Source organism: Dipodomys ordii, unplaced genomic scaffold (assembly GCF_000151885.1).
Source record: "Dipodomys ordii isolate 6190 unplaced genomic scaffold, Dord_2.0 Scaffold130, whole genome shotgun sequence".
NCBI lineage: Eukaryota > Metazoa > Chordata > Mammalia > Rodentia > Heteromyidae > Dipodomys > Dipodomys ordii.
The window spans coordinates 723671-825294 of record NW_012267346.1 but is presented as its reverse complement, the minus strand read 5'-3'; the positions used below and the strand labels follow the sequence as shown (position 1 = coordinate 825294).

Genomic DNA, 101624 nt, shown 5'->3' with positions numbered 1-101624 from the left:
CTTGATTATAGCCATTCTAACTGGGTGAGGTGGTATCTCAATGTTGTTTTGATTTGCATTTCTTTTATGGCTAGGGAGGTTGAGCAGTTCTTCATGTGTCTATTGGCCGTCCTTCTTTCCTCTTCAGAGAAGTTTCTCTTCAAGTCTTTAGCCCACTTGTTTATTGGGCAGTTGTTTCTTTGAGGATTTGTTGTTGGGAAATTTAATTTTTTGAGTTCGAGGTATACTTTAGATATGAGACTCTTGTCCATTGTATGGCTAGTGAAGAACATTCCTATCTTACTTTCTCACCAATTTCTTTCTAACCACATTTTCCTCAGGAGTCCCTTCCTCATTTCTATGCCATCACTCAGGAATCTAAGTATAGGTGTCTACTGTTTTTGGCTAGTGACAGAGAGCAAATACCATGATGGTCCCCTAAGATTGAATCAGCTAAGTACATGCTGATGTTTAAACAACAACATAATTGTCTAAGCATGCATTCCTCAACTGTATCCCACAGGTTGCCTCTGCCTGCCACCCACATGTGAATAATTCTCAAGTCTATTCCTCCTGCCTAGGCCTCTCTCCCTATCACTTAGGCTTTTAAAAAATTTACCAGATAAATAATTTCATCCAGATGTCTCACAACGCCAACTGCATTTTCATTCTCCTCTTCGGTCTGCAACTCTCAGCTGGACACACCATCATCTAACAATTATATGAGCTAGACACCTGTGAGTCATCCCAGATAATTCCTTCCTCCCTCAGCCCTCCATCCCTGAGACTTGACACTTTTACCTCCTGAGCATTTCCAACTTGGTCATCATCCAGATCTCAGCCTCTGCTCTCTCTTCCCTACCTGCACTGGAGTTGACATTTGTTGATATCCCAATCTCCAGTCCTGCTTCCCTTGACTCCATCCTTCCCACTTGTCCACAGTGGTCTCAATTCAGTGCTCACCATTTCACGCCTCTGCCTATTTTTAGTTCTGCTACGTATTGAACTTTTTGAGGACTTGCTGTCCATGTGTTGATCCAGTGCACACATCTTTTTCCTGCTCTGCTCTAGAGGGCTGACATGAGACCTGCAGCCATGGGTTTCCTCTCCCACAAGTTCTGACCAGTTTGGGAGGAGGGAACAGCTTGGGAAGGAGACTGAGGTCAAGGTATTTATTCCCCAGTTCCCTCCTAGCTTGAATGTCATTGGCTACGTCATTTGATGACTTTAGGCCACACTTGTCAGGAAGCATTTCCCCAGAGCTTATTGTTACACTTTCTTCACTTCCTATGTTCCAGTATCTCTGTTCCCCTTCTTCTTCCAAGTCTAGGGATGGTTGATCTATCTCATGCCATTTATCTAAGCTCTGCCAACATTCTCCTCAAATGATGCAGTTTGAAATGCCATCTTGATAGAAAATGCCAGGATCCCGACTGATTCCAGGACAGAGATGGAGCTCAGCATATAATAGGTGCTCAATAATAACTGAACTATTAAACTGGCTAGCCTACTGCAGTTTGCCTCCAGGCTCAGATAGAAGAATCAATCAGACACAGGTTCAAGAGAAAATGGAAGGAGATATTTTCAAAACCAGAGGTGGGAGATTAGTCTTAATAGGGGGGTGTATGATCTGTTAAGATTAGCAGAAAGACAGAATGATGTGAATCTTCATGATAAATTAAGGAATAAGGAAGTTGGCCTTCGGAACATGAAAAAAGTGGAAACAACTGATGCGAGAAATGATATATGGAAGGTATGGAAAAAGAACTGTTCACTCGCAGAGTAAGCAGAGTCGATGTCACTATTGTTTGCATTCGTGCACATTCTAGAATGCCCACACAGCAATTCTCTGACTTGGATGCAGAGACAGAATTTAAATAAGCATTAGTTCAATACTCCTGTGTGCCAGGCAATGTGCCCGGCTTTGGAGTCATAGTGGATATCATTTCTACCCTCAAAAATTTCACATAGGAGATCAACATATAAACAGATTTCACCACCTGATAAGTACAGTTTATGGTGACTATATGTACAGTAAGTATGTAAAAGTATGTAAGGTGTTCCAATTCACAAAGCAAGGATTGTCCAACCCAGTCTAAGGGCAGAAGAGGAAGAAGTTCAGAAGGAGCCAGGTGAAGAGGCAGCCTTGAGCTGAGGTAGGTTTAATAAGCAGAGCAGAAGGTCAAGCACAGGACTTCAACATCCAGCACCACGCTCAATATACCAATAGTATGGGCTGTTGGGAAAACTCTGTTGCATTTTTTAAGTAATTCGAGACCCAAAAAGAAACTTCTAGAACAAATATAGAAAGTCTGTTTTTCACTCTATCAACCCTCCCGTTGCTCAACGGTAATCTCCAAGGCAAAGCCAGTTGGGTGACTAGTTTTCCACTAGATGTGGTGGGGTAATATTTTAGTATAACAATCACTGTGGCTTTTATCTTAGTTTTTTTTTTGTTTTTAGACATAAACCTTTAAAAAATTAGTTCTTGTTTTTGCCTTCACTCAGTCATTCTCTAACACACACACACACACACACACACACACACACACACACCATTCCAGCAGGGTTGTGAGACACAGGGTATGGCAGGTGAAAGACATTGAAAGATTCAAGGTGACTCACAGCCAAAATTTTGGACTTCAAAGACTTGTGCTTTGGAATTCTCAGTTACTAACCAATATTTGTGTAGTCCATCAGAATCAAAGTTCTAAGATATCTGGGGCTAATGGTTATGGCAAGAACAGTCCTTTTGTAAAAAGAATCCATGAATAGTTGAATTGTCGCAGTGACTAGATAGAAAGTGGAGAGGAAGGATATGTGTCTCTGGATGAGGGGTAAGGCTGGAAATAATCATTGTGAGAGGAGAAGAGACTCCATCTCCCGTGGAGCATCAGAAGGCCAGTAGGGACCAAAGAAACATTCACCGAGGATCCCACAACAGAAGCAAGGGACGTGTTGTCTATTTCTTTGGTTGTTCTCTGGGTGAAGAATTCCTACCAATAGCAGCCAGCTGGCCAGCCATCTAAAACATATGATGCCTACTTACGCCTCAGTCATTTATGGGTCTCCAAGATGGAAAGACAGTGGAGTCAGGATAAGTAAGAAGGTGGTGAAAGAAAGCCTCAGCATCCTCACTGGCTAAAGAAACACAGCTTGAAATCTCTTCACTGTCTGGGCAGAGCAAAGTTCAACCCAACCCACAGTTGCACTTAGGTGCAGATTCTGGTTTAGTACTCATTGGATCACACTGCACAGACTCTTCTGGAATGTAGTACTTACAACTTTCAGCTCTGTAACACTGAGGATGCAGTAAGTCTTCAATAAATATTTGTTGAATGAAAGAATGATGAATAAGCTGGATGCCAGTGGCTCACAGGTATAATCCTAGCTACTCAGGAGGCTGAGATCTGAGGATTGAACTTTGATGTCAGCCCAAGCAGGAAAGTCCATAAGATTCTTATCTCCAATTAACCACCAGAAAACCGGAAGTGGCACTGTGGCTCAAAGTAGTAGAGCACTAGCCTTGAGCAAAAAGAACTTAGAACAATGCCCAAGCCCTGAGTTCAAGCCCTACAACGGACAAAAGAGAGAGAGAGACAGACAGACAGACAGAGACAGAGACAGAGAGATGCATGGTGATCTTTCCATAGAAGGACATATAGATTCCATTACTCTTTTTATTGGCCATGATATAGTATTCTAATGTATCACTTATTTAGCTTTTATGTAGCTATTTCCTTACTAATGGGCATTTCAATAAGTGCATCTGTATAGGCTTAGATACAAAGTGTAATTGCTGAGCCAAAGTATATAGACAATTCGACCAGTGCTGCCAATTGCTCTCCAAAGAAGAGAGGCCTATTTATTTCCCTGCAAAAGCAAATTATAATGGTAGCTAGTGTTTACTGAGAGTGTATTGTACCTAAGGCGCCTCCTGAACATTCTACATGGAACAATCTTTTTAATCCTTTAAAATGGCTTTTCTAAGGCAGGTATTATTTTGTCTTTATTTTATGTATTTAGAAATTAAAGCAGAGAGGCTGGGAAGGTGGCTCAGTGGTAGAGTGCTTGCCTTGCATGCATGAGGCCCTGGGTTTGATTCCTCAGCACCACATAAGCAGGAAAAAAAAAAGCCAGAAGTGAAGTGGTGCTATGGCTCAAGTGGTAGAATGCTAGCCTTGAGTTGAAGAGCTGAGGGACAGCACCCAGGCCCAGAGTTCAGACCCCACGACCGGACCCCCCCCAAAAAAGAAAGAAATTAAAGCAGAGAGAAGTCAAATAATTTGACCCAAGTCATGAATTACTAAGTTGGAATCTTGAGAAAGTCTTTAACTGTATGTCTAAGGGAGGGAATGTATCTGTTCACCCACACCTACATTAACAAGACAGAGTTATGGAGCAATATAGGTGAATATACTACATAAGCTCCAAAGCTGATGTTAAGAATACAAGATTAAGCCAGGCACCAGTGGTTCACACTTGTAACCCTATCTACTCAGGAGGCTGAGATCTGAGGATCGTGGTTCAAAGCCAGCCCAGGCAGGAAAAACCATGAGACTCTTATCTCCAATAAAACACCAGAAAACTGGAAGTGGCACTGTGGCTCAAGTGGTAGAGAACTAGCCTTGAGCTGAGGGACAGCCCACAGGCCCAGAGTTCAAGCCCCACAACTGACAAAGAAAAAAGAATACAAGATTAGAAAATTGCTCCTCCAATTGTCCATATGTTCATATTTTTTTTTGTGTCTTGAGTGACAAGTTCTAATGTGCTGCCTGACAGAGTAAAAGCATTCCAGATCTCTGTTGTATACAACAGAATCCACTCTGGGTAGTTTTGACAGAAATGCACTTATCATGGCTATCTAATCTTACCTTTTTTTCTAAGAGGGCCAGAACTAAATTTGGCAGCCACATCACCACAAAGACAGGATCGTATTGAATACCAGGAACCTATTCAGTGCTGCTAAGACTACTGGACACCAGATGGTAATGTCATCATCACAGTGTCCCAAGAGGCTGATGGTCTCTAATCCAGCACACTGCCTCTCCATGGACTGCTGGTTCATATGGTTTACTGCACCTTCTGGGTTTCTGGTGGAAGCCACTGGCATAGTGGGGAGGAGTCTCCAACAATGGCTTTTGCTTTCTAGGAACCTCGGAGATATGACCCCAGAGGGTTTGGGGTGAATTTCTACACAACTGGTAGATTCTGCTAAACGTAAGACATTATCCTTTACTTTCCCCCTTGTATTCAATAAAATTGTGTGGTTGCATAAAGAAAAGTAGTCTTTAAGCATTTCTATTTTTCCTTAATTGGTCCTCTTGTGATTGGCCCAAAAGTTTGGAGAAGTGAGTGGAATTGAGTGACTCCAGGTCTGGAGAGAACAAGGAGTAGAATTAGAAATTGATAGAGATGGGCTGGGAAGTTGGCTCAGTGGTGGAACGCTTGCCTTGCATGCCTGAGGCCCTGGGTTCGATTCCTCAGCACCACATAAGCAAAAAGAAAAAAGCCGGAAGTGGCGCTGTGGCTCAAGTGGTAGAGCACTAGCCTTGAGCTGAAGAGCTGAGGGACAGCGCCCAGGCCCAGAGTTCAGGCCCCACAACTGGACCCCCACCAAAAAAAAGAAATTGATAGAGATATAATACTACCAAACAAAGATAGTTGATTAACTCTTAGTATAAATAGGACAGTGGAGGGCACTAATGATATTGTCCATTACCATTGATATCACTGCTTCAGAGAAGTTCTCCCCATACCCACTTCCATCCACGTGGCTACTACAGGACCTGTCCTTATTCATTTATATCCTTTATGGTGCCTACAAGACTGTATGTCCTGACCAAATACAATCACATTGATCCAGGAGTGGGCACCTGAGCCAATCTGACACACTGTGAGTTTTTTTGTAACTGTCACATTAAGATGTGAAAGAAAAGAGTTGTTGGCTGTCTCATCACTTGACACATAGAGGAAACTAGTCTGTAGTGGAAACAACACAAAACAACAGTAATAAGTGGGGGAAATCAAGTTCACAAACTAAGTGTTACCATGGTATTTAGTGCATGAGCTTCTAATTCAATGGTCCCTGATACCTAGCTATATTGAAATCCTTTTGCAACTTGATCCACCAATCAAGTTTAAGACACCATCAATTTAAAAGATACACCATATGAAGCCAGATGCTGGTGACTCACCCCTATAATCCTAGCTACTTTGGAGGCTGAGGTCTGAGGATCATGGTTCAAAGCCAGCTTGAATAGGCAAGACCATGGGACTCTTATCTTTAACTACCACAAAGCCAGAAGTGGAGCTGTGGTTCAAGTGGTAGAGTGCCAGCCTTGAGTGGATAAAGGTAAGGGACAGTGCTCAGGCTATGAGTTCAGGTCCCATTACTGGCACACACACACACACACACACACACACTACACACTACACACACACATAAGATGTACATTTGTTATGTAAGCATTTTATTTATTTTAATATTTTTATTATTTTTTGCCAGTCCTGGGGCTTGAACTCAGAGCCTGGGCACTGTTCCTGAGCTTCTTTTGCTCAAGGCTAGCCCTCTATCACTTGAGCCATACACAGCATCACTTCTGGCTTTTTCTGTTTATGTGGAACTGAGGAATTGAACTCAGGGCTTCATGCATGCTAGGCAAGCACTCTACCACTAAGCCACATTTCCAGCCCTACGTAAGTATTTTAAATACACTTGTTAGTAAGCTGTGTTGTTACCAGTAGTTAAACATTCTACTTCAGAGATACTGAAAAGAAACTTCATGCAAATTTTAAAATCAATGACATAGACTTGTCCTCAGCAAATTCCAGTTGGCTTGCTATAACTTATAATTGTCACTAATACATTATGGATTTAGATAATGTGAATACGATGTAGAGAAAATTTCCAACCTGGGCATGGGATAATGTGAGAAAGACAGGGCAGTAAGTACTTCTTAAGGGAAAAGATGTTTCACAGAAGAATTATTATAAGCATCAATTACCCTGAAAGTAATTGTGATTGCCAGTGTCCTCATTTGCTCTAGTGTTACTTAGAAGCACTCTAGTGGCCGAGCCTGAGGTGAAGAACTAATGATGAGAAGGTTAGTTTCAAGCAGGTCATTTAAAATATTCTCCTATAATTATCAAACATAAAATTTTTGAATTTTAATTAATATGCATATTTTTCAAGACTATGAAAGTCTTCAGACTCCATCACCTTAATTTATTTAAATTGTGTTGTAGCAATTAGGGATGAAAGAATACTTTGTTCAGTGTTGGGAATTGAACCCAGGGCTCTGTGCATACTAGGCAAATGTTCTGCAATACTCCCAACTCCTCGTCTTTCGAAATAAGGTAGCCCAGGCTAGCCTCAAACTCAGGATCAGCCTGCCTTGGCCTCCCAAATGCTGAGATTACAGGTATGTCCCACCATACCCAGCTTATGAAAACTCCAAAGCTCTACAAACAAACAAAATTTTCTTTGATAATGAAATAATTTGGAAACCAAGCAAACAGATATTACTAATCACTACAGCGGCCACTCCCCCCCAGAAAGAAACGTATGCAACTAAATGAATTCACTCTCAACAGGTACAACTATCCTGTAGCCCACTTTACTTTGAATCGTGCTTGTGGTCTTGCTGCTGCTGTAATGTGAGCTGCGAACTCACGCAGTGTGCCAGATGGCGGTGGGAAGCCATTAGTTATGCACCACACATCCTGATCAAAACTGAAAGAAATTATGCTCAGATTGAGAAGTGATGCTCCAGAGTAAGGCAATGATTAGAATTTTCTGTATTTCTGCAGGAAATTTCACATAATTATTGTCCATAAATAAACTCATTCTTATGATCTATGGTCCCGAGTCTGGGATAAGTTCCAAAGGAATTCCTCCCATGGTTTGTGGATAATACACATTGCCATGACATTCATTTAAGAACGCCAGAGAGCTGGTGCCCTTTCAAGGTTATCTAGAAAAGTCAGAGAACCGGAGTGTAAATGAATCTATTAAATGTTGTGCCTTTCAGAGACAGTCCATTCTTTAATAGGTACTGGGGAGAAAATAGAGGAGTTTAGTTACAGGGGAAGCTTATTAGAAGCTTTTCTAGAGACTCAGCTTGAAGAAAATAAATGAGAAATGCACTGAATAAATTCTACTGATGAAGAAGAGTCTCAGTAGCATTCTTGAAAGGGCTGAAGGGCCCAAAGTGTATAAAATGACATTAACTTTAGATAATACTACAATTTTTCAAGGAAAGGGGAGGGGACAAAGGGAAGTAGGAAGTAGAGAAGGGGAAGAGGGATAGGAGACAGAAGGAGAACAAGGAGGAGGAGGAAGAGGAGGAACAGGAGGAAGAGGAGGAACAGGAGGAAGAGGAGGGGAGGAGGAGAAAGAAGAAGAGGCAGAGACTAAAGGAAGGTAAAATGGGGGCAGGGAGAAGGGAAAGAATTTCAAGGGAAACGTGTTCTCTATGTGGCAGTCATTATTTTGCCTTTGGACAACAACAGAGTTAATTTGCCTGTCACCTTTGGGATTCCTTTCTTCCGGTCTTCTCAGATTACTGAAGGGAGTTTTACCCCCACCAGAGACTGAATACAGTTTTTTAGAATGAGGATACTGTTTCCTACTTTCAGAAATGTCTCCATAAATATTTGTCCATTGATTGATTATGTCTACATTGCCCATCAAATCATATCTACCCCCAGGTATGTAAACATCCTGCCCTAAGACATATTTCCGACATGTCATTTTGAATATAAAACAGAAGGAAGTGAGGCGAGAGAGAAGCACATGTTACCCAGACTTGCTTGGTTTTAATGCACTGCCTGCTTTAGGACCAAGGGCAGAAATATGCCTGGGCTAATGTACTTCAGATGAACAAATGTTACAATCTGTGTTTGGGAATAAATAGAAGTAAGCTTTCTACAGGGAAGAAGGGGAAGGGGGCTGGGGGTAAAATGGAATGCATGGAATTATTAGAAGAACATCTGGTTCAATTAAAGAACAAAACCTAAAAGGAGCAAAAAGCTATGGGCCTGGATGTCCAGTTTAGGTTGGTGATTGCTTCAGAAGAGCTAAGATATTTTTTCTTTACTAGTGTGCTATAGCCAGCCTACAATACATTTCTGTTGATTGAATGAAAAAAATGAACATAAAATTATATTTAAGAAAGCACCTGTTCGCTGGGGACCAGTGGCTCACATTTGTAATCCTAGCTATACAGGAGGCTGAGATCTGAGGATCATGGATGGTTCAAAACTAGTCTGGGCAGGAAAGTCCGTGAGACTCATCTCCAATTAACCTCTAGAAAATTGGAAATGGTGCCATGGCTCATGTGTTAGAGCACTTGCCTTGAGCTGTAAGAGCTCAGGGACAGCCCCCAGGCCCACAGTTCAAGCCCCATGACTGATGGGGGAGGAAAAAAAAGAAAAAGAAAACAACTGTCAAGGAGAAAACCCATTAGAACTTGTTTTCTCAGTCCAAAGGGCTCTGTTTTTGTTCAGATGTTGAAATCTCTAGTCAACAAAGTCTTGCTGAATACATATTCTAAGAGAGAACAACACTGGTGCAAGCTCACGTGGAAAGTCCTGGGATGCCATCCTCTCACCTGTACCACACGTACCCCTTCCTGCTCAGAAATCCCAGTTCATTGGGTCTCAGGAGAGACAATAATGGTGTGATGCCATTTGGAAACTTTCTAGGCGATTTTGATGTGAAGTCAGGCTTGGAAAGCACAACTGCAGGGCCCATTGAGCTTGAGACAGGGTGCTTCATGTGGACAGAGATAGTTCATGTGCCATCCTCCTCAACTGCAGGTGAATGTTCATCTTAGATTTCAGCCTGGATCCCACTTCTGCTACCACAATTGCCTGTTGGTCTTCATTATTTATATAATAATGACTAGTGGGCTGGGAAGTTGGCTCAGTGGTAGAATGCTTGCCTCTCATGCATGAAACCCTGGGTTCAATTCCTCAGCAGCACATAAGCAAAAAAACAAAAAAAAATAATGCAATCCTATAATAACCACTAGAAAAAGCACTTTAGAAACCATTGGTTAAAGATTTGGCGGGTTTTAGAGAAGAAAATAAATTTCAAATGAATTCCCAAAACCATAATGACTGATCTGGAATTAGGCATCCAAGTTTTAAAGTTAATCTTTCTTGCTTGCTTTTCTTTCTTTCTTTCTTTCTTTCTTTCTTTCTTTCTTTCTTTCTTTCTTTCTTTCTTTCTTTCTTTCCTTCCTTCCTTCCTTCCTTCCTCCCTTCCTTCTTTCCTTTCTTCATCATTATGTAGCTATCTACCTACCTACCTACATCTATCATCCATTTTAGGCAAGGTCTTGCTATATAGTCCAGGTTGACTCCACACTCAACAACTTAAGATCCTTCTGCCTCAACCTCTTGAATGCTGGGATTACGAGTGTATGCCACCAAAGGTAGCTTACTTAAAGGCATTTGGTGAAAAATTCAGATGAGTGGATCGGCCTCTCAAATTAGCAATAAGGCCAAAAAATAGAGTTAAAATATGTATCATTTGATAATGGACAAGTTAAGTAGAAACTCCTTTTCCCGACTACTTGAAGACAATAAAAGTAAACAAAAAATGCATAATTTTTCTGGATTGGCATTCCTTTTAGCTGATGAAATTCCAGGAGTTTTTATGAATTAAAGCCACATTTGCTATATACAAGTAATTGCTGACTAGTTAAAAAATAATGAAGTCTAGGGTAGGCTAAGAAGACATTTAGGTCACACTGCTGTTCTAACACAAAGTATTGCATCTACTGAATTTGTAGTTCGTGTCTGACTGCATGTAGACTGGCCTTCTGAACCCCAAAGAGTATAGCTCCGCATCACACAGAACATGGGAAACTCACCGGGAATGCTGAAGTGGGAGTCAAGTCATGGAAGAAATATCAAGAAGAGCAGCTTTACATGGTGTCACATTCTAAAAGGGAAAACAGGAAAAAGCAGCCATTCATCTCAAAACTTAATGTCTCATGAAAGCCAACCAGCTCTTATGGACTAACTCTGTGGAATTGTGCCCAACCTAGCTATATAATACTAAGAAGAAGAGTTCTCAAGAAAACCAAGGTGGAAAAGAAATTGGGGTTGGGAATGTGGCTTAATGGTAGAGTGCTTGCCTAGCATGAAGCCCTAAGTTCGATTCCTCGGTACCACATAAACAGAAAAGGCCAGAGAAGGTGCTGTGGCTCAAGCGGTTGAGTGCTAGCCTTGAGCAAAAGCAGCTCAGGAACAGTGACCAGGCCCTGAGTTCAAGCCCAGAACTGGCAAAAGAAAAGAAAAGAAATTGTAATTTTCTACATACAGTGCCATCTATAAGATCCTGCCAACGTGAATGAGGACCTTAATCCCATTCTCTCCTTCAACTCAAATTTTCAAATGTTCGCTAAGAAACAGGTCATCACTTTCCTTTCCTCTAATGCTTGTATAAATACCTGCCTATACGACATTGTTCAATGGCAATCCAATATAGTGTGTTTAAAATAAATATGTTAAAAGAAAGGGAAGATACATCAGGAGGTGTTGATGAGACCATATCATTCGTCCATCTATCTTTGCCCCATGTAAAAACGGAAAGGACATCTAGGTAGCAAAACCAACCAACCAAACAACCAAACAACCAATAAAACCAAGCAAGGTTAAAACAAAACTCAGTGAGGGAATAACTCCATAAGTCCCAGGATACAAGAGAGTGAGGACAAACCACTAAGTGACATAGGTCCTGTGAGCTACAACATCTGAGTGATGTTGGAGAGAAGACCAGGGTAGTGCCTATAGGACCTCAGGACAAGAGATTCTCAGGTATCCAAAAGACCACTGGGAGACTAGTGGGCTGATGTGAGGACCAACCAAGTCCAGCTCTTCCAACAACAGCAGAGATCAAGGGGCATTGTGATAGAGAGAACAAAGTAAGGTTTCGATTAGACTGATGTAAGGAGTAGTGGAGGCCCAACCAGGAAATCTTAGAAAATAAGCTGCCATTTTCCTGAAAACAACAGAAGATGGCACTCAGGGCAGAGAAGTTGTTCTGAATGCTTCTTCCTCCCAAAGCCCAAGAAAAAAACTTGACCTATCAATGAGCAACAGTAAGTATTGAGGGAACAGATGATGCAGAATATTATTACACTAATGGGAAAAATAAAGAGCATAACTGATGATTGTGAAGATCGCAGAAAGGAGCCCTAATTTGCTAAAGGCATTGTCACTGCGATACAAACTGTGGCTCTGGCAGCAAATGTGGAGGGAATGCAGAGGAACACAGTGATAGAACATGATGAACTCATATAATAAGTTTGCAACCTACCAAATTCAGACTACGTAGTTAAGTGGCCAGGTTCTCTGAATGAATTTTATGGGACTGTTATAACGAGTCACTACCACAAAGTTGGTGGTTCAAAACAGTATTTTTCTCTTGCAATTCTGGAGGAAAGAATTCCAAAGTCACTATGTCTACCAGGTTGGTTCTTTCTGGAGGCTCTGGGGAGAGTTCCACACTTATCTCCCAGTTCCTGGTAGCTGTCAGAAATTCTTGGTGATCCTTAGCTTGTAGACATTACACGACTATGCTTGTCTCCATTCTTCATATGATTTTCTCCTCCTCTTTTATAACAGTTCTTGACATTGAATATAGGGTCCACTTTAATCGTGGGTGATCTCATCTTGAAAACCATACTTTAATGGTTCTACAAAGACCTCATTTCTATAAAAGGCCAAATTCATTGCCTGCAATGAACATATATTTTTAAGGGAGAGGTCACCACTCACCCCCCCCCCTGCATGCTTCAACATAAATTGTAATGTAAGTGAAAGAGATAGACAAAGAATTATATAGTAAGAGAGATTTAAAAAGCATAGTAACACAAAGAAAAAAAAGCATGATTAAACTATGGTTTTAGAGATGGATATGAGGTGACAAACTTGAAAGAAACATACCCAGGCATGTCATGGTTAGGATATGAAGTGTCCCTCATAAAGGGCTAGATGTTAAAGTCTTGTTCTCCAGGTAGTGGCCTTATTGAGAAGAGATTGGATTTTTAGGATGCTAACCTCATCAATGGATTTGTCTATTGATGGATTCCCTGCATCCATTGATTAATTCATTGCTGAATGCACTACTGATGGTGGGGCTTAGTTGGAAGAAATAGGTCACTAGGAATATGATGATGTCTCATTGAAGCATCTTGCTTGTCCCAGCTTCTATTTTCCTAGCCTCTTCCTGAGTGTGTATCTCTCTTTCCCCTCTCTGCTCCCTTCTTTCCCCTTGCGTTCACCCTTTTCCTCTCCCTCCTACCCTTTCCTACCTGGCTTCAATAAGGGAGAAGCTTTGGTCTGTGATGTCCCTCTTCTGTGTTTCAGCCTAATCTCAGGCAAACAGCAATGGACCCAATCATGAACTAAAACCTCTGCAATTGTGAGCCAAAAATAAACAAATCTTCCCTTAAGTTGTTTTTCTCAAGTATCTTGTCATCTCAATGAAAAGTGACCAACACCATAAGGAAGTGCAGACTACAGAGATCAGGCTAGTGGTAGTTACCTTTGGTAGAAGGAGGGATCATGATCAGAATGGGGCAAATAAAAAAGGCCTCAGGGATGTAGGCAAAGTTCTGTTTCTAGACCTGGGTGATAATAACAAGGGTATTCATCTTATAATAATCCATTAAGCCATTTATTTGTTTTACTTGATTTCCTTTCCTTTAAAACTATTTTATTAGGGCTGGGAAAGTGGCTCAGTGGTAGAGCGCTTGCCTTGCATGCCTGAGGCCCTGGGTTCGATTCCTCAGCACCACATAAGCAAAAAAAGCCAGAAGTGGTGCTGTGGCTCAAGTGGTAGAGCGCTAGCCTTGAGCTGAAGAGCTGAGGGACAGCCCCCAGGCCCAGAGTTCAGGCCCCACTACCGGACCCCCAAAATAAATAAATAAATAAATAGAAGTATTTTATTAGCATATTGTACTAGTTGTACATGGAGAGCTTTATTATGACATTTCTCTATACAATGTACCTAGATCAAACTCCTCCATCCCTTACCCATATCCTCTCTTCCACTTTCTTAAAACAATTTAAACAGGTTTTATTTTTCTATTTTCATATATACACAAAGTACTTCGACCATATTCACCCTCGTTCACCCTCTCCTCTCTCACTGGCTATCTCTGAACAGTTAGTTTTACTTTCCTGTGGTTCATTTTTTTCCGTGTATATTAATTTTACAATAGGGGCTTCACCATTGTTAATAGACTTCCTATATTTTCTTATGATAACAATCAATTTCAAAAAAAGAGGCAATGAAACATACACCTTTGAGATAATACCTTTCCTATCCAGCATATTTTGTCAAAGCACACTACTTGTCAACTCAGCAAGAACTTCAATAATAGAGACAACTCTGAACTACAGTACAGTGTAAATAAAGTTGTATCCACAATCATAACAGTTTCATAAATGGCACACTACATCCAAGAGAGTTTGTTATGCCATAGTTGCCATTGAAGCCAATTTACAGCAAATGAAGAGACTGCAAGGTTTACTGTAATAACATTATCCTGTCTTGAATGCAGATTTCTAGATCCCAACTAGAGAAATCAATTCAGAAGATATAAACTGAGATTGAAAACAGTGCCATATAACTGAAGTTCATTCTAGATCTATTTAAAATCATATGGAGTACCGAGCGCTAGTGGCTCATGCCTATAATCCTAGCTACTCAGGAGGCTGAGATCTGAGGATTGCCATTCAAAGCCAGCCAGAGCAGGAAAGTCCATGAGATTCTTTTCTCCAATTAACTGCCCAGAAAACTGGAAGTGGCACTGTGGCTCAAGTAGTATCCGAGGCCCAGAGTTCAAGCCCCATAACCGACCAAAAAAAAAAAAACACCACAAAAAACAAAATGACATATAGATCTTCCTGGAGCCAAGAAATACTTCCCTGATCAAAGAACCAAAGACAAGAAACCTTACATTGGTATCTGTGCCACTGTCTATAATAACCATAATGGCCAATTTTCCAGGATATACACTTAGAAATTGTTATTAGTGTTTGATGTAGTAATGATTTAAGAACATGCTCATCTTTCTTCCAAGCTAGGAAGATGAAATAGAAAATGTTAGTTCTTTGTGGGCAACTGACTTAGATGCCCCATAAAAGCCTTAAACTTGTAAATTAATTTTCAGAGCCTAACATTTAAGACTATATACTCTAAGTCTGATATGGCAATCAGATTTAGCTGAACTGAATAAAAGTCAAAAATTAAATTCTTGCTGTACTTAAGTTTCTTTTAATCACCTAAAGTTTGAATTTTTCCATTTGAAGATTTAATATTCAACTCTCATAGAACTGTTAAATGGTATTGTTTCTCGAGTGTGATATATAGTTGTTGAAAAATTGTGTGTGTGTGTGTATGTGTGCACATGGGCGTGCATGGTGGTACTGGGTTTTGAAATCAGGGGTCAGAGCTTGCTATGCAAGTATCTATTATTTGTGACATACCCCAGCCCTTTTTTGTTTTTGTGATTTTTCACTCAGGGTCTTGCATCAAATTTGCTAGACAACTCCATTGGATCCATGCTCCCTGCCTTCATTGCTTTAGCACATTTTCAAACAGAGTCTTGTTTTTGCTCATCCTAGCCTGTATCATGATCCTCCTATTTATGCCTCCAAAGTAGGTGCAATTACAGGCATGCGCTGCTATGCTTGGCTGCAAAACCATATTTGTACATTTAAAATAGGTACTTTCAAAGAAGACTATAATGTTAAACTTAATATAGATATAGATAATATGTGTATATATGAATATATAGCTGTGTATGTGTGCACGTATGCTGTGTACGAGCCTAGAACTTATGTTATCTGGCAAGATGAGAAGAGGGACAGGATGAAGATTAGAAATACTCACTAAGGCATTTAGGCACAGGAGTGCCCAAATGCAGCCCTGCTAGCTGCAGCCGTAGGAAGTGATATAAAGAAATTTTAAAATGTATTTTTGTATATGGCCATTGGTGTCTAGTTTGCAATGGAATTACCTAGAGGAACTGGAAAAATAGAGCTGGAGACTTAATTATATCAGAGAAGTGCCCCTTTCCAGATAATCAGAAGTTCCAGAGATTAAGATGTACTTTGGGGGAGGCTCTATTCAGCCAACTACACAAGCCAACTAGCCAGAGCAAAAGAAAGGTAGGTGAGGATAATGACTCTAGCATTAGAAGAACCATGTTCAAGGCAAGATGATAGGAACTAGCCAGTTCCAGCCACTAGTTAATGAGCAGCACAACTGAGTTTATGTGTTATCCTGAATTTCTGAATCAGGATTGTATAATCCCTACTAACCAGGGCACAGCTACATTCCTAGCCTGTGACAAAGCTAAGCTGCCCCAGCCCACCGGCGCTCTAGGGAAATTAGATGCTAGGAGTCAAGCTGGCCTACAAAGAGCTGCCAGACCTAATCACACAAATAAGTAGACTCATAAAGCGCTACCATGTATTGAACACCTCCTGTACATTTGGCACTTTACATTTATTATTGCCTCTTTTCATCATAACTTGCAATGTGGATATTGCAATATGAGGTCTCATTTAACATATGAGAAAATAGGCTTTTAAAGATTAAAGCTATACAGCTGGTAAATAGTCAAGCCAGAATTGAAACCTAGGCTATTTCAACTTTGACTCCAAAGTCCATTAGTTTTCTACTAAAACATGCTACCACTCCACAAGAAAATAACCTATCTCAAATTTCAGCATTCTATCTTCCCATACCTCCTCTTCTCTTTTGTGAACTCTTCATTCTTTCTCCTTATCTTGGGGTTCACAAGGCATGAAATGTCAAGCATCTGTTTTTCTACTCTAGGTTAAAAAAATACTTCAAAAGTTTCTATGCCAGAATCTCAGGTGTGGGTCTGGATTGTGAATGTTTCCTTTCTAGTGGCTGTGTCATATTTATCTTACTGCAATTATAGAAGGGGAGCCCAAATTTGCACACAATCTGGGTCTGCGTCTTGCACGGAATGTAAGACACAGATCTTTAATGACTGTATCCATTCCACTACCCTTTTCCAATAACCCCTCTGCCACCACTAAATGCAGGGTGCGAGTTACGTGTAGATGGTAATACCTAAATTCTTACAATATTAGTGTTCTCCAAAGTGACTCACAGTGCAAAGCAACACTGACAAAACAAGATTAAGGAAGTTGCTATTATACCTGCAGCTGGAAGCAGGAATTTGCGAGCTTTGAATACCACCTCCTACAGAGAGCCAAATGATCGTGCACAAATGTTTGTGAACAGCCTCGGATTCTTCAACTAGCTTGAATGCAAAACCTAAAGAATTTTGGATCTGGGGGGCAAGGTTGAATGGTACTTTAAACTCCTACTGTTTCAGTTGGGGGGGGGGAAGTATCAGGACTCAAGTATTAAGGAGTGTTAGCCTGATCTGACCTCTCACGTCGGGTCGTCTATACGATTTTTGAATATTTGAGTTGGGGAATTTAGCAATAATAATGACATCCTAGTGCAAGAGCTGAAGGACTGCAACCCTCCTCACCTAGTGAGCATCCTCCCAGCAGCTGTTTTGAATAATTCTTAGTAACTGGAAACTGAAGAGGGGATTGTTTTCTCGCACAATCTCACACCAACATAAAAGTCAGTGTGACAATCATTTCCGAATAATTTCCTGGTGACAATTTTTAAATTGGTTTAAAAGGTATTCTTTTCTTAAAAAAATAAATAAAAATATGTTCGGAGCATTATCGTGTTTGCACTCAGCTGGAGAACGTCCTAGGACACAGGATGTAAAGTACCCTTGTTCAGGCAGGCTGTGCTCATTGGAGGACCACGTCATCAGGAGAGTCTAGTTCGTGGGATTACTGCTTGGCGGATTAGAAATCCTGCAGATCAGTTCTAGGTTAGTCCTGATTAGCTGCCAGGGTGTTTCTGGGCCAGAGAGGGAGTCTGCTGTTGGACTCAAACTCACACTCGTGGCTAAGAGTTCACTTCAAAGAGAGTTAATTTTTAATTAAATTCAATCCGGGCTAATAATGAAGCTACCAAGAAGGATCTGGAATGTTGACTAAACGGTGCCCGCAACCGCTTCGGCCGAACCTTCTGCCCCAACAATTCTATCTGCCCACATGCTTCTGTCTGTCAGCCTCGGCCTCGCGATCAGTTCTCGCCCTGGCATTGGCTGGGTTTCAGGAAGGGAGAAACCCCCGATTTAAAGGGCTCAGTTTCCATCAGCCAGCATCGTCCACATGCGTTGGGCACGTAGATGAGAGAATGGTTTGCAGTTTTTCATCTATTACACTAAGGGGCTAAAGAAAAAAGGGTCCCCGAAAGTGTCCCCTTCGTCACCTTGACAGTTTCCAAAAGCGAAACTTGCACTCTAAACTAGATCCACACTGAGTCTGCGGAACTCGAGTCCCTGCCCAGGTCAGCGGTGCCTGCCCAGCGGGCGGGAGGGGACGAAGGCGTGGCCTGGTATGGGCGTGGCTTTCCGTGGGAGAGAAGGAAAACGGTGCCACCCCTTAAAAAAAAAAACAACCCTTGCTGTGGTCCCACCCAATCAAGATGGCTTATGCAAATAGACCCCCTCCACCCCGGTCGTCCCGGTAACCGTAATGTGAGGCAGCCAATGGAAGCCAGTGAGTCGCGTCTCTGCTCCACAATTGGTACCGTAGTAAGGAGACGGAGGCCCAATGGGCTGTGGGAACGGTCCTCGAAGGGTTGAGGGGCGGGGACATGCAAATGTAGTTTGAAAAGCCGGCGGGAAATCTGAGTTTCGCGGGAGGACCTTGGCGCGTAAACCGTATCCCTTCATTCATTGTCAGCAGCAGCTTCCTGGAGCCATTTTTCAGCTGCCGGCCGCAGCACCCGGGCTGCCGCCACCGCCTCGCAATCCGTTGCATCGGCTGCCCCCGACGCCTCCATCCCCCATCGGGGTCTGATATCCGTGCGGCCGGGACCCTCCTCTCTCCAGAGCCCCGATTATTTTTGGCCCCCGGGGCCTGTTCGGTACGGAAAAATAAAGAGAGAGAGAGAGGGGGCTCGGAAGCGCCGGGCTGGGAGGAGAGAAGGAGGAGAGACTTGGAAACTCCGACTGCAAATAATAAAAGAAATTGAAAGCAATAAATTAATATATCGTAACACTAAAAAGAGCAGGAACGAGAGATGAGAAAGGGGATCCAGCCCGCCCTGGAGCAGTACCTGGTGACCGCCGGGGGTGGGGAGGGGGCGGCTGTCGTCGCCGCCGCCGCCGCTGCAGCCTCCATGGACAAAAGGGCACTGCTGGCCAGCCCGGGTTTCGCCGCCGCCACTGCCGCCGCCCCGGGCGCATACATCCAGATTCTCACCACGAACACTACCACCACCTCCTGTTCCTCTTCCCTCCAAAGCGGCGCGCTCGCCGCCGGCCCCCTCCTCCCCAGTGCCCCCGGCGCGGAGCCCACCGCCGGCAGCCTCCTCTACACCACGCCACACGGACCCTCCAGCAGAGCCGGGCTGCTGCAGCAGCCACCAGCGCTGGGACGCAGCGGCGGCGGCGGCCCTCCGGTAATACCCTCCCTCCCCGGCCCAGGTGGGAGGTGGGCTCGCCCGGCGTGGGGTGGCGGGCGCGCGCTACGAGGCCGCTCGCTGGGCAAGAGCGCGTGGCCGAGCCTCGTGGGCCTCGGCGGGCGGCTGTCCTTCCAGCGAGGACTTATTGTTAAAGACTTGTGTATGTGTGTTCTCTTCCCCACCCGAGTTGCCGGGAGGGTCGGGGGTCCCAGCCGGGCGCGTGGGGCAGCGGGGATCGCCTCGCCATCCACCACATCAAACACCGCAAAACTTTTCGCAGCCCCCCCCCTCCACTTCTTTTCCTGCACTTTTCCCTACCCCCCACTCTTCCCTCCCCTCCAACTCGAAGCTTCCTCTTTCTCGGGCGTAGGAAGGGGTCACGCCCCGGATGGAGAAGGGGGTGGGGGAGGGAGAAGTGATCTGAAGAGTAGGGGACCCCAGGGGTTGGAATCTAGCGGGCGTGGGGGGGGGGAACCTGTAGACGTGATCCTCACTATCAGGGCCCCGAGGCCCACGGGCGGCCGGGGGTCCCCGAGGCGTGCTTGGAGCGCCGGGGCTCTGCTGGGCTGCGCTTGACACTTGGGAGTGCGGGTGGAGGGGGCAGATCTAACTCCTGGCAACAAAGGGGATGGGGTAGCCTAAGGGGAGTCGGGCATCGGAGAGGGGGGGACTGGAAGTGGGGTGCTGGGCCGGGGCGTGGGCTGTGTGGGGTGAGGGGCCAGCGGGCTGCTCGCAGCTCCGGCCTGGGCGCATCCTAGTGGTGGCAGCGGCGGCGCCCGCGTGGCCCGCGCGCCGGGGCCTTGCACACCGGGCCCGGGGCCTGCCCTTGACCCGCCTCTCCCCTTGCCCCTGCCTTCTCTCCCCACCCCCCCTCCTCCGCCCGGTACCCCTCCCCGCCCCCCAGCGACGGAGGGCGGGGGCAGCCGGGTTCCCGTCCCGCCGCCCGGGTCTGTCCCTCTCTCCGGGACCCGCCGGTGACGTTTCGCACACGTGCGCGGAGGACGCGCCTGTGACTGGGGAGGAGGCGGCGGCGGGAGGGGGCGCTGGAGGGGGAGAGGGGGGCACCCACTTCCTCCTGCTCGCCGGCTCCCTGGCCTGGGACGGTCCCGGCGCCCTCGCACCCGCCCCCGGTACCGCCACCCTCCCTCTCCTGTCCCCTCCCCCTCCCCCGGCGCCCGCCCTCGCCCGGCGCCGCGGGTCTGTGCGGCCCTCCGGGCCCCCTCTCCGGCCGGTCCCCCACCTCCCCCCCGGAGCCAGGCGGTTTCGGAAATGCCCTTACAGCAGCAGGTTAGTGACCGGGACGGCTCGGGGGGGCCGCTGCCGCCGCGGGGGTTCGGGGTTCGGTGGGAGGCTGAAGCCGGGAGGGTAGGCGGTGGAGCGGGGTTTTGGAGTGGGAACGGGGGGTTGGGTGCTCGAGGGAAATGAGTAAGCAAGAAAAATCTAACTAAGTAAATGCCCCGGCCTCGGGTTTTGGGAACCCCCCCGGCGGGAGTGATCGCCCCGGGGGGTGGGCTCGGTGTGGACGCGTCTTTTTTTCTTTTCCTCGGGGGCGGATGGATGGGCGATTGAAAGCCGGAGGGGGGGGCTCCTCGCCCAGGGCCGAGTTGGGCTCTGTTTCCTTCGGTCTTCTTCCCTTGTGCTGGAGGGGGAGGGGGGCAGGTCAGAGGGTAGGGTTGTCGGTAGGGTTCCCAGGCCACCCGCCACCCCCTCCCTTTGTCCCTGTCATTTATAAAGCGCCTTTGAGAGATGATTTAGGTCAGTCTGCGGCTTCTCTTTTTGTTGCTACTAGAAAGAAGTGTGGCTGGGAGGTCTCCCCCTTTCTCCTTTTTTCTCCTTCATTCCTCCATACCTCCTGGTCTTCACCCTCGTGGCTGAGGCTTGGCCCGACGAGGCTAGAACCGAACCGGACTCCGATGAATGGGTTGTTTGCTCGATAATCCAGCCGTGGACCTCACCTCGTCTCAGCTCCAAATGGGTTTATTTTATTTTATTTTTGCAGAATCAAGGTTTTTTTTGCTGGGGTCTTTTAAGAAAGTATGTATATAGGCGGCAGCACTTTGGGGGAGGGAAAAAAAAACTGGGATGAGTTTGGGAAGTATTAAAAATGTTTATTTGCTTCCTGTTTTTAATTTCCCCCCAGGGTTGAATCATAACTGCTTTCCATCTTCAGAGAGACTTGATTGTGGATGTGTGGTACAGTTTCAAGTCAGACGCTCATAGCTTCTTTAGTGACTAGGGTCTGCCAGCAGGGGGGAAACTGAGTATAGTACCTGCTCACACATACAGTATCCAGTGTGCTGGATTCTCAGTCACATTTTATGCTTATATTAGCATTAAATGCTCGTGCTGGCTTGACCTAACCATGCTAGGCTATATTTCAAGCATTTATTTACCCCACCCCCACCCCCCACAGTCCTGAGACTATATCATAAACCTAACTTGAAACAAGCAGCTATTGACATACGTCTTGGATTGGATTCAGATTTATAGAGGGAGTAGTTTTGATAATGGGAAATTGTGAGACCACTGAATTATTTTTTAATCTTAGAGCGCCTTTTGGACCAGGTCTCCAAGACGGTCTAGCCAAATTTATGTGTAGTTCACTGTATTTAAAGTCTAAAAATTTTAGTACCATCCAAATTATTTCGAAACTTTAGCCTCCTATCCATGAGGTTATTATACTAAGAATGTATATATATTCACTTGGACTCGGACACTCCAAAATATTTTTTCATTACAGCAATATAAATATAACTTATACATATTCAGAAGCATTTTTACATAAGGCTGTAATGTATGCTGAATCATTGGTTAATCCATGCTTTAGGAGCTATTTGTTCTGGGGAGGGAGGGAGGAAATTATCCAGTCAATCCATACAAAGTCCTAGGCAGTGCTTATAAAGTTTGATATTCTTTTTCTTTAAATCAAAACTATTATGCTTCTAGTTAAATCTTGGAGTTATACTTAGATTCTTTCCCTGAGCAGGAACTACAAGATAGGATCCTAAAAATGATTGCCCAAAGATAAGACCAAAGATAAGTGCTTTGTAGCCAAGAAGTGGTTGGGAATTCTTTGGGTCACCAGAGTTGCATTCCCATCTGATTCTGTTTCCAAGTTCTGTCTCAGGGACATCCAAGAACCAGGAGCAAAAACCGCACTTTCTTTTCTGTAAAATAGGGGCAATAATACTACTACCTTTAAGGTTCTTTTTGAACTTAATGGTAACACAGGGCCTAGCAAATAATGGATACCTAGTAACATTAGTAATCAGATACATATGTGTGTATACATAATTTACATTATACATGTAAATAATCTTTCTATCTATATGGCACGCACAGTCCCTTTGCATATCTGAGCAGAATGGTTCAAAGTTTCCTAAAGTGATACATTATTAAGCATACCTAAATAATCTATATTTTAGAATGTGTAAAGCGTAGTTATCCTAGCCGTGGGTAAAATGGGGACATTTCAGGAAGATGTGTGTATAGAAGTGGTGGTAGGGGACTTCTGAACCTGTGCCTTGGGTCAGCTCAAATTCATCATGTTTTTGCCTGAGTTCCATGCAACTGCTAACTTTCGATGCAGTTTCTGCCCAGTGGCTTTTGTTAGAACTAAACTTGCCAGCCTTCACTATGCTAGAGACATGCACTGCATAAATTCAATGTGGATTGGTCAAACTTGCAAATGGACACACTCCAAAGAAACTGAGTCAAAAAATGTTATTCCCTGGACCAGACCAGTTAGGATTCATATCTTCTGCCTCCTCATTTTTCTAGAAAGAAGCTGAAATGGTTTCATCTTTCCAGAAAATTTGAGATCAATTATTAGGGCAAGAGGCAATGTCCTGTCATATCAGCTTTAATCCAGTCATAGCAGCCTGCTGATTATACTTTGAGAAACAACCCTCAGTGCTTGAAATATTCATTTAAGAATGGAGAAGCCATAGGTGCTATTTCAGCAGGGTCTCTTTTCCTGCACAAGTACAAAAGAAGAAAAATGCTGGGTTCCTGTGGTTCTGTACTCAATAATCTTGCTTCTGCTGAGATGTATGGACGATGCCAAGTGTGAGCTGGGAGAGAATTTTCAGTCATTTCATACCCCAAAATGGAAGTTTTAATATAATGCAGTGCCCAGACTTGGGCAGTACAAATAGCTTCTCTATAATCAGTACCAAGGGCGCCACCATAATCATCCTGAGACAAAGCACCCTTAACTGAGGCACTGAGAGAGAGAGAGAGAGAGAGCACCTCAGCTTGCGAACAGGAAAGGATTTCTCCTTTCTCTCTAAATCACCACCTTGTGTAATACTTGGAAGAAGGGTGGGTTCTGAGATTAATGTGCTATATAAAGCAAAGTTGAAAACAGAAAATAATACTCTAAGCTTAGACATGAATAAGTACCAACACCTGGAGATTGAAAGGCAGAGGAAAGCTATCTTGTGGTTTCTCAAAGATAAGAAACAGTAGTTTTCCTTTAAACTCTTAGGTCTTAGTTGACAACCTTATACATACAACCACCCACCCTTTTCCCAGTGACTTGGACGTGTCCTGCTAATAACTTTTAAGTATTCAAGTTAATTTTCTGGCTAGTTTTCTCATTTAACCTGATTTCTAAATACCCCGTTTTCCTTTCTTAAGCTAACCAATTCCCAGATCCTTTTATCTACCTTTTTTTTTTTTTTTTTTGGGTAGCACTTGAATTTGAACTCCTTTGCTTGAAAGGCTTTGAACTCAGGAGCTTTGGTTTGCTGGGCAGGCGCTGTACTACTGAGCCGAGCCTCCAGCTCTTTAAGATAGGGCCTCATTTCTGCCTTATTCGTCCATCAGGACCACTATCGCATTGTTTTTGTTTTGGGATGTTGAGATAGTCCTATGGGCATTCCTACCTGGGCTGGCTTGGTTCTCGCCTCCTCCACAACTAGGATAATAAGCATTTAGTACCACACCCAACTATTAGTTAAGAAGGAAGGAGTCACTTCAACTCTTCCGCCCAGGCTGGCCGTGAATGGTGATCCTCCCATTCTCAGCCTCTAGGTAGTTAGATTTACAGGTGTAAGCCACCAGTGCCCAGTTTCTTTGGCCTGTGCACTTTCTAAAATATTCATAATAATTTAATTAGGATGAGTGAAAACCAATTGCCTTTGTTCAACAAATCAAATCCCTCAGATTCCCAATGAAACTGCCCGATAGTGCAAGGTAAAGGAAATAAATGCCTTTCTACCCTTATGAGATTCTGTTTTATTTCTTAAAGAAAACAGACCTGAACTCTTCAAGATACTAAGTATGTGGTTCAGTGGATCTTTTCATGCTTTTTAGCTGTTTAAAAATAGTGTCTAGGGGGCTGGGAAGGTGGTTCAGTGGTAGAGCGCTTGCCTTGCGTGCATGAGGCCCTGGGTTCGATTCCTCAGCACCACATAAGCAGAAAAGGCCAGAAGTGGCACTCTGGCTGAAGTGGTAGAGTACTAGCCTTGAGCTGAAGAGCTGAGGGACAGTACCCTGGCCCAGAGTTCAGGCCTTATGACCAACAACAACAAAAAATAGGATCCTGGACTGTATTTACAACTACAATTAAAGCCTCCCTTTTTTTCTGCTAATAATTTTTCATAGGGCTAAGAAGGGTGGATAACTGACAAAGAAGTAAGTAGAGGAAACCACTAATGTATCTCCTTCCTCTTCCCTGGTCCTGACTGGCTTATAAGAATGACTGGGGAAAATGTATCTTACACAAAAGAAAGTTACACAAAAGAAGGCAAGGTAAGGTGTGGAGTGAATGGTGTGTGGGGTAACACTGGTAGATTTTTCTCTCAGTAAGAGCGGGAAAATGTTTCATTTCCTGTATATGCTTTTGCTTTGAACACTTCCCTATAATATATAATTTATAAGAATGCATTGTCAACTCCCAGCCTTAATGAGGATTAGTCATGTGGCCACTACAGTTGCCTACATTAAACTTTGGACAGCCGGACACTGGTAGCTCCCACTTGGAATCCTAGGTTTTTCAAGAGGCTGAGCTCTGAGGCTCTCGATTTGAAGCCAACCCAAGCCTGGACAGAAAAGTACCTGTGAGACTCTTATTTCCAATTAACCACTCTAAAATGGGAAGTGGTACCGGGGCTCAAGTGGTAGAGCGTTAGTTTTAAGACAAAGAAGCTTAGGGACAGTGCCCAGGCCCCGAGTTCGGGCCCCACAACCAACAATGACAACAAAACACCAACTTTGAACAAACTGTGATGAAGCTAGGTGGTATCCTGAAGCCTCACGCCCCAGCTTTGCTTTGTAAACCAAGGCAAGATTTTATGTCAGCTAGAACTTGGGAGTAGTTGAAATCATCGTTGAAAACAGACAGCTGAGAAGGGAGAAGGAACATAAAGGAAAAAGGGACTTTCATTTGGTTTCTGTTCCCTTAGCCCAACAGACTGGGGCCATTTGTAGTGTCCTGGCACCATTCTTAATACTTGATGGTCCTTAAACCCATACTTCAGGTTAGCTAGGCAATACTTGGTATTTATGATGGCCTGGGAGCTATGCAGAGTCCTCCGCCACTCAGCCCTCTGTTGTGTGGGTGCCCAATGCAGTTAATTACTTGCTCTGCTCATGGAGGATCAAAGCCAGGACTGGAAACCCACATTCTTAACCAGAAGCTTCTTTTGCCAAGTTATGTCTTCGTTACCATATGGGAAGAATGCAATGTGTAGGATACACTTTATATTTCCAACAGGAGTGGTTATATTTAAGAAGGGGATGGGGGGAGGTACAAGTAGAAAAGTGTCCTTTGAACAATCAGCTATTGAGTAACTTCTTCCTAAAGATAACTAAAGTAGCAAACTACTTCAGAAGTTAAGTTGAGAAGGAATTACAAAATGAAACAAATGACTGTCATGGAAACATGATAATGGTATTTTTAAAGCTTTATTTGATACTTGTAGATTTGATTTTCTGTGGATATGACACTTCTAGTCCCCAAAAGTGAAGCATGAATTTCACAGAGAACATCCTAGATTTGGAATTTTGTTGAGAAAGGGGAAATGGGAGGGAGATTTTTTTTTTTTTTTTTTTTTGTCCTGGGCCTGCATCCTGAGTAACTGTCCAGGGCTGTGGCACTGAGGCTTTAGCCAAGATGTTCTTCAAGTGGTTTGCTTATGCGCTGTGGCAAAATGGCTGATCAGTTAACTCTTCCAGAAAAAGTCATCCCCTAAAAGCCAGAACTAATTCCCTTAAAGTACTTTATTTTACTTGTGGAACTGAGAAAGCTTAAACAGAATTGCTTCAAACCCTGAATCAGCCTTATAATGAAACATAATCCAACATGGCTGAAGTTCACTTGCTCTTAGGGGCAGGGCTTTATGATTTATCTGTAATCCAGCAGCCAGAAAGTTACTTTGTGTGGCAGGGGCTAAAAACCAGAGAATACTAAGTAGCAACTGATAAAGAGCATGGCTATCTGTGAAGCTGATTTCTGCTGAGGGATTTTTTTGAGGGGTGGAGGAATTCAATTCCCCCTGCCCCACTGTTTAGCTCTTACCTGGCCATGTTAGAGAACCTTTTTGGAGGATCCTCCAGTTTGCTATGTAGATTCTGCTGAGAAAGGCTTTGTCCTGATTTTGTTTGTATGATCCTCAAGGGCATAGGTTTGGATTCATTACATGCAGTGAAGGAGTGAATTTGGGCCCCATAGATTTCACTCCCCCTCTGCTCTTTTGCATTTCTTTGTTGTTTGGTTTGTTTTTTATTCCCCCCCTCTTTTTTTTTCTCAGTCAGACTTTGAACTCATAGCCACATCCTTGCTCTGCTGAATTTGCCACCTAAACCACTAGCCCAGCTTTTTGCTGTTTATTTTGGAGATGGAACTTCCTTGTGGACTTTCCTACCTGGATTGGCTTTGAACCACAGTCCTTCAGATCTCAATCTACTGAGTACCTAGGATTACAGGAAAGCCACTGTTGCCCAACCCTTCATTTCTAATGCTTTGGGGCTCCAGAATCTGAGAAGGATCCCTGAGGCCCACACTTCCTCTAGCTCTTCTGCTTCCAGCAGGCCCTTGGAGAGAAGAAAGCTTGTGTACATAAAATTCACACTCCCTTCCTAAAGGGTGAAGTGACAGCTGAATATAAAGTTAAGTGATAGAACCTAGAGCTGGTACCTAGTTTTTATTCCAGCTGTACTGACCACTTATATGACTTTAGGCAAAAGCTTTTATCTGTCTTCAATTCCTAATCTGTACTTACCACATGGGTACTCATGAGGGGAGAAAATTTAAACGAACTTGTATTTGTAAAGTGCTGGGCATGTGGTTGTCGAATAACTGCACAGTGGAGTTGCTCTTCTCTTTCATAGCCATTTCTTGTGCCGCCATTTTGTGGTGTTTTCTTAGCCATTAATGATCATTTTAACCCACATGCACCTCTAAAAAAAATTATGGTGATGAGAAGAGGAGGAGTGAGCCATAGGATGGCTTTGCCTAATGCAGTTATTAGGACCGAGGGTCTTTGTCTCTCTTTATAAGCTGTCCATTGACTTGGGAGAAAGAACCGAAGAATAAGCTTCTTATAGTATTATCAGTAGTCATAGTGTCATGAATAAAACCTTTATTTCTGTGATTAAATGTGTTAATAAAGTGGTACTATTAATATGAATTGCACTATTAACATAATTTCACTTCTGTACAGTAAACCATGGCTTATGAGTGAATGGGAGAAATTGGGGCCTCTAAGCACTTGAACCTTGGCTGACTTGGAGGTTCCCCCAGTATTTCTGGGGGTGAGAGCTGGTCTTGCTCCACAGAGGCAGTTGAACCTGCTTATATACCTGTCTTGTCCCTTCTTTTCTCCTTTGCACTTCTTTTTTTCTCAGTTGTTCTTTTCTCCCTCTGCCTGGCTCTTAGATGAGACATTCAGCCTTCAGTGGCTGCTTTTGGGACTTAAAAAAATTAATTTTGCCCATGTTTCAGGCATTCCAGGTACAATGAAATTGTATCCTTTCCCAGGCCATTCCCCACTCTTCCCAGGTTAATGCTACCACGGCACCTGCTTTCAGGTGGATGTAGATTGCCTTTTAGTCCATCTGCTCATGGATTTTTCTCCCCTTGCTTCATTCCCCTTAACTGCCTTCCTTCCCACAGGTCCTTCACAGCCCCTATGAGGTAACCCTCATGGACAGAGCGAACCACCCCTGACTCCTCCCCAGCGTTGGATTCTTTCTCATCCTACTTAAGTGACTTTTCTTGTGGCACATCATAGTCTGCCATGTTCTTCATAGTCTGCTGTGTTCTTCATAATGATCTCCCATGTTCTTGACTGACTCCCCAAACCTATGCCCTCGGAGAGATCAGTCTGCCTTCATTGTCTACTCTGTGCAATGACTTCTATGCTGTACACTTACGTATTTGAGAAGAGAGGTGTTTTCATTACATATCTTCCATGGGCTTGGCACCCCACTAGTCTTATTGGGGATGCAAATGCAGAAGAATTATGAGGTGTAATCCGCCCACTCTTAAGTTTACAGTCTTAGGAGAGGAGCTTTAAACACAAGTTGATCTCAAGCAAGATTAAACAGGAGTCAGGAGAAGAAAGCAAGACTCATCTAGTCCTCTGTTGTAAGGTATTGACAGAAAGTAGGAGAAAAGAGCAGGAGAGAGTCACCGGCTTCTATGTGGGCCATGAGAACAGGGAGTCCATAGTTCCCGGGGCTGCCAGTCTCAGCATATTGGAATGCACCTAAGATTCTCCTGGAATTCATTTTTTTTTAATGCTGATGTCTAGGACCCGCCCAGGTGAATTAGAATTTCTGAGGATGAGTCTTTACAATATTTCAGGTGATTTTAACGTTCACTTGTCATTGAAACTTCTAGGCCAGGTAGAGAGAAGAGTGGGGTGGTTGTTCCTGTCAGTGGAAGCATAAACCAGTGGTAAAGAGATAGAAAGTAGGTTGGTATAAGGAGGGACCAGTTAGACTGGCATCAATATGGGGAATAATAAGCCCATTAGAATATATTGGTTAAAGTGGTCTAGGACAGGGGTTGCCTTTATACCAGGGCTTAGCAGGAGGTTAATGGGGTTGGAGGGGCTGTGTTTGAGGGGTTGGGGTGTCTGTGCTTGTACAAAGAAGAAAGGTGTTTGTAGGATCTTGCTCCAGAGATAGGCTGCCAGAGGGGAAGGTAGGCCTGTGTGTTACCAGATCCACAACCTTCTTGAAATGCCAGAAATCTACAGTTTTTAAATGTTGGCTCAATTAAAAAGGAAAATGTGCAGGCCAAACAAAATAGGTCTCTAGGCCAGATTTGGCTGAAGGGCTGCCACTCAGCAGTCTCTGGTCTGTGAAGTAATAATAGCTAATGTTTATGGAGTGCTCGTGTGTATCGAGGGCACTAAACTAAGTGCTTTGCTCACATTAGCACACTTTCCACAGAACCACCGATGAAGTGGGTATTATTACCATCCTTGTTCTACCCAGGAGGAAGTCGATGACTAGGGGTTAAGGGCCTGGCTTAGGGCCCTACTAACAAGTGGGACAACCAGAATTAAACCCAAGGAACCCAAAGTCTCAGCTTATCCCCCTGTTGCTATCCTTTGGACTCTGGCCTTAAGTGTGTAAGTAGGAATCTCAGATACCTGTCAAAAAGAAATAATTAAATGGGTTTCCTGATACATGGTCCTTATTCATAAATGCTTGGCTACACCGTGGGAGACAGAAGAGGCAGGAGGATCACAAGTTCAAGGCCAGACTAGGCTACGTAGATCCAGTTTCAAGGAAAGCAAAAACTAAAAGCTTCAGATTTGTAATCTTGGTTTCTTTCAGATTTGGGGGATATTTGAATATATATAAATATTGAGATTGTCTTGGGGAAAAGGCCCAGGTCTAAACACAAAATTTATTTGTGTTACCTATGTACCTTAAACACATAGCTTGAACGTAATTTTTATACACAACTTGTGTATGAGATAGATTTTTCATGATGTGTAATTTTCCACTTGTGGGGTAGGTAAAATGTTTCAGATTTTGGAGCATTTCAGATGTTGAGATTAGGGATACTCAACCTGTGATAATAATTCCCTGGAGTACTTGTTCCTATGTAGATTTCTAGGTTCCATCTCTAGTCTTAATCAGAGAAATGCATAAATCTAATTTCTGGTAGCTGGGGAATCCCAGATGTAGATAGTCAAACACAGAAAGTTCTTGAACAGGATTGCCCAGTTGAGGGCAGGAATCTTGTATAGAATCAAAGCACAAGAAGTTCATCCCTACTCCCTATTGGTCATAGAGAGCACAGACCTGCAGACCCCAGGGACCAGCCAGACCTCATGTCTACCCTAGTGGTGCCAACTTCCCATTTCCAGGTCATATCAAGGCAAACTGTACAAAGATAAGTTATTCAAAACCCGAAGGGAGGTTAGACACTTGAGTCTTTGCTTCCCATAGTATTTTTAACTCCTGGGGCTGGAGGAATGGATGTGGTTGAGCAGTGCACTGCCTGAGTGTGCCTTATGTGGAGAGAATGGTTATGTGGCCGTGAGTGACATGTGGATCATCAGCTTTCCAGGGGGCAAGGGGCTGAGGCCTGGAATTGTACGTGACACTGGTGACAAGTCCTCATGAACTTATCATATCAGGCCAAGTACTGATCTCCCTGGTTTTCACAGGGGGAATATGAACATGATGCCACAAAACAAAACACTCTTCCATTATTTTCCTTTTTCCCTCCATAATATGAAAATAAGACAAATTTATCAGGTTGATTTTTTGGGGACCAATACTGTCAGGCTTCCCAGAGACAGACGATCAGGTGTTACTTATCACATGCTTCACCGGGTCTCTGCCAGGCTCCTAGCTGCTTTGACAAAGCCCACAGTTTGCAACCTCTCCAAGCCAGCTAGAGAGTGCTGTGTATAAAGAAAGGTCACCTAATTATGTCCCTAAACCAAGATGGCCTTTATTTCTTGCACTGTCAGGTTTAAAAATGCAAAATCTTGTATTTGTTTTCTTAAGCTCTATTTTATTAAAAGTCTAAAAGTGAGTGTTTGACTACTCTTCAGGAAGAATGAGCCATGTAAAATTTAAATACCTTTGTAGTTGTTTTTATTTTTTTAATGGTGGTACTAGGATTTGAACTCTCACCTTTACTTAAGCCATACCTCTACGTCCAGCTTTGTGGTGCATATTTAGAGATAAGGGTCTCATAGACTTCATACCCAGACTGGCTTTGAACTGTGATCCTCAGATCTCAGCCTCTTGAATAGCTAGGACTATAGACATGAGCCACTGTCACTGGCTTTTATGTGTATAACTGTTTTAGCCTTCTTGCAGCACCCTTCCTGAACTCACTGGTTTTTGTTGCTATATTGGGTAGCGAAACTTGGGAGGATCACATGAATGATGCGGTAAGGTTTCCAACCTTTCACGTTGCTATTTTCCTCGTAAGCATTCTCAGACATACTGGTTCTGGGGCTAGTCTTTAGGAGGCAAATTCTCAGCCCTGGGGATTTGTGACACAGAGGTGGGGTATGGACGGGGAGTGTAGGACTTGTAAATCTGGCTCCAGAAACATGCTTTGCCACTTAGCAGTATGTGACCTTTCGCAAATTCCATCTATGAGCTGCAGTTACCTAAAATAGTGATACTGTCTCCTTCACTGGTGGAGGGAGAGGATTAAATGAGATAGCATTTATAGGAAATAAAACAAAAAGTTTAATGAGGCACTTCCCAGGGATGAGGTGCCGTGTGTTGGTTGAATCTGAATTCAGCATTGTTCCCTTCTTTGGAGAAAACAAACCTTTGAACAAGTGTTAAACACCTACTTTGTGCATTTGTGCAAATACAGTTCTGAAAATCTGGGGGCTTCATAAATGACTTAACATGTCCTTTCGGCCTCATGGAGTTCATCAGAAGACAAGGGAAAATGAAAAAGTGAAGACCCTAAGAAAGTCAGTGAAGGTTCTTAGACATCTGAACTGCAGGGAAGGGGGCGGATCTGTGTGAATGACCATAGAGGCTTTAGGAAGATTTCAAGGAGAACAGTTTCAACCCTCTTGACCTGTTATTGGCAGAAGGCGGTCCCACTTTAGCAGCCCTGGCCTCCACACTCTAGATGGCAGTAGCATCGCTGCAGACAGGATGGTCAAAATTGCCTCCAGACACTGTCACTGGGCCTCTGGATCACAATGAGTGACTTGAGAACCACTGAAGTAGACCTGGAAGAAAAGCCAGAAATAGGGGATTCTCTATTTCATGCATTTTATTATATATGGTAGACTTGAATCTTTAAAGATGTTATCAAATTTACAAGCAGATGATTTCTCAGAACTGGGTTTTAACTTCATTATGCTCAACTTTGGAACTCAGCTATGAGTCATGGCTCTCACTCTTGGTCGATGGTGCAGAGAGAACTTGCTCTGTGTGGCTCACTTGAAGCCCTGTCTGTTTTATGAGCAGGCGTAATATTAATTGGCTACAAGGAGCCTCTCTGGAACTTGGAGAAGAAAGGATCAAAGTCTGCAGTTTGGGGGAGGAAGTTTTATATTTATCATTGACTCAACTAGGTAATTAAGAGAGACCTTCTGCCCAGGATCAACTTCTCAGCTTGGTTTTTAATCTCAGATTCATCTCTTCGTAGTTTCATCACTTTGCCTCTATGCCCAGTTTTCTCATCTGATAAATAGGGAAAATCCTCCCCACTCCAGGGTTCTTGTGAGTGTTGAAAGCAACACAGTGCTAGCTCCAGCCTTGGCCATGTGCTAAGGGATCTGGGGGTGCTTGATGAGTTAAGATTCCCTTTCAGAGCAACTCAGCAGTTAGCTACCTTTGCCTTTGTGCTTGTTTTTGATTTTGTGGGATGCTGATATGTTTTGAACAATGGTTTGGAAACTTGTGTGTGTGTGTGTGTGTGTGTGTGTGACTAAGTGACTAAGAGACCTACTGAGTCAGAAGTCCTCTTGGAGGGGTCACCAGGATGCACCAAGTACCAGAGCTAATATTGGGGAAATAAAATTCTGGAGGAAGCCCAAGGCTTTGGTTGGACTTCAGTATCCACGTGGTGTCATCAAGTTAGGTGTTGCTGCCATGCGCCAGTAGCTCAGACCAGTAATCCTAGCTGCACAGAGGCTGATGTCTGAGGATTGCTGTTCAAAGCCAGCCTGAGGTTCTTATCTCCAATTAACCAGCAAAATGCTAGATGTAGAGCTGTGTCTCAAGTGGTAGAGCATCAGGCTTGAGCAATAAAGCTAAGGGACAACATTAGTACTAAGTTCAAGGCCCCGTACCAGCATTCTCAAAAAACAAAAAAACAGCGTTAATGTTGTTCATAGAGATTCCAACAGAGTAGACACAGGATAAGTGTTGGTGTAAATCTAGCCTATCTCATTTATCCTAAAAACCAACAAAGGCATTAAATAAATATCACCATGGTTCTTTGTATATAAAACAAGGATCGTTCAGTTTGAGTATGAGTAACCATCATATAAATTAAAACCAAAATCATAGCATCCCACTTCTTGTTAAAACAAAAGTAAAAAGCTCAATAAAAATACCTTTATGAGAATGGATTTAGTTTTTAAAAGCCTAACTCAGATTGGCAAGAAAACTTTTCCTTTAGCTCTAAACCTTGGACTGTCTCTGGTCAATACCTGTCCATCCACTAGCCATCATTTAATTAGTTACTGGTGTGTTTGGGACTGGTATATGTGGATAGGAACAATGGAAAGATTATAAGACTGTTATGCATAGTCCAGGTTTGTGTTGGTTCTCTAAAAATGTCTCTGGCCATCATTGGCATTTCCTCTCTATTTTGTCCTTCAGTTTAAATAACTTCTGGTCACCGTGACGGTTTTGAATTTGCCATTTGTGGTTGATTTTATTAGAGAGGTTGTGGAAAGAAGGCAAGCAGTACTCATTTCTTGCTTCCTGCTTTGCTTGAGTGTCAGGAGCAGCCTCTCCCTCTTTGATTTTCAGTTGGCTGCCCTGTGTTGTATAAGGTTAGCTTAGGTTGTAGTGGCCCTTTACACCTACCACCCCTGAATGCTGTGGACCCTGCCTTCCCAAAATCAGTTCAAAATCTCCACTTGGACTTGAGGACCAAGGAAACTGGAATAGAGAGAGAGATAGTTTCAGACTTTCCATATTCTATTTCCATAGAGAGATAGTTTCACAAATATTTTTTCCAAATGAGACTTAGGACATATTATCTCATTTGACCACAGCCAAGTGTTGAGCTCTTCTGAGTCTCTGCTTTCAGTTCTGAGTCTCTGTTTCCTCTTTCCATTGGGTTACAGTGCTAGCATGGCCAGCCAGGTGGGCTGCTATTTGTGGAAGTTAGGTCTCATGCTGGAATTAGTCTTCATTATTAGCAAGGTCAGAATAAGGGGCTTGCAGATGCTATTAGTAACTGCTGGACATGCTGCCTCTCCTCTGTGGAGTGGACTGGCAGAGGCTGGACTGCAGACCCTTCTAGAATGTATGGATGTGTCATTTGCTCAGTGTTCCGTTCCCTAACTGACATGAAACTCCCACTGTGTCACTTGTCTTAGTAGAAAGTTTGTTCTTAGTACATGCTTAATATTCTTATTTTTGCCAGTTCTGAGACTTGAATTCAGGGCCTGGGTGCTGTCCCTGAGCTTCTTTGCACTCAAGGCTAGCACTCTACCAATTGAACCACAGCTCTACTTCTGGCTTTTTCCTGGGTAGTTTATAGGAGATAAGAGTCTCACAGACTTTCCTTCCCAAACTGGCTTCAAACCACAATTCTCAGATCTCAGCCTGTCGAGTAGCTAGGATTATAGGCATGAGCCACCAGCACCTATCTAATTATTATTTTTAATCAACTGAAGTGAAGACTAGAGTATCTTCTTCATTTCTTCCTGGCCTAGTTTCCTTCCCAGAGGTAACTTTCCTCTAAAAAGGCTTTCCCCTTTCATATATATATATATATATATAATATATATATATAATATATATATATATATATATTCCCCTTTCATACACACACACACACACACACACACAAATCCTACATACAGAAATGCCAGCACGGAGTGCATGTTTTGATTGATGGATCATAGACTAAACACTGTTACCATAAGATTGTAATGGATACCATAAGACATAGTGTCATCAATTGTCCGGTACTGTCCTAATGTCCCAGTACCATACACTACTCACTCTTTGTGGTGTAGCCAAAACTGCAGTGTGGCTGCCAGTCACATAAAAGCTCAGTTACATAATACTTGATAATAAGTGACTTTGTTACTGTTGTGCACTTACTATACCTAAAGTATAACTTGTTAATTTATTTTTTAAGTAAACAGGTTTACTGTAGAACACTATGCCAGGTTGTCATGGCAGCTACCTCATACATGTGACATCTACCCAGGGTCTTAACTGCGTCACACCTCGTGACTGACCTCTGTTGCTAGGTTTGTGTGCATATACTCTACGATGTTCATTCAATGACAGAATCATATAAGGACACAATTCTCAGAATGTGTCCTTCTCGTTAGGTAGCACATGACTGTGGGTATCTAGTTCACTACTGTTTATAATAACAAGTTACTAGCAGAAATCACCATCAGATAGAAATAACTGCATAGATTCTGTTATATCCAATTGAGTGTCTGTTACAAAGAATAACGAATGCCAGTCGATACTGCAACCTGGCTTGATACCTTGCTGGATTGCAGGCTGCAAGTTACAATCTGTACTTCCTTTATGTTTTAAAACCATTTGAGCTTTGACATACATATACGTTAGCAAGTGGATAGGAACAGGAAAGGCCAAGCCTTAATTGTGGTTACCTTGGGAAGGAAGCAAGCCTAGGAAGGGAGTACAGCAAGTCATTCAAGCACCAGTGGCTCACTGTAAGTCTAGCTTCTCGGGGAGAGGAGAGCTGAGATTGGGAGGACCACATTTCGAAGCTAGCCTGGGCATATGTATGAGATTTATTCAAACAGTAATGGCATGGTGGCAAATGTTTTTCATCCCAGCTAAGTTGGAAGGCTGAGAGCACAGCAGATCACAATCCCACCCACAAGCCTGAGTGGAAGAAGCTGGTATGGTGGCATGCAGCTGCCTACCATAAGCTACCTAAAATAGGTGGATTTTGGTCCAAGGAAGAGCCTGGGGGAAAAAAGTAAGACCCTAATCTCAAAATAACTACTGCACATAAAGGGCTAGAAGCATGTCTCAGCGATAGAGCACCTGCCTAGTAAGTGCATGACACTGAGTTCAAACACCAGTACAGCCAGAAAACGAAAGTTATTGTAATGTCCTCTCTGTTTAATGTTCTTTGATTAAACTAATCATCATTTTATCTTTAAGTAACACTTTATACTTCTTCAGCTCAGAGAGGTGATCTGGGTTTTTGTAAGCTATCCCTCCATATTTGTGAGATGGAAGAACATAGACTTTGCTACATTATTCTCAAAACACTAGAATAAAATAACTACTTGCTCGCCATTTATATGTATTCAATAGTCTAGACATATTTGAAAGAACACAACGAAGATTGTTTAGCTTAGAAACCATTACACCAGTCTACATAAGACACTGTGTAAGTGTCTCACACATCCTTGGAGTTTGGCTATTTATTCATGGTGGGCTAGGAGTGACCTGGAATCAGGTTCCCATAAATACTGAGGCATGATCTCTCAAAAGAACAACACAGTCCTGGACATTAAGGAGAGAGCTCACTGGTTGGAGAAGCCACGCACAAAGCCCTAGGAGTTTTCTTTAGAATAAAATGCAACATACATTAGCTCTCTAGTGTAGGACGCAGAAGCACTTTGCTGGGGCAGCTGGCTACCCAAGCCTGCCCCTCCTATCAGGTGCCTGTTGGTTCAGATTCTTGTAGGTGCTTTCTCTTGGCTCATGGGGTGAACATCAGGAAAGTAATTTTCTTTGGAGAACATTGGAGCTGCCTCTTAAACAGGGACCTCTGAGCTCCCACCTGGAGCTTTGGCAAAGTAATCCTAATTTTTAGTAGTAGTGTATTGATTCTAGGAATAAAATGGACCCAGAGGCTTGCGGCAGTAAGTCCATTTGAAATTACAATTTAAAGTATCTAACTGAATAGCATTGTGGAAATACTGCCTTAGAATATAAATGATTAGATGCTTAGAGAATTTTTCATGTCCACATAATTAATTGGCTAATTCCATGGAGTGTGGGGGAGAAGGAGTCATGTTTGTTTCCATATCCTAAATTCTTTGATGTACCTTTTTTCAGCAATTACCGGAGTAAGTACAGGGAAACTAAATCTTAGAAGCCTTTATAAAACTAGAGTTTTGCTTTTTTGTTCACTTATTTGTCAGATCACATTTCCCGATCTTGTATTACACAACAGAAGATACCTAATCAAAGACTGCTCACTTTTTTATTTCTAAATTCTCTCTCTCTCCCCCCCTTTCTTCCTTTCTCCCTCCCTCCCTCCACCTCTCTTTGTTTGGTGCTGGTAGTTGGGCTTGAACTCTATCACCTGAGCCACAGTTCTACTTCTGGCTTTTTCCTAGTTAGAGATAAGAGACTCACAGACTTTCCTGTCCAGGCTGCCTTTGAATCTTGATCCTCAGATCTCAGCCTCCTGAGTAGCTAGGCTTATAGATGAGCCATGGCTACAATACTAATTTTATGTAAGGCTACCAGGTCTCTCTCAAGGTTAGAAGGTAAATGAATCATGTTTTGAGTAACTTCACATGTTTCTTACGTTTGCGTGTCACTGAACCATCTCACCACTGATGGCGCCATCCATTTACCACCTAGTGCCCCTTTGACATCACACTCACGCTTTCCAGGTCTGCACCCTGGTGACCACTGGTGTCTGACCATGAAATCTGGTCCTGGTTTCCTTCAACCTGGCCTTCCCATAATGCGCAGAGTTTAACGTGAACTCCGCTCCTTCTGTTAGCAAGATTTTGTTGTTGTTGTTGTTGTTTTGTTTCATTTTGTTTTGTTTTGTTTTTCTTCATTTCTATTCAAATAAACTTTCACTACTTCCTTCCCATCCCCCTTAATACAACCGCCCTGGTATCCTGGCTCTTTCCATTCTTGACAAGTGATCTGACCACTGTAACTGTAGCTCTGCTGGGCTGATATCTGTTGAAATTAGACCCAGAATCTAAATGTGGCTTCATGAAACTACGGGCAAGACATTTTTTTTTTCTCTCTTCAAATAGTCTGGTTTACTAGCACCCAAAACACCTCTCGGTAGCTTTTGCGATGTGATTTTGGGGGTGGTTGGGGGCGGTGGCAATGGGCTATTATGTGTTGCAAAGTAATTTAGGATTAAAGTCTATATAAGGCACAGTGTTGGTGCTTTTTTTCATCTGTGATCAAGTAGAAAAATCCCCCCCGCCACTGCTGCCTGCCTCCCCCCAGCATATTGCACAGACTCCATCCTACTGCATTTCTTATCCTGTAATGAAAATCATAAGCTTTTCCCAAGTCTGCTCCTACTACAGCTACTTCTTCCCCTAATGAGACTTCCTATGCCAAAGATTAAATGTCTCATTTATGCCTATTGACAGAGTTGCCTAAACACTGTGTATTTGGCCCTTTTGCATTTAGATGTTCAAGACCGTAATTTGGTCCCCAAACTGTTTTCAGTAAAATACAGATCGATGACAACTGTGACTCAGTTTGTGCCACAGACAGGCCAGTTGAAAGAGGGGGGATAGGGGGGAGGGTGCTTGGGAGCCTGGGAGCTATTGGGATCCTGGACTACATGGAGGGAATCAGTTTTTTCCTCCTGGGCTCCATATCTCATCTGCCAAATGATGTTGGTTTGTTTGTTGTACTGGGGTTTCAGCTTAGACTCCCACTTTCAGGGAACGTGCTGTTGAGCCCATGTCACTCAGTCCTTTCTCAATTATTCTTCCCATAGGGTTTCATGGATTCTGCTTAGGGGCAAAAACCATAATCCTGATAACTGCTCCCATATAGCCCATTTCAAAAGGGCATACCATGATCCATCCCGGCTTATTGGTTGCCATGGAGTCATGTTAACTTCCTGTCCCGACTGCAGTCATAATCATCCATGATTGAACCATGATGCAACCAATCCTCACCTCTCTAGTGGTTGGGATTACAGACATGAACCATCATACCAAGCTCTCAAATGATGGCTAAGGTGCTTTCTCTCTCTCTCCCTCTATCTCTTTCACACACACAGTGTCCACTGAATTTTGGGTATTTCTGTTGAGGTGGTTCCTGAATTCTGCTTCGAAGTACAAAAGGCCCTTGGTACTGGCAGGCATAGGTTCTAAGAAGACTGCCTTTGAGGAAAACTCACGCATGCTCGGGATGCAGAATTCAGTGTTGTACTGTGGACACTTCATTCACTTACTTTCCCCATAACAATGCTCAGCTTCCACTATACACAGGCCACCTTTGAACAAATCCCCAATTTTCAATTATTACTTAATTTAAGTATATTAACTTTGGCCTTATTTGGGGGGTGGGAGGTAGATGTTTTACAAAATTAAGGACAGGGAAACACTCATTCGATCCTGCAATGATTTAAATACAGCAGACTGAGAGCTGCTTCACCTCACCTGAACTGCATGATGTCTGTGGGAATTAAATTTATGTTTTGGAAAAAAAAATTTACTTTTAAAAATTTTATCATTATTTTTCACGATATTATTTCCAAGTTACAGGTACAGAAACTTCAGTGATTTTTTCCCCCCCTAAAGGCAAGGGAGGTGGGTAAAGGCTTAGTGTTACTTAGGTTTAAGATCTCATGACCTGTGGGAGCTCAGGCAAGATTACTTCATTCTCTACACCTGAGTTTCCTTCTCTGTTATGAGGGACAGTTAATGAATTACCTGTCAGAGGTGCATGGACAGAACTGAACATAGAATCAGTCAAGAAAGTGAGCAGGCAGGAAAGTGGGGGCCCCAAACAGGTGTCCTGACCAAGTCTTATTAGCATACCTCTTCCATGTGTGACCCAAACTGCATTATCAGAGGGTAGACCTGTTTGCTTTAATTGTATAGAAAGAATAATAACTTACGACATTTTTGGCCAGGATGAGCTTTAGTGCAAAGTTTGATGTAGTGTTTTTAGCTTTCATTTCATTTAAGCTATCCTGAAATAGTAGATAGATTATATATATATATAATACATACATGTATATATTTCATTTCTGGGCACTCAGGACTATGTAACTGCAATGACAAGTACCTTGCAAAGATCCAAGGTACTAAAGATTTAGACCAATGGTTCTCAATTGGAGACAGTTCTGGCCCTGTGTGATTTGGCAATATCTATAGAGATACTGGTTATAAGTGGCATCTAATGGTAGAGTCTCACCCAAATATTGTTAAACAGCCTATAATTCACAGGACAGTCCCCGCCCCCCAACATAGTAGTCCCCTCTTCATGGTTTCTCTTTCCCCACTTTGAAGGAAAATTCTAGAAATAAGTAAGTTGGAAGCTTGTCATTGCACACCCTGCGATAGCACGATGAAATCTCACACTGTACTTTGACTCATCTCTTCATCTGGCATGTGCATGCTGTATATGCTACCCACCCGGTAGTTCCTTTGTAGCTGACCCTGACTCTCAGTTTTGCCAGTGGTTGTTTATAATCCTTTTTGTACTTCATAGTTGCCTCAAATTAAAAAAAAAAAAAGTAATGCTGGTAATTCAGATTTGCCAAAGATAAGCTGAAAGGTGCTTCCTTCAAGCAAAAAGGTGGAAATTCTCAACTTAATCAAGAAAAGAGGATTGGATTCCTAGTTTACCTAAGCTTGATGAGAAGAACAAATCTTTCTGTGAAATTGTGACAAAAGGGGGGGGGGAATCTGATTTTTGCTGTCACACCTCATACTGCAAAACTTACAGCCCCAGTGCTAGTGCTCAGATAAGATGAACAGCCAGGTGTTAGATTTCTGAGTGGAAAGCGGGAACAGAAAATGTGTTCTGATCCACAGCAACGCATTATGCCAGAAAGCATTGAACTTGAGATGAGCTCAGCACAGATCCCTGGAAGCAGGTGACAGACGCTGTAAGTCAGGGATGGAGATGTGGATAACAGACTCAGACATGTGTGGTCAGAAAGATGGCATTCACATATTTTAAAATTATTATTTTGTTGTAATTGTTGCATTTTAGTGTTAATTCTTCTCTTAGCTGCCTAATTTATAAATTACGCTTTATTGTAGGTGTGTATGTATAGGAAAATCCATAGAAGGTACAGGGTTTGATTCTGTCCTCTGGAGTTTAGCAGCCATTGAAGGATCTTAGAATGTATCCCCCGCAGATAAAAGGAAGGGACACTACAGTGTTGAGGTTAAGGGGGTTTGTTTCATGTAGTCCTGTTCCTACTGCAAGGAATCTTTCTAAGGTCCTCTCAAACAAAGTACACATTGAAAATATGTATTCTGGGCTGGGAAGGTAGCTCAGTAATATAGTGCTTGCCTTGCATGTATGAGGCCCTGGGTTGGATTCCTCATCACCATATAAGCAGAAAAAGCCGGAAGTGGCACTGTGGTTCAAGCGGTAGAGCGCTAGCCTTGAGCTGAAGGGCTAAGGGACAGCGCCCAGGCCCAGATTTCAGTCCCCATGACCAAAAAAAAAAAAAAAAAATTCTTTTTAAGTGTGGCGTGTGTGTCCATATATATATGGACATTCATATACATTTTCTTTTGAGATAGGTACTTGCTATGTAAGCCAAGCTGTCCTTGAATTTCCTATCTTTCTGCCTCTGCAGAAAGATTGCAGGGATTACAGACATCCTCTTACCACGCCCAGCTAATATATTTATTTCCTAAGAGACTGTGGCTTTCTACATGGATACTTTGGCTTTCTTCACAGTCCTGAAAAATCTTAGGACCATTCATTGCTCTGACTGTAAGCTGTAAACAAAGGAGGAAGTTGGAGAGGAAATCACTTCTTCTCATAGTTTGTATTGTATAAAACTGAGGTCCAATCAGAAGATTTTCTCCACAGTTTTCATTTTGCCTATATTCTAACCACATATGCTTAATTATGAAGCATTACATAGTGGTAGGTAAACTTTTAATTGCTTTTTTTTCTGTACAAGTAATTGATTCTAAGGTGTTTCTAAATGTGTTTTTAAACTATTAGAATATACATATGAATTACATTTTATAATAGATATTTGTTACGAATCTAACGTTATATATATACACATATATGTATATATCTTTATAAATGAGTCAAATGAGTCGCTGTTAAAATGAGAGGTTTGATTTTAAATGTAAGTTCTTTTAAATCGCATTTTGCTGACTTTTAAGGTAAATTGATTTGCCAGATAAGAATTGGATGCCAAATTCAATTTAAACTTCAGATAAGCAACACATTTTGGTATAAGTTGGTCCCATCCAATATGTAGGCTATACTATGGTAATGTTAGCTGTCTAAAATTCTCACTTAACTGCTTGTGTTTTTGCTTAGTTACTAAGTCTGGCAACCCTAACAACAGGCCTCAGGGTAACTGGAAAATACTAGGAAATACCACTCATGCTTGATATCTTCCTGCATTACTCTGTCTTGGATAGTGTAGTTCACAAAAGATTTAAATAATACATCTTAAGGAATTATTTGCTATTAACAAGGAATTCAGTTTCTAAAGATAGTTTAAAAAATTGGTTTCAGTCATGATTTTACAAGGTACAAGGGGCTCCCGCTGTGGTATTTCACATATGTATATATTTTACTTTGATCTTAATAAGCCCCTCTAATGTTCCTCTCTTCCTTATCTCTCCCCTGTTTTTCGATAGCTTTAAGTGGATTTCCTTAATGCTTCTTCATACAGAAACACAATATATTTCAATGTTACAATCACGTTTGTCTTACAGTATAACCTTAATTAAGTGTAATAAGCAATGTGACACCTAACGCTCCTCCTCCCCCCCACCCCCAATCCAGAAGGAAAGCTAGCTGGAAAGAGAGCATCCTTTTATGGCTGGGTTCTAGGGCTGCTAGAATTTAGGAGAGGTCAGTAGACCAAACCTCTTTCTGCTGTTTTATAAGTGACAGAATTTCCCCTTTTGAAGTGAGGACCAGTTAACATAACAAGTAAACCAGATTAATTGCAATATAACTCAAGTAGCTTTGGGAAAATAGCCTTTACTTTCCAAAGCTACTTGAGTTATATTACAATTACAAAAAGTCTCAAGAACAGGAGCTGGAGGAGTGGCTCAAGTGGTAGAGCAATTGCCTAGCAAGTCCAAGGCTCTCAGTTCAAACCTTAGTACTCTCAGGGGGAAGAAAGAATGTCCCAAAAGCAAAAGTCACAGGCATCTGGTGAACAGTATTTAAGGCTTCTTTCACTGCCCAAGGTCAGCCTTGTCTACTTTTTGGGAGGAAAGCAGCTGTCCTAGGATGTCAGCATCCTTACATGTTTGTGTTCTTGCAGTGAGACCATTGGAGAACCTTATTACCTTCCATGACCTTAAAGACGTTTCTGTCTCTGAAGTATGGTCTGCTAGCATCAGGGAATTCCCTGATCCTTCATGGCATTTCCCCAGGCCTCCTCCGTTCTCAGCCAATGTCCTGCAAAGTGAGATTGGCCTGTATAGCTAGATCTAGCCTCAAGTGCATGCTTCCTGCCCACTACGGTAAACCTGTAAATAGCTCTCACCCTAGGGGGATATACGCCATTGCATAAATGACCCTGCCTCTGAGAACAGAGTAAGGAGCATTCTGGATACTTCTTGGGAAGACTCAGGAGAATTTGAATCCCTGTTCCCTGTAGCCATGACCTAATTAATCCTAATACATCCAACACCCCTACATAATCTACCTGCCTCATTCTTCCTACTTCCTGGGATTCCTTCCAAATAAACTACCTGCACACAAATCTGTGTCTCTGATCTAAATGTTGACATCCCTTTGCCACAACAAAGTACCACAGAGAAGATGGCTTTGAGCAGTAGAAATGTATTCTCTCACAGTCTGGAGGCTGGGAGGTCAAGGTGTTGGCAGGTTTGATTTCTCCCCTCCTGAGTTTTCAGATGGCTGCCTTGTCCTAGCGTAGGGGTTACCCTGAGTGCTCACTGGCCCTGCTGTCTCTTCCTTTTCTTATAAAGGTACCAGACATACAGGATTAGACATCATCCTTCTCTTCTCATTTTATCTCCCCCGCCCCCTCCCCGCCAGTCCTAGGGCTTGAATTTAGGGCCTGGGCACTGTCCCTGAGCCTCTTTTTTTTTGGGGGGGGGTCCGGTCGTGAGGCCTGAACTCTGGGCCTGGGCACTGTCCCTCAGCTCTTCAGCTCAAGGCTAGCGCTCTACCACTTGAGCCACAGCGCCACTTCCGGCTTTTTGCTTTTTGCTTATGTGGTGCTGAGGAATCGAACCCAGGACCTCTGGCTTGCAAGGCAAGCACTCTACCACTGAGCCACCTTCCCAGCCCCCCTGAGCCTCTTTCTGCTCGAGGCTGGCACTCTACCACTTGAGTCATAGCTCTACTTCCGTCTTTTTCTGAGTAGTTTATTGGAGATATGATTCTCACAGACTTTCCTGCCCGGGCTGGCTTGGAACCACAATCCTCAGATCTCAGCCTTCTGAGTAGTTTAGGATTATAAGTGTGAGTCATTCTGAGGTACTGGGGTTACGACTTCGATGTAGGGGTTGGAAATGACACATATCAACATTCAGCCCAGGATCTATTGAAGATCTTGATCTAGAATGTAAGCCACCCCAGCATTGTTATCTCGCCTCAAGATTTTGTTTGCTTTCACAAATCTCCTCTGTTTTGTCTACAATATACCTACTCTAGGATCTAAGGAAGTTGAACCTGTGAATTGGGAGGGAAATAATCGTGTTAGTCATCTTGCTTTACACTTACTGTGTGTTCTTTTCGGTAGAGGGCAAGGTGGTGACCTGCTGCCAGCCTCAAGGAGCTTAATGTCTGCATAAGGCAACAAGACCAGGATTGGAGGCATGGCTTAGAGGGTAGAATGCTAGCCTAGCTAGATTGAAGCCCTGAGTCAGTTCCCTAGGACTGCAAAAAAGACTATTAAAGATCCATCATCAGAGCATAGTTCTGGCTTATATGAGACAATTATATGGCACAAGCAATCAATTTAGAGATTTAGTGCCTGCTCCAATCCCCGGGTTCAATCCCCACTACCAAAAACAAAAACACATTAACTTGAGAAGTGTTCTATTTCTATCAGAAGTGATCCTTACCTCCTGCTCTGGGATTACTGCCTTCCTGAGACTCCCTGCCCCCATCATTGGTTAAGTTCAGGGTGAGCTTGTCCTGAAAGGTTCCTTTTTCCAGACTTAGGTTAGTGGAGGCATTGGCCTTATCAAGACTGTAAGAGGATATTGCGAGCTTTGATGATTGAGCAGAAAAATCTCAGGACAGCTGGTCAAAACAAGCTTGTCCTGCCTTGTGGGAGGGACATACATGGGGCTTTTCAAATAATCCCCTGGTTGGGATCTTAATTAAAAACTGCCTAAATTCACTTATGGCAAGAGTTTATTAAAGGAAAATAACCATGAGCAAATCAAATCTCTGTTGTAGTCTTAAAAAAAAAAAAAAAGGAGCACCCTCATGGGAGTCAGAGGTTTGAATTCTGGTGAGCTTACTGCAGGGAGCCAAGGAACATGGAATAGTTATTCAGCAGTTCTTGATGCATATAATTAGGGGCTAAATGGATGCCTAAGATCCAAGGATCTGTGACCTTTGAAGACAGGATGATCTGTGGTTTTATTAGATGTAGTGTAAATTGTGATAGCAAGGTGACAGAAAGATATATAATACCTGTTTTCTTTTCTCCTGTTGTCATCCAATGTTGTATCCACCAAGAGTGATAAATGTGTCTGTGGGTCTTTCATTGTTACTGGAAGTGTCTTGTTTGTCCTTTCTATGTAAACTATAGACAAACATTCCTCTAAAAATGCCTTGCATAAGTTTGACTGTTACAGAGTTTCACTTCAAGGGTCCAGACAGCTGAATATCCCTTCCCTGCCCTGACATCCTAACACTTGACACAGCTGCATGCTTTATCACATCTGTGTTCAGTCTTGGTGTGAATGTGCTGGGGGGGGGTGGGGGTGGAGTACACTGTGGGCAGCACTGAGCAGAACTAAGCATCTGCTCTTCAGTATTCACAGACACATGCATAGAAAGAGAACTTGCCAGATGGATGGAAGTGGGGAACCTTAGAGAGTGGCCAGGCACAGGCTCTAGCATTGGAAAGAAGGGCACAGGAACATGGTTCCAGAGCCAAACACTTGGTCTAAGCCCCATATGCTGTGCACAGCACCCAGTTGCAAATAGGTGTGGCTCTGGACAAGTGAGATCCTGCCAGCTTATTTAAGACAATTATTTCACAGTGATTTTTATTTGTTCTTCCCAGCAACCACTCTTTGAAGTCAGTTAGTGTCTTGTCCAGTGAAAGAGCCTGAGTTTATCATGGGCCCAAAGTCATGTAACAACTTTTAATAGTCAACCCAGATTTCTTGTGTTGACTATTGTTTGGCCTTTTGATAGTGAGATCAGGCTTCTTAAAAGTAATAAATGGCTGAGAAGTTTATCAAGTTAATTTGTTGATTTGAAGAGACAGCAAGTGAACGAGCCTGAGGCGGAGTGCCCAAATGAGAGAGTCTGATCAGAGTACGTTTTAGGCATATGCAGTCTCCCCATATAGCTAAATGATGTCGATCTTAAAAAATGGGAAGGGAGAAGTCCATATCCATTAATAATAAAGGTGAATTTTTTTTGGCCTCTTAAAAAATGATGAAACAGCAAGCATTACTAGAATTCACTGAATTGTTGAATATACCATAATTAAAGGGATACAGGAGGTAAGAATGGACTCTGTTCGTTATGTAACAGTAATATTACTATTATTATGGCTTTTTCCTGTACCTTTTTTGTTCCTTCTAAAAATCTATGAGGATCAGGGAACTTTTCCAACCTAAGACATTGAAGAACCATCTTTGTGAAAGAAGAATGTTTGGGATTAATTCTTAGTGTCTTTATGGTAGAGTGAAGACTCCAGGTTTTCTTCCTGTGCCTCTATATGAGATGATTTACGGTACTACTGGTCCTTTCCATTAATGACCAGATACAAGTAGAAGGCATACAGACAAACACACTACTTATAACTTAACCTGCTAACCTCTGAGAAGGTTCTGATAGGGGGAAAAAGGTCAAACAGGTGGTCTGATTAGAGCATGGGAAAATCTTTCTTACTTTTTAAACATTAAAAGTCAATATTGCCAAATAAAAAGTCAATATTGCCAAGCGCCAGTGGCTTACTCTTATAATCTTAGCTACTCAGGAGGCTGAGATGTGAGGATCATGGTTCAGAGCCAACCTAGGGAGAAAAGTCTCTGTGAACCTCTTATTTCCAGTTAACCACTCAAAAAAATGGTAGTGGCACTGTGGCTCAAAGTGGTAGAGCTCTAGATTTGAGCAAAAGAGCTCAGGGACAGTGCCTAGGCCTTGAGTTCAAGCCCCAACACCAACAAAAGAGGGGGGGAAAGTCAATATTCCCAGGTAGAAGGTACTACTGAAAAATAGAAGTCTTTCAGTTGCACCTAACCCGTATGGAATGCTAGAACGTCACTTCTTGGCAACTACCACTGATAGGTAATTTGAACCAAGTTGAATGGCTTTTAAGACAGCATTAATTGAAAAGGAGTAATTTTTGTTTTTTGACCAGGACAAGGCTGTTCTTATTCCTGATGTCATATATCCTTGATCTTTCTGAAAGGTATGGCTGATGCCAGTCCAGGTTGGAAATGAAACTAAGCAACCTTACAAACTAAGAAGACATTACATCATTACCAAATATGTTTGTCCTATAGTGTTTATAAATTGCTTTCCTGCAGAAGTCATATCTAAGTTGGAAAATGTGGTTTCGAGACCCATTTTCATTTAGTGAAGGAGAGTGAAAAGCCATTGATTTGAAGAAGCTTGTAAGAATCTGGATGAGGAAGACAATTAAACAGGAAGACCTAAAGCCACTTAGTTTACAACAAACTTGATGTTGAAGAGACAGGGAAGATTGTCAGCTCCGTTCTTCTCCCCTTCACTGGCTTGGAAACAGAGTCCAGGAAAATCAGACAGAGCCATGAAAGCAGTTTCTCCAGGCCTACCTCCCGTGTCATCTGCGCCCTGGAGCTTTGCTTCGTTGTAAGATTTATTTGATGACATGTGTGACTCTGAGACTATTTGTGATGGTGAATACCTCAGATTTGGCTGGGTAATGTGATATTTTTTATTTGCTTTAAGATCACTTTAGCCTTTAGCGTGGTGTGACGGAAAGGGCACACCAGAAAACTTGGGTTCAAGTTTCCACTTTGCCCTCAGTTTTACTTGAACAGATCTGAGGGCTCTGTTATCTTAATCCAGGAAATGGGAATGATGAAACTAGCTCATCTTATGCAGTAGTGAAAGTTGTTCTCTTTTTTTTTTTAAGGTAAGTATGAAATACTAAATGTGCAGAAGCGTGTTCATCCGGTGTCCTTAGTGGCAGCTTCAAAGGTGCCCTTGTTTTTAAATTATGGATCCTCTAATTTGCTTCATCTTACACATTGTCCAATCTCTATCTCTGTCTCTCTGTCTCTTTCTCTGTCTGTCTGTCTGTCTGTCTCTCTCTCTCTCTCTCTGCCAGTCCTGGAGCTTGAACTCAGGGCCTGGGCACTGCCTGTGGGCTTGTTTTGCTCATGGCTAGCACTACTTGAGCCACAGTGCCACTTCTGGCCTTTTCCATTTGTGTGGTACTGAGGAATCGAACCCAGGGTTTCATGCACACCAGGCAAGCACTCTACCAGTAAGCCACATTCCCAGCCCCTCTTTCTCTATTTTTGTACTCTTGTATTTTTTTACTCTTATTACTTTTTCCCTTGAAGAATGTCAGTAGCTCCTCTTCATCTGTCTCAACTGGATGAACTAAAAGCATCATCCCCAGTGTAGTTCATCTGACCTTTGACCTACTTAATGTGTGATGCTCCTCAATGTAGGAAAGATCACATGGCACTTGAGCAGCAAGTCTTATTTACTTGGTGAAAACTCCTAGCGTGTTCTCTACTGGGGATGGAAAGATTGAGGGTGGTTTGTAGCACAGTCACCATCTTTAAGCAGCGTCTCTGGCCACCACCTCCTTGGCAGCAAAGAGCAGAGGAGGAATTGGCACTCTACTGTCACAACTCTGGACAATCTGGGGACCAGAGTGAGTTTTTAGGCATGAATTATCTGGTTAAGTTAGCCAGATAATTGCCAGCTGCCTGCCTACTCTGCACACCCAGGCCTGAATACTGTCTTCTGTTTATTCATGCAGGGCAAGTTGTTCTTTTCCATTTTCAAACAGAAACTTTTCAGCACATTAGAGTGGCATTTTAATTGAGTTATTCTGTTGCTGACTCAAAAGAGCACCCACCCCTCACCAAGATCTGATCCTATTACCTTAGTTGATTTGGGGGGCCACCCATGTTGACATTAGGGGATACAGTAAAAGGGATTTGGGAGGTGATGCTATGTGCTTTTGTGAAGCATTGAAAACTTATCTAAAATTCTGACTAGGCTTTTTTTCCCCCTGCTAATTTTCCTAATGAAATGGAAACTCCAGCTGTATAAATAATGGTAATTTTTTTGTTTGAAAATGTTTCTTCCCTTGTTTTTTAGACCTACCAGGGGAATTAAATTATAAATAAGTAGCTAAGACCTACTTTATCAACGTGAAACAGAATGCAAAAGGGTTCAAATTTTGATTTGAGTTAAAAGCTATGGAGACCATGGTTAGCACAGATTGATGGAGCCTATGCAGTTCAGTTGTTTAGCTTACTATTGGTTGTTGGGTCTTTGGGGTTTTTTTTTTTTTTTTGCCTATTTCTCTCTTAGAAGAGAATATGTATGCACTAAGCTGATTACATGTGCCTTTGCAATAAGCTTCCCATTTTTTCCTTAATCAAAAAAGATAATTCACATATATTTCATTTTAAGCAAATATAATAGAAAAACTTAAATTCATGATCAGTATTGATTTTTTTTCTTTCTTTAGGTTTGCATTTTGGTTCAGCCAGGCCAGGATACTCTAGCAAAGACTTCCTTCATCTCCTTAGCAAAACACTGCATGGTCTCTGTTTCCTTCACAATGCTCTCATGTTATATAGCAAGGATTCATCTCTGTTATTGAACACTTGGTTTTTCTTTTAGCACATTTTGAAATAGCCTTTTCTTTAAGAGATTTCTTTTCTCCATTCCACAAATACTTCACCAGTGCATATTCTGTGATAAGCATGTTGTTACCAAAAGAAATCACAATAGTTATTTAATAACTTAGGTTAGTACTGTCAACACCATCTGACTTTGAACATACTTTTTTTTCTAGAATGTTCCAAAGGAAACAAAATCACTAGGGTAAATAGGAAGTTAGGGAATATATCCAACTGTCAAAGGAGAAAGGAGAAAATATAGCCCCTGAGAAAGTGAGAGGGAATGAGTCACTAGTCGGCACAAGGCAAGCCTGGCCCCTTTCCTCGCTCTGGCTTTTGAGTAGGAAGTCAAAGGTACTAGCTGAGATAGGCCATTTTTTCTCACTCAGGTTTGGTTTGCTCACTTTCCAGCATAGCTTAGGTATCAAAGCCACTATCTCTGAAACGCTCATTAAAAATGACTTATTTTCCTTGGAAGAGGTCTATCTGAGGAGTATCAGGACCCAGAATGAGGCCTCCTTTTCTAACTTTGGTCTTCAGGTGTGTTCTACCCAGCCTCTGCTGGGTGTGAACTCAGTACTCTGTGTGGAGCTGCACACCAATGGCTAGAGGAGGGAAAATGGTCAGTGGAGTGAAGAGAACCCACCACCTGGTATGCACAGACAGACAGGGTTTGCAGACTGTCTCAATTTATTTGCTTATTTGCTTTATTGTGGTAAAATTCTGTGTAACAACAGATGTATTACTTTAACTAGGTTTAGTTGTATATTTGAGTAACAACATCCGACTGAATATTTTTAGTGTTATATAGTCATCACAAACCCTTTGGCCTTTTCCAGAGGTTGGCTGTTTTTACTTTAACCACCCCTAATAGAAATTTTCCATCCCCTCCAGTCCCTGGTAACTTCTTATTCTATTATTTTTCCATTTCTAAGAACTTACCTTCTAGATAACTTGGAAAAATGGAATCATGAGACAATTTTTTTTCAATGTGTAGTTTATTTCACACAACACTTTGTCTTGACCTCCTCCATGTTGTAGCATGTGTTAAGAGTCTCTTTTTTTAGGACTGAATAATATTCTATTGCATTCCCACCTTTGGATTATAGGGATCAAGTTGTAGTGATTGGTGTGTAAGTACCTGCACCTTTTTTAATTCTTCTGGGTACATCACCAGTGTGTTTGCCTGTACCTGTTCACAGTTTATTCTCAGTTGAACTTTTTGAAGAATAGCCAGACTTTTCTTCAGTTACCTCACTGTATATGTGCACTGACCACATAGGAAAGGGGTGGGGTGCAAAGAGACTGGGTCTGAGCCCTCTCTGTACTACCCACTCTTATTTTATTATTCAGACCAAATCATTCTTCCTTCTTGACCTCCCTGGACTGTTTTTGCGAGTTCTTCTATTTTGTTTGTTTTGTTGACTCTGGCTGGAGAACGGAGTGTGTTTGCTTAGTTGTTGACCTGGTTGGGTGTGCGGCTATCTGTCTGAGTGGCCTGCAGGCTCTCTGTGACAATGCTCATCAGGTGCAGCAGGACTCTGGCTTCCTTCCTGTGTGGAGAGCAAGCTTGAGGTGTGCTCACCCCACTTCTCTGGAAAGTCTGCCTTACTTCCTGTCTTTTCATCCTCCTGGCCATCATCTTTGTCCAAATGGAAAATGCACAGCCTTTCCTGATACCCCAGAGGACAGGCTGCTCACAGATTATTGCCAACTTTGTTACTTTTATTTTTTACAGCAAAGTTTAGAATGATGGGAACTCGGAGACAGTCAAATTCTAAGACTTGTTTGTGTTAGGCAGGAATAAGGTGTGGAGCAAAGTACAGAATTATTTGGCCAGGACCTGGTAGTTCATGCCTGAATCATGGCTGTTCCAGAGACTGACATCTGAAGGTTGGAGTGCAAACCAGCCTAGGCAGGAAAGTCTGTGACACTCTTACCTTCAATAAACTGACTTGTGAGGGCTGTCATGTGACTCAGTGGTAGAGCACCAGCCTTAAGTGAAAAAGTCAGGGTGTGCTAGGAAGGTGGCTTGGTGGTAGAGTGCTTGCCTTGCATGCATGAGGCCCTGAGTTGGATTTCTTAGCACCATTTAAGCAGAAAAAGCTGGAAGTGGTGCTGTAGCTCAGGTGGTAGAACGCTAGCCTTGAGCTGAAGAGCTGAGGGATAGCACCAAGGCTCAGAGCCAACAACAAAAGAGAGAGGAGGGGGGGAAAAGAAAGAAAGGAAAGAAAGAAAGAAAGAGAAAAAGTCAAGAAAGAAAGAAAAAGAAAAAGTCAAGGGATGGTGTCCAGGCCAGAGTTCAAGCCTCAGTACTGGGAACTGTCCACCCCACCATAAAAACCACCTCCCAAAATGCTTTTTGATACTTTCCATTCAATGTGTAGCTATGTACGTGCTTATCTTGGAACAAAGTCTTGCCATTGAGCAGTGTAGAAAAAGCTTCTAGCAAACATTCTCATTGTCACCTTAGGTTGTGTGTGTGTGTGTGTATGAGAGAGAGATAAGTGTTTTTGTGTGCATGTCATTTTGCCTAGCCTTAGAAACCTTCAAGTGTATAGGGGGGAAACAAAGGAGGGAATGTAACGAATAGGAAATGTAACTGAAACTCCTCTGTATATCTTTATAATAAAAAAAAAGAAAAAAGAGGGGCTGGGGAGGTGGCTCAGTGGTAGAGTGCTTGCCTTGCATGCTTGAGGCCCTGGGTTCGATTCCCCAGCACCACATAAGCAAAAAGAAAAAAGCCAGAAGTGGCGCTGTGGCTCAAGTGGTAGAGCGCTAGCCTTGAGCTAAAAGAGCTGAGGGACAGCGCCCAGGCCCAGAGTTCAGGCCCCACGACCGGACCCCCCAAAAAAGAAAAAAGACAACAACAAAAGAGAAACAACAAAAAATAGTAAAATATTCATTTTGCTCTAGAAAGAAAAAGAAAGCTTCAAGTGTCGCTGGTGGCTAATGAGCACGGTTCTCTTCTTTCATTCAATCTGAAAACTACAACATATCTGTTGACATGGATGGAAATCTGAATCTACTCAGAAGTCGCTGTTGGGCTACAGTGGGGTGATGCAGCACCATTTTCCCTTGTGACTAACTGATCTCTAGATGCACCCATCTCAATCCACGCCTGTCCCCCTCCTCCATCCTTTTCCCGTAAGGAATGATTGCACTAAGCCTGTATGTTTCATTCAGTGCCTTATTTTCCCATACCTTAAACAACCTGAACTTCCCTGGTTAGGGCTGTGGATCACAGTGTTTGGAAACTGCAAGTGATTCTGGTGGCATTACTGTCTTCACAAACAATTGGGACAGTTAATGTGTGTGTCCATATTACAAACTGAAAGCTAATTGGTTTTTATTGATTCTAGTTGAATTCTCCATCAAGTCCTTTGTCATTGTTTAATTCTGAAAATGACAGGGTGTTCTCAGCTAGATTTGCAAGCTTTTGGAGGTATATAATAAGGTACTGTGTAGGTACACTACACAGTTTTGTATAATTTGGTGTTTTCAGGCAAAGGCAAAGAGATTTTCTAACAAGTTGGATTTTTATGTGTATACATATTTACCTCTTCTCTACTCAGGTTTGAACTCTGGGCCTCATGCTAAGCAAGCACTCTATCACTCAAGTCACCCTACAGTTCTAATCAGTTAGTTCTTTATGAAATAAAGTTCATCCAAATACTTAAGCATTCCATCACTCAGTCACTAGTGCTGGCACATTAGACGTACGACCAGTTCCTGCTCATTCCTTCAGAAAAGAACATGACTATGACCCTCAAGTATTAGTTCCATCTCCCCAAGAAAGCCAAGTCCTAGGCTGATTCTCCTTATTCCAATATGTTCCTCGTGACATCCCTGCCAAGAAAGAAAGGAACAGTGCTGCTCTTGTCCTAGATCTTTTGTGCCTCACCTAGCAGAAGGTCCTTGGGAATAAAATGTTTCATATAAAGCGAACACAGCCAGGCATCTGTGTAATCCTAGCTACTCAGGAGGCTGAGATCTAAAGACTGTGGTTCAAAGCCATCCCCCCGGACAAGAAAGTCCATGAAACTCTTACCTCCAGTGAACCAACAGAAAACTGGAAGTGGTGCTGTGGCTCAAAGTGGTAGAGCTGTAGCCTTGAGCACAAAAGCTCAGGAATACTGCCCAGGTCTTGAGTTCAAGCCCCATGACTGACAAAAAAATAAAAGATCAAGACAAAAATACTTTTTTTTTAAGAATAGATATCACTGCTTTAATACCTAGTAACCAAATTAAGCAATAATATTTCTATTTTTTAACATTTTTATTATTATTATCTTTAAGTAGTTGTACAAAGAAGTTCCCATTCTACAAAACAGTATATGAATACAAGGTGTCTGACAACATAGTTACCCATTGCTCCTAACCCTTCTCATTTATTTTTTTAAATTGAGATTAGGTGATTACATAAATCTCACATATTTTCACAGTATTGTGGAATAGTGATACTTACAGTCACAAACACATGTTAACCTGCACAAGGCAAATTGTCATTCTCATGGTCTATAAAGTTTGTGAATTCTATGAGCTTTGATAATACAATTATTTCTTCCACATCAGGTGATGATTATACATTTCTTTCCTTTTGCTTAGTGTAGGCTGTTCCCTCTTTCCCTTATTCCTCCCTTCCCATCACTGTCCTTGGGTTGCTTAGTTCTTTTTCTTCTATGTCCAGTGCAGCTGATGGGCCCCTTTATTGTATGTGGTTCCGTTTCCCACTTATTCTGCATCCTCCTCCTAACTTCCCTCCATTGCGTGCATATATATACCATATATATGATCAAGAACATGGAGTCATTTAGCAATGATACGACAAAATGAGTGGCTGTCCTTTGTTTCTTGATTCCTGTTTACTTTCTCATATCTCCTTGCATTTTGGCAAAAACATTTTCTTAACTGTTTGATTCAAGAATGTGTTACTAAGTCTTGGAAAAGTTAATGCATTGATGTTGGTGTTGGGAAGTCTCTGCCTGACTCATGGACGGGTGTGGTAGGGATGGGTGGGATATGGGCCTTAGGGCTTCTATTCTCATGCTGAGTTCCCCCAAAACAGAAATCATACTGAGTACAGCTATTTATCTCCAGGCCTATGCACGGCTGCGCATAGTAGGTGCTCATGGTGTCATTAGCACTGACAAGCATTGGTATTAGAACTCCTTGGTCCTTGGACAATTCTGTTTTATTAGGTCTCCAGTTTCTCCTCCTTGGGGTGGAGAGGAGGATGTGGATCCCAGCAAGTTGTTCCTTTCCTGTTAGAATTTCTGGAGGCAGAGGTACCCAATGCTTTAAAAAGTAGAGTAGGCCGGGCGCCTGTGACTCAAGCCTGTAATCCTAGCTACTCAGGAGGCTGAGATCTGAGGATCGCGGTTCAAAGCCAGCCTGGGCAAGAAAGTTCATGAGACTTTTATCTCCAATAAACCACTAGAAAACCAGAAGTGGCGCTGTAGCGCAAGCAGTAGAGAACTAGCCTTGAGCTGAAGAGCTGAGGGATAGCACTCAGGCCCAGAGTTCAAGCCCAACAACTGACAAAAAAAAAATAAAGTAGTATATGCCTATGTTTGCTAGTAAAATAGTCATCCATCTTGGAATCTGTAGCTCCTTAAAACCAGGGAATTTTCATTTTTCTTTTGCTGTTGGAAAGAGGCAGTGGTTATGAAGTGTGCATTAGAAAGACCTGGATTCCAGGTGCCCCACCACAGATGAATGGATCCAAAAACTGTGGTATCTATACACAATGGAATATTATGCAGCCATTAGAAATGACAAAATAATGGCATTTGCAGGGAAATGGATGGAGCTAGAAGGAATCATGTTGAGCGAGGTAAGCCAAGAACGAAGAGACAAACGGTACATGGTCTCCCTGATAAGCGGATGCTAAATCCAAAATGTTAGGCAATACGACAAAACTAACAGGACTTAAGAAACAAAGAACTCCCACTCATCTGGTTGAACCACTACTAAATATCCCCGTGCTGCTGATTACATATATGGTATATAACATGTGAACACCGTTATATGTTACAGACTATGATAGACAATTTGCTCCAGGAAAGTTAGAATGAACTTGTGACTTTAAATGAGCATCATTATTCCACAATACTGTAATCACTTAATTATGTAATCACTTAATCACAATAAAAAAAAAAAACCTTGGGGAAGGGGGGGGATGGTAGGGGGAAAACAATGGAGGGGGTAACAATGTTCAAGAGGAAGTATACTCATTACCTCACTCATGTAACTGTAACCCTCTGTATAGTATCTTTACAATAAAAAAAAAAAAGACCTGAATTCAAGTCTCCTCACTTGGCAACTTTATAGCTGGCACTGTTTCTCAACTATAATTTACAAGTTGTGAGGAGACTTTCCTAGTGCTGGAGCTTACATAGCAGAGGTCAGTATGTATTAACTGGGATTGTTTTCAAACAATCATTTTACCAGAAGTTTCAGGGCTTCTCCAAAAAGGCCTCCGGTGTGCTGATTGATTCCATTGCTAACCTCAATATAAAATACCTTTAAAAAAAATTGGTGCCAGTTCTGGGGCTTTGAACTTGGGGCCTGGGCACTGTTCCTGTGCTTTTGTGCTCAGGGCTACCACTTGAGCCACAGCTCCATCCACTTCTGGCTTTTTCTTGGCGATAAGTCTCATAAGTTTTGCTGGCCGAGCTGGCTTTGAATTGTGAACCTCCAGTGCCCAGCTCAAATACCTTTTTTTTTTTTTGGCCAATCCTGGGACACTTGGACACTGTTTCTGGGCTTCTTTTGCTTTCGTCTAGCATTCTACTACTTGAGCCACAGCACCACTTCCAGCTTTTTCTGTGTATGTGGTACTGAGGAATCAAATCCAGGGCTTCATGCATGCTTCCCAGCCCCTAAAAAACACCTATTTTTGAACTATGAAACAGAAGGTGAATTTTATAATCCACCATTTTTTAACAGTATAAAAACTCAGCCTTGAAAAGGAAAAAGACCAATAAGGCTTCACAAAAGGCAAGTTTATGAAACCTGCCAGTTTTACTTCATCCTTATGAAAGAATGAAGCCACTTTAGACCTTTAGTTAATCATGGTGTTCATCTTCTTTCTTGGTTAATATCAAGATGCAATATAGAAGGTAGAGTTGTGACTCAGGGTAGAGCACCAGCCTTGAGCAAAAAAGCCAAGCAAGAACGTGAGGTGTTGAATTAAAACCCCAGCACCAGCATACACACATGCAGACAAACAAAGAGATGCAATATAATTGGCTAGTTTAACATTCTTGCACCTTGTCAGGGAAAGTGGGTCTCTGAGCCTGAGGAGGGAGGAACATCCACATTATTCTGGTCAATACCCTTCTGGAGAGTAAAGTGTCCGCTAGTGGCAGGTCTTCTGCAGTTTTTGATAGGTGTGGGGGAAGGGCACTGTCTCTCCTGAGGTTTCTTGACCAAGGGATAAATGAGGTAAGCAATATGCATTATTTGTGGTGTGAGTAAGAGAGAGAGAGTGTGTGTGTGTGTGTGTGTGTGTGTGTGTGTGTGTGTGTGTGTCCTTTTGCCCTTTTTTTTTTTGTGGTAGTAGTGGTAGTCATGCGACTTGAACTCAGGGCCTGGGCACTATCCCTGAGCTTTTTTGCTCAAAGCTAGTGTTCTGTCACTTTGCGTTCTACTTCCAGTTTTTAGGTAGTTGATTGTAGATAAGAGTCTCACAGCCATTCCTGCCCAGGCTGGCTTTGAATCATGATCCTCAGATCTCAGCCTCCTGAATTACCTAGAATTACAGGAATGAGCCAAGCCTTCAATTGGCTTTTTTGTTGGTAATTTTGGAGATGCATTCTCCCGGGCTTTTCAGCTCAGGCTGGCTTTGAACTTTGATCTTCCAGACCCCTTCCATACAGGAGTATAGACATGAGCCACTGGCACCTGGCACCCTTTGGCCTTTTATCAGAGAGCTCACTCTTGCTTCTCCCAGGAGTCATGAATGGAATCACAACCCCAAATCACTACTGTCTTTGCTTGGAGCTTGAGGTTGAGTAAGCCTTGAGACCAATGCACCACTGCAGCACATCAAGTCTCCAGCAGTCTTTTGGTTTTGTTTCTCCCCCTCCCTCCCCATCCAAGAATGACAGTGAGCTGTATTGACCCAGCTTTCAAGGATAGAGGCCAGAATGAAATGGAGACTTTGCTTTTATATTATGTCACTTTGTGCAAGGTGGCTGTATAATCAGAAATCAGACATGTACAGGATCAGTCTGTGAAGTCATTTCATCCATGAGTGGGGTTACAACACATTTATTCATTGTGAACAATCGCCAACAGTCACTGCCCTAATTTATTCTTGCCAGTACATTTGGTTGGCAAGTGTCACAGTAAGCCATCAGAACTGAGCTGAGTTCCAGCTCCTGAGTGTGCAAGCAGACCTTTGTGAGCGTGCAGGTGCTGTCACCTCTCAGAACTTGTCCCAGGTCACACAGTGAGTTGGTGTCATAGCAAGGACCAGAACACTGATGATTCTTATGACTCTTCAGTGTCTTTCTCCTGCACCTCTTCTTGTTGGCCTGTAGATGAGATGGGACCCCCATTTCATTGCTGGGGGTTGCTATGGAAGACTTTATGCTTATCCAACTGTATTCCTTCTCTGGATAGATGGTAGGTGGTAATTTGAGGAATGGAGGAAGGGGTGGTAGAAGCTGGTTTCCAGTGGGCTCTTCTTGTTCCAGTTGTCATGGGTGCTTGCAACATAAATCTTAGAAATATCTGCTGTGACATTATTTACCATAGCTAAGATATGGAACCAACCCACATGCCCCTCAGTAGATGAATGGATCAAGAAAATGTGGTATATATACACAATGGAATTCTATGCCTCCATCAGAAAGAATGACATTGCCCCATTTGTTAGGAAATGGAAAAACTTGGAAAAAATTATATTAAGTGAAGTAAGCCAGGCCCAAAGAAACATAGGTCCCATGGTTTCCCTTATTTGCAATATCTAGTATATGTATGAGTCAAGCGGAAAAGGTCAGATAAGGTGATGTCAGGAAAATGAACCCTTAGATATGTATTTTAATGTTTTTTTTCTTTCATGCATGTGTTTCTAACGCATTTATAAGATTATCTCTTTGTTGCTTTGTATGTCCCTCCCCCACAGTATAACCCCTGCTTTCACTATATTTGATGTCAGTATAACTTGTGGAGGAGAGGGGGAAAAACCAGTTGTTTAAGGATACAGGTGGACCTGTTGCAACAATGAGAAGTACAAGTTGTCATGTCCAAAACGAGCTTTACAACGTCGGTGGGGGGGGAAGGAGAAGGATTGGGATTGGGGGGGAGGGGGGAGGCTGGGAAGGGATGTGAAGGGTAAACAAAGGAGGAGGCTGCAATGCTTGGTAAGAAATGTATGCATTATCCTGTCCATGTAATTGTAACCCCTCTGTACAGTATGTTCACAAATAAAATTAAATTAAATAAAAAAAAAAAAAGAAATAGCTGCTGCGAAACTCTAATCAGCTCTCCAAGGACAGCCTGTGCAGTCAGGCTGGTTACCTTGCTTGCGGAAAGAAGGTGGGGCATAGCCTCCTCTTGAGTTCCTGGTGTTGAGAGTCAGTATAGGGGAGGTCAGATGACCTGCTTTTGTTTTTTATACTGGTGATAGGGCTTAGCTTTTCCGTTCAAGGCTGGTGCTCTACCTCTTGAACCATAGCTCCACTTCTGGCTTGGCTAATTGGAGATAATAGACTTGTGGACTTTCCTGGCTTGGAACCACATTCCTCAGGTCTCCACCTCCTGAGTAACTAGCTTGACTGGTATGAGCCACTGGCACCCTGCAAGCTGCCTGCTTTTCTTGTGCCGTTGCACAACACTGGAAAAGGGGCTCCCAGCCCTTGTCTGAGCCAGAGAAAGTGAAATGTTTATTTTATGTGCAAATATACATCCAGCAGCCTCCATGTGGGAGATCCTTTCAGAGTATGATAATTTAAGGAATGTGTGGAACCAACATGTTTTCAGGTGGTCGTGGAGGTGCCGGAAAGTACCTATGATTTATTTACTATGACTTACTTACTTACTCCCTGTGGTGTACGCTATGGTATCTACTAAATGAGTTTCCTTCTTCTGCAACTAGATAAGACAGGTTTGAGTTAGGAGGGAGGGTAGATACTATTGCAGATCTGATCTGAGGAATTTTGTGTTTCTGAAGTGTCTTCATAGGTGTTTGTGATAATAGTTGATTTATTAAAACAAAGCAAAGGGGGTATGCGAAGCACAGAATGAAAATAAATTCCATGGCAAACATCTGAGCTTCACTTAAAAGCAGGAGCTGCAAAGAAATGTAAATTCATTTGGTTAATTGGAAAGAGTATTTATAGAAATTGAATGATCCAGTACAAATCAAAGACTGGCTTCTTTCATCTTCAGAGATCTGCTTTAGTAAGTGCTACTCTGAAAAGCCCTGGACTACAAAGTGGACTTTGCATGTAATTTCTGGCCTCCTCAGGTCAGTGACTTTGGCCTGGTCTAACACACTTGGTTTGTATTTACTAAGTTCTCTCTCCTCCCCTCCCCTCCTGTCCCTGCCCTTCTTTCTTAATTTTCTTCCTCTATTCCCTCCTTCCTTTTTTTGTTTTTTGTTTTTGAATATACTGAAACATAAATGGAAAGACAAAAAAATTCACTCATGTACGCTTTTTCATTTTTGTCTTCAGTTTCATACTTGGGCTTCAATTACTATTACAAAGAAACTTCCATAAGAAGTTAATGCTTTGAATTTTTTTCTTCTTTTTGCCCTCCTGTGCCTTTTACAAAAGGGTCAGAATTTTATTGGCTTCTCATAAGTCTTTTCTCTATTTATGCAAAATAAAAAATGGTTTTTGTTTGCTTATGCTTGTGACTTGATTTGAGCTCTGAGTCAAGGTATCTGTCCCTTAGCTTTTTCTCTCAAGGCTGATGGTCTACCACTTGAGCCACACTTCTACTTTGAGCCTTGTGGTAGTTAATTGGAGATACTTTCCTGCCTGCGCTAGAAGTTTCAACCACAATCCTCAGGTATCAGACTCCTGAATAGCTAGGATTACATGTGTGGACCATCCGTGTCTGGCTTGTACCTTGTTTTTAAATTGAACAGTATTCTGAGCTACATCCAGTTTTCCTTTCCTTTAAATGGCTGTGTGGTATTCCCCTATATTGCTGTCTTGAGTTTTTAATCACAGCCTTTGAGTCTTTCAGTCTTGTGCTGTCATAAACAGCATTGTGTAATGGTAGCTCTCATGAGCATCACATCAGACAAAGACAAATTCATCTGTAGTGTAGTTCCTATAAGGAGAATTGGGATCCAGGCTGGTGGATGAGTTACAGGTGTTTGTGATGGCATTATTTTCCTTTTGTAGGGATAATTTCATTTTACATTCCTGCCAGTAACTTACAAGGGCTTCACCAACAGAGTGGGTTAGATATTTAGGATTTTTGCCAATCTCATATGCAAATCATACTGTACCGACATGGTTTAAATTTACATATCTAAAAATGCATGCATTTGGACATTGTTTTATGTAAAGGCTATTTCTCTACATTTCTCCCCTCTTCTCCCTCCTCTGTCTTTCCCCTTTCTAGCTGTACGTTCCACTACTTGAGTTCCTCTTCTGTTGGGCTTTTTTTCTTAGGGATTTGTAAGGCTCTTTCTAGAATAGGGAGATTAGCTCTAATTCTGACACAATCTCCAGTGTTCCCTCCCTGTCCCCCCCAAGTTTATGGTTTTCTGTAGTCTTTGAGGTCTTTGCTTACTTGAAGCAGAAGTTGGTATATCCTATTTACATTCAGATATGTATTGCATTTGATCTTTAACCCAGAACTATGGATTCAACTTTACTTTTTCCCAGATGGCTACCCACTTATTCTACCTAAAACACCTAGTTGCAGCTAAAATGTCACCATTATAAAGTCAGCATTTTTACAATGAAAAATAACCACTGGAACTATTTTGAAATAACCCATATAGAACAAGAAGTTATGGGCCACCGTGTTTTTGGGAAGAATGTTTATGTCCTTCTCTTTTAAACATAGCACCATTCTACTTTTCTGTTCACAGTGCAATATTTATTCACAATGAATGAAATTATCTGAGCCCACTTGGTGTTCCTTCCTAGGGGAGTGATAAATTTTGCTTCTTGCTATTAATCCCAAGGTATTTAATGCCAATATATGTGACAATTTCTCCTTTAAATCTTCATCACAAAGCCAAAGCTGGATAGAATCTTTCCTTGTTACTCAAGGATTATGTCCTTTGTTGACCTTTAAAATGGGATTGTCTAAGTGGTTGTGGTCCTAGAGTCTAGCAGCATCAGTAGCAACTGGGAATGCCCACCCTTGCCTGGCAGAGCCAGAGACCATGTGGTGGGGCCTAACAACCTGAACTTAACAAACTTTCCAGGTGATTCTGAGCATGCTCTAGTTGGAGACCCATGACCTTAGAAGTTCTCTTGAACTTTCTAGAGGCAAGTTGCAAGCGTAGCCTCCTAGGTGGATAGACTGGTCCTTATCATCTTGACATGTAAAAACTAGCAGGAATGACCCTGTTTGTTCTTAGGCCCTGGGATTCTTACAGTGGGAAACGTCGCCAGGATTTTTCCAGAAGTTACAAAGTCATTCATGCTTTGGTACATGTTAACATCCAAAATTCTGCCTGCTAGGTCGGTGCTGCTTCCCCTTTGTCATGTAATTAAAAACCAGCAAAACTGGTTTCCATAATATGCTATGAAGCTTGGGAGCAATGAAAACTTGCCTTACCCCCCACAAAAGCATCATTGTTTCTTCTCATCCTTTGTCTCCCTCTCTGTCTTTGATACCAGAATGGAAAACACATTTACCTTTGGTGACTGTTATCCATACCCAAACCAGATTTGGTATGTAGCAGTAAGACACAGTTCCCATACTGATAGCAACCTCAGAGCCCAGTTATTAAAACCAGGTCTCAGCATGGACAGCTTTTCCAAGTGGAATCTCCTGGGTAGTCTTGAGAAATGGATTTCCAGGTCACACATGTATAAGTAAATCCATTTTTTAGGGGTGAGACCCAAGAATCAGGATGATGATAATGATGATGATGGGGATTTATTACTCAATCCTAATACGTGTCCAAGTTTGAGAATTAGGGCTTAGGCATTTGTTTTAAAGTAATTCTGGTTATTATAACAGGGATTAAATAGCACATGTAAGAAAGTAGTTTTGACTCACCACAAGAAATTCGTAATTTACATGACACCATGTGTGCAATTTAAATCCACTCCTTTTGGGGGAAGCTGGCTTGTCTCTTGAAGAACCCATGTTCTGTATGTTTGTCTGCATCTGTTTCATTGTAATAATCTTGTTGATTGGTTTTGTTGGCCACAAGTAGAGGGATAACAAGCCAATGGCCACCAATGCCAGGGAAATCCAAACTAGACTATCCTATTTGGCTGTTTTGATGCAATTAACAGATTGATTCAAATTTGCTCTTTGAAGACTTTTTTTGGGGGGTTGGGGGGTGGTCTTGGGGCTTGAACTCTGGGTCTGGCTGCTGTCTCTGAGCTCTTCAGCTCAAGGTTAGCACCCTACCTCTTGAGCCACAGGGCCACTTCTGGTTTTCTGGTGGTTTATTGGAGATAATAGTTTCACGGACTTTCCTGCCCAGGCTAGCTTTAAACCATGCTCCTTAGAGCTCAGCCTCCTGAGTAGTTAACATTACAGGCGTGAGCCACCAGCTTCTCTAAAGACTTTGACCTACAAAAACTTCTACTATCTTTGAGCTCCTGGAGAACCTGTGATCCTTTCTAGATCCTTCACTGCCATTGGTCTATGAGTTATCCATAGCAGCAAATGACAGCCCTTCATAGAAATCCATGGTTTATTGGCCCTCCTGTTTGACTTTCATATCATGTTACCTATAGTGGCAGAAAGGAGGGAAGATGAGGATTAAAAGTAAAAACTTTCTGCACATCCTGTTTTCCCTGAAGGCAGGGCACAGCTCTGCAGAAAGTCAAAGTTCCTTTGCAGTGGCCCTGGGGTATGGGGGTCCCAAATGCTCTGACTAGGGTGTCACTGGGGTTTGATCCTAAACAGTGTGGTAACTGGGTGGGAACCGAAGACATTCTCTCATCCCTTTTACAATTCCAGGCCATTCTAGAACCAAACCCTTGGAAACCAAGGGAAAGAGCAGTGAGGTTTGGCTGAAACTAAGTCATAAATCAAGAGACTTTGAGTGGTCTTCCAATTTGTCTTTTTGATTACTATGGTTTGAACTCAGGGCTAAGCAGATGCTCTACTACTTGAACCAAATTATGCTTTTCTGTAATGGTTTCAGAGCTTTTATGTTCTTAACTGGATAAAAGTTTCTGGTAAATTTATTGTTTGCCAAATTCTGGTCAGTCTTGCTCCAATATGGTAAATGCAAATGAACAAAAGAGGTAAACCACTTAACTACAATATACAAAACACGGACAGGCATTCTAAAGAGTTTTCTCCTGTAAAGAAACTCTAAGGAAGGTTTTTGATTTTGTTTTTGTGCAAAGCAACTGGGCCAGTAGGGTATCTATAACTTAAGCGAAGTTTCTCTTATGAGGAAGAGGTGGAATTTGAACTCAGGGTCCTACCCTTGCTAGGAAGATACTCTGCCACTTGATACATCCCCATATTGTTAGCCAAGATTTCTGGCCATTCCTCCAGTCTCCTGATTTTTTTTTTTTAATTAAGTTAGAGTTCACAGACTGGGAAAAAAAAGAACTAATACAGTTGAAATTACACTGATTTTTATTGTATTTGTGCTCATAGCTTCTTATTCACTTTTCTAAACCATTGAGAATACTGTCATAAAGAGCATTCTACTGAGTTGAAATGTGATTGAAATAGTCCTGTCTCTTTCCCTCCTTTTTGAAAAGACTGCCTACATGCACACATGCATGTGCTTCAGGGACCAATTCAATGTGTGAATACAAAGAAATAGATTTTACAGCCAGTCCACTAATAGGAAAAAAGTCAGTAAAAGATCATTTAACAGCCAGGCACTGGTGGCTCACACCTATGAGACCCTTATCTCCAATTAATCACCAAAAGCCGGAAATGGAACTGTGGCTGAAAGTGGTAGAGCACTAGGCTTGACCACAAAAGCTCAGGGACATGGTCCAGGCACTGAGTTCAAGCCCCAGGAAAGGCACACACATACACACACAAGATCATTAACCATGTCTAATAAAACTGTCAGGCCTTTTTGTAGGTGGTTTTAACATATAAATAATGTTTTCAGACCTATAAGTTTTAACTAATATGTAGAAATCATAAGGTTTTATCATCCAGGTAACTATTGGTTGCTTATGTTAATGGCTGGGCATCTATTTTGCATTTGTCATGATTCAGTTGAAGAAGTTAGCACAGGTCATAGGAATCTCCAGACAAGTTCTCAAGTCAAAGCTCATGGAGAGTTCTTTGGAGTTCACTTGGGGTTGGTCATCAAGAAAACTTGCCCTCCTGGCCCACAGGTGAGCGTTCCCAGTGATGAACCAAAGAAGGAGAGGCAGCGGGAGGATCTGGCATAGATGGTACTTCAGAGATGAAGATTTTTTCCCCTCCACATTCCTCTTTCTATATCTGGCATTTAGTATGACCTGGAGAGAAATTATTCTTGGGCTGTCTGTTTCCCAACTAGTAGTTACCTATTAAGTAGCACCTAGTACTAGAATTATTGTAAGATATGTAAGCTAGAACTAGGTGACGTAATAAACAGCTTAGAAAATAAACTTTTATCTTGGATTTGAACTCGGGGCTTTGAGTTTGCTAGGCAGGTAGGTGCTCTACCACTTGTGTCACACTCTTAGCCCTTTTCGTTTGTTTTAGTTTTTGAATAGGAACTTAAGTTGTTGCCCGGAGCGGACCTTATATCCTGATGCACCAACACAAGGCATCATGCTGTTTATTGGCTGACATGGGGGCTCATTAACTTTTTTTTTTTTTCCTCCCAGTCTCTACCTCCCAAGTAGCTACAATGTCTGGCATGAGCCACAATGCCTGGCAAAAATAAGTTCTTCTAAAAAGGAGACAGGCTGTCGGAGTGGCCACCTACATACACCCGCCGTTGTTGTCTACTGATGTTTATTCCTGATGAGCCCAGTTCCCATACAGTTTTTGCTTTTCCTATAACAATGGTGCAGCAGAATAGAGTGAGAATCTTTGATACATCTTATAGTTTGATATCGATTGTCTCATTAGCAAAGGTTAGCATTTCCTATAGAGCATGCTGACATTCTTTTTCTTCAATATCCCTTTAAAGAACATTTTTTTTTATTTCCCTGTTTGCTTCAGTATTATCGAAGTTGTGTATATTTGGCAGAGCTATAGGATCTCCACTATCACGACATTTTATTTTTGTTTTGGAGAGGGAGTCGGTCCTGGGTTTGAACTGGGCACTGTCCCTGAGCTTTTTTTGGGGGGGGTGCGGGGGTCCAGTCATGTGGCCTGAACTCTGGACCTGGGCACTGTCCCTCAGCTCTTCAGCTCAAGGCTAGCACTCTACCACTTGAGTCACGGCGCCACTTCTGTCTTTTTCTAAGTAGTTTACTGGAGATTAGAGTCTCATGGACTTCTCTCTCGGGTCCGGCTGTGAACCGTGATCCTCAGGTTTTAAGCCTCCTGAGTAGCTAGGATTATAGGTATGACCCACTGGCTCCTGGCTCACATTTTTCTTTCTTTCTTTCTTTCTTTCTTTCTTTCTTTCTTTCTTTCTTTCTTTCTTTCTTTCTTTCTTTCTTTCTTTCTTGTCTTGAACCTTTTTGGGGGAGTGGGGGAGGAGGGAGGAGGGTTGTGGAGAGACTCCTGAACTATAATCTGTCCAAATGTTTGCCCAGGTTAGTGTAACAGCATCTTAAAAGTCCCACTCAGGCAGCCTGGGGCGATGACAGGATTGGAGAGGAGGAATTTTCAAGGAGAATTGGCCCCTTTCTCTTAGGATGTCTAGAGTAGGTAGACGCTGTCACTTGTGTTCCCCAGAGGGAGGAGTCTTTCAGTCTTGGGTATGAAAGCCCAGATCTCTGCAGCTGAGGATGCTGTGAGGGCAAAGCCTCCTCTCCCCTCCCCAGACCACCTCAGCATTTCCTCTACCTGGAGAAACTGCTTGCTGTTGGGGCTCTCTAGGTGCTACTTATCCCTAAGTCCTTGTCTGTTCCTTGTTTGATGTTGCTGAGAAGAAAGTTGGGTTCTCATTTTAGAGCCAGTTTCTACTGTCTTAACTGTAATGTAACTCACTTTGCAAGATGTTTCCCTGTCAATTCTTGGGGAAACCAAAGGTCTTCCATGGTCCTCCACCCCTCTGAGCGCTATAGCATTCTCCTGCCAAATGCTGTTAGATCCCACATTTATTTTATTGGGGATCATAAGGAATGGAGCCTGTGCAGTTTTTTCCCAACAATTGTTAGCTTGCGGATGTATCCAGAAGAGCTTCAGTGGAATGAAATTGCAAGGATTACTATCAGAGAAGATTTATGATCCCAGAAGAGTCAGGTCAACTGTGGAAACCAGGAACTATTTTCTGCTGTTAAAGTGAAGGAACTTGTTTTGAAGTTCCCGTGTGTTGTGCGGCATGCACATTTTTTTCCCCCTTTCTTTCAGTTTTAGCCATACTCAGGGCTTTATGCTTTCTGGGCAGGTACTCTGTTGCTTGAGCCACTCTTCCAGCCCTTTCTGCTCACCTTTCTGCTCATTTTTTGCCCAAGCTGGCTCTGGATCATCGTCTTCCTATTTGTGTTTCCTCCTTGGTTGGGATTGTGGATGAGAACAGACACATCCAGCCTTTTCTGAGGAGATGAGAACTTTTGTGCCCAGGCTGGCCTGGAATCGAGATCTTCCCCATCTTGGCCTCCCAAATTTCTAGGATTGCAATTGTAAGCTTATTTTACAGTTGTAAGTTGAATGCCTGGATACATCTATTTTTTTTAATACCAAGAAATATTCATTATGACAACTTAACGACTTATTAGCAGCTCCATTTTCCCTTAGCCAAAAGAATCAATATGAAGGTATCTAGTGAGCATCTGGTGGGTTTTAATTTCCTTTCTGAAAAGTTAAGACCATTAGAGAGGTAGAGATCTGATATCATAAAAGTGTCCAGTAATCCTAAAACCTGGAACTCCTGGCCTTTCTGTCCTTCCTTCCTTCCTCTCGTCCACTTGTTATTTTTCATTTTTATTTTTAGTCTTCATGGAGGCTTCAGAAGCCCAGCTATCTCAGATCCTGGCAGTTTTCCTTTGTCCTTCTTACTTACCATCACTAACAGTTTCTGTAATGTAACCTCTCTGGGGTTGAGGCTTTTTAATTTTAACATGTGTTTCCTGTTTATATTCTATTTGGCATGTTGTTTTTTTTCTTAATGACTTACAAAGATATATTCTTATTACATTCCATCAGAAGTAAGTAGAATGTGCTTGGTTCTCCGACACTTCCTGGCTGATCAACTTCCTTTACGCATGTTGTGTGTAACACATGCACACATACACACAGGGTGGCTGCTGTTGTGTTTGCAGGGAAGGCAGGTGGTATGTTGTTCAGTGCTAATTTGTTTATTTTGCTCCCTAGGTGCAGTGAGAAAGGTTAAAAAATGTTAGCCATGGCCCACTGCCTTTACATCACATTCTCTAACACAGTGTGGGTAAGATGGAATGGCTTTTCTGTAACCATTCCTTGTCTAATGAACAGCAGCCATTTAGATGGCTTTTAACTTCTTCCTGATAAATGCTATGCTATAATCAACATCTTTGCATGTGCCTCTCTGCATGTGTCTTGGTACCTAACTCAATTTCTCCCCTATTGTTACTGCACTGTTACTGACATGGCATTATACTAAACATAGGTTTATAAACTACACAATACAATTGCTATATATGTAGATTTACATACACATGTGTGTATAAGATGCTGTCTTAATCTTTTTTTAAGGAGTTTTAAGTACACGATAGAGAAGTTACATATTCCCCATGAAGTTACCATTGCTAATGTCTCCAGTTCCTTTGTGGAGGTCCTGACAGAAACACATGTTTCTATATATTTCTTTTTTCCCCACTGGGTACCACCTGTGGTCTTCTTATACACACTGGACAAATGCTCTCCCACTCAGATCAATCCACAGCCTTGTTCTATCTAGCTCTTTGATCTTCTGAGAAAGTCACTTTTTTCCCTATACTTTATTTCACTGTAATTTTATTTCCGTGTAGGCTGGTGCTCTACCACTTGAGCCACAGCTCTGCTTTTAGCTTTTGGTAATTAGTCTCGTGAACTTTCTTGCCCAAGGCAGATTTCGAACCTCAATCCTCAGATGTCAGCCTCCTGAGTAGCTAGAATTATAGGCATTGGCTGCTGGTGCCTGTCTTTTTCCCCCTCCTTTAAAAAGTGTTTTTTTTTTAATCACTTGTTTAGAGGATTTTGATTATACCCTGTCTTAGTATAGGCTTTATGCTTCTGTTTTAAATCTGTTACTCTTCTAAGATTTTTAAAGTATCCACATCTCAACTTAACTCTTTGAAATCTGAAATTGTTCATTGTCTTTCCCATGTCCTTGTCCACTTGACATTGTGTTGTTTCTGGGCTGGTTTCAGTTGATTAATATTTTTCCCTTCTGAATACAGATTCTATAGTTATGCTTCCTTAGGAGCCTAGTAATCTTAGACTGCATGGTAGTCATTGGGTACTGGACGCTTTTGTATTTCTGTAAATGTTTTTGAGTTTTATCCCAGGGGGTAGTTTTAAATTTGTTACAGTTTGATCTTTCAGGTCTTACTTTGTTAGAGGAGACTAGAGCAGTATTTATCAGGGGGCTAATTGTGCCTGTGAATTGAGGTATTTTTAGTCTGGCTGGTAAGAACAGGCACTATTCCTAGTCCTGCAGGAGCTCTGAACACTATTGTCTGTCTCTATCAGGACTTTTTTGCACTCTGTGTGCAAGTGCTGGGGCCAGCAGGGGCTCTCTGCAGATCTCCCAGGGTCTCTTCAGAACAGTTTTCGTTCAGGTCCTCTATCTACACAGTCAACTACTCTGGCCTACCTGAGCTGTTCTTGCTATACTGTAGTGTGGAACTCCCATGAAATGGGAAATCTGAGTGAGCAGAAACTTCAAGCATTCAGGTCAATTTGTATTAATGTTGGCTTTCTATCACATGATACAAGATGGATGCATTTCTGTTTTGTTTTACTCTGAAGCCTAGGCTGGCATTGAATTCAACAGTCCTCCTGCCTTGACCCTCCCATGTGCTGAGATTGCAGATTGGCCACTTTGCCCTGCTTCTTTTATATTTCTAAGCGTACATTTTCTTACTTGAATAGGAAGTCCTTCAATTGGTTCGTAATTGTCCATAAATCTCCTTACTTCTTGGAGCCTATTTCTGGTGCTCATGTGTGAAAATGTGTCCACCAGGATCAAGTACCCTGCCTTACAGCCAGGCTGACAAAGACCCACTCTTTTTCAATGATTTATTATGCCCACTCTGCATTACAAGCTATTTTAATAACTACATACTGAAGTGTGCCACACTCCAAACCATGCTAGTTAGATTCAGAAGTTATCTTGATGTGTCGACAATAACTGAGTTGAAAAAAAGTTGGCTGGGAGAAGTTGTATTGTTGCTAGTGATGAAGCAATTGAATAACTGCTCTGTAAAATAGATCTGTTTATAGCTCTTCATTGTACCTATAAACTAGCTTTTTAGATTTGAATGGTTGAAGGCATAAAAAGGAGTATCTTCATTATTTTCTGTGCATGGGCTTAGGTCCAACTATCCACCTGGATAGCTCAAAAATGCTTTTATTTTTAGTACATATATATTTCTGGTCCTCAAAGAAAAGGGCTAAGCATGACAGAGACTTGTAATTCCATTATGGGAGAAATGATTGGCTTTCTTGCCTCATAAAATATTTAGAATTTGATATGCACAGCATAGATGTCCTTTAATAAAAACGTAAGTGGTAGGAGGAGTTTATCACATTAGTTCTTAAGCTGGCCTATTATGTGTCCTGTAAATAAAGTTTTAGGGGAGCCCAAAACAGTTTAGCCCCTTTTCCATGGACTATCTGTACTTGTTTCTTTGCCACAGCAACAGAATTGGGTTCTCACAAGGCCTAAAATATTCATCTCCTTGTGCTTTGCAGAAAGTATTTGCCAACTTTGGTTTCATTCCAGTGCTATAGATCCAAGATAAAATTCTTAAGACCAGGCCAGGAGCTTAAGACTCACACTTGTAATCCTACCTACCAAGGAAGCTGAGATCTGAGGATCCTGGTTCAAAGCAGGAAAGTCTGTGTTACTCTTATTTCCAGTTCACCACCAGAGCTGTAACTGTAGTAGCAAAACAGCTAAGGGACAGTGCCTAGGCCCTGAGTTCAAGCCCCAGTACCAGCACCAAGATAAGAACAAAACAAAACTTTAAAACCCTAGGGCTCCTAGGAAATTAAGAGATCAACCAACTAGTATTCCAGCGCACTATTACAGAAAGAACTTAAGCCTAAGCTTCCTAACTGCCTGTGAAATTCTTCAGCCTTTAAGGCAGAAACTCAGATCTCTGAAAAGAAGAATTCTCTAATTCCGTTTTATGGGGAATATCTACATACTTGTGGTTAGGAATAATTTTGAAGAAACAACACATTACAAATCTGATAAGATGAATATGTTTAAAACCCTCTCTTAAGTTAGCAGTTAAATTGCAGTTTTCCCTGCTATCGCTGAAAAGGCACGTAAAATGAAGATTTCAAATGGAATAAAGAAGCTTCAGAGTTGTGTGGTGAATCCTCAGATAGATCCTGGGCCATGGATTCAGAGACTGCTGTGAATAACATACAAAGGGTCTCTATAGTGCTGCTCATTATTGAAAATACTACTCATTTATTCTTGTTTCGTTCAAGTTATATTAGGTCTATTTAATTTATTGATCCATTTCTTAAGCTTCTTATCTGTTTCTTTTTACTTTTTTTTTCTTTTAGTTGAAGTACTGGAGTTTGAACTTGGCTGTGTGTGTGCTAGGCAGATGCCACTTGAGCCACTCCACCAGAACCTTTTGTTTTTGTTTTTATTTTTTGCTGGTCCTGGCGCTTGAACTCAGGGCCTGGGCCTGGATGCTGTTCCTGAGCCTCTTTGTGCTCAAAAAAGCCAGCGCTCTACCACTTAAGCCACAGTGCCACTTCCAGCTTTTTCTGAGTAGCTTATTGGAAATAAGTCTCATGGACTTTCCTACCTGGACTGGCTTTGAACTGTGATCCCCAGATCTCAGCCTAGCTACTCCTCCTCTTGTACTTCTCCACATGATTGGATGACAGGTACACACCACCATGCCCATTGGTCAAGATGAAGTCTTACAAGGTTTTTTGACTAAGCTGGCCTCAAATCTCAATCCCCAGATCTTCAGCTCCCAAGTAGACAGGATTACAGTCGTAGGCTACCATGCTCAATTTCTATCCATTTATTTACTCTTAATTTTAATGGATAAAGAAGTACTCTGTAAATGGTTTTTAGTAACTTTTGCCTTGTTTTTGTTGTTTTGTATTAGCCTTTAACTAGGGTTGTGGTCATGTACTGCCATACTCTGTTTTTTTGTTTTTTTGGGTTTTTTGGCCTTTTTAAGACCAACATTCAGTTCCTGGGATCAAGACTTAGGAGAAATATTAGTGCATCAGAGGCACTCTCCTCTTTCTGTGAGTTCATTGCTATTAAAAAGTAACTAGCACAGTGCCTTATAAATAGTGGGCAGTCAGTATAACTTTCTGATAAGTGAGAAATATAGAACACTTCTGCTCCAGAAAAGCACATTATTTCATATATATATATATATATATATATCATATATAAATCTCACATATATTCCTATTTTATATATATAATATATATGTATAAAAATCTTTCCTTGGAAAAAAGGAGGAAGGGAAGAAAATAAACCTGATTCATGTGTGTAACCCCAGAACTCAAGAGATAGAGGCAAGGAAGTTATGATTTGGGGTCAGCATTTGCTACATGCTGGAACACTCAATAAGCAAATAATATATTTAGTAGATAATAATACATTTTTTTTTCAAATATTGAGAATTTGAGTGAAACCTTATAGGACAAGGTAATTCAACTGATTTCTGAGATGCCAAGAATAGATGGAAGAACAGTCTAGTAAAACAGAGGAAGCTCCAATGTACATCTTAGCAACCTCACAAGCAACAATGTAATGAAAATCAAGGATAAAAAGAAGGTTTGGGAGAAGGTCTAGAGTTTAAGTTCATTTGTTTTGTTCTCTAAAACAATCTTTGAGAAATCTCAATAGGTGGATTAACTCTGTTTAAACATTGAATTTGCACTGACAAATCTATTCCCATTGTTACCTTAAAATTGACAAGCTTTGTCTTGAGTTCACATAGCTCCCAGTTGTCATTGAATTACATTGTTGCTCTTTAGAGCAGACATGAAATATGACTAGACATTTGACAAGGAGCTATGGTGTAGGGAGATAAAGGCTTATTTTATACATACATACATATATACACATACCTATCCTTGATGGGCTAGGCCCTTGGTATGCTAATAACAAAGCTCTTTCACTGAGCTACACTTTTCTTTGGTTGTTCGTTTTTTTGGGGGGAGGGGTTGTTTGTTTGTTTGTTTTGAGGAAAAGGTTACTGGAGAAAATGGATTTCACAAGAACTAAAACATTTAGATTTTGTTTGTTTTGTTTTTTGTTTTTGTTGGTTGTGGGGCTTGAACTCTGGGTTTGAGCACTGTTGTTGAGCTCTTCAGATCAAGGCGAGCACTCTTGAGCCACAGCTTCACTTCCAGTTTTCAGGTGGTTAATTGGAGATAACAGTCTCACGACTTTCCTGACCAACCTGGCTTTGAACCGAGGTCCTCAGATCTCAGCCTCCTGAGTGGCAAGGATTACAGGCATGAGCCACTGGTACCTGGCAACGTTTAGATTTCTTAAGAAATGAATCAATAGTGGCGCTGTAGCTCAAGTGGTAGAGCGCTCGCCTTGAGTTGAAGAGCTGAGGGACAACGCCCAGGCCCAGAGTTCAAGCCCCACGAACGACAAAAAAAAAAAAGAAATGAATCATTATCATGAGAATAGAGACACGTTCTTTGTTCATGAAATAAAGACAAGACACTATAGAAATAGGTTGGCCAAAGAGAAGAGCAAATGACCTTAAGGAATAATTTTACAAAATGTCTAATTGACCAAAGTTAAAAAAAAAAAAAAGTGGAGGCTAAAGTTGATATGAAATGAAGTAAAACCAAAGATCAAGAAATGGATAGCAGATAATAAGAGCTTTAGATACCAATCTGGGAAGACAGATGAGGTAGAGGCAATAAGAAAATGATTTACAATACAAATACTTCTCGTAGCTGGATGCCAAGAGGGTCCATGTGTTCCTGGGACATATGAGAAATGAGTGGGAAAAGATGCATACCTTCAACACAAGTTGTGGAAGTTTATAGTGAATGTGTTAGCCTTAGAAGCTTCCAGAGAGGTTAAAAACCAAGGTTGGAACTGCAGATCAGTAGCAGAACACTTACTTGGCTAGAATGTATGAAGCCCTGAGTTCAATCCCTAACACAAAGGAATAAGACAACTTCAAAAGAAGGAGACTCAGTGCAGGTTTGGTTTTTTTGTTTTGTTTTTTTTTTTTTGGTTATGCGTTTTTTTTTCCTTCCATCATCACTGAATATAAAAATGAGTGGAACAAAAGCCTTTAGAGTTCTGAGGAAAACTGACAGCCTTGAATTCTGTCTGAGCCAAAGTATCAAGTGGGAGGGTAAAATACACATCTTCAGATATATAAGGACTGCAATTTTCATCTTCACTACTACTGTTTAGAAGTGATCTAGGAAGCCAAGTGATCAGTTATGGTATCAGGGGGCTGAGGTTTTTTTTCGCAAGCAACAGGAACCAACTTTGACTCATTGAAACAGAAAAGGAATTTATTGCAAGGATATTGGATAACTCGCAGTTCATCAGGAAGATGAGAGAACCAGGCTTAGAGAACTGGCCGGAGCAGGGAATCCTCAACAGCCAAAACCTCGGCCATGATGTCAGACCACAGAAATAGTCTAGCAGCACTGGTCACCTTTGAGTTCGTAGTCCTGGGCTACCATTGCCATGCGTGCCTCCCAAGTGCTATCCCCTGGGCTGCTACTGTGCAGATTCAAGTCCAGGATGGGTCTGTGTTTGGCCTTGTCTGAGTAGCATTCCTGGCCCAGGTTCTGGAGAACCAGGAAATGAGAGACCTGAATGTTTTCCAGCAAGTATGAGATAGGATCATTTGCCACAAAGACTGGAAGGGGATGATTTTCTAAATCTAGGAGGGAAAGTTCAAGCACTGTACAATCACAAAATGATCCTGTCCCCTGCGGGTTTCAACCATGTTGCAATGAAGGAAGACTACAGAGTGCCTGTCATGCACACAAGCCTAAGAACAGGCAGGCCTGGGTCTAGACAGCAAGATGCCAGGTATCTTCAGGCAGGATAAAGAGAAGGAATTTGGTAGAATTATTGATGAGGTAATAAAAAAGATTTAAAAATAAGAACTATGAGGGTCTGATGCATGCGAATGGTGCCAACAGCAGGAAAGAAAACAAACAACCTTTACAAGAAAGAAATTGCAGTTGAGTATCTAGAGGAAACTTATTTATGTAGTCATGATGAACAGCACTAGCTTTTATTTATCCAAAAATAGTGACACGATTAATGGGCCCTGGGGAGGGAGGAGAGGAGAGGTGGGTGTGGTGTCATGGAAGGAAATCCATAATCACTAAAATGGCTAAAATTATCTAACTTGTTCTTGAATCAAAATCTACGTGTACAGAAGGGAAGGCAGTCATTAGCTCATAAGTAAATAGCTTTGAAACAACGTCTGTCAGGTTGTGATTGCTATTCGTTTAGAACCATCTGGATACAATAGGGTTAGATTCCTAAATTAGTCCACACATGCAAATTATGGTGAAGTCCAAATGTCCTAGAGTGTTTTAAAGGTCAAAAGAATTGCAGGTGGCCATACTCTTTGGGTCTGTTCTAGGAACCCAGGTGAGATTGGGGGATCTGGTGAGGAACATCTACTTACCCACGCAAGCCCAGCCCACCCCTCGTTCTTGTCTGATGTACTTGGGTTTCTGTAGGTTGCCCACCCTGTAGCTCACACAGGATTCAGCTCTCCTTAGATTCTGATGAGTGTGGGGATGTGGTCATGAACATGACATATAAGGAACTTCTCCATCCACCCTCAAAGCCCCTTCTTACCTACCTGCAAGGCATCATACTTGGACAAGCCATTTAACACATCTAACTTCAGGCCTTCTCTTCAAAGCATATTTACTTTGCCTTTAGTAGGGCTCTCCAGATCTCCACCCATATCATCCAGTGTCCTCAAGGGCTTTGTCCTAGCTCCTTTCAGTAATTCGAATGTATTTTCCACTCATTTTCCTGCACCCCTCTTGGATAGTTGGGATCAAACTATCTATCACCTTGATATTCATGTGGCCAATCAGGGCCTACTTATAGCAAGCTGGAACCAGCTGGACTTAAAAAGTGGTGAGGCAGAGTGAGTTAAAACATAGTCACAGTTGGAAACTAGATGTTCTTAAAATCTTCATGCCCCAACTCAGTGTCTAGGATCTAAGTAGGATTCCGCTGTGGTCTGGTCTCATTTTCTACTTTAGGTTATTTCACTGGTCCTTGTTCTTTTTAATCGCATTTCCATTGTGTTTTCCCTCATTCTTTATTCAAAGTACCATCTAATATTTGGCCTTGGCACAAAATGTACCATCTATGGAGTCTGTCCCTAGCTCTGGTCTGTTATCTGGGGGAAATGGAGTTCTAGTGTTCAGTTTGTTAATTCACAGCAGGTCATGCTTGCTCTTGATGTAATTTTTCCTGGAGCTTGGTTACATGGTGGTTAAGAACATTTCTTCTGTTCCCACTGTGAAGCTGTGATATTCTTTTCTGTTTGGGTATTCCATCTCTTTTCTGAACTTGTATGTGTTGAATGATGCATAAGACGTTCAGGCAGGATGAAAAATAAGCCACCAGACTTTTTGTGTTTAACCCCAAATGGAAATGATTTTTTACTTTTCTTGTTATGCAAAAGTAACCCACGCTCGTGTTAAAATGATTTTGAAATATGAAAAGCTACAAAGAAAGTAAAATCGCCATCAACATTCTATCCAAAGTCTTAGCTTTTAAACTATTAGATGTGCTATGTATGGATCCTTAGATACTGGCTTCTGAAACATATAATAGCTTGACAAAAATACAATTTTACTATTCACATTGCTTTTAAAAAATAAATAAAAGAAACACTTGCCTATGTAGATGTACATTGTTAGCAATTGCATAAGATTATATTATATAAATTATAATCACATTCAACTTTTCATCTGAAATTGGGCATTTATGTTGAACATAAGTGGAAAAATACAAATATTCAAGGGCCTGCTGTTTTTAATAGATTAAACCCTAGAAACTATACATTTCCAAGATAGGCTCTGGAATTGCTAGTTAAATAGTAGAAATATAATGTCAATGTAGACATGGCATTTTAAAATGCAATAAAAAATTGCAGAAATAAAGATGAAGTCATTATTCCCATATTTAATTTTACTTTCTAAAGATACTCAACACAAACTTTGGATGTAGTTTTCTCCAGACATCTTTTCTTTATCAATATATATGAAGGTTTATAGTTAAAACGATAGATTTATAGTCTTCACCTGCCCCTCCCCCCACCCCTTTTTAGGATCATATTATCTATACCTTCCTATAACTTTAATTGAGCAGCCAAAATTTTTCCTTAGCATACTTGATACTTTCTGAAAATCTTCCCAGGTTGTAAATATAGATGAGACTGTGTATGTGCACATACTTGTGTATGTGTATATCCCCTGCGAGCTACTAATGTTGGGGCTCATCAAGGGACTTTAAGAATGTTTTCCTTGGTTCATTCCAAATAAGTAGACTTATGCAGATGCCATGTGCCTTAGGAAGTCTGAGTCATTTAAGATCAAAGCTTCTGAGGAAACCTGGAACATGTATTTATTACGGTAAAATCATGCAGTGGCAGCCCCTGGGTTGCTATGGAAGCAGACAAGGGACATCACAGTAAGACCATGGGAATCATGGTCACTGGCAAATAATTTGAACTGACCAGGGTTCACTTATTAAACGAAACCTTGAGTAATTCTCAGCCTCTCTGCCTCAGTATACTAAGGCCTGACCACACAGCATCATTGTGAATATTTATGAGGCAATTATTATAGTAAAGAAGTGTTTGGATACCCATTATCAGGTGTCTGTACAAGTAAAGCCAGAGCATATTAATTAATGCAGTATTATGCAGTTCTGAAAAAATACAATCTTTCTATATGCACTGACATCAATCTCGACTTTATTTTGATGGCTACCTTTTGTATAAAATATTAAAGCTCTCTATAGATGTGCTTGTATTAATATAGAACATTTGAAAGAATGTTCAAGTGTTCCTTTCTTTGAGAAAGGAAACTGGAGTAGGAGAAAAGCTTGCTTTCCATGTATACCCATTTGTGTTCCTTAAATTATTATGCACATTTATTATGTAAAGATGTTTCTTAGCTGGGATCCGGTGGCTCATGCCTGTAATCCTAGTTACTGAAGAGGCTGAGACCTGAGGATTGTGGTTCAAAGCCACCCCAGGACTCTTATCTGCAATAAACCACCCAAAAAACAACAAAAGAAAGCCGGAAGTGACGCTATGGCTCAAACTGGTAGAGCACTAACCTTGAGCAAAAAAAAAATCTCAGGGACAGTGCCCAGGTCCTGAGTTTAAGCCCCAGGATACGTGTTTCTCTCTCTCTCTCTCTCTCTCTCTTTCACATACACACACACACACACACACACACACACACACAGTGTTTTCCTAAATCCAAGGATTTTAGGAATTGTGTACAAGGAAACTGTATGAACACCAAATAGATATTTCACAATATCACAATTCTCTGTTGAGCAAGGTACTCACACAATGAGCAAAAAAAAAAATATGAAGTCTGCCCAGAGCAAAGCCGTGAAGGCCGAGATTGACTATCACTATTTAACCCCTTCTTCCATTTGTTGTTGTTGTTGTTGTTGTTGTTACTGTTGTTTATCAAGCATTGAGTTGAAATTTGCAAAGTATTAAAATAATGCTTCTTCATTTATCAGAAATCTTGGCCACTCATCTTCTGACCTGGGACCCATAGGTAATATGTTGTCCATTCAAGCCCAGTTCAGACCTGTACAAAGAAATGGAGAAAGAACAAAAGAACCCAAATGATCCATTTGGAAAAGATAAAATGACCTAAAGTGATCCCCTCCTATAGCTCATCTAGACGAGTTACAGACCCTTGAGGAGTTGATGTGGCTCATGGAGTTGCATGGCCTCCCCACTTCCACCATCTGGCAAGATTTCCAGGGCTGACAGTCTTCTGTGATTCATTTCTTTATGGTATGGATGGAGTCCCTGAAGGCTGAGACACCACTGGCCTGTCTTTCAAGTCTTAGTGATTCTTTGGCAATAGAAGTATGTTAAAGATTTAGTAGATTGTCCATCTGGCATTTAGATTTGGTTGGTTTAGTTGGGTGCTTAGTAACCACAGTCACAAATGGAGACTGGATGTGATCCTTGAAGTTAGATCTCAGCCTCTTAGCAACGGAAACTGGAATTTCCCTGGCCACAGCTTTATGTTTCTTTAGGCCTTTGCCGCACAGAAATTTGAAGTAATAACCTGGGATGGCAAGGAAAATCTAACCTGCCCCTCACAGATAGCTGGCAAAGAGCTAGTTCTTCGTCATGAGGACTTAAGGAAAATAAACAGGAGATCTGGGTCCCAAAGTCTCATTCGTTTTGCCTTCTATTGACTTTACTTTGGGCAGAGAATACAGCTTTATATTGTTCTTCTTGGATTGCTTCCTACAGAGAGAAAAGTTTGCATGGCAAAGCTGTTGACTTTTTTAGGTGGTCTTGCCTCCAATAAACCTTTTCCCTTATCTGTAATGTCTCTCTGACAGCCACAAAATGTGACCCGTGCACAGTGCATTCTGTAAGAATCTGCCAGCTCCCCATTACACCATAGCCCATCCTGACCTGGCTGTTGCTTGTGACAACACACTTATCCCAGCCCAAAAGTGAAAAGATTTTATATGCTAACACATGAAAAATCTGGGGAAGACCAACTGGTCCCTGAGCCAAGCCAAAGTTGAACCATTGCTTTGCTTTGAATTCCTTTCTCCCCTCCCTTCCTTTCCTCTGTCCTCCCCCTGCCTCTCCCCTGCCTTCCCTTCCCTTCCGTCTTCTCTTGTCTGTCTCTGTCTTTCCCTCTCTTGGTGAAGTTCCCTTCTCAGGTAACTTCAGGCTTCTAGCTTATCAGCCCTACTGGAAAGGACACAGTTCCTACTTGCCAGTAGTTCCAGGAAAATTCTTAGGGCTGTCCCTTCTTCACCCTGCTTTGGTTATGTGCCACCAGCCCCATTCGCTGTTTGAAAAGGACAGGATGGAACACTGATTAGCCCAGCCCAGATCACCTGTGTGTACATTGCACTTAGGCTTCGAGAAGGAAGGTCTGCCTTTCCCAAACAAAAAGAGGAAACATTTGTCAGGCTAGGAAACAACAGGGCCACACAAAGACTTGACAGTACAGCTGGAAAGCAATAATAAAATCAAAAGAAAATTTGCCATATTGTCCTTTCTTTGATAGAAAGATAATATATGCCATGAATCTACACACACATACCGGTGAAATAACCATCTTGGTGTGTTATAATTATTTAATATTTTATAAAGCCAAAGTATGTTAATATGTAGGCAATATAAAAAATTAACATTTCACTCTTTTATGTATATGTCTTTGAAATTCAATGTATATTTTACATGAGGCATGTACAGGTCTGGGGAAGCTTTTGATCAGTGGCTGCTGGTGTTGGTTGGACAAGTTTAAGTTTAGCCGGAAACTTTTCGTAGGGAAGCGTGGGGATCCATCATCCTCTGACGGGTGATTACTTGGGCTTCCACATTGTGGACTGTTAATCTGAAATTGTAAATATCATTTGAAAAATTACCCCCGTCCCAGACGAGCCTTGCGTCTTGTTGAAACTACTTTTGCCTAAATGCCTGTCTGTTCTCATCCTATTCACTCTTAGCAGTAACTTCTTTAATCATCTGTCTTCTCTCTTGCTCCCTACCTATGCCCTAAGAAGAGGCTTTCTTTCTTTTCTTCAACCACAGTTTGAAGTACATACTTTACAAAGGTATTTTTTAATGGAATAGGATTGAAATAACTTACTTGAGAGTTCCTCATTTTCCAAGTTTCATGACAAACTAGAGAAAGGAATACTAGTTAAAGTCACCATGGCTGTTTGCAATATTTGTTCTGATGAAGGACCATTTGCAGCCTGAAGTGACTTGTTTTACTCTTCAATGACTTGGTGAATATATCGTGAGTGAATGCTCAGATACTTACGAAACTTAAGCTCTGCATACACAAAGATAAATGGAGGGCAGTCTCCGCCTTAAAGAGAATGAGAAACAGATAAGTAATTTCTACAATAATCCCAGTTAAGTGTTAGGATACAAATAAGCAGAAGGTTTGGGGAACACAAGAAAGGCACCAGTGGCTCACACCTATAATCTTAGCTATTCAGGGGGCTGAAATTTGAGGATCTTGATTTGAAGCCAACCCTAGCAGGAAAGTCCTTGAGACTTATCTCCAATTGACCACTAAAAAGACAAAAATGGAGCTGTAACTTAAGTGGTACTGTGTCACCTTGAGTGAAACCACTTAAGGGACAGCACTCAGATTGTGGGTTCAAGCCCCAATAACCACACACACACACACACACACACGAATCCAACTAAGCTCAGAACAGAAGATGGACAGTTACCATGAATTTATGTCCATGAGATTTTCTTAGCCTTCATGCCCAGCATATATATTGAATCAAAGAATAAATGAACAAAAGTTAAGTCAAAGAATGAATGAACAAAAGTGACCCTGATCCAACAGTAAAGGATCTCTGTTTTGTCCAGTGTTAATAGGTGATTGCTGCAGGTAAAGAGTTTGGGTGACAGCCTACCTTCCCAAGCTAGACTTCTGGTTCTAGGGAGTGACCAGCCAAGCAGCAAGACAGAGCCAAGGAATGAGAGCTGACTGGAGCCTGCAGCCTCTGTCAGGACCAAGCACAAACAGCATCCCTTCTTGTCCATATAACCATGACAAGTGATTGTACTTTCTTATTCCAGGCAAAGCGAAGGCTGGAGCTGGGTGAAAGTGGCCATCAGTACCTCTCAGATGGTTTAAAAACCCCCAAGGGCAAAGGAAGAGCTGCACTACGGAGTCCAGATAGCCCAAAAAGTAAGGATTCTTTGATCTGTTCCCTGTTTTCCTTGATGTGAGATTCCTACCTTGCAAAGCTTGTGGCTGGAAGGATGCCATGGTGTGAATAGTTGGGCATGTTTTGTTCATTTTCATCTCTTTCTGTGCCTCTCCAGAGATTAAATACAGTTTTTGCAGACACCTAGCAAAGGGCTACTAGTCACTGTAATACCTGAATCCTGACTTCCAGGAAGACTACTTTTAACTAGAAGCAGTTTTGTTTTCAACTCAGTGCTATCAGTTTTTGGTCTCATTCTATAATCAGATTTAATTTTCACTTCCCGAATGGACATTACCTCCGAGTTGGAGACAAGCTAGGCGGAGACAAACTATGCCAGAGTCAGACATGTCTCTGCCGACCTCAATCTGCAGCTCAGCAGATGGCAGTATAAGAATTGATTGCACCAATAAAATGCAGCTACTTCTACTTCCATTGGATGCTATCATCATTTTATCTGAGAGACAGAAGTTATAAACAGCCAGACAGTCCCATTATGTCTTTTTTATTATTCTTGTTAGAGTTTTGAACTCAGGGTCTCATGCTTGCTAGGCAGGCAATCTACTGTTGAGCCACATCTCCAGCCCTACTTTTCACTGGTTATGGCTTAAGATAGTGTCTTACTTCCTGCCCAGGCACATTCCTGGACCACTATTCACCTATTTTAGGCTTCTTAGTACTGTTGAGATGACAAACATGCACTTACAATGTCCCACTTCCTTCTAATTGAGATAGTCTTACAGATTTTCCTGCCCTAGCAGGTCTTGAACTGTGATCCTCCCTTCTCAGCCTCCCAAGTAGCTATGATTACAGGGATTAGCCTGTACTTACATTTACTACAAAGGCTAAATTAGACTTCATTTCCTCCCTGCCTATAGTTTATGCATTAAGCCATCCACCAAGGGTGTGTGTATCAAGCCAAATCAAAAATTTATTCTAGGCTGGTAATGTAGCTTAGTGGATAAAAACAGGGGGGGAAAGCCAGAAGTGGTGTTGTGGCTCAAGTGGTAGAGTGCTAGCCTTGAACAAAAGTTCAGGGACAGTGCCCAGGCCCCAGAGTTCAAGCCCCAGGACTGGCAGGGGAAAAACAAACAAACAGAAAAAAACTTTAAACACTTATGGAAGAATGACCAATCATAAGTAAGTAGCAAAATTTTAAGAGCCATGGGGAGCTTTGTTGTTAAAACTTTCCAGGTATTTCTTATCAAAATGAAACTGAAAACTCAGCAGTCTGGTGAGAGCTTGAGCCTGGCTCTATCAGGGTAAGCGCTATGTGATTGCCTGAGGCTACAGCACCTTTTCATGAATTGACCAAGTAGTTTGAAGCAGACTTTCCTTCCTGGGCTGGTTTTGAACCATGATCCTCAGATCTCAGCCTCCTGAGTAGCTAGGATTACAGGCATGAGCCACCGGTACCCGGCTAAAACAAGAAGTTTTATTATCCCTTTCTGTTTTGTTTTATGCCAGCCCTGGGGCTTGAACTCAGGGCCTATGCACTGTCCCTGAGTTTTTTTGCACAAGGCTAGCACTTTGCCATTGGAGCCACAGCTCCACTTCTGGCTTGTTTAACAGAACTAAGAGTCTCAGAGTGACTTTGAACCATAATCCTCATATCTCAGCCTCCTAAGTAGCTAAGATTATAGGCATGAGCCACTGGTGCCCAGCTGTCCCTTCTTTTTCTGATCAAGTAATCTCATAACTTTTGGAACTCACCCAAAACAACAGCTTGGCTTCAAATACTAATCCTCGGGCTGCAGTGGGAAAGAGGGCTTGCTTACCTGCAAAGAAACCCTTCATTTCTTTCCCCCTATCCCCCCCACCCGTTCGGGTTTTTTTTGTTTTTCTTTAAGCTCCAAAATCTCCCTCAGAAAAAACGCGGTATGATACGTCACTCGGTCTGCTCACCAAGAAGTTCATTCAGCTACTGAGCCAGTCACCTGATGGGGTCTTGGATTTGAACAAGGCAGCAGAGGTGCTGAAAGTGCAGAAGAGAAGGATTTACGATATCACCAACGTGCTTGAAGGCATCCACCTCATTAAGAAGAAGTCTAAGAACAACGTTCAGTGGATGTGAGTAGGAGAACAGTCTCCCAATGCACTTGGCCTGCAGAGGTTCCTTTCTTTCCAGCTGCCTCAGTTTCCAGATTCTTGCCCCTGCTCCATTTCTTTTCTTCCCTCCCTTCTTTCTCTCTTTCCTCCTCAGCTTGTTATGTAGCCACTCAGTCTTTCATCATAGAGACCATTTAGATGAAGTGTGACTTTGTGAGGTAGACCAAATGTTCATCTGGGTAGATAAAGTGACTGCACAATCACAAAGCATCTTTACCTTGGTTCTAATAGATTGATTCATTCTCTTGTAAATTCAGGCAAGACCTTAGTGTCTCAGTTTCTTGTGTAGATCAGGGATGGTAACACATACTTGCATGCCATATATGTTACACATGGTAATCCATAACATTTATGCATCATGGACAGAGCAATGTGTTTTATAACTGCCAGTGTTGTGTAAGTATAACACTGAACTCTTGAGCATCATGGAAAGAATAAATCTGTTTTAAGGTGGTTTTGGAAAAAAAAATACAGTCACACATCAGATCAATAGGTAACTTCTTTGTGCTTTTTAGAATTTTGGACAGTTCAGTAACCCATTGTGACCTGTGTGTTAGAGAAACCTATTGAGTACTGGTCTTTGTTCTTGTATATTCCTACTGCATCTATTTCCTTAAACCCATTTTCTTCTTACTGTTGGTGTGAGACCCTCAGAAACTACCTAGGTCTCTCATGCTACGGAAGATTTTTCCTTTTTCGTTTTGAGTCATTTTATCTCTGCTGTCCTTCTGTGTCTTTCTCCTCTTTTTCTCTTCTTTCTTGCCCCACTGTCCAGGCATGCGGGGGGAGGGGGATGGCAGGGGAGCAGGTGGCTGTTTTCCTTTGCCCTCTGAATTTGAACCTTCTGAAGAACTAGAGTTCCTTTAGAAGAAAAGACCCCGAAAATAACAGTGCTTTTCTCACCTAATTTCTATGACATGAAAAGTTGAGTGCTGTATGAAAAGTATATATAAAGTTCTAATTTTAACATGACTAAAACAAGCAGTGTGACCTCCCATTATCAAGAGGGAGCATTCACCCAAAGGACCAATTCTCCCTCCCCTGGTGCTCATGGGCAGCCTTAAAGAATCTGTGTTTGACTTCTAGGGGCTGCAGTCTGTCTGAGGATGGGGGCATGCTGGCCCAGTGTCAAGGTCTGTCAAAAGAAGTGACAGAGCTCAGTCAGGAAGAGAAGAAACTAGATGAGCTGATCCAAAGCTGCACCCTGGACCTCAAACTGTTAACCGAGGATTCAGAGAATCAGAGATATCCTTTGTGCCACTAGTTTATTAGGGGCTAATGCCTTCTAGACTAACCGTCTCATTTATTCACGAGCTAGATTTTACTCTAGTTTTTTACCTCTATGTGTATGTTTATGTGCGCATGTGTGTATGTGCATGTCCTCGCACCCACGTCCCCACTCACCTTTATCTCAGTATCCATTTTGTTAGCCAGGTGGGAGCTGGTTTTTAAAGCATTCTATTCTTGTGTGGTTGGAATGTACGGGTACACTCCTGTCGTAAGACCACGTTATTAAAAGATGTGTAAGGTGTCAGTATTAATTAATATTAATAACAATACTCAGCAGATTTGCTTCCCAGATTTTTGGTGGGTGTTAGCTGTCGCTGTTGGGGTTCTCACATTCTATTTTCTTTTCATTAGACATAGTAGCAGTTGGAATGTGTTGATTATCTATTGGGCTGAGAAATTGGAAAGAGAATAGAAAACTTAATTACTCTCTGTAGTGATATCCATGTGGAATTCCTACATTCAGGAGACAAAGGCAAGAAGAGTGCCAATTCAACATCAGCCCAGGCTATATAGTGAGTGAGGCCTTCTCCAAGACAGAGAGAGAGATTATGTTTTAACACCGTGTGTTATTTTCCACCCCAAGACTGACTTCAGAAATACCCTAGAACCTGAGACATCTCAATTTATATATTCAAGTGGAGACCAAACAACAGTTTTTAAGTCATCCTGTCCATATTTTTCAAGGTTCTTTTTTCTAACAAGGTTCTTTTTTTCCTATCTTGGAAAGGATAGGATCATTTTCTTTTTAGATTTAATCAGTTTTTAAACCCACAAGTTGTTTATGTTCTGTTGACCTTGTCATTTGATAATTAGGGGGTGGAATCTTCTCAAGTGAGATGACTTAAACCCCCAACAGTGGCCAGAGGAGGTTCACAAGAGAAGAAATTGATAGTGGAGCTGTTTCATTCATTGTTAAGTAGGAGTCCTGTTGTGAAGGAACTGTGTGGTTACACGTGATTGGCAGTTTTCTGGAATGTGTGGCTCATGGCATTGCCACACCTGTTCACTTTCTCAGAGACCTTTGTTGAAGAAAATGAAAGCTGCTTTCCAGGGGACAGCAAACACAAGGAACGGATTTGGGAAGGAGCCCCAAAGGAAGCACTTTCTAAGTTTGTAAGATTAAAAAAAGGTATTTGTACAGTTTATTTCAATTCACCATTCAGTTCCCAATTTGGTACAGCTTGTTCACAAATGTGTTGAAATTTTCCTTCCTGCAGCATGTTGAGTAATTGTAGATGAGGTTTTATTTTAATAAGTTCTTCTCACGTCGATTTTTGACAGGCTGGCTGTAGGGGAAGAACCTGGTTATCAGTTTTTCCTAGTGTTGTCAGTAAAAGTCAGAAGTGTCTTCTGTAATGCTATTAGTTGGCTTTTTTGGTATGGGATAAATGTTGACCTAAAAAACACAGTTTTCCAAGGACATTAACCCAAGCTCAACCTTGAACTTACTGTTGTCTCAGCTGTTGAGTTTTAGAGAACATACTCTGTGAAAGATACCCCTATCTAGATACGCAGAATTTGTGAGGATATGTTTTATTTTGTATTGTTTCTAAGGAGAAGATTCATAGCTTCCTTCAGTATCTAATATGCCACTTCTGGTGGTTCTATCATTTCCTCTGAGCTCTAAACTTTTTCTCAGAATTCACTATGTGAGATAGCAGACATTATGAGCTAGATCCTATTACTCGGCAGAACTGTGTTCATTGTTCTGTTATTTTCTGTTTTAGTCTAGACATTCTCCTGGGTTCCTATGTAGAAAAAGTCTGACTATAAACATTGTATCTCAGTTATGTTCCATATTCCGTATACAAGAAAGGCAGGCAGCCTCATAGCTTTTAGTGCTAACTGCAAATTTGTCTCTTGTGAGCTTTCCTGAATATGTTTGCCATATAATAAGTGCCATATTCTTTCATGATACCCTTTAGGCTTAGCTTGCAGGGCCCCTGAAGGAATTGTTCATTGCTGGGAAGTACTGCTAGGAGTAGTGATGCTACTTTGTTTTCTTGGGGTTTTTTTGTTGTTGTTGTTATTGTTTGTTTGGTTTTCATTGGTTTGTTTTTTTATTTATTTGCTTGTTTTTTATTGGTCGTGGGGCTTGAACTCTGGGCCTGGGCGCTGTCCCTCAGCTCTTCAGCTTAAGGCAATAGCACTCTACCACTTGAGCCACAGCGTCACTTCCAGTTTTCTGAGTAGTTTATTGGAGATAAGAGTCTCACAGACTTTCCTGCCCGGGCTGGTTTTGAGCCGTGATTCTCAGATCTCAGCCTCCTGAGTAGCTAGGATTACAGGTGTGAGCCACCAGCGCCTGGCTGCTACTTTATTCTCTTTTCCTTACATCAGTGTTTCTCAAATTCATTCAGGCAGCTGGGAGCCACTTTTCTCCTTGTGAACACTGAAGTGTTGGTTAAGTTAAAAAGAATAAGTTTTCTTACAGAAATGACACTCTTATCTGTAGGCAGTACATAATCACAACCAGTTCAGGAGCACTTCAGAAAACCAGCTTGGCTGCCTTCTTCCACTTACTCATTCACGTGATGGCTGCTGACACTTGCTAATAGCAGATAGGCATGACTAGAGTTACAAAAAAAGATTATCATTCATAGAACATGCCTTTTCTTTTCTATAAATTGGGTTCTACCATCATTCAGTTTGAGTGACAGGTACTGCATCTCAGTGCATGAAATACCTATGTACCAGAGGGACCTGGTTTCAGAAGCTCTGACCTAAGTGGGATTTGATTTTCATTTGATAGTTTAACTATTCTGCTTTTTGTGTCTATTTTAATACCCTAAATAACCAGAGACATAGAAATAGGCAAGAGAATGTCTTTATGTCTTTGTTTAGAACATCAATCAGTAAAAAAGATCCATGGGGTTGGGGCGGCAGGGGGAGATATCTGAAGATCCAAAATGGGAGATATGTATTCTTAGAAATCATAAAAGAATTTAATTTTTCTCCATGTTGTTTTTTTTTTCATTTTTATGATGGGTATGTCTTAAGGCATTTATATGGAAGTTTTCCTTAACACTCCTTACGTTAGCTTATGTTACATATCAAGATATTCGAAAAATTAGTGGCCTTAAAGACCAAACTGTTATAGTCGTGAAAGCCCCTCCAGAAACAAGACTTGAAGTGCCTGACTCATTAGAGGTAAGGAGGCAGCATCTTCATGTATGTACAGAGATCTTTCTGGAATACGTGATGTGGAAGGATTGTTGACTCATGGTTAAAGTCTGTTCCCTCCTAAGAGCTTAATGGTTCACTCTCATTTGTTTTGCTTAGCCCTAAATTTAAAACAGTTCAACAGTTCACTGATCATAAAATGTCCAAAATGTCTAATTTTAGACTAGCAAGGCATTTAGCTCAAAGCAATCTATGATGTCCTGCCCTTCTTAAACTTTCTCCTTTTTTTCTTTCTTTTTTTTTCAATCATTTATTATCTAGGGGTTCTTATCAATTTGAACTACTTAAGGAATTTTCTGTTGATTACCCTATATATAAATGGTAATGACTTATATACAGTAGTTACCATGAATAAAGATACAGATATTTTTCAAGTATATCCCTAACTTGGCATATTTTAAGAACTTCTTCCGTGATTTATAACATGTTTACTTCAAAAAATTAAATAGGACCTTGGGGTAACTAATAGACCAGAATATTTTCAGAAAGTAGGGTATACATTTTTTGTAATTTCTCTCAGATGTTATTTGATAATATAGCCTACTGCTATAAGAAGGACAACAATGGGGGGAAACACATAAATGATAAAGTGAGATGAAATTCACAAGCGTTCCCCCCTTCCCCCATTAAGGTACAATTCCTGCCTTAAAAGATAATAGCTCTAAAGCCAGGTGCTGGTGACTCATGCCTGTAATTGTAGCTACTCTCAGGAGGCTGAGCTCTGAGGATCGAAGTTCATTGCCAGCCTGGGGAGGAATGTATGAGACTCATCTCCAGTTAACCACTAGAAAACTGGAAGTGGCACTGTGGCTCAAAGTGGTAGAATGCTGGGCTTCTGCAAAAGAGCCCAGCAAAAGAGGCCCTGAGTTCAAATCCCTAGATGAATTGAATTTTGTCATTAAGCTATAGATTCTCTTAAATACAGTTCCTCATACTTAAGAATAATACTCATAAATTGGTTAGTAAAGTTTAGTATTGGAAAGTCCTACAATAAAGAAACAAAAAACATAAAATACCAAATTTCCAACTCTTAGCAAGCCCCTTAATAATTTGTGAAAAACGAATATATCCAAAGAACCATTTTCACAGTTAGCCAATTAGATAACCCAAGATCCCATTTAATTTATTGGCATTCCTCTTGCCCTCTTTGCTTTTTCTCTAGGGTAGAAATTAGCAAACTTATTTTTTAAATTGCAGGGCTTTATGAGCAACAAGCTCTGTTCAAACTCCAGCTACTAAATTCTTTCATTTTAAAAACAGTCAGAGACATGTATATTGGGACAGATTTTGACTCTATTCCAATAAAACTTTTATTTATAAAGCAAGTCGGTGGATCGGTGGATTGACCGTGGCCCTCGGGCTGTTGTTTGCTGACTGACTCCTGCTCTAGAGGATGACCTTCATTGATAAAAGTCAGGTTAGGGGTGAGGAAGCAAAATGAACAATGACTATTACCCTTGCAGTTCAATCTTCAGTGAAATTTACTATGTTTTTCATTTCTAAAAGAACTTGTGAGTTGAGCTTCTCTCATTTCTGTTATTATAGAGCCTACAAATACATTTGGCAAGTACCCAAGGACCCATTGAAGTTTACTTGTGTCCAGAAGAGACTGAAACACACAGTCCAATGAAAACAAACAATCAAGACCACAATGGGAATATCTCTAAACCCACCTCCAAAGGTAAAAATTTTCTACCATTAACTTTTAGAAACTTTGTTAAAAAGGAAGATAACTAGAAGGATTCTGAATCTGAACCACAAGTCTAGACCCAAAAGAAAAAATATTGCTTCAACTGTTATTAAGGTAATATTTCTTAAAACTCATTCTGACTGGATTAAAGTGGGCAATGACTTCTCCACCTACTTACTGAGTCCTTTGGGGGTTTTATTATCAGCAAAAGACATTTCCTTGTAGTGTTTTGAAAAATGGAGGATCATCAGCTACAGTTGGCCTTCCTTTTTGGAGGGCGTGGGGGTGGGGGTTGATCTCAAGGCCTTGGCTCTGTCCTTTGGCTTTTTGCTCAAGGCTGGCACTACAAGTTGAGATAGATCTCTGCTTCTGGCATTTTGGTGGTTAATTGGAGATGACAGACTCACAGACTTTACTGCAGCAGGCTTTGAATCTTGATCCTCAGATCTCAGCTTCCTAAGTAGGTAGGATTACAGGTATGAGCCACCAGTGCCAAGCTTTGATGTTGCCAACATCATTATAGAGGCAAGTGAAGACTGCAGGGAAAAGAGCCTTTGTCAGAGAATCTTACTTATTTCCTTCCCCAGGGAAATGTGGAGAAGATATATCTGGGAAATAAATGCAATTCCCCTTCCTCCTCTGTCACAAGGACAAAGCACTCTCCAGTTCCTAAGCCCTGCCTCATTCCCCAGCCATCTCCCCAAAGAGCAGCCAATAGGAGCGCTTGAATGAAGTGGGTCTGATTTGATGCTAGGAAAAATATTACACCTAAAATAAAACAAAAGACCATCCATCTTCAACTATAGAATTTCAAAGTATGTCTTGACTAGATGAATTTTTAGAGGAATTGCTAATAAACTACTTATTTTAAGAAGACTTAAAGTTGAGTTTTTGTTGGAAGACCATGGTTTTTGCTTTATATTTTGTTATTCTTTAAGGAATAACTAGATAGTAGAGAAAAGTTGTTTTTGTTTTTTAAAGTGTCATCTTTGGAGTAATTTGGATCCTTGTTTTTTGACAGTAGAGGGGTTCCTTTGTTTTGTTTTTTAAGTTCTTTATTGAGATTAAGTGATTACATAAATTTCACAGTATTGTGGGATAGTGATACTTAGCTAAAGTCACAAACACATTTTTACCTTCACAAGGCAAATTGTCATTATCATGGTCTATAAAGCTTGTGAAATCTACAAAACTTTGACAATACAACTGTTTCTCCCAGACCTGGTGATATGTACATTTCTTTTCTTAGTGTACACTGTTTTGTTGTTTTTTAATGAGTTAAGACTAGGTCAGGAAGTGGTGCTATGGTTCAAGCGGTAGAGCGCTTGCCTTGAACTGAAGAGCTGAGAGACAGCGCCCAGGCCTGGAGTTCAAGCCCCATGACCGAAAAAAAAAAAAAAAAAGACTAGGTCAAAGACAAATCACTCCTTTGTATTTTAGTATAAAATGTAGCTTCTGTCATGAAGCCATCTTATTTTCTTAATCAGAAAGCAGTGTATACCTGTCTTCCAAAATACTGGTGAATTTGATTGTCTCCTAACTTACTTTGGTTTACTCTCCAATGTTTTCTTTTCAGATTTGGCTTCAAACAACTCAGGACATAGTGATTGCTCAATTTCTATGGCAAACCTTTCTCCTTTGGCCTCCCCCGCCAACCTTTTGCAGCAGACCGAGGACCAAATTCCTTCCAACCTAGAAGGGCCATTTGTGAACTTACTGCCTCCCCTGCTCCAGGAGGACTATCTACTGAGCCTGGGGGAGGAGGAAGGCATCAGTGACCTCTTTGATGCTTACGATTTGGAAAAGCTGCCACTGGTGGAAGACTTTATGTGTAGTTGATTGTGCTTTGTGTGAACTCTCCTTATAAACCAATATTTTTTTATCATGGAACCAGAACATCTGTCATGCAGTGTTGTCCCTTCCTACTTTCTTCCTCCAAGAGAGTATCATGAAGTAAACTACAAACTTCAGAACAAAGCTGACATTTTAATGAATTTAGGATATCTGTCTAAACGCACAGTCGCAGGCTCCCCTGGGAAAGTCCTGCCTTTATTCCAGGCTCCAAATTCTCCTGGATGAGTCAGCAAGTGAGAAAATGTGCAATCAGGTGTCTCTCACCTGTCCTTTTCCTTCCCTGCCTCCCTCCATTCCTTCCCTCCCTCCCGGATTGGCTTGCTGTGCCTGATGGATGGGCTGTAGAATGGGTCTGGCCACCTGGCCCACTGGAAAACAGCAATCTTCCTTAATAGCATTTCAAGCCGTGCCTTCTGTGCAGAATGCATGTCTTTGGGGTCTGCTAATATGGAATGGAACTGCAGCAAACGCAAACTTGAAGTCATGCAAAGTATGAAATGGATTTCTTCAACTCTTCTTAGGAATATTTAAATTACTGTCCTAATTCAGTGTAAGCTATGGACTTCGTGTCCCATCAGGGGGTCATGAGAACCTCCAAGCCTTTCGGATGAAGAACCTGTTTTGTTTTGTTTTTTTTTTTTCAAATACTTGTTGCAGATACAGAAGACTAGTAGAGTTCTGCCACTCGAAGCTGTTGTGGATTTTCCTGTCTCCATAAACCACTTCTACTTCCCTGTCCCTAATGTATTTGTGAGTTTCTGATTGATTTGTAGCAAATGCCTACTTGGGAGTTCCTTGTGGATTGTTTTAGACTTTTTCCTTTTTGTTTTTTTTTTTAAGCTGCCATTTAAGCATTCCTGTGGCACCCATCACCATTTCAATTTAATTGTTTACTTTCAAGTGATTTTTGCAAGTTCAGAGTATTTTAGCAGAGGGAGAGAACCTCTACTGATCAGAGCATCTTAAACCTGTGTGACCCAAGGTCTACCAGCCTCTGCAAGAAGCATCATCCTACCTTGCTTCCTTCCGCAGGAAGGGAGCTTGGAGCGAGTCAGCTCTGGAGCTCACTTGTATGGGTGGCTCATTGCAAAGGATTAACAGGTCAGATGACAAAAAATAAAAAGCAGTCCCAAGGAACAGCCAGGCATGGACCCCTCCATCCTTGGGCTTCCCGGGCCCCTGTGACCGGGGAAAGGGCTCTTATGCCATACTCAGGGAGACCACTTCTCAGGATGGGTTCAGATGGAGAGGCCTCTAGGGAGACAGACATCCCATTGTGTGAGTGGCATTCTATCATGGCACTTCCTTAAGCTAGAAAGAGCAAGGAGCTCCCACTGTTTTGGGAGTGGAAGACTCCTGGCCCAAACCCATTCCCCTCCACTATGAAGGAAGTCAGAAGATAGAAAATGAAGTGGAATGCCAGGGCGTCTCCTTCACTCCTCAGGAATGGTACCCCATGTTGGAGGCTTTCACATAGCTTCAGATCTTACCAGTTTCATCCAAGAATGGCATTCCCACTGGCAGGTGGCGATGGCCATCTTCTCCTGGGAGTATGGCATAGTACCTCAACTCCATTTCTTGGATGCTAAGGGCTGCAGAAATGAGGGAGTCATGAAATCTCCAAATGAACAGTTAAATTGAAATGCTATGTGCCTGGCCCATTGCCGTGGGGGTGGGGTGGGTGGGGGGACACATAGTAGGCACCCAACTTGTATGCGTTAATTGAAAATACATCCCCTTAGGAGAAAAAATTTTTAATAAACCACAAGAACCCCGGCCAGTTTACTCTAGTTAGATTTCCACAATATGCAAAGTGGTGGTGGGGTCAAGACAGATGACACCAGCACTTTAAGCTCTGTGTGTGGGTATGTGTGGTGTATGTTTGGGAAGAAAAACAAAGGTGCAGACTATCTTCCTCTCTCTTCTTCAGCCTCCATCCCCAGCCTCCTCCCCTCATACACACTGGACTTGGTACAAAATATCCGTGTGGTCCCGAGCTAAAGCATTGGGGTGGAGGAGGGAGGGGGAGCTTTGTGTTAAGTGCCTACTGGAAATGCACTGTGGGGTTTTTTCCTGTATGGGAAACCATTTATGCCAAGCTTTTCCCCCATTTCCCATATTTATCTCATCTGGTTAGCTGCCTCTGCTTCCAGCTTTGTGTGATTCTCATTGCCAGCTGCACAGAGCTGATGTTTTTCCAAAGTCTAAAAACTGAGCTCACCTGGCTAGGTTGTTGTGTGTTTTGTTGATCTTGAACCTTTTCGTAATATAAATGCCATATTTATTATTTTAAGAAATGAAAGGAATACTAATAAGTCTTAAAAGTTCCTTCAAGCATAAGGTGTTTTTGTTTTTGTTTTTTGTTATTTTGCAGTTAATGGGCTTAACTGGTGTACATTAATGAGTCGTCCATACTGTATTCTGTTCGTGTTAGGCATTTCTTTTTCCATAATATCTGGCACACGAAGTGGGTTAGTAGTACTACAGTATTTGTGCCACTTTGAGTACTAAAGTATGCAGGTTTCCTGGTACCATTGAGTTGCTGCTATTAAAGCTCACACATGAAATGGCTATAAGTTACAAGTGTGCGAATTATGACTGCGTGAGCCTTAGAAACTAAAATGTATAAAGGGCAACACATGAGCTGTCAAACAGCGTTAGGTGTGTTTATATGTACAGAGTTGTGCATAGCGATCGTTTTATTTAAGTTGATAATGTAGTCTATTCACATTTTCATTATTTAGCAATTTTGTACAAAAAAATAGCAATTAATTTGTAAACACTGCCAGAATATTTTCTAGCTGGTTTGTAATTTTTTAAGAGTGTTAACCTTGGTTTTGTTTTTTTTTTTGTTTTTGTTTTTTGGAATTTTATTGGTTTTTTTGTTAGTGTTGTCGTTGTTGATGTTGTTGTGGTTCTTGTTTTCATTTTGTCGTATGTGTAGATCTGTAAATAGAACTGCAGTATTTAAAGCTTTAGCTTTCAGGAAAAAGGAAGTAAGAACTCTGGGCATGACAGCTTATGTGGGTGAGAAGGAAAGGTTTGAAGGAAGACGCCTTTCAGAGTAAGTCGAGTGGCAATTGTCAGGTGTGGGAATTTCTTAAATTTCCTGCGGGGTACGTGATTTTGTAAAAAGGAAGTACTTCTCCCAAGATTGGGAATAGGCAAACTACTAATCAGTTTAGCTTTGTGTTGTATGCTAGTTTAAAAAAAATACAAAAAAAGGAAATATGTAATATAATGTAAAAAAAAAAAGCTTTTATGATGGATTTTGTAAATAGATTTGTTACAGGGTGACCTGTTCTCTAGCTGTGATCTTACCACTTCAAATGGATGTAATTTGAATAAATTTTGTATGGTAAAGGATCAATAAAAAGATTTTTTTTAAGAGTTCAGACTTGTGGATGGATTTTCTTAGTGTTATTTTATGCTCCTAGTCAATTTAATTTGTAAGGATATTCTTGAATAAGAAATCTTAACATCACTTGCCTTCTGTGATATTTGGGACTCTGGGGGTGTTGAACAAATGATTACAGCTTGCACTCTGTGCTGGATTCACCTGGACAATCTGTAGAAACTACTCCCAACCATTAAAGGATGATGATTAGCCTGAAAAACTGACAAGACATTTTAATTCTTCAAGAGGGCTATGAAGAAAATAAACTTTAATTCTTGAGTCTGGGAGTTCTCACCCATCTTCTAGATTCTGAATTTCTAATAATGCCACTTCTGAACAGATGAGGGTTTGCAAATGCCATGCCATTTTGTTAGCAGGTTTATTATCCCCGAATCCCAAAGTGCTATCCATAGACTGCACACACAGAAAGTCAACATAGAAGTACATGAAGATAAAAGCAAAGAAAATATTCCTGCTCCCATCTCACTCACCCCAGAAGTAACCATTCTCATTTTTCTCCTGTGAGCTTTCAGTCCAGTTGTTTTCTACTTCCATATGGTGTGTATTTTAACATAAGTCAAACCACAGCTCTTACTCTTTCACTAACTACAACTTAACCATCGCTCTGTTTGTCTTCTTCAGAGGCTGCAATATCTATGATTAAAACTTCATCACCATAGATGAGGCCCTGGGTTCGATTCCTCAGCACCACAGAAGCAGAAAAAAAACAGAAGTGGTGCTGTGGCTCAAGTGGTAGAGTGCTAGCCTTGAGCTGAGCTGAAGAGTTGAGGTCATGAGACCCAGAGTTTAGGCCTCATGACCAGAAAACAAAAAACAAAAAAACCTTCATCACCCAGGTTTTGAGAAATGTTTTGAGAATATATATATGTATATGCCAGGCACTGGCTGAAATCTAAAGATCTTAGTTTGAACCTTGCCCAGTCAGAAAACTCTATGACTTCTTATCTAACTAGCAAAGCACTAGAAGTGGTGCTATGTCTGGCTCACATGGGAGAGCACCAGCTTTGAGTGGGAAATAAGTGAGAGGCCCTGAGTTCAAGTCTTAGTACCAGCATCATCATCATCATCATAATATGTAAGGTTTTTAAAAGGGGCTGCCAACATGCCAAAAACTTAGAGAAGTGGGAAAAAATTGAGAGGGGGTAACGATGTTTGACAAGAAACATACTGCCTTACTTAGCCCTCTGTAGAACACCTTTACAATAAAATTTTGAAACTACAAATAAAATTTGTCATTAGTGACATTTAATATATTCACAACGGACAATCATTCTATCTAGTTCCAGAACATCTCATCACCCTGAAAGGAAACCTGTGCCCATTAGATAAATTAGTCATGCCATATTTCCCCCTAGTAACAGCCTCACAATCACTAATTGAATTGGGTTTCCATCTCTATGGATTTGCTCTTCTAGATACTTTTGTAATATGGTGTTTTATGTCCAGCTGTTTGGTGTAATGATCTCAGCATTCATCTGTTTAATGCCACGTACACTATTATTTATAATATATAGTATGCATTATACCGATATATAAAGTACTTGCCATATGCTATACGTTTATTACAAATACTAATATGAATATATATTATATGCCACTGTTATAGTTGCTAAGATTACACATTTTGAAAAGCAAAAAGAGGTTTCCAGTTATATGGAAATCTCATGAGCTATTTTCTTTCTGAAACCATTTATGGACATAGAAGGACTGAAACAAATGGAAAATGGAACATAGCCCTAGGTATTGTGACCTACGACATGTTAGGGGCCATTCCCAGTCTTCAACCCGTGCCTTTGAATGTAGGTGTGCTTGAAGAATGTTGCCCAAGTAGGCATGAATCAATGAATAAATCAATGGATCCATTTTCTAGTATGTATGTAGGAAGCTAGAACCCTGAGGTGAAGGAAAATAAAATTTTGTTGCAGGTCATGAACAAGAACTGCACTGACTAGAATGAATCAACCTTGAGTCCAAAGTGGCTGTGACACTCCTTCACTGAGAAGCACTCCAGGAATCCAAGGGAAGCTGCTCCTGAGAGTCAGCAGAAATCCTTGGGTAAGAGCAGATTCCTGGGTGGTCAGCCTGCAGGAATTGAGCTCTGTTGACCTCATCAAAACCAGCATTTCTCAATCCTGACTTCTGAAGCAAGATGGCTGTCCCAAAGTTTCCTTCCTGCTGCATCTTGAATAAGAAGGAGAGTCAGGATAATAAAGGAGAGACTTGGGCAGGGAGTGTAGCTTAGTGGTAGAGTGCTTGCCTAGCATACATGAAGCCCTGGGTTCAATTCCTCTACGACATAAACAAAAAATGCTGGAAGTGAGTGACACTGGCTCAAGGTGTAGAGCAGTAGCCTTGAGCATAGAGAGGCTTGGAGACAGAGCCCAAGCCCAAGTTCAAGCCCCAGAACCAGCAATAAATAAATAAATAAAGGAGAGACTTCTGGAAAAAAGAAGAACATCAGGAATCAAGAAAGATAACATGACAGGGGGTGGGAGAAACAGCACAGAAAAGTAGAAAACCATCTAACCTGTAACCACAATTGGTATGGGATAGGGAGGTGGGGACCTGAAACCACATCTACAGTTGGCCAGAAAAGCACAGGCAATCCTGGTGACAACAGACAGGCACAGGAAAAACAGTTCTTGCAAGTCCTAAATCCAGTCAGACATTTGGTATGACAGTATTCTGTGCATTACAAGCCACGCTTGGAGCAGAAATCCATGGATCACTTCCCACATCCTAGAGAGTTATAGCCAAGCACCATCTTGAGAGGGGATTTATTGTCTGAGATTGAGTGGCGATGAGGACCTGAAACAATGAGCAATAACACGCCTGAAAACCTGAGTATAACTGCCACACAATCTGGGTGGGGCATGGCCACCCAGGTAGATGCTGAGAAGTGTCAGAAGTAGTTTAGTGAGCATTGATTTTAGGCAGTGAGTTTAGACAGTGATCGCGATGGTCAGTGACCTTGACCTCTGGTCAGGAGCCAGCCTTTTCTGACTGTAACCCAGAGCTCCAACCAGTGGATTGCTCAACCTCCTAAGCTGCCTTCCCACTGTGTGTGTCTGTGTGGTTTACTATTGGGCAGGTCTGGGAGCTTTGAGCCCAAGTCTTGCAGATGACTTGATTTCCCCCACTTCCTCCCTCCCACTAGGTGTTTTATTGCTAGGCAAGATGTAAAGCACTGGGACTATGTTCTGGGACTGAGTGCTCTGTTCCATTGATTCTTTTCCTCCAGTGGAGAATTCTGGGCTCTGTTAGCTTCCTCCTTACTTTCCAACACCCTTGGAGGACACCCCTTGACTTGGATGTCTAAGGCAGACTTGGGAGCTATCCTTGAGAGTGAGTGGGAAACTTTCTGGCTCATAAGCTGCGTAACTCCATAGGGCCAGCAGCAGTTTCTAGCGCACAACGAAAGGAAGCTTCTAACAATGAGTACAACTCACTCAGTGCTGACAACAGACCCATGATCTTGGTTGTCAACCTGCATCCAGCACTGACTAGTACAGTGATAAGAGAGGCTCTACCATAGACCTCAGCTACAGCCCACCATCCCTCTCAAAATCTGGCTAACAGCAGTACTAGATGAGCCAGATATTTGCTTCCCAGCTCATTGTTTGTTGTTTGTTTTCCTTTTCATGTTAGTGGTGTTAGATCTAGAACTCAGGGTCTTGCTTTTCCTAAGCAGGCACTCTACCCACGCAAGCCATTATTGTTTCAAAGTAGGGTCTCACATCATGTCTGGACTTTGAATCCTGTTTGTGCTTCCCCATGTGCTGGGGTCAGGAATAAGTGCTACAGAACCTCAACCATCAGTTAATATGGAGTCTTGCATGCCTTTTACCCAAGCTAGCCCCATTTCTACCTCTCATGTTGCTGGGATTCTTGGCTTGGGCCACCTTCTTCAGCCTTTCCTTTTTGTTTCTTAGCCTTTTAATTTTTACTGTCATTTTTAGTATTGGTTATATATAATACATATATGAATGTATAAATATTTAAATTCATTTGTCACGTTCTTCCATAGAATAAAGAAAACAAATCTTTTCATTGTGTCCTTGAATTGGGGACTTGACTGAAATACAAACAAGAAATTATGATGTGCTTTTGAAATTTTTCTAACATCAGACATTACTTTTCTGCTTTTTAGGTATATGATGAGTATTGTAGAAGTATTCTGGAGTCCCTGATACTAGGTGACTGGAAGTGCTATGGGAAGCAGAAAGTATAAAGTTGATCCTTGTTCTCAGGAATTTACCTTAGGAAAGCCAGCACTACTCCTGTTAGGGTCTTTGAAGACCTGGGTATATATGAGATAAAGGAATAGTGAAGGTTGTTCCTTGTTAAGAGACAGCATAGCTGGATGCCGATGGCACCTAGCTACTCAGGAGGCTGAGGTCTGAGGGTCATGGTTCAAAGCCAGCCTTGGCAGGAAAGTCTGTGAGACTCTTATCTCCAATAAACCACTAGAAAACCAGAAGTGGCACTGTGGCTCAAGTGGTAGAATGCTCGCCTTGAGCTAAAGAGTTCAGGGACAGCACCCAGGCCCAGAATTCAAGCCCCATAACTGACGAGAGAGAGACAGACAGACAGAGACAGAGACAGAGAGACAGAGGGGGGGAGGGAGGGAGAGAGGGAGAGAGAGCATATATCATTTTTTCCCTGCATCAATACAATAGCGGACTTTATAATCATGAGTATAGAAGTATAGGAATTAAACTACAGAGAATTGAGGTAAGCCAACAAACTAAAATTGTTAACCAATTTTTCAACACTGACAACACCATGGCAACTGATCATAGAATCATAATGTCTGAATTGGAAGGCAATCCCATACCCAACAAAAACTGGCTTTTACCATGTGGCAATGGAATGGTCCATTTTGTTTTCATTACAAAAATGTTCAGCCTGGTTCAGTGGTTCATGCCTGCAATCACAGCTACTCGAAAGAACCCTAGGCAGTAAGCAAGGCCTTACCTAAAATAATAAATGGGGTGCTGTATCTTTTTTTTTTTTTTTT

At 41.8% G+C, this 101624-nt stretch overlaps 1 protein-coding gene across 2 annotated transcripts; it reads left to right on the top strand.

Annotated features, from left to right (window-relative positions):
• Positions 1-18771: 18771 nt before the first annotated feature.
• On the top strand, positions 18772-94845 carry E2f3 (E2F transcription factor 3). 2 transcript variants are annotated; one of them, XM_013030424.1, is made up of 7 exons: positions 18772-19546; positions 82930-83041; positions 84911-85130; positions 86256-86414; positions 89495-89609; positions 91188-91323; positions 92909-94845. In XM_013030424.1, the coding sequence occupies exons 1-7, from the start codon at positions 19166-19168 to the stop codon at positions 93169-93171; spliced, it is 1386 nt and encodes a 461-aa protein (XP_012885878.1). In that variant the 5' UTR covers positions 18772-19165; the 3' UTR covers positions 93172-94845. The 2 variants fall into 2 exon arrangements, with proteins under 2 accessions (XP_012885878.1, XP_012885879.1); XM_013030425.1 differs by lacking the exon at positions 18772-19546 and adding an exon at positions 20567-20836 and having other exon boundaries at positions 84929-85130; positions 92909-93314.
• The last annotated feature ends 6779 nt before the right edge of the window (positions 94846-101624 follow it).

Coding starts and splice junctions, on each gene's coding strand:
- E2f3 (XM_013030424.1), top strand. CDS start 19,166: ATGAGAAAGGGGATCCAGCCCGCCCTGGAGCAGTACCTGGTGACCGCC. Junction 85,131..86,255: donor AAGAACAACGTTCAGTGGAT/GTGAGTAGGAGA, acceptor TTTGACTTCTAG/GGGCTGCAGTCTGTCTGAGG. Junction 86,415..89,494: donor GAGGATTCAGAGAATCAGAG/ATATCCTTTGTG, acceptor AACACTCCTTAC/GTTAGCTTATGTTACATATC.